Source organism: Pristis pectinata, chromosome 30 (genome assembly GCF_009764475.1).
Source record: "Pristis pectinata isolate sPriPec2 chromosome 30, sPriPec2.1.pri, whole genome shotgun sequence".
In the NCBI taxonomy this organism is placed as follows: domain Eukaryota; kingdom Metazoa; phylum Chordata; class Chondrichthyes; order Rhinopristiformes; family Pristidae; genus Pristis; species Pristis pectinata.
Genome location: NC_067434.1, coordinates 14,775,982 through 14,920,160, shown reverse-complemented (window position 1 = coordinate 14,920,160; position 144,179 = coordinate 14,775,982).

The following is a 144,179-nucleotide window of genomic DNA, read 5'->3' as shown; positions in this document are numbered from 1 at the left end:
TTTGCCATCAGCTCAAGGCCTCAATTTAATAGCACAGTCCTAAAAGGATTCAGCACTTCTTAATAATTCCTTCACTTTGTCTGAACTTTAATTGTACATTACATCAACAGTCAGAGCTGAGAAACAGGAGCTTCTGTGCCAAATCAAAATCCAATATTAATGTTAATTAAAAACAATAAAGTTGGCTTCATAACATCCCAGCATTGGTGTACCTAGAGAGTGTCTAATTGATGCCAATACAATACAGTTAAGATATGAAGGAGAATATGGTCAATACTGTTTAAGACAATTACTGTGATATTTTCAATGCTTAACATGTTAGAGTGCTACTGAAATGAAGTGCTGCATTTGTTAAATGGGGAAAGAGTTTCCATGGACCCAATACAACCAATACCACGTTCACATTTTGGAACACTTTTTATGCCCTTTTCACATGCAGTGAATTGAAATTTGCTTCAATCAGTGGTGGGTAAACTAGATTTTAAACTTTACATAGAATTTCAGCACAGAAACAGGACATTCATCCCAACTGGCTCAAGTTGACATTTATGATCGACACGAGACTCCTTTCATTCTGCTTCATTTCCTCTACCGCATACCCACCTGTTCCTTTCTCCCTCTCCATGAATGGGTCTGTTCCATTCATATATAAGATATATAAGATATCTTTATTAGTCACATGCACATCGAAACACACAGTGAAATACATCTTTTGCGCAGAGTGTTCTGGGGGCAGCCCACAAGTGTCTCCACGCTTCCAGTGCCAACATAGCATGCCCACAACTTCCTAACCCATACGTCTTTGGAATGTGGGACAAAACCGGAACACCCAGAGGAAACCCACGCAGACACAGGGAAAACGTACAAACTCCTTACAGACAGCGGCTGGAATTGAACCCGGGTCGCTGGCGCTGTAAAGCATTACGCTAACCGCTACACTACCATGCCTATCATTACTCCTTGTGGAAATGGGCTCCACATTCTCACCACACTCTGGGTACAGACTTCTACTGAAATCCTTGTTGAAGTTTATTAGTCTCTGTCATCTATTGATGGTCCCTATCTTTGGATTGCCCACATCTTCTCTATGGCTGTCCTACTAAACACCTTAATAGTTTTCAATACTCCAATGTTCCATTTAATACCCTTGCCAGATGAGAGAAAATAAGAAATGGGAGAAAGAGTAGGCCATTCAGCCCCTCAAACCTATTCTGCCATTTAATAAGATCATGGCTGATCTGATTGTGATCTCAACTCTGCCCTCCTGTCTGCCAGTGGTAATTATCACCCCCTTGCTTGTCAACCATTTACCTAACACTCCCTTAAAAATATTATATGTCACTACTTCTACTGCCCTTTCAGGAAGAGAGTTTCAAAGACTCATGAGCCTCTGAGAGAAAAGAAATTGCCTCATCTTTGTCTGTCACTTTCTTTTTAAACAGAGATCCCCAGTTCCAGATTCTCCAACAAGAGGAAACAGCATCTTCACATCCGCTCGGTCAAGATTCCTCAGGATATCATGTTTCAATTGAGTCACCTCATTCCAGCACATACAAGCCTAGCCTGTCCAATCTGGCCTCCTTCGGCAAGCTACCAATTCCAGACATTAGTCCAGTAAACCTCTGCACTAGCAACCACAATGTTGGTGTTGTCATCCAAATCATTTTCAAAATTGTAAAATAACTGAGGATCCAGCATTAACCACTGTGTCATACCACTTGTTACATCTTACCAACCAGAAAAAGACCCATTCATGTCAACTCTGTATTTTCTTCTTGCGAGACAAACTTGTATCCACATCAATCTGTTACCTCCTGCACCACAAGATATTATTTTCCACAAGAAACTTTGTGACACCTTTCAAGTGCCTTCTAGACGTCTAAATATAAGATATCCACCAGTTCCCCTTTATCCAAAGCACATGTTCCTTTATCATAGAACTTCAATAAATTGGTCAAACATGATACTTATTGCGGATATTTATGAAAGCTAGCTATACTTATATGGTAAGAGCATTTCACTGTGCTAATCAAACTGGGATAAAATCAGAAAATGGTGGAAACACTCAACAGGTCAGGTAACATTGATGGAAATATTTGAGTTAACAGTTAACATTTGAGGTCCAAAACCCTTTGTCACTTCTGTCTCTCTTTCCATAGATGCTGCTTAACTTGCTGATTGCTTCCAACGTTTTCTGATTTTATTTCAGATTTCCAGCATCTGCAGTATTTTTGGTAATCAGACCGGACATTGTTCCATTATGATCAGCTCTAAGGCTTGGTCCTTCAGCTGGCAACTATTCACCTCCTGTTAAGTCCTGACTACAAGCTGACACTCTTTGTGTCATGCTTTGTGTGATTCAGTGGCAGAGTAAATCCCTCTCAGTGAGGTGGCTCACATTGTACCTCTCATTTCACTGTGCGTTTCACTGTACATGTGACTAGTAAATAAATATCTTATCTTATAACTTAATATCCATTCCAGCACATGCCAAGAAAGCCAACACAGCTAGGTTGCTCCATCTGTGAAGTGAGTTGTGCTCATGACAGTTATTGTTGGGGGGAAATTTCACTTTCAAAGTTAGATGGAAAAAGACAGACCAACATTTCTATAGTGCCTTTCAATGAACTCATGATATCCTAAAGCATCTGACAGCAATGGAGCAGTTTTCGAATTATAGTTACTGTTGTAATTTAGGAAACATGGCAATGTGCACGGAAAGCTCCCTCACACAGCAGTGAGATAATAGCTGGATAGCAGTCTTAGCAACATTGATTGATAAGTACTCACTCCAGAACACTGGGGAGAACTTCCCTTCTCTTCAAATAAGGCCTGGCATCTTTTTCATCCGCCTCACAGGGCCTCAGTTTAATGTCTCTTAAAAGATGCCACCTCCAACTGTGCAGCACTCCCTCTGTAAAATATTGTTGTTCAAATTTCTGCAGTGGGACATGAATCCAGAATCCCCTGATTCAATAAGGATGAGTCATGTGTTACGTTAATTCTAGCCCTTCTGCTAATAGTATAAAAGGCAAATTGTCCAGTTCTACCCTGCACTGTGGGATAACCACCTTTAGACACATTATATAATTGTCTTCAATCATTGACACTTTCTTTTGTGTACGCAAAAAGAAATTGTATAATATCCACCATAATTAACCCAGGGTTCATGCTAGTACCATCCATTCAACTTGCATTGCACATCCCTCTCCTCTCCAGGGTCGACATATCCTACCTTGGATGTGTTGCCCTGAACAGGACACACAAACCCCTTTGCTTCCCCACAGCTGTCAGAATCACATCCTGAAGGAAACATTCCAATGTCTTTCTCAACCCCAATATGTTTGGCTCCACGATAGACAGCATTGAGCTCCAGCCCGCTACAGCTTGGCCCATTCATTTGGTCAGTTCATGTTTTCTTGTGTTTCCCTGCTTCTTGATTTACTGCTTAGACAGCTTAAACTGGAAGATTTTCAACATTCTAATTCAGATAGAAATAAGCAGGAGTGCGTAGATCTTCAAACAGCAAGCCCTAGCATATGTATGTGCAATGTGCAGTCATAGGCAAATCACAACCCCTAAGTATAACTTTTATCTAGCTTTCACAGTGCTGTTCTATTAATACTTATAGCAATGTACAGTCTGTTCATTTTGTCTATTTTCCATATGGATTTTACATGTCTACATTCTTCAACATCCTGTTATAAATTTGAGTGTGCTGTGAGCAAGGCTGGGAGTCTTGGTAAATTATAACTCTTATACATGCAGAACATTAGGAGCTTCAAAACAACGCAATGTAGTTTATGAAAATCAAAAACTGCAGATGTTGGCCACACGCAACAGATCAGGCAGCTTCTGTGGAAGAAGAAACAGAGTTAACATTTCAGGTCAAAGCCCTTTCATCAATCAGAATTATTCTGGTCTAACATCATGGCACCCCAATAGGTAGTGCTTAAGTCATATGTACATAAGTTTGTCATTACTTTCTGTACACAAGTGAGTGATTTGTATGTTGTATATAAATACACTACACTCCGAAATAGTGACTTCTACCACCTAGAAGAACAGGGACAGCAAGCATAAAGGAACATTAGCTTCCCTTCAGATCCTGACCTGGAGATATATCACTGTTCCCTCTTCATCACTACACCAAAATCTTGGATCTCTCCACTCAACAGCACTTCACAATAAGGATAGCAGTGATTCAAGTAGGTGGCTCTCCACCACACACTTGGATATTTGAGTGTGAGCATAAATGCCAGGGTGCTGGCAAACCACACATCCAAAAACAATTTTCTTTTAAGTAGTGTAAAAGTTAGAAAAACAAATTGGAGCCAACAAACAGTCTGACATATTCCTGGCCTTTCTTCGGATCTAATTCTTGTCATATGCAACATTCAATAAAGGTCAACACAAACATCATCACTATCATCCAGTCCCTGGTAGCATTAAGAAGCTGTTTTCATTACCCAGTGATGATCTACAGCACACAGACTGTCAGGGACTAATAAATGCCAGGACTGCATTAAATGTGGACGACAACAAACACAATTCAGTAAGTGAAATTACAGATTGAGGCAATTTAACACCAGAAACTACAAATCTCAGAAGACTTGGAACAATGAATACTGCAGTGAAAAGGGTTAAATCATGGTCAAGTCAGGGCTGAGCCCAGTTTGATTGCTGGAACAGATCTGATTCTGTAACAACCTTTCTCCAACCCTGACCAATCCAGTGTGAGATTGGTTGAGCTGCTCTGCCTCATCAGAGATTGTTTGGGCAGAGTAACCTCTCCAGATATGAATGTCCAGTGTCACCCAGAGGTTTGCCAGCCCTTCGACAATCCTACTGGCTATCCTCAAAGCCTCCTCACCGAGGTGAGGGCCAGTAGGCAGCAGTATAGTCACCAACATCCTCCCCATGGTACAAGCTGTATTGGTTTGCGTGGCAGTGAAGAGAGACCTGACTAACACTGTGTTGAATGGTAAATCTCAAAGTGAAACAGGACTTTCCATCCAATTCTCCTGCTCCCAGAGAAAGCCTCTTTCTTGAACTGCTGCAGTCCATATAGAGTGGTGATGATACGACTGAGTAGCTTGCTGAGCCACTTCAAAAGGCAGAATCAACCACATTGTCAGTCACATGAATCACAGACTTGATAGGAAAGACAAATTTCCTCCCTTAATGAACCAGCTGGGTATTTATGACAATCCAACAGTCACCATTATGAGCTGAGGTTTTTTTGAACTCCAGATTAATCTTAATCAAATTTGAATTCCAGTGCAGGATTTGAACTCCTGTCTGCAAGCCGTTAGTTCAGGTCTCTGAGGTATTATTCCCGCAACCGAAGCTGCACCTCCACCAGAGAAGGTGTCCGTTGATCATGTGCCGCCATTGCCTGAGTTCACAGTCAACCTGTAACTTAAGTGTCTTTGCTGGGTGTATTACCAGCAAAACTCTGTCCACCTGAGTAACCGGAGGAAATAATCTGCAAATGCTGGAAATCTGGCACCAAAACAGAAAATGCCAGAAGCATTCACTCAGTAGGACAGGCAGCATCCATGGAGAGAGAAACAGAGGCCACATTTCAGGTCAGTGGCCCTTCATCCAGCCAACTCATCTCAGACCAGGGTCATATAGCTCGAAAACAGGTCCTTCAGCCCACTGAGCCAACCATCCAGCACCCACCTACACTAATCCCATCTCATTCTCCCCACAATCCCATCAACTCCCCCCAATTTCCACAAATTAGGGGCAATTTATAATGACCAATTAACCTATCAAACTGCACGTCTTTGGGATGTGGGAGGAAATCAGAGCACCCAAAGGAAACCCAAGCAGCTACAGGGAGAACGCGCAAACTCCACATAGACAACACCAGAGGTCAGGATTGAACCCGGGTTGCTGAAGCTGTGAGGCAGCTGCCAGCCACTGTGCTGCCTCTATTACCCACAGCCTTTCGACAAAAGTTCCAAATTCATACTGACCCCTGTGTGTAAAGAAGCATCCTGATTTTGAATCTTGAACAGCCTGGCTATAATTTTGATCATCCAGAGAAATAGTTCCTTAGTATCTAACCTGTTAGACAAAGCACATAGAAAATGGCTAAGTGATGATCATTTCAAGCAAACTGAAAGCATTTTGGTTAAGTGTCCTGGGAGTAGATAACATTGCCTTGGGACCAACTGATTAAGGGATAAAAGGAAAAGCACAGAAATCTGCTTTTCATGACCCTGATAAAACACAGGCTCTGACAGTCAAGATAAAGAAACTGGCGTTATCAGGTGCAGTTACAGTTAAGAGAGTCATTGAGGTCAGTTAAGAAGGAATTTAACTCAATTTATCTATTTTTGTCATTCCATACAAATGGGGGTGGTTTTAAACATGTTGGATCCCAGTTCTCAAATTGTCATGAGAACTATTAGCCTGGAAATTTGATTTTGCCTACTTTTTGTGCATTTAAACATTGTTGCGTGTAGTGCTACAACCAAATTGGGTTGCCTACAAAAAATTGAGAAGCTGGTCAAAAAGACCTAAGCAGTTCCTGACAGGGCCATTGCTCAGTTGAAGAGAGCTACTGACACATCGTTGTTCAGCAATTACGAAAAGGTATTAACCCTTTAAGGTGCATTCTCTAAGGCAGCCAGATACCAATGACATTATAGAGACACAAGAGACTGCAGATGCTGGAATCTGGAGCAACAAACAATCTGCTGGAGGAACTCAGCGGGTCGAGCAGCATCTGTGGGAGGAAAGGAATTGTCAACGTTTCGGGTTAAAACCCTACATTAGGACTGAGAGTGGAGAGGAGAGATGGCCAGCATAGAGAGGAGAAGGGGAGTGTTGAGAAATGATTCAGAGATGATTGGTGAACAACATTATGGTTGGTGCAGAGGAGAAAGAGATTGCAGGAGTTAAGAGATCTCCCAGATTTTCAGAGGAGATGTGGATGAACCCATATATGGTACATGCCAGGAGATAAGATAAGATATCTTTATTAGTCACATGTACATTGAAACACACAGTGAAATGCATCTTTTGCATAGAGTGTTCTGGGGGTAGCCCGCAAGTGTCGCCACACTTCTGGCCCCAACATAGCATGCCCACAACTTTCTAACCCGTATGTCTTTGGAACGTGGGAGGAAACCGGAGCACCCAGAGGAAACCCACGCAGACAAGGGGAGAATGTACAAACTCCTTTCAAACAGCGGCCGGAATTGAACCCGGGTCGCTGGCGCTGTAGTAGCGTTATGCTAACTGCTACACTACCATGTCATGTGTGCAGGTGGATGCCAAGGGACCCACCAGGGCCACTGTTAGAAGCTGTCAACAGGAGGTGGCTCAAGTCATTCTCTTCAGGAGTGAGAATCCCCACATCACGAGGCAATGCGGAAATTAATTTTATCATATATTAAGGTGAGTCGTACACTTCTAAAAATACTCCTATTTTTTTACACTGTGACATTTATCCACACACACACACACTCATACAAACACACTCTCATGCTCCCTCAAGCTCACTCATGGACACTCCTGCCAATTGTCAATCACGGACTGTTACTCCATCTCTACAACCCGCTCTCTCCCACAACACCCCGTACACCCTCCATCTCCACACAGAGATCTAGCTTCCAGATATTCTTCATCTCCTTCCAGGCTACAGCAGCAAGAAGCAAGAAGAAGACCACCTGCATGAGTGAGGTCATCACAAGTTCAGCACCACATCAGCCTGGAGGAAACCCTCCTAATCCTCACAGCAGATGGGCAAGGGAGGACTAGAGCACATCACAAGCAGAGACCGTGCATAATGCTATTACAGCGCCAGCGACCCAGGTTCAAATCCCGCCACCATCTGTAAGGAGTTTGTATGTTTTCCCTGTGTCTGCATGGGGTTCCTCCAGGTGCTACGGTTTCCTCCCACATTCCAAAGATGTACGGGTTAGGAAGTTGTGGGCATGTTATGTTGGCGCCGGAAGCGTGGCGACATTTGTGGGCTGCCCCCCAGAACTACACAAAAAGATGTATTTCACTGTGTTTCGATGTACATGTAACTAATAAAGAAATCTTATCTTCTCTTATTGTCACCTTAGCATTTCTTGTTGCAGTACTTCAGATTGTGCTACAATACTTTGCACCATTCTGTTGTTTTGTGCTCATCCCTGTATTGTATTTATTATTACCATGTACACTGTTTACTCCGTGAGCTTCACATGAGTAAGGAATTTCATTGCACCCTGATGTTAATGACAATAAACTAATCTGATCTGATCACTATAATCACCATATTCCTTGTAAGTTGGTCTGAAGTGAACACCTTCATTACCATCTGTGGTGCTGCGTCAACATAGACACTGCGTACAATTGCAACAATCAACTGCTTTTACAAGATGTTGGGGGGGGGGGGGGGGCTCCGTGGTTCTGCTCCGCAGGAGAAGACTCATGGAGCAAGAAGAGAAGGAGGAGGCACTAGAAGGAGAGGAGAAGGGTGTTGACGGTAATGAAAACTGCAGTGCATCACTGAGTCTGACATCCACAGCACCAGCTCAGAAAGTGACACGGTGACGGATGAAGAGATTAAGTTCGAGGGACACGGGTCACAGGGAGATGTACTGGGGACCAGTCGGCAGCAGTCTGGCAGCAAACCTCGGGAATCTGGTCCTCATCTGTGTCCTCCAGGGCAGAATGAATGCGTTCTGGGTGCAGGCCAGTTAATGCACTCATTCTGCCCCGGTAGACACAGATGAGGACCACAACTGGGAAGCTCTGATGAGGATGCACAGCCAGATGTGGATGCAAGCTGTCAGATCTGCCTCATCAAGGAGCATGGAGAAGTCCATCTTCAAGCCCTTTTTGGAAGATATGTGGAGTCAAGAGACCATGAGCTCCACTCTGAATATCACGCACACATCTTTGCAGGGGTCAATGATAACTCCCACACAACGTCCAACAGGTGATAGCTGTTGTGGAGGCACAGGTGGGGTCCATAGTGTTTCTGCCTCTACACCCTCAGCACTGATCTAGCCAGAGGTTTGGGCTCTGTCACGTGGTAGCAGCTTGAAGCTTTAAAGGGAGAGTGAAATGCCACGAGGGAGCAGATTGCTGTCTTCACTGAGCAGAGAGATGCCATTCCTGCGGCTCTCAGTGGACACGGATCCAACCCATGAGCAGCTCAAAGTCCCCCAGCAGCAAAGGGATGCTGCACTTGAGCAGCTCGTGATTCTAAAGGAAGAGAGACCTGCCGCTTATCAGCAAAAGCAGAGAGATTGTTCTCCTACAGGGGCAGAGATGTGGTGCACAGAGGCATCAACTTGTTTATTCCCACTCTCACACCCCTCCATCATGAGTAGAACGCCCTCAGGATTGACTTGGTGGGCAGATTCAGGCCATTCATGCCCCCCATACTGAGGGCAACAATTCTCCTGCAACTACGACACATCAGACAGCACGGTCTCCCACACCCATTCCAGACTGCTCCCTCAGTTGGTCTGCACAGCAGTCTGAAGCCAGACCATCCAGGGCAAGAGATTTTCATGGGTCATGAATAACACTTGTGTGGATTCAAAGTAAAAGAGAGCATCCTTCATTTCACCAGCTACATGGGAGATACTGTGAAAGAGCACAAGAATATCAAAACCCACTTGCAAATGGAAAGACACTAGGGTGTGTTATTTTGCTGAAAGATGTGCGATTTTCCATTAATGTATCATTTGATGTGCCTTTGTTATTAAGTTTTTATACTAATGCTATTCAAAAGTGTTTAATTTAGGGCAAATAACATACTTAATTGTGCAGAAATGTCACACTAGTGTGGCAGCTGCTGCCATAACTGTAGACCCTGCCATGCCTCACCAAGAAAGTTTGCTAATTTGCTAATATCATGCCATGTGAACATGCTGGAGCTAATTCTTGATCATGGCTGGACAGTAAGCGATGCTCTCCCCTTCAAAATTCTAGTCTTACTGCAGTAGACCACATGATTGTGAAATTATTAAATTCATATCATAGCATCAGAATATTCTGGCACCAATCATCTCTCCAAATGTCAAGTCAATGCTGTTTTACAATTCTTACCCCTGCTTGTGCTGCTTCCACCGGACATCATGGGAAGGACTATTAGGAATCGAAGGAAGATTAGCATCAGGGGAGAATGCTGAAGAGTGCTGATAATTTGCTGTAAAATAATAATAAAGAAGTAAATATATAATGGGAAGCCCATGTGGAGTGGATCATTCTGGATCCTGTAGGACGGAGTGGGAGTGGGAATGGTCACTGGGCCTCAGATGGCATATCCTGAAGACCAACCCTGGAATGCCCTGACTGATGGAGTTAAAAAGGCTTGACTGACAGCAAACTGTGCAAGTCCCTGATATCTAAACAGATTTAAATGATTAAAAATACTTATTCAAAACTAAATCATGAAATATATTAAAATATTTTATAAATGACTTGGATGAGGATGTGGAAGGGTGGGTTAGTAAGTTTGCTGATAATACAAAGGTTGGTGGTGTTGTGGATAGTGTAGAAGGTTGCTGTAGATTACAACAGGATATTGATAGAATGCAGACCTGGGCTGAGAAGTGGCAAATGGAGTTCAATCCAGAAAAGTGTGAAGTGATACACTTCAGAAGATCCAAATTGAAGGCAGAATACGAGGTTAATGGCAGGACTCTTAGCAGTGTGGAAGAACAGAGGGATCTTGGGGTCCACATCCATAGATCCCTCAAGGGTGATTGCCGCGCAGGTCGATAGGGTTGTTAAGAAGGCATATGGAGTGTTGGCCTTCATTAGTCGGGGTATTGAGTTCAAGAGCCACAAGGTAATGTTGCAGCTCTACAGAACTCTGGTTAGACCACACTTGGAGTATTGTGTCTGGTCGCATCATTATAGGAAGGATGTGGAAGCTTTAGAGAGGGTGCAGAGGAGATTTATCAGGATGCTGCCTGGATTGGAGAGCATGTATTATTAGGATAGGTTGGGTGAGCTAGAGCTTTTCTCTTTGGCGAGAAGGAGGATGAGAGGTGACTTGATAGAGGTGTACAAGATGATAAGAGGTATAGATCGAATGGACAGTCAGACACTTTTTGCCAGGGCGACAATGGCTAACATGAGGGGACATCATTTTAAGGTGATTGGAGGAAGGTATAAGGGGGATGTCAGAGGTAAGTTTTTTTTACACAGAGAGTGGTGGGTGTGTGGAATGCACTGCCGGCAGAGGTTGTGGGGGCAGATACATTCGGGACATTTAAGAGACTCTTAGATAGACACATGAATGATAGAGAAATGGCAGGCTATGTGGGAGGGAAGGGTTAGATAGATCTTAGAGCAGGATAAAATGTAGGCGCAACATTGTTGGCCAAAGGGCCTGTACTATGCTGTAATGGTCTATGTTCTAAAATCTTAGAATATTAGCAAATAATTAAATCATTAAAATAAAGTAAGATAATTCAAATACACTTCTCTCCAGCCCCACTAACACAAATGGGGGTGCCTGTCCTACAGAGGCACAATGTGGCACGTCTGAATCCACTCTCCAGCACCTCAGGACACTGCTGTTAGGCTCAATGGTGAGACTACGGATGGAGCTGACAGTCAGAGTGCTGGCAAAAGGCTTCCAGACCTTCTCGCACTTCAGCCTTTACTTAACATGGTCAGAAGTCTGCAACACTCCAAGCCACAAATAGCTGTTCACCGGTTTGTGGAAGTTAGCTGTCACTCAGCTTGATCAAACCAAATGTGTTTTATGTAAACTCAGATGACTCTGTAAAGTGTTATTGTATTCTCACTAATGCTGTTCAAATGTGTTTAAATTGGGGCAAATAATATAATTAATTGAAAGATGTGTTCAGGCAAGTTTCCTTAATCAATATGTAGAGGTCCCAACTAGAGAGAGAGCGATACTGGATCTCTTCTTTGGGAACGAGACAGGGCAAGTGACAGAAGTGTGTGCAGGGGAACATTTTGGATCTAGTGATCATAGTTCCATTAGTTTCAAGATAATTATGGAGAAGGATAGAACTGGTCCTCGGGTTGAAATTCTAAATTGGAGTAAGGCCAATTTTGATTGCATCAGAAGGGATCTGGCAGGCGTGGATTGGGATGGACTGTTTTCTGGCAAATAGATGTTCGCTAAGTGGGAGGCTTTCAAAAGTGAAATATTGAGAGCACAGAATCTATATATTCCTGTTAGAGTAAAAGGCAAGGCAAGCAGGCTCAGGGATCCTTGGTTATTGAGGGATATTGAAGCCCTGGTTAAAGAAAAAGGAGGTGCATATCAGGTATAGGCAGTTAGGATCAAATGAGGCATTTGAGGAGTATAAGAAATGCAAGAGAATGCTTAAGAGAAAAATCAGGAGGGCAAAAAGAGGATGTGAGGTTGCTCTGGCAAACAGGGTGAAAGAGAATCCCAAGGGTTTCCATAGCTATATTAAGAGCAAAAGGGTAGCAAGGGACAAAATTGGTCCTCTTGAAGATCAGCGTGGTCATCTATGCATGGAGCCAAAAGAGATGGGGGAGATCTTCAATTAATTTTTTGCGTCCGTATCTACTCTGAAGACAGACACAGAGACAATAGAACTGAGGCAAAAGAGTAGTGATGTCGTGAATTGTATCCGGATTACTGAAGAGTAGATGCCAGCTGTCTTGAGGCAAATGAAGGTGGATAAATGCCTAGGGCTTGACTAAGTGTGCCCTCAGACCTTCTGGGAGGCGAGTGCAGAAATTGCAGGGGCTCTGGCAGAGATATTTAAAATGTCCTTAGCCATGGGTGAGGTGCCAGAGGACTGGAGGATAGCTAATGTCATTCCGTTGTTCAAGGAAGACTCTAAGAATAAGCTGTGAAATTATAGGCCAGTGAGCCTGACGTCAGTTGTGGCTAAGTTATTGGAAGGTATTTTAAGGAAGAGTATATATATGCATTTGGATAGACAGGGCCTGATTAGGGATAGTCAACATGAATTTGTGCATGATAGGTCACATCTAACCCACGTTATAGAGTTTGTTGAGGAGTTTACCAAGAAGGTCGATGAGGGAAAGGTAGTGAATGTTGTTTACATGGACTTTAGCAAGGCCTTTGACAAAGTCCAGCATGGGAGGCTGCTTCAGAAGGTTAAGTCACTTGGCATTCAGGATGAAGTAGCCAATTGGATTCAACATTGACTTAGCAGGAGAAGCCAGAGAGTGGTAGTAGGTGGTTGTCTCTCTGACTGGAGGCCTGTGACTGGTGGTGTGCCGCAGGGATCAGTGCTGGTCCATTCTTGTTTATCATCTATATTAATGATTTAGGTGATATTGTGGTAAACTGGATCAGCAAATTTGCAGATGACACCAAGTCTGGGGGATTAGTGGACAGCAAGGAAGGCTATCAAAGCTTGCAAAATGATCCGGACTAGCTGGGAAAGTGGGCTTAAAAATGGCAAATTGAATTTTATGCAGACAAGTGTGAGGTGTTGCACTTTGGGAGGAGAAACAAAGGTAAGACTTACACAGTGAATGGTAGGGCTCTGTGGTGTGCAGTAGAACAAAGGGACCTGGGAGTACAGATCCATGGTTTCTTGAAAGTGGCATCACAGTAAATAGGGTCATAAAGAGAATTTTTAGCACTTTGGCCTTCATAAATCAGGGCATTGAGTACAGGAGATGGGAAGTTATGTTGAAGTTGTATAAGACATTGGTGAGGCCAAATTTGGAGTATTGTGTGCAGTTCTGGTCATCTACCTACAGGAAAGATATCAATAAGCTTGAAAGAGTGCGGAGAAAGTTTATGTGGATGTTTCCGGGTCTTGAGGACCTGAGTTACAGGGAAAGGTTGAATAGGTTAGAACATTATTCCCTGGAGCTCAGGAGAATGAGGGGAGATCTTATAGAGATGCACAAAATTATGAGGGGTATAGATAGGGTGAATGCATACAGGCTTTTTCCCCTGAGGTTGGGTGAGACTAGAACTAGAGGACATAGGTTTAGTGTGAAAGGTGAAATATTTAAGGGGAATCTGAGGGGAAACTTCTTTCCCCACGAAGGGTGGTGCGAGTGTGGAACGAGCTGCCAGCGGAAGTGGTAAATGCGGGTTCAATTGTAACAGTTAAGAGAAGTTTGGATAGGTACATGGATGGGAGGGGTTTGGAGGGATATGGTCCAGGGGTAGGTAGATGGGACTAGGCAGCAGATCAGGTTGGCATGGACTAGATGGGCTGAAGGGCCCGCAGTACTCTATGACTCTAATTGTGCAGAGAGAGTGTGGCAGCTGCCATGCCTCACCAAGAAAGGTTGCTAATCTGCTAACATCGTGCCATGTGAAAATGCTGGAACTAATCTAGATCATGGCTGGACATCTCTGAAGATCTACTCCTGCTGGCTGTTATTGTTTGCAATTGATACTCTTGTAACATGTTCAGAGTGTATCAACAAAAAGTGCTAGAAACACGCAGCAGATCAAGCAGCATCTGAATATCTCTTCTCTTTTTATTTCAGATTTCCAGCATCTGCAGTTTTTATTTGATTTTCACTTATATTTAGGGTTTATACAGTTATAACAGCTGTCTTGTCCAATAATCTGGAGCTGCCAAATTTAACAAGGACATAGATTTCCAGAAGTGGTTTTAAAGCTAGTGACTCAACGGAAAGAATAAACAAGCGGAAAACTACATCTAAGCTTTTCAGAACCACTGTTTGGTGCTTTGGGCAGAATTAAAGAAGATTACAGGCTCCAATTCTAAAAATAAAAGGCTTGGCACTTATAAAACACCCTATAATCTCTCCTTGAAACAATAATTGGTTTTTAGTCATGTTGACGATAATATTAGCAAACTTGGCAGCTGTACTCCCATGACTCCACAAACAACAATGACCAACTATTCAGATTTCTGGCACTGTTAGTAGGAGGAGGAATGCTGGCCTGGACACTAGGAGGCCAAGACTTTAGCGAGAACACAACTATCTTTAACATCTTAATAAACAGGCATTCTTTACACCTTATTGCTTCACTGTAGATTTATTGAGCAATAATCTGCTGCCAATAAATAGAATCTGTTTATTAATTAAACCATTGCTAATGAGTTGTTTTCTAATGTTGGCTTTTCTGATTGCTTGAGGTTGTGAGTCCGACGTGAGATAAAATAAAGCCAAATGGTTCCTTTGAAATGTGGTCACTGTTGTAATATTGGAAACACAGCAACCAATTAGGACACAGCAAGCTCCCACAAACATCACTGTGCAAATGTAGTTCTGGTGCTTTACCAACTCTGTAAAAGTGTGTGTATGCATGCAATGCATATGCACGTGTGCGTGTGTGCGTGTGTGTGTGTGTGTGTGTGTGTGTGTGTGTACATGTATGTTCATGTGTGTGCAGTTGAAATTCATCTGGCTTGAGAGAAACAGTACAAAGAAAGGAAGACTTGCATTTCCATGGAGCCCACCACAAAGTGAGTCACAGATAATTAAGTAGTTCTGAACTACAGTTGTTGAAGCAGCACCTAATTTGTACATGGCAAGTTCCCGCAATACAACAACAACCAGATAATCTGTTTCTGAGGTATTAATTCAAGGAGAAGTATTGGCTGGGAACACTGGTAATATCTGTCCTCCTGTTCTTCTCCTGAGAGCAGATCAGGGACTCAGTTTAATGTCTCAGCTTTGTTAGCACTTCTAATATGTCTCAGTATGGAATGCCTGCCTGGATTTTTGTACTCATATCACTGAAACTATCCAGTGCAATAATTGTGGCATTGGAATTCTTCGGCCATCATCTGATCATTATCACAATGATGTTTTTGAGAGCTTGCTGTGCACTTATTTCCAACATTACAACAGTGACCATACTTAAGAACCCATTTGACTTTAGAGCAAGTTGGAACATCCTGAGAGCAACATAAAAGGTGTTCCATAATTGCTAGTCATTTTTCAAAGCCCCAAAGGCCAGAAGCGAGAGAGCTACTGATTGAGTCATTGCAGATGCATTAATAGTGCTTGGCACCCAGTCCTACACTCTGAACTGTCTTGGGACAATTGTTACATTAAAGGCAATCTTTCAGTGAAATTCTGTTTCTGTTAAAATCTTCTACAGGAATATTTAATACTTTATTGCTATCAAAGATTGCTTCAGAAAGGTTAAAGGAAGCTACTTTCTGTAACAAAAAGTTTTTGGTGGTTTTGTTTTAATAAAGTTTTTATAGCAAAGTTAAAAAGTAAATAAAATACTCACAGCCTGTCTGATCTCGTGAATGAACATACCCAGATCAAACATATGGATGCAACATTTAAACATAACACAGCCTCCCACATTGATGCTCAGATTGTGTTAAGTACAGGAAGCTGGTCAGAGGAATTAAGGTGATTTATTTTACTTCAGTTCAGGTGTCCTGATCACTTACCATCTAGTTCTGCTGACATCGACGGAGCAGATCTTGTCGGCAGCTGCTGGCAGTTCTGATCAGAACGGTCTCAGACTTACTGACAGATTCAGGAGCTGGTGTGGAGTCCAGCAGTGGAATCCCATCTTGTGAGGACGGTTGAATATTTCAATCTACCATAGGATCTAAAACTCCATTGACTTCAATAGTGATAGTGGAGCTCAGATTTAGGAGACAAATTTAATATACTCATATAAAATTACTGACAATTTTTTAAATTATTTCTGTGTTTTTAGCTCTTTAATACTCTAATGTTTTTTGAAGAATTACCTGAATGGTTCTTAACAATCTCTCAAGAGCAGAAACATCCAAAATGTATTAAAATTAACTCATAGGGTTTCATGGTCAGCAAATCCCTGCTCCTAAAGGCTGTTCGAGTGTGTTAAGTGTAGGCCCTCCTATTTGCGTCACCCTAGGCCCATTTGCCACTTGGACCATGTTACTGGAGTCCAGGATGTAGGGGTCTAACGTGATAGGTCTGCCAAGCTGGACAAGGTATGTGAGGGCTTCGGGAGGTGGCAGGTGGTAACTCTGAGCACTGGGTCAGGAAGCTCTGACCCAATGTGTCAATCTGGGAAAAGATTGGTGACAGATATGATACATCAACCACTGAAGGCTTGTTATCTGACAGTAAGGAGGTGGTCCACGTGAACTATAGAGAGAAGAGGGTGAAAATCTTCTGGAAGAAGTGAGTTTGAAGAAGTGACTTTGATGCAATCATGAAGAAGGCGCACCAGCGACTTCACTTCATTAGGAGTTTGAGGAGATTTGGTACGTCACCAAAGACTCTTGCAAATTTCTATAGATGTACAGTGGAGAGCATTCTGACTAGTTGCATTACAGCCGGGTATGGAGGCTCCAATGTGCAGGATCACAAGAGGCTTCAGAGTGTTGTAGACTCAGCCAGCTCCATCACGGGCACAACCCTCCCCACCATCAAGGATATATTCAAGAGGCGGTGCCTCAAGAAGGCAGCATCGATCTCTAAGGACCCTCACCATTCGGGACATGCCCTCTTCTCTTTACTACCATCGAGGAGGAGGTACAGGAGCCTGAAGACCCACACTCAATGATCTAGGAACATCTTCTTCCCCTCCGCCATCAGATTTCTGAAAGGTCCATGAACCCTACTTTTTTATTCCTATTTATTCCTATTTATTTTGTAATTTATAGTAATAAATAGTCCTTGCACTGTTCTGCTGCCGCAAAACAACTTTCACGACATACGTCAGTGATAATAAACCTGATTCTGGTTCTAAATGTCATGATCAAACGGACATTAAAAAGGCTTGGATTCCTGCAGTTCTTTCTCAACCTTGGGACATCCAAATCTCTTTTCAAACAATAATGAAGTAGGAAAAGGTCCTATTAATAGCAATATGAAATGACCATCTATTCATAGTGAAGCCCTTTGAGAGATAAAGGTCCACTGAGTCCCAGAGGTGAGGTGAGGGTGACTGCCCTTCACAACAGAGCACATTTGACCAAGTGTGGTACCAAGGTGTCCTGGTAAAATTGAAATCAAGGGGGATCAAAATGCCTTTGACTTGAGTGGTTGTTGAAGATCAATCATCCCAGAATATCACTTCAGGACTTGCTCGGAGCAGTGTTCTAGTCCCAACCATCTCCATCTCCTTCGTCAATAACCTTCCTTCTATTAGACGTTTGCTGATGATTGCACAATGTTCAATTCCTCAGTAAGTGAAGAAACCCTTGCTAAATGCAGTAAGACCAAGACAACATTCAGGCATGGCTGATATGTAGCAAGTAAAATTCACACCACAGATATGCCAGGTAATAAGCACCTCCTATCACTGACTTTGGTAGAGTGTCCTGTGGCAAGGACTCATCCTCTGATACCCCAGAGTCCTTCCACCATCTACAAGGCACAAGTCCGGAGTGTGATGGCATGCTTTCCACTTGCCTGAATGAATTCAGCACCAACAGCTCACAAGAAACTCGGCACCATCCAGGAGAAAGTAACTTTCTTGTATGGCAAAAATCTAACCATTCATCCACTTCATCTGCAGTGTATAACTCACATGGCTACTCCAACAGTTGTCCCAAACACGCAAGGGCAACTACCACAATAGGTGCATGGAAACACCACCACCTTTAGGTTCCCCTGCAAGTTGCACACCATCCTGATTTGGCAATATATCACCATTCCTTCACTGTTGTTGGGTCTAAATCTTAGAAGTTCCTAACCAACAGCTCCATGGAAGTACCTTCACCAAAAGGACAGCACCATCTCAACAAGGTAGCTCACTGTCCACTGCTCAAGGGCAGTTAGGGATGGGCTGTGAAAGCTTGCCTTGCCAGCAATGCCCAGATCCCAAAAATGAATGAGAAAAGGCCTGCTGTGTTAAAGTCACCATACAAATCCAAGTTGTTGTATAAATCCATGAGTCTATTGCTCTGTTTACTGTCTAGACTAGTCACACAGCACAATTGCATCATTTTTATGCCTGCCAACCAATTAGAGAGATTTGTTTCAATCAATAAGGAGTAAGAAAGTAACAATAAAACGCTAATGGTTGCACTGTAATTTCAAGTAAAATGCTATGCGAGTCTCCATAATGATCCCGTCCTTTAATGGTTATCAGTAACTTTGATGGCTTCCTAACAGCAGGTCAATAATCATTGACTGCTTCTTCATTGCAATGTCTGCTTGGTGCTACTGCTTATGGGGGCCGCTTGGATTAATGAAAGACACTTTCAAATTTCTGTTACTGCTCTCTACCTCTTTCCAGTCTGCTCTTTGGATGGAGAAAGTTTCAGAACCAGGAGAGTATTTTTAATTCGTTCATAAGACATAAACACTGCTCACTAAGCAGCATTTATCTGCCTGAACTGAGTGGTTTGCTGGGGTATATCAGAGGACATGACAGTTGGGAGCTGGAGTTATGCACTGGTCAGACTGCATAGGGACCACAGATTCCCCTCCCTGAATATTAATAGTGAACTAAATGTTTTTTTAACTGAAAATCTACCAGCTTCACGTCCACCATTAATGATATTAGATACTAGCTTTTTATTCCAGATTTACTTAAATTTCCCAGCTATCCTGGGATTTGAATTCATATCTGCAGGTCAATAGCCCAGATCTTTAGGCACCAGCCCAGCGTCTTAACCAATATACTCACGTACCCCAGTCTACTTCCTGTGTCCTCTGAGTGCGTGTTTTAACTTGGATCTAATAGTTGATTGTAAGGATAAAGCCTGATCAAGTTTATTCTTAATAAAGATACAGAGGCAATGGAAAGGGTACAGAGAAGGTTTCCAAGGATGATATCAGTGATGCAAGGGTATACATGTCAGGAACAAAGAGATTGGGTCATTTTTCCTCTCATTGTGGTGAATGGTCTGTTTTTGTGCTGTATATCCGACATAACCCTGTGATTTTAAAACATCAGGACCATTTCACATAACCATGGAATGACAGTACACAGAAGGCCACTGTCCCCATACTTATGCTGACCCTTTAGAAGAACTTTTCATTTCAAGCCACTTCCCTGCACTTTCTCCACGACTCCATCAACTTTATCCATTTCCCCCTTGAAAGTTAGTGCTGAGTTCACTTCCACCGCTCTTCCAGGTAGCCTGTTTCAGAGCAATTGGCGCAATAAAAAGAATCTCCCCCTCCCATCTGATTCTTTCGGCAATTATCTTAAAATCTGTGACTATGACTTCAGTTACAGACCTTCCTGCCTGTGCAAAACATATCTCCTTATTTACTCCATCAAACCCTTCATCATTTTGAACATCTCTATCCAAAATTCTCTTAATCTCCCCACTCTAAAGTAATCAACACAAATTCTTCAGCCTCTTCACATAAATCCTTGGGATATAGCGTCAGAATCACACACCACAGAAACGGGCCCTACAGTGCATTGTGTCAACCATCAAGCCCCTATTCACACTAATCCTACCCTAATCCTATTTTATTCTTCCTACATTCCCATCAACTCCCCCCCAGGTTCTGCCATGCAGGGGCAATTTACAGTGCCAATTACTTTACCAACCCACACACGCCTTTAGGATGTGGGAGGAATCCAGAGCACCTCGAGGAAACCCACATGGTCCCAGGGAGAATGTACAAACTCCATAGAGACAGTCCCCGAGGTCAGGATTGAACCCAAGTTGCTGGCATCTTGAGAAGGCAGCACTTCCAGCTGTGCCACTCCACTGTCAAGTACTATACAAGTCGAGTAACTCTCTTCAAGATCTTTCTAAAGTGTAATGCCCAGCACTGTACCCAATAGACACTGACTGGCCAGCCCTCTCAAAGTGACATGATGGGTTGCAGCCTCCTTTATCATCTCCTTTTATCTACATGGGATTATCCTACGAAGAGCAACTGAATAGCTGTGGCACTTACTCACCATGCTGGAAAAGAACATGGGATGATCTCCTTGGAAGTTATAAACTTAAGGGACTGAGAGATCAATGTTGCTTTCCCTGACCAGCTCTGGAGGCAAATCTCAGGACAAGGAATCTGCCATTTAAAACAGAGATGAAAAGAAATTGGCTTCGTTTGAAGAGTCATGAATCTTTGGGATTCTTCAGCTCCAGAGTTGAATACTGAGTCATTGAGGTTATACAAAGGTGAGATTGACAGACTAGCAGGAGAGTTGAGGGAAATGGGAACCAGATAGGAACAGATTCAATGATTGGTCATGATATCACTGAATGATGGAATTGCCTGGAAGTGTCATTGATCCAACTTCTGCTCTTGTTTCTTATGCTCTTGTCTAAGCACGCTGATAATTCCTTCAGTTAAAAAAGGTTTTTTGTACGACATCATTAGTGGTTCTTTATAAAAACTTCTTTTCTACCAGCAGTTATAATGCTGATAGCGCTACAGAGAAGTGTCGTGCAAACTAGTGCCCATACCCAAGATTTGTTTAATTGATATGGGCACTAAAAGTACTAGTTTGTCAAATATGGTGGCTCATTATGAGTGTACAGCTCCTGCTGCCATTTGGAGATGTTCAGCACCCAAATCATCTGGCTTTGGGTAGCTTACACATTCCTTCCTTTTCTTTACCTCATTATATGAAAGAGAATCTAAACATAGGCAAATGAGAGGGAGAGGGAGGAGAGGGAGGAGAAAGAGGGAAGAGGTAAGAGGGAAGAGGGAAGAGGTAACATGCCAACTCCTTATAGTGTTTGGACAAATGGCTCTTTCAGCGATGCCAATAAATATTTATATAACATCTAGAAAATGGTCATAAGTCATAAGGTTCTTCACAGGAGCAATTTCTCAAACACCTTGACATGGCAAGAGGTATTAAGGAAAATGTCAAAAGGTGGGTTTAAGGGAGCACATTAAAGGAGGAATGAGCATCAACTAGGTTTAGGGAGAGAACTCCAGAGTATAAGGCATGACTGCCAATGGAGAGGTTGAACCGAAGCACCACAGGTTGGAAGGTTATAAGGCTGAAGGAGGCTTCAGAGAAAGAAGTAAGATGATAGAGGGATTTGAAGTTAAGAATAAGAAATTTGAAAGCAAGGCCATACCAAGAACTAAATAAATGGGACATGCAATTTTATAACCTACAAATGTCTGTAGTTTTAATTCCCAAGGATGAACAGATGGATACAGCTTGCCACAACTTGTATGACCGGATGGTGAATATTAACGTCTTTCTGGTGACATTAATTATACTGCATCTGCTCGGTAAGGGCTCCGAGCCACAACTATGAAGCAGTCTAAGGAATACTTCAATATTATTAAATAAAATAAGTTGATAAATTGCTATTAATATATGACAAATTTACATTTGATAAATGTGTCATCAACAAATGTTACTGAGTCACAGAAATATATGAATTAATTTGCCTTCAGTGAATTAATCTAAAACTGTGCACTTAGGGAAAAACAATTGGGAATGGATATAGAATTTTTGCAATATCGTTAAACAGGGGGTTATAAGTTGAGATCCACCTCTGCATCAATCCTCAGAATTTAATTTCCATTAATTTCAATAAGGAGAAATGGGGAATAAGCTGACAATTCATTCTCACCTATTGGAAAGTGGAAAAGCTAAACACACTGCCCCTCTGCCAACAGAATAATGTTGAGGCTGGGGATCAATAGAAAGTTGAGCTTTGATTTTTGAAGGATATGGATTAATATTAACCACTTAAGTGATATAGACTAAACAGCACAGTTCTAAAGGGTGTGGAGGAATGGAAGGACCTAGGTGTACATGTACATACATCCTTGAGAGAATGTTGAGAGAGCAGTTCATAATGCAAATTGATTCATCAGATTCATAAATAGCAGCACAGAATACAAAGGTAGGAAAGTTATGTTGAACCTGTACAAAATGCAAATAAGGCTGTTGGTGAAGTACTGCACCCAATTCTGGTTAGGGATATGAAGGTCCTTGAAACAGTGCAAAGGAAATTTATCAGAATAGTTCCAGAGATATCAGTTACAAGGTTAGATTGGAAAAGCTGGAATCGATCTCTTTGGAGCAAAGGAAGTTGAGGGAACATTTGATAAGGTGCACAAGATTATGACGGGGTTAGATAAGATAGACAAAGAAAACTGTTTGCAGTCCTTGATGGTTCAAGGACAAGGGGACATGGTGTTAAGCAAGAGAAACAGGTGAAATGTGAGGAAGAACATGTCTGTGTTGTGAGTGACAATGACCTGGAGCTCATTCCCCGTGACTGTATTCCAGAATGCTTCGCAGGATGATGGATTTCAGCTACAAGGTTAAACTGGAGAAAATGAGGTTATTCTTAGTCATAGAGATATCCAGCATGAAACAAGCCCTTTAACCCACCATGTCCATGCCAATATTCAACCACCAATCCTACATTAATTCCAGTCTCCCCACATTCTCATCAATTCCCCCCACATTCTACCACTCACCTATACTCTAGAGGCAATTTACAGTGGCCAATTAATCTGCCAACCTCGCACAATTTTGGGATGTGGGAGAAAACCAGAGCACCCAGAAGAAACTCATGCAGTCACAGGGAGAACATGCAAACTCCATGCAGACAGGGTCTGAGGTCAGGATTGAACCTGGGTCTCTCGCACTGGGAAGCAGCATCTCCTGTAGCTGTGCCATTGTGCCAGCCTTAAGAGGAGATTTGATAAAGGCATACAAGATTCTGATGGGTTTAGGGGGGGGCAAATGGAGCAAAGCCACTTCAGTTACTAGTTGGTCAAAGGACCAGGACAAGAGAGAGATATGGCAAAACTGTTTTACTCAGGGAGTAGTTATGATCTGGACTTCACCGGCTATAGAGGTGGTGATGGAATCAATCAATGCCCGCAAAAAAGAATTAGATGGGTATTTGAGTGAGAATAATTTGCAGACCACAGGGAGAGAGGGCTGGGGGAAATGAGAGGTAAACATAGTGATGAAGGCGCTTGGCACGCTGGCCTTCATCAGTCAGGGCATTCAGTAGAGCAGTTGGGACACTATGTTGCAGTTGTACAAGATGTAGGTGTGGCCGCCCCTGGAGTATTGCATACAGTTTTGGTTACCCTGTTGTAAGAAAGACGTCATTAAGCTAGAAAGAGTGCAAAGAAGATTTACGAGAATATTGCCAGGACTCGAGGCCCCGAGTTATAGGGAGAGGTTGGGCAGGCTGACTTCATTCATTGGAGCATTGGAGACTGAGGGGTGACTTCATGGAGGTGCATATAATCATAAGAGGCATAGGTAAGGTGAATGCACACAGTCTTTTTCCCATGGAAAAGGAATCAAAGCTAGAGGGCAGAGGTTTAAGGTGAGAGGGGAAAGATTTAAAAGAGACCTGAAGGGCAACTTCTTCACACAGAGGGCGGTGCATATGTGGAACGAGCTGCCAGAGAAGGTGGTTGAGGCAGGTACAATAACAACATTTGGAGGGATGTGGACCAAACATGGACAAATGGGACTACCTTAGGCAGGCATATTGGTCAGCATGGACGAGTTGGCCGAAGGGCCGGTTTTCGTGCTGAATAACTCTATGACTCGATAAGACTGATGGGATTGCTATACCAGGAGCTGGTCTCAATAGACCAATAGCCTCTATCTGTGCTGTAACAATTTGATGTAATAATAAGGGTTTCAGAAGCAGGTGTCAGGAAGAGTTTAAGATACCAACCAGCGTTGATCTGACAGAAAGGGAAGTTGTCTTTTCCTGTATTCTGTGTAGTGAGGATGAGACAAAGTGGTGAGGCAGTGGTGCTCTGTGCCATCTACAAAGCTTCCTACAAAGATCTAAACATCTCTGTGGCATCAATTTCACCTTTTCCAACTTCAATTCCATCCGGATGCATCACGGCTTGGTACGGCAGCTACTCTGTCTGGGACTGCAAGAAACTGCAGAGAGTTGTGGACACAGCTCAGCACATCATGAAAACCGACCTCCCCTCCATGGACTCTGTCTGTACTTCTCGCTGCTTCAGAAAAGCAGCCAGCATAATCAAAGACCCCTCCCACCCCAGAATTCTCTCTTCTCCCCCCTTCCATCAGGCAGAAGATACAAAAGCCTAAAAGCACGCACCACCAAGCTCAAGGACAGCTTCTATCCCGCTGTTATGAGATTATTGAACGGTTCCCTAGTATGACAAGATGGACTCTTGACCTCACAATCTTCCTTGTTGTGACCTTGCACCTTATTGTCTACCTGCATTGCACTTTCTCTGTTACTCTAACACTTTACTTTGCATTCTATTATTGCTTTTCCCTTGTACTACCTTGATGTACTGATGTGGTGAAATGATCTGCATGGACGGCATGCAAAACAAAGTTTTTCACTGTATCTCGGTAGATGTGACAATAATAAAGCAGTTACCAAGAGTTAGTTCGAGGGACCACCCCTCATGCCCCTGGTATCCAGCAATGATGTCATTGTGGAGATACAAGAGACTGCAGATGCTGGAATCTGGAGCAACACACTAAAAGCTGGAAGAAGAAAGCAGGTCAGGCAGCATCTATGGAGGGAAATGGACAGTCGGTTTTGGGTCGAGACCCTTCATCTGGACTGCCGAGCAGCCAATCATATTGAAGGAACCTCAAAGACAGTGAACCTTTTCTTTTAATTGAATGCCGAATAATGTGGTAGAACAAACATGTAATTTTTAAGTCAGAAACTCAGATGAATTTTAAATATTTTAAAATATTTATCTGAGGAAATTACAATCCGTGAACAAATAATTTTGAGGGACTAGATAGGTTATTAAGCAGTAATAATTATTACAATTTGGTACATGGGATCAAATTATTACTGTAGTTATTACACTTTGGTACATGCAGTCTAAAGCTGCCTTAGACCCCATGTACCAAATTGTAATCATTTCACAACATGAACGGTTTGTAAATGCATGAAATTTGCATCAATACCTGTGACTTCCCTTGCTTCTGTTGGAGTAGGTTGTAAACAGCACAGTCTATTGACTAGGGCTGAATCATTGAAATCCTATGCAATCACAGAAACTCCAAAATTGCTGGTGATTTCATGGGATAATCATGATAAGCACTGATGGTATTGTCAGAATGCAACCAAACATCCAGGGTTGCAAAAATGTCTTTGGCTCTTATTTAACATGGGGCGTTGGAAGGGAAATACTGTAACAAAATGCAAGACCAGTAAAAATGTTTCATTCACCACCTATGAGAAGTTTCTGACCAACTCCTTACTGATCCATAGGCACACAGTGTAAAACAAATGCCATATGGCTAAAAATTCCATGGTGTTTTATTTATTTAATCTGCCAAAATTCTTGGATTGACTTTGAAAGGCACTTGATTGGTTCCAGGACTGCTTGAAATAAAATAGATAAATGCTGCTGGGGGTTGAGAGAAGTCTGTGGTAAATGAAAAACACAGATATTTGGGGAATTACCACAGGGGAAACACATTTGCGTGAAAGCAAATCAGAATCCTGCTTTACACAGCCCTAGTTACTCTTCTGTTGACTGAAATGTAAACTGGGCTACCAATTCACCATTGCCTGCCCTTGTATCACCCAGAGCTCATCTATAGCCCATAGTTCTATTATCTAGTGGTTTTTCCAATCTCTTGAAATAGGGCAGGCATTGGATCAAATAGGAAGTCAACAGAAAAGGGATCCAGAGTAAAATGTTCCAGAGTAACAGTGTAGAACGTAAAGCAAAGCAAAACTGCAGTTGCTGAAAATCTGAAATGAAAACCGAGAATGCTGCCAATGCCCAGCAGTTAGGCAGAAACAGAGTCAATGTTTCAGGTTTTCTCACTGAGATGGAACATTGAATTTCTCTCTCCACAGATGCTACCTGACTAGCTGAGTATTTGCAGGATTTTCTGTTTTAATATCAGTTTTTGAATGCAACAGGTTTCTTGTCCTTAAACAGGTGAATAGGTTGCAAATTACCCTATTCCATCATAAATTTACAGTGTTTCTACACAGCAGCTCCATCTCCATATTTGTCGACACTGTCCAGTGGGTTATCCATCTAACATAATAAGGTACGGTCAATTGGAAATTGAGCACTTGAGTGTGACCTCTTGGTCTTTACAATGAAGTTTACACTGCCACGTGACCACAGGCAAAACTGCTTTTTTGTTGTTCACTTACCGACATGAATGTTAGTATATCCTCAGGTATTACATTCCAACAATCTTCGGTAATTACTTAAATAATCATTTCCATTTTGTTTCATTCAGTAATTAAACATAGAAGACAGATGCAAAGCATCACATCTCTGCAAATCATTAAACATCTTGTGCATCACTCCAAAAGCATGAGGTGTAATATTCCATGTGTAATATTAAACAGTGACACAGCAAAATTAAATTAAATTGTAAATTGTTTTTTTATTGTCGCATATACCGAGGTGCATTGAAAAACTTGTCTTGCATACCATTCATACAGATCAATTCATTACAACAGTACATTGAGGTAGTACAAGGTAGAACTATAACAGAATGCAGATTAAAGTGTTACAGTTACAGAGAAAGTGCAGTGCAGGTGGACAATAAGGTGCAAGGCCATAACAAGGAAGGTTGTGAGGTCAAGGATCTATCTAATCGTACTAGGGAACCGTTCAATAGTCTTATAACAGCTGGATAGAAGCTGTCCTTGAGCCTGGTGATACGTGCTTTCAGACTTTTGTATCTTCTGCCTGATGGAGGGGAGAGAAGAGAGAATGTCTGGGATGGGTGGGGTCTTTGATTATGCTGGTTGCTTTACCAAGGCAGTGAGAAGTATAGACAGAGTCCATGGAGGGGAGGCTGGTTTCCATGATCTGGTGAGCTACGTCCACAATTCTCTGCAGTTTCTTGTGTTCACGGGCAGAGCAGTTAGCATACCAAGCCATGATGCATTCAGATAGGATGCTTTCTATGGTGCATCGAGAAAAATTGGTGAGGGTCAAAGGGAATATGCCAAATTTCTTCAGCTTCTTGAGGAAGTAGAGGCACTGGTGAGCTTCCTTGGCTGTGGCATCTATGTGATTGGACCAGGGCAGGCTATTGGTGATGTTCGTTCCTGGGAACTTGAAGCTCTCAACCCTCTTGACCTCAGCAACATTGATGTAGACAGCTGCATGTGCACTGCCCCCTTTCCTGAAGTCAATGACCAGCTCTTTTGTTTTGCTGACATTGAGGGAAAGGTTGTTGTCATGACACCATGTCACTAGGCTCTCTATCTCCTTCCTATACTCTGTCTCATCCTTATTTGAGATACAACCCACTACGGTGGTATTATCTGCAAACTTGTAGATGGAGTTAGAGCAGAATCTGGCAACGCAGTCATGAATGTATGGGAAGTAGAGTAGAGGGCTGAGAACGCAGCCTTGTGGGGCACCAGTGTTGAGAATAACTGTGGAGGAGGTTTTGCTGCCCATCCTTACTGATAGCGATCTGTTGGACAGGAAGTCAAGGATCCAGTTGCAAAGGGAAATGTTAGGTCCCAGATCTTGGAGTTTGGAGATGTATTTGCTTTGGAATTATAGAGTTGAAGACAGAGTTGTAGTCAATAAAGAATAGTCTAACGTAGGTGTCTTTACTGTCCAGATGCTTCAGAGATGAGTGTAGGGCCAGGGAGATGGCTTCTGCCATTGACTTGTTCCAGCAGGTAGGCAGATTGCAGTGGGTCGAGGTTGTCTGGGAGGCTGGAGTTAATGTGTGCCATGACCAGCCTCTGGAAGCACTTCATGGTGGTGGATGTCAGAGCCACCGGATGGTAATTATTAAGGCACGTTACCTTGTTTTTCTTAGGTACGGGGATGATAGTGGTTTTCTTAAAGCAGGTGGGAACTTCAGATTGAAACAGGGAGAAGTTAAAAATGTCTGCAAATCCCTGCCAGCTGATATGTGCAGGATCTACGGACATGGCCAGGGACACCATCTGGGCCAGAAGCTTCCTGTGGGTTCACTCTCCGGAAGACTGATCTTATGTCCGCAACGGTGACTGTGGATTCAGGTGCATTGGAGGCTTTTGGGGTGGGTGGTGACATTCCAATCCCCTTCTGTTCAAAATGTGCATAGAATGCGTTAAGCTCATCTGGAAGGAATGTGCTGTTGTCAGCGATGCTGCCCAGCTTCATTTTGTAACCCATTACAGCATGCAAGCCCTGCCACAACTGACGGCTGATCCGGGACTCAATTTTGGAATGGTATTCCTTGGCATTCCTGATAGCTTTACGGAGGTCGTATCTTAAAATTAAATTGGAAATGACGTTCACAAGGCAATTTCTGTCTCCTGTCACTTGTCGACAATGTGGTGTAAATTCAGCAGTTCCAAGGGCTGTCGCCATTTTGGTTATAGAAAAACAAAATGGATGGTAGAGCCAAACTCTGGAAGTATTTTTAAAAAACAATGAGATAATGTAATCAAATTTGGAATATATAAACACACAGAACTTCTGGCATCCAGAGCTACTTCAGGATGCTGATGTAGAAACAGAATTTTAAGCAAGTGATTGAACAAGCTAAGTGTGATGTTTAAGGCAGATGCTAAAAGGATAAAACTTTAGAATTAAAGCACTTATAGATTTATAAAGGCTGAGCTGCACCAGAGCAATCAGTGAGCAGCAGTGGCTGGAATATTTCCATATTCTCATGGCATTGGATGTCTTCCCAATCTACAATCTCCATAGATTTTTATGATCCTTTTGCTCCAGTCCTTTAGATTCCACTTCTTAGGCAGGAGATGAAGTAAGAGCAGGAACGTATTCTTCAATTATTGGACTAATTAGGAATGCTATCTTTTTTCTATTGGTAGTAACTCTGCCTGATGCTGCAAGCAAGTTTTTCATTGTACCTGTACATCACCATACTTGTGCACATGACGATAAAGTTGACATGACTTGATTTTACTGGTTTCTATGGTGTAAGTGCGTGTGACCATTGCATCAGATTTACTTACAAAGCTTCTGCCATGCTCTGGCTTGAGAGAGCTACCTGTATTACGATTTCAGGCTTTAAAATGGTGTGGATTACACTGACTGTGACACAGAGTGTCACCTTATCCAGAACAGTATGGATAGCCTCCAGCATGTCTGATGGGTAGGATCAGGTGGGCGATGGGATTAAGTATCACCTGTGGCTCCTATTGAATCAGAAGTAGTGGGTTCAAGTCCCACTCCAAACCTTTGAGCAAAAAAATGTAGTCTGATGCTCCATTGTCAGAGGTGCTGTCCTTTAGATGAGAGCTTTGTCTGTTCTTTCTAGTGAACATACAAGATCCCATGCACTGTGCTAAGGAAGAACAGGGAGTTATTGCAGGTTTCCTTGGGTCTATATTTATGCTTCATTATCATTACTAACACAGATTATCTGTACACACCTGCCACTTGAATTCTCCATTCTGTTTTCAGTCTCACCCCTTCTGTCGTTGACACCCTCGACTGTTCCAACAATGCCCAATGCAAGTTCAGGGAACAGCATCTGACTTTCCATCTGGGAACATCACAATCTCCAGGGTTCAATATTGCATTCAGATATTTCAGATAACCGGCCTTTCCTGTTTATGTCAGAACAGTCGAGCTCTGATGTAACATCAGCTAAACCTGTCTCCATCCACAGATGCTGCCTGTTTTAGAAACAGACTTCGAGGAATAAGTACTATGCTACTTCATGCTTAGGTCACACATTTGAGGAGGATTTTATTTTACCACGATAGTTTTCATTTCTGGGGAAGAGCATACTTAAGATAGTTATTGATAAATCCAGCAGATACCTCTTTACCCAGAGAGTGGAAAACCTGTGAGACTCACTTCCACAGGCAGTTGGGGTAAATGGACCAATGTCTTTAAGGGAATGTTCATTGACACATGAGGGAGAAAGGAACTGATGGATGTATAAATAAGTGGGAAGAGGTACAAAAGCATTGACAAATTAGTCAAAATGGTTCGCCTCTATACTATAAATTTTATATAAAAGGTACCGTAAGCTGACCAGCTAAATGAAATGAAGAAAATATATTAAACAGCCCATTGAAAGTGTTAAGTAATTTGTATTCATGGCCTGAAGGCTTTTTGCTGAATTCATTATCTTACACTGGCGTTGCTGATAATTAGGTAAAACTGGGCCACAGGGCTTGATGTCCAAATTGTTTTTTTCTTACACTAATGGTCAGTTGAGGTCTTCCGACTCAGAGGAAATGGGTGAACTTATTTTCCCATTGTGGACACACTCCAAAACTTGGTGCAGAAACAAACACTCTGCCAATGCACACAGCGATCCATGAAACGCTTCGCAAAACCATTGATCGGTGGACTAAAGAGCTCTGATAACTTGTATTTTGTGCTCACAATTCCAGCAAAATATCACTTAATTCTCCTTTAAGACAATTCAGACTCATTAAAGATTTGCCACACTTCTCGAAGTAAATTAGAAAACAATCTTTCCATCAAAAAGAGGCAGCTTCCTTGGTTTGTCCACATCATGGTTAGCAAATCCTTTTAATTAATATTCAGGGTACAAGTCAAAAAAGAGAGGTCCTGGTTGAAAGCATCAAACAGTGAGCTGTAGCCACGTGCCCCGAGCTACTCCAAAATCTTAAGACCATGTGTCTTAGATGCTACTACCTTCAGAGGTATGCAGGAGGGTAAATAATGTCAGTCATGGGAACGGTTAGGAGTTCTTTTCATATATTTTCATTTCATTACAAATTCAACTTTAAGTTTTTTGAAAGGATGTCAAAGTTTTTGGGCAGTCGTGGCAAGTCGAGTCAAGTTTATTGTCATGTGCCAAGTAAAGTGAGGTACAGGTACAATGAAAAACTTGCTTGCAGCAGCATCACAGGCACATAGGTACAGCCAACAGACAGAATATAATTTACACATAAATTATTCAAGACAGTGAAGAGAGAGAGGAAAAAAGAAAAAAAGCAAGACCTCAGGGCAAAAAAAAGACACAATCAGAGATAAGTCCATGATAGTGCAAGAGGTGGCCGTAAGTGGGCCATTGCTGAGGTAGGGTTAGGGTTGTGCAGGTCGGTTCAAGAACCTGATGGATGTAGGAAAGAAGCTGCTCCTGAACCCCGGTGCAGATTTACCAGAGTGGTCCCAGTTTCATGGAGGAGTTGGGGCTGAGGTTAAGAGAGATTTGATTATGGGATTCAAGGTCCTGATGGATCAATGTAAAGCAGAAAGAGAGAAACTGTTCCTACTGCCTGATGAGAAGGTTAGAGATGGTGAAAGAGGAGGCAGAATTAAAGTGATTGCCAAAACTAGAAAGGGAGATGAAGTGAATTTATTTTATGCAGTGAGTTGCTGTGATCCAGAATACACAGGCCAGAAGGGCAGTGGAAACAGCCAGGACTGTAACTTTCTAAACATAATTGGATGGGTGGAATTTGCAGATGTGCAGGGAAGGAGCAGGGAAGCAGGGCATTGACAGTTTCAGAGACCTTGTGTAATCAAGTGGGCCAGGTGATCTCCTGTGCTGTCAGATTCTGTAACTCAAATATTCAGGGCTTATTCCAACTGATGGCCGTTTGCAGTCCACATTCCTCAGGACTCGTGTCCATGTGTCTGGGTTACTAGTGCAGTAACTGTGTTACAGCACTAGTAACCCAGACACATGGACAGATGTTCCGGAGACATGTAGATCTCACCATGACACATGGGGAATTTACTTTGTTAATTACATAACCTATTTTAAAAACCAGTAACAGCAATGTTTAGGATTGTAGTAAAAACTAAACTATTGGATTGTGAAACTATAGGATTGTTGCAAAAACCTGCCTGGTTCTATTGCGGAGTCTTTGACCTGAAGTGATAGCTTTGTTTCTCTTTCCACAAATGCTGAATGACTTGTTGAGTGTTTCCACCATTTTCTGCTTTTTATTTCAGAATTCCAGCATCTGCAGGTTTTTTTTATTTTCATTTACTGGTTCATTGACGTCCTCTAAGAACGATGATATAACTCCAGGCTCACAGCAAAGTGGTTGACTCTAACTGTCCTCTGAAATGGCCCAGCAAACCATTCAGTTCAGGGGCAGTTAGGATGGATATTACATTCTGTGAATGAATTTAAAAAAACACATTTTTGAAGGGAAGAATTACATCTGATCAGCAAGTTCTTAAATGGCCTGCACAAGGCTATTGTCCTGTGCAGACGATGGCTAATGGCAGAATTGCCCTCAAGGGATTCCTATTAATCATTAAGCTTTCCTCCTGACCTGGCAGACTCCAGGTATACAACAGCTGAGCACAATCATGCGGCTGTGTACTTTGCGGGGAACACACAAATGATAACAGACAATGACAGAGGCAATCACTTACAATGGAAAAGATAGCTGGTGGTCTCTATGGTCCAATCTCTCTCATATAGATGGGCCTGGGCAGATTTGATGCTGCACAGATCAGCCTCTTACGGTGTGTTTTATAGTGTCAAGTGATTAATATACGAGACACAATAATTGCCTTGAAACTTGCCTCAGAAGATACAAAGTACAATCTTTCAAATTAAATCTCTCTGATCTCCAGACAGATTGAATTTTTGCGGCATCAAATCCTCTCTGCATAAAATGTGAGAAATTACCTATTGACATTTGTGGCTCCTGATCCCCCTTGGCCAACATACCCAACTCCAGAGAGCCACTATTCAGACTGCCTTTCATCCATTATTGCTGGGTCAACATTGTAAGTATCCTTCATTCAACTTTACCTCAGAGCCCTTTGTTCATTCAGACACATCTTCAACTAACAAACAGAATTACAAACCTCCTTCTAATCGCTTATTCCACTTTTGCTGTTCTATTCTTTTTTTGTTCATTAATTGAATCAGTGTATCAAAGGCAAGGCCAGCATTTATTGCCCATCCCTAATTACTCTTGAAAAGGTAGTGATGGGCTGTCTTCTGGAACTGCTGCAGTCCATCATTGGCAGCCAATTACTATAATCGCCAGGTCTCAAAAATTACTTTGCATCAATTACAGATGCTAATCTCACGTGTAAACCAATCTTGTGGAGCCCAATTATGTTTCATCATTTGCATCATAACTTGGGTTTGTTTAAGAACCTTTCAGTCCCTGGGACTTCACTGTGGACAAATATCTACCATACCTAAAGCAACCATCTGCTGGAGGAACTCAGCGGGTCGAGCAGCATCAGCGGGGGAAAAGGAATTGTCGACGTTTCAGGTCAAAACCCTGCAGCAGTTGCTGCTCGACCTGCTGAGTTCCTCCAGCAGATTGCGTGTTGCTCCAGATTCCAGCATCTGCAGTCTCTTGTGTCTGCCTAATCCCCCTGTAGTTAAGGTTAAGATTAAGATATCTTTATTAGTCACATGTACATCGAAACACACAGTGAAATGCATGTTTTGCGTAGGGTGTTCTGGGGGCAGCCCGCAAGTGTCGCCACGCTTCCGGCACCAACATTGCATGCCCACAACTTCCTAACCCATATGTCTTTGGAATGTGGGAGGAAACCGGAGCACCCGGAGGAAACCCACGCAGTCACGGGGAGAACGTACAGACTCCTTACAGACAGTGGCCGGAATTGAACCCGGGTCGCTGGCGCTGTAATGCGTTATGCTAACCGCTACACTACCGTGCCAACTGCTTTCCTAGATACATTCAGACTTCACATCCTTAATCAATACTCCTGAAGCAGGCCACTCAACTTCTCGAGCCAGTTTCACCCAGAGTGTGATCTGATAGCACTTTATCCCATCACCCCAGTGATAATGAATGATTTCTATAGTACTTCTCACAACTTCAAGGTGTCCCAAAACACTTCACAGCCAATTAAATACTTTTTAGTGTAAGGTATCTGTTAAAATGTGGGAAACACAATGTACAGCAAGATTCCATGATAATTCCATGATTTTTTTGTGTTATTTGTTGAAGGATATACGTTAACCAGGATATCGGGGTCCTGATGAAGGATATCGACCCCAAACTTTGACCATCCCTCTGCCTCCGTAGATGCTGCCTGACCCACTGATTTGGGTGGTCTAGCGGTTTGTTTTTTGCTCCAGACTACAGCATCTGCAGTCTCTTGCATCTCTATCAGAGACATCTCCCTTGTTCTTCTCTGAAGCAACTTGGATTCCTCTATGTCCACCTGAGAGGACAGATGGTCCTTCGAGCTAACGGTACATCTGCATCAGAGGTGTGGTAGAGGGTTGAAGCCACAACCAGTGCTAACCTCCAAGTCACAGCCTGGCCTGTGCTTGGTTCTTGTAAACCTGAATCTTAGGAACATAGAAAACCCTTCAGGCAGACATACAGGCCCTTCAGCCCACGAAGTTGTGCCGAACATGTCCCTACCTTAGAAATTACTAGGCTTACCCATAGCCCTCTATTTTCCGAATCTCTGTGTACATGTCCAAAAGTCTCTTCAAAGATCCTATCGTATCCGCTTCGACCACCGTTGCCAGTAGCCCATTCCATGCACTCACCACTCTCTGAGTAAAAAACTTACCCCTAACATCTCCTCTATACCTACTCCCCAGAACCTTAAGCCTATGTCCTCTTGTGGCCCCCATTTCAGCCCTGGGGAAAAGCTTCTGACTATCTACCCGATCAATGCCTCTCATCATCTTATACACCTCTATCAGGTCCCCCCTCATCCTCCGTCGCTCCAAGGAGAAAAGGCAGAGTTCACTCAACCTGTTTTCATAAGGCATGCTCCCCAATCCAGGCAACATCCTTGTAAATCTCCTCTGCACCTCCTCTATGGCTTCCATATCCTACCTGTCGTGAGGTGACCAGAACTGAGCACAGTACTCCAAAGTGGGGTCTTGTAAAATATTCTGCTATAAGTATTTATGCAATTGCCTATCTCTGTTTATTTCTGTGACTGGAGGTCAGTTTGGATGGAAGGTCAATTATGAATGCAACCTGTATCCTTCTACTCACTATACCTGAAGTTCCAGTCACTTAGGTAGTCTGAGAATGATTACAGAGCACAGTGCAAAGAACAACGGCTGAGTTGTCAAATCCCAGGTCTCTGAACGTTCATAATGCCGTCGACATTAGATCAATGAGCAATGCTGGCTGAAAATTAAGATATATTACACAATGTAAGGTATTTTATCATTAATTCTTTCATGATAAAGCACAGAGGCAGCAGCAGAAGTCATTTGTCTAACAGGTTTGCTGGTCCCATGTTGACACGGTTCATAAGGCAGACACGGAAGAAAGCAAAGGACAGTACAAAATTTCCATTCAAATGAGAGGGCACAGTTTTAATGTTTCAAGGTCAGCCAGCAAAAAAGTGCTTCAAGTTAGTTGTAGAAATCAGCACTTCAAATTTCAGAGGTCACTGTTAATTTTTGCACACAGGGAAATAGCAGATCCCCACAGTATAGAGAAACAAAGGACTGCAGATGCTGGAATCTAGATGAAAAACATTATGATGCTGGAGGAACTCAGCAGGCCAGGCAGCGTCCGTGGAGAAAAGCAGGCGGTCAACGTTTCGGGTCAGGACCCTTCTTCAGGAATAAAGATAGGAAAAGGGGAAGCCCAATATATAGGAGGGAAAAGCAGAGCAGTGATAGGTGGACAAAAGAGGGGAGGCGGGGTGGGCACAGGGTGGTGATAGGTAGATGCAGGTGAGAGATAGTGATAGGCAGGTGCGGGGGAGGAGGGGAGAGCAGATCCACTGGGGGAGGGGTCAAAGGTAAGGAGAAAAAAAAGGGGTGGAAAAAAGAGAGATAGGTTAGGAAAGGGAAGAAAAGATGAGGCATGGTTGGGGGGGGGGGGGGGGTGGTGGGGATTGGGAAATTACTTAGTGGGAGAATTCATTGTTCATGCCATTAGGCTGCAAGGTTCCAAGACGGAAAATGAGGTGCTGTTCCTCCAGTTTGCGCTTAGAATTCTCCTGGCGGTGGAGGAGGCCGAGGACTGAAGTGACTGGCAATGGGGAGATGCAGATCACCGTTACGGACGGAGCACAGGTGTTCTACGAAATAGTCACCTAGGCTGCATTTGGTCTCGCCAATGTAGAGGAGGCCACACTTGGAGCACTGTATGCCGTAGGTGATATTAAGGGAGGTGCAGGTTGTAGAGATTGCTAATTCTCCTACTGGTGAGTAAAGTATTTGCCTCAGGTAGCAAATATACAAGACCTTGAGCTTGTTTTATGGTCCACTCAGAAAGAAGATCCTGGGTACAGCAGTCAGGCCCAAATCCTTCCCAAGGCTGAGTTAGAAAAGTGCACACACACACACACACACACCCCTTGGTTGGATATTTTCTGCTCTTTTACCCTAAGGCAAAAATAAAATGTCAATGAATTTCTGAATGAAATGGGGGTAAAGAGGTGTAAATCTGTTTAGTTCAGTTCCTGCCCCCACCCCGGCAGTCTCTGTCGTGTATCCTGTTTTCAAAGTCAAAGTCAAGATTCAAAGTCAAGTCGAGTTTATTGTCATATGCACAAGTACATTTGTGCACAAGTGCAATGAAAAACTTACATGCAGCAGCATCACAGGCACATAGCATTAGTGACACAACGTTCACAAAAAGAACATAAATTAAACATAAATTATGCAAAAGAACACAATTAGAACAAAAGAAGGGAAGTAGCTGTTCTTGAACCTGGTGGTGTGGGACTTCAGGCATTTGTACCTCCTGCCCGATGGTTTCTACGAGAAGATGGCACGGCCCAGATGGTGGGGATCTTTGATGATCGATGTTGCCTTCTTGAGGAAGTGCCTCATGTAGATATTTTCAAATGTGAGGAAGGATATACCAGTGATGCATTGGGCAGAGTAAACTACCCTCCGCAGCCTCTTACATACCTGCGCATTCGAATTGCTGCACCAGACCATGATGTTTTGAGGGAGCGGCAGGTATAGGAAGCAAATTTCCTGATTTCAACATGCTCCAGCTGCACAGGGAATGAAGCAGCTGGCTGGAAACTAGGCTGAGGACAGACGGTGTGGGCATGACTGGCGTTCCCAGTCCTGGGGAAATGGTGCACATAACCTGACTGTAATTTACTTACACTAGCAAGTAATGTCTTATTCAGAATAGGTTGTTATGCTCCAGTGCTGGAGCTTTAAAGCACAGGGATACTAATCTGTTCCTCTTCACAGTGAAGGAAATATAGTCGATGGTTATTCTGTTCATCAAGCCCTGCTCACCCATCACCCTATGCTCATTGAACGACACTGACCAGCATTAAGCTGCCACTCAATTTTAAAATTTGCACCCTTGAATTCAAATCTTTCCAGCTTCTCGTCCTCCTCCATCTCTGTAATCGTCTCCACCCTAACAACCCTCCCATTCTAGGACCCTGTGCATTCCTTAATTTAAATCACACCACAATTGTTGGCAGTGCCTTTCATAGCCAAGACCCTATGATCTGCGATTCCTTCACTCAAACTTATCATCTCTCTGCCTCTCCCTTCTCCTGTAAAACACTTATTAAACCCTACCACCTCCATCAAACTTTGATAGCTGCCCTTATGTGTCAGTCAAATTTTATCTGATAACACAGTTGTGATGCAGATTTGTCATGTTTTACTCTGTTAATGTCACAATATAAATGCCTGCTACATATTACCATTTATAAAATGCCTTCAACATGGTTAACTCACTGGGAAGGCTAACTGTGCATGTATCTTCCCATATATATGCCAATACTAACCAAGGCACAAGAGACTGCCATTGCTGGAATCTGGAGCAACAAACAATCTGCTGGAGGAACTCAGCGGGTCGAGCAGCATCTGTTGGGGGGAACGGAATTGTCAATGATTCAAATGAACGCCTGCATCAGGATCTGCACCAGTCCTTTCCTCCCACAGATGCTGTTTGACCCACCGAGATCCTCCAGCAGATGGCTGTCGTACCAATACTAACCATCTGGTGAAAAAATCAAGTCATTTCATTGCCTCAGAAACGAAGCCACAGCAGTGGAAGCTCTTACGCTTGACACACTCTGTTAATCGATCTGAATATTTCAGGAATCTTGCAAAATGTTCTCTAAGTATTTATCAAATTCCCTTTCAAGAGTTCCAATGGAAAGTGTTTACACTGCCTATTCCTGCAGTGCTTTCCAGATCTCAACACCCCACTGCGCAAGGCAAAACCTTTTCAATTCTGTGTCCTCTGACCACCAAACCATCTGCCACAGAAAGTGGTTTCTCACTATTTCCTCTCTGCAAACCCGTCATGTTTGAACATGTACCTCAACCTTTTTGGCTCTCAAGAGAACCACTCCAGCCTCTCCACGTAACTGAAGTCCCTCATCCCAGGGAGGCTCTAATGATCCTCCATAGTCTCTCCAAAGTCTTACTAAAGTGTGGTGCTCTGAAAGCGACATAATATCCCATCTGGAGTCGGATCAGTGACAAATATTAAAATAGAAACAACATTACTGTTTCAGATGGACAATCTTTCGTGAGAAGTCATTGACCTGAAACATTCACTCTGTTTCTCTCTCCACAATGACTGCCTGACCCTTTGAGTATTTTGTTTTTATTACTGATTTCTAGCATCCTCAGTATTTTGCATTTGGTTAATTTATTAATGGTTATTGGTAAAGCGCAAAATCAAAGGTCTATTTCCAACGGTTTGACCACAGAGACCACCTCCAAATGAGTAAGGAAGCTCAAAGTCAGTGCTTCTCCAAATTCAGTTTGAGCCAATGGAACTTTTTTTAGAAATGAGTAAAGGGAGACAGGAATAGTGACGGCAACCGGAGAGCTCTGTCAAAGTGTCGACAGGGGCACAATGGATGAAACAGCCTACTCCAGGGCAGCAAATATCTTGGTCCCATTTTCTTTGTCAAAAAGCTTCTTTAACATCCTTCCAAAGACTTATGTGGATACACCGCCAACCAAATCCCAAATACTTTATTCCCAGCAATCTCATCTGTGTAGCAGTGAGTTTATTTGGTGGTCTTCCTCATTGACAACCAAAGTTAAAATTGCAGGAAAAGGATGGATTGGGCTGCCTACTACAGCCAAATAGCCTCACCGTCAATTAACTGCAGATGAAACCTATCCATTATGGTCATAGATTAGTCATGGGTGGTTGGTAGTGCGGACTCAACGGGCTGAAGAACCTATTTCCGTGCTGCATCTCTCTCTCTGATTCTGTATGACTTAATCTTCTTGATGGGGGGCTAGGGGTGGGGGAAGCGGTGGGCAACCAGATTCCAGAGAGCAGAGGGAAGCAAACAATTTCACTTTGAGTGGCAAAGATCAATTCACTGCACATTTTAATACAGGGTTGAAACAATTCTTTATAAAATGTCCCCTGCCAGCAATCTCACACATTTTACAGGTATTTCACATCCTTCCTGCTGAGCCCAGACTCCCTTCCTGCCATGAATACATTTATATAATTTTCTTTCTTTCTTATTTTCCTTCCAACAGGATGAGAAATCCACAAATTTGGAGGGAAGACATGGCTTTGGAATTCATCCATCCAATGTAGCTGTGACACTTTGTACTGTTATTGTTTTTTACCTGTACTAAATCAATGCACTCTGTACTAACTGCACCGTGTAATGAATTGATCTGTACAATAGGTGTGCAAGGACAAGTTTTTCACTGTACCTCAGTACAAGTGACAATAATAAACCAGTACCAATAGGGCTGCATAGAGGTAACATTTCAGGTCAAAGACCTCTAATCAGTCATTCTGACGGAGTGTCCCTGACCTGGAACAGTAACTGCTTCCCCTTCCACAGCTGCTGCCTGACCTGCCAAACGTTTCCAGCATTCTCTGTTTTTATTTCAACTTTAGTCCCAGATTAGCTCAAAACATTTTATTTAGCTGGTTCCATTGACAATACTGCTTTGCTATCGACCCATAACTAAGCTTGGCTGTGATAGGTCAGAATCGTGATTCACGCAGTTCCAGGCCAGTGGCTGGAAGTAGGGAAGCTGAGGAGAGCTGTGACTAGGCAGCTACGCGAATCTTTGACCATACAATGTTGGCAAGATGAAAAGTGAATCTCAACACACATATCCTTCTATAGCACACACCAGCATTATTTTATGTTAAATGTCATTTTGAAAAGGTGGTCAGTCTAGAACATTGAGAACATGGAACAGTACAGCACAAGAACAGGCCCTTTTGCCCACAATGTTGCGTCAAACTAATTAAACTAGTAATTAAAAGCCTAACTAAACTAGTTCCTTCTGCCTACACGTCCATATCCCTCTATTCTCTGCACATTCACATGCCTACCTCAGAGCCTATTAAGTGATTCTCTCGTATTTGCCTCTACTATGACCCCCGGCAGTGCAAGGAGACACGAGTGGGCAAGGGTAGAGGTGGGCAAGGAGTCACAAGAGACTACAGATGTAGGAATCTGGAGCAACACACAATCTGCTGGGTCTGATGCAGGCTTTCGATCTAAAACATCAACAATCCCTTACCCCCCAACAGATGCTGCCTGACCGGCCAAGTTCCTCCAGCAGATTGTGTGCTGCTCTAGAAGTGGGCATCACTGGTAAGACCAGCATTTACAGATCATCAATAACTATCCTTGAGAAGGTGGTGATCAGCTGCCTTCTTGAATCTCTGAAGTCCTTCTGGTGAAAGCACCACCACAATCTGTTGCCTAGAAGTTCCAAGGTTTCAGCCCAGTGATGATACATTTCCAAATCAGGATGGAGTGTCACTTGGAGGGGGAAACCTGGTGGTGCTGTGTTCCCCTCTACCTGATGCCCTTCTTGGTGGTGAAGCTTGCTAAATTTGCTAGTAGCCTAGGTGAGTAACTACAGTGCATTTTATACATGGTACACACTGTAGCCAGGGTGAAAGAAATGGAATTCCAGATGAAGGGTCTTGACCCGAACATCAACTGCCCTTTTCCCTCCACAGCTGCTGCTCGACCCACTGAGTTCCTCCAGCAGTTTATTTTCAGCTCCAGATTCCAGCATTTTGCGGTGCCTTGTGTCTCCATTGAAGGAATGGAAATTTATAGTGTGGATAGTTTACCATTCCAGGGTGCTGTTCTATTTTGGCTGGTGTCGAGCTTCTTGAATGTTCCTGGAGCTCCACAACAGAGTTTTGCACTGTTTACATTTTATAGCTTTTCTGTCAACATATAATCCAATCTTGGTTATTCCATTTTCACAGTGTATTTCGGAAAAGTGCTTAATCATGAGAAATAATAACATCTGATAAATGACAACACCAAGGAAAGTTTTAAACCTGTAGATTAAATATGTTTATCCACTTGTCGCTGAAGATGCTGATCAATTATAATTGCTCTCTGTGCCTGCTGTGGGTTGTACCAAAAGGGCACAGTGTTTGGGTTCACCACTAAAGTCTGCAGTGTTAAATGCAGCTGGATGAATGTTTCATGCCGTAATGTTTTAATGCTATTTGACCATTAACAATGGTCTCACCATGGCAACCTGGGGACACAATGAAATTTTGCCCTTTCACAATAAGGCGGACACCAATAAATGAGAGAAGCCATCGCTAAGGATTGATCCTTTTGAATTGGCACCCTCTACAAGGGTAAGGAATTTGGGGATGTAGCAAGCTGCGTAAAATCATTTCTTCAGCGTATGTAAAATCCATCAGTGTAAACTGTTGCAGAATAAAGAGAGCGGCTCAGACGGGCCTTGGGGAATCTGCCCATCTTCATAAAAATGTATGCAAACTCTGCCAGTGATGTTACCGTGGGATTATTTCCTATAAATAAGCAATGAGGTGATCTCCTTGGGCTGAAGTTTGTGTGCCTTTGAGGTGGGCAGGTGCCCGAGATTTGTCCAAGGAGCCCTGGCTGTGCCTGTGGGAGGATTTCCCACCAACAGATTGTGAAAGTGGCTGGATAATTTAATGAGGGTGGCGGGGATGCATGTTAAATACAATGCCAAGGATCGTTTTGTATTGGATTTAGAGACATAATGTGCTCTCTGTAGCAGAGGACCTGAAATTTTACCAGCCTTTTGCTCCCTAGGTTTGAGTTTATGATTTTTAACAAGACAGATGACTGGGAGCTTTAACTTTATAACTTTCCTGGGATTATGCGCTATACATTTTACAGATACCATCAATGGTCTCACCACCATTATAAGTCACTTAACCTCCTAGAATTCACAGAGCCCCAACTCAGCTGATGGTTACTGTGTATAAGTGGTCTTCAGACAGTCAGTCTGGCCAACTGTGCTTTCCCCAGTCAGCTGACAAGAACAACTCATCCTCTGGTTGCAGCCCTGATGGCCAACAATTACAATCCCAGTTGTATCCAACTGCAGCTCTGACTGTGTAGCTTCCACTGTTCCTGACACTGCTCCAATTACAACTGTGACTGTCTCTGACTGGTGCTACAACTGCTGGTACCTCCCATTCTTTGTCTAAACTGTCCACTGCTCTGGATGCATGATCAGTTACATCACTGGGCATCAAAGTCCCACCATTCATTCATACGGCACAGAAAGTTGCCTTTTGGTCCACCAAGTAGATCGGATGGTAAAGTTGGTATACAGCATGCTTACTTTCATTGGTCAGGGCATTGAGTATAAGAGTCAGGATGTTGCAGCTACATAAAACTTTGGTCAGGCCACACTTGGAGTACTGTGTACAGTTCTGGTTGCCCCATTACAGGGAGGATGTGGAGGCTTTGGAAAGGGTGTAGAAGAGATTTTCAGGATGCTGCCTGGATTGGAAGGTATGTGCTATAAGGAGAGGTTGGACAAACTTGGGTTGTTATCTCTGGAGGGTCGGAGGCTGAGAGGAGACCTGATAGAAGTTTATAAAATTATGAGAGGCATATATAGGATAGACAGTCAAAAATCTTCTTCCCAGGATAGACGTGCGGGGCAAGTTTTTTTGTCACAGGGAGTGGTGGGTGCCTGGAACGTGCTCCTGGGAGGAGTGGTGGAAGCAGATACGATAGTGGCATTTAAGAGGCTGTTGAATAGACACATGAATATGCAGGGAATAGAGGGATATGGATCACGTGCAGGTAGAAGAGAATTAGTTTATTTTGGTATTGTGTTCAGCGCAGACATTGTGGGTCAAAAGGCCTGTTCCTGTGCTGTACTGTTCTATGTTCCAAGTCCACGATGATTCTTAAGCACCTATTTATACTCATTCTATATCAACTCCTTTTATTCTCCCCACATTTCCACCAGCTCTCTCAGATTCTACCACTCATCTACGCACTAAAGGGCAATTTTCAGTGGCCAATTAATCTACTAACCTTCACATCTTTAGGAGGTGAGAGGAAACCGGAGACCCAGGGGAAACCCACAGGGTCACATGTAAACTCCACAGGAGGTCAGGATCAGACCCAAGTCACTAGAGCTGTGAGGCACCAACTCTGCTAAGTATACCACTGTACTGCCACCTCTTCTGCTACTTTGGTTACAAGATGGACTATCTGCGCTCTTGTGAAATGTTTTGTCACCGACTAATCCATGAGGCCCCAGTTTATCAGTCTACACTGTCCTTCACAAATTGGGAGTTGCTTCTTACTGTAATACAGATTCACCTAATTGGAGATTCTTGCATTTTAAGTTTCACAGCTGTATTGCTTTAAGAGGGTATGGATTAAGCTTGTTTTAAGACTTAAGAAACAATCATGTTACTATCAAGAGAGGTAATATGAAGCAGACACAGCTGACGTTGGTAGCCCTTCCTGGCATTCATCAGAACAAATGGTCTATGTTCTCATCCAAATTCCACAGTTGACATTGAAACTGTCAGATAAAGTGTTTCATAATCTTCATGCCAGTTTCAGTGAATGACATTTCTGCTCAAGGTTAGCATAACTAATAATTGAATATCTATAACAGAAGTGCACACTAAATTAATAATAATGTTCCCACACAACTTCATGAACCTCTGAAACCGGAAACAACTGGGGATGGAAATGCATCCTTCATCCTTAGACGTAAGGGCAAAAAGTGGTAGCAGCTGCTGATGACTTCACTTGAACTGATGCTTAGAAGCAGAGTGCAACACAGCCACAACTGAATGGTGGGTTAAGACAAGCAACCAAACACTAATTTCTACCGCGTCAAATCTGTCAGCAGCTTGGTCAGGAAACATCTCAGTAAATGCAGACTAATGCTTCCTAAGAATAGCAAGCAAAAACACTTCACATGAATCTGATAAACCCACATTAAGCTGTTGACCATTGTCAGACCTCAGCTACTTAGTCTTGACATCCTAATCTACTGAATCTCTTTTCCCTCCCTTTTCTCATCTCCTTCACAACTTCCAAGTAAAATTTATCTCCCATTCAAGTTGCACTGATACTGTCCTACTTCACAAAGAACTATGTATTCCTGGAATCATGCCCACGGGATAATTAATAAAATTTCCCACCTTATAGTGTTAGTATTGTTAAATAGTTTCAGTGAGCAATTTGTAAATTGGGTTTGATTGGCCCTGGATCTCCATTCCAAGTGGTATCAACATTCCTGACAAATTCTGCAGATCCTGAGACATCTCAGGTTCAAGTGTCAACAGGGTGTAGGACCATCACTGAGATCTAGGGGAGGCACAATGACCTGGAGTTCACTCCAACATGCCCGGAGTCACCATTTTTTTTAAATTCTCTGAAGACTCCATGTTCAAGTGCAAAGAAATCCCAAAAACAATGCCTCCTTTGCTCCAGAGACATGAATAGGCCTTTGGCCTTAAGCAACCTTAATTTTGGAATAAAACAAATGTCTTGCAGTGAAAAAGAACAATTGACCAATTATTTGAAGATTATAATTACAAGGCCAAAAGGCTATTGGATCATTACTTCCCAAATCTTCAAGCTGCCTTTGCCCTTTCTGACAAAATAGACCTGTGGCAAATTTCTTGCACCCTGATTAAATACTTGAAGCAAATTTGCAGTCTTTTTGCTCAAAGACCAAATGTTAGCAGTTAATGAGCACTGTAATTTTGCTCTTCAACTGAACTCACATTAACTGGTTTTGTTAGGAGTCAGCTTGATTTTTAAATTATATAGGAAAAGTAATTCTTTAATTACTAGGTTTAAATTTTTTCAGAAAAAATGGATAAAACTTCACTTGCAGCAAAAATTTCATATTTCACATAAATGACTTGGTGGGCGAGTGGGGGTCATGCTGACAAAGCCATGGTTCATTCCATCATGGAGTCAAATAGTAGTCAAAAGTCTCCTTCATCAGGCACCTCGTCCTGAACATCACTCCACAGTGAGCACATTAGCAAGAGTTCCTAGCCTACAACTATTTTCTCATCTGCTGTTACTGCAGTCTTGAGACAACCAGATTCATTCTTCAGTCCCATTCACAAAACCGATCAACAGAGAAAACAGCCCAAAGAGCAGGACAGTTAAAGGGCAGCCCACCAGTACCACAAAAAGTTGGACGGAGAAGACCGTTCAGCCCCTCATGCTTGTTCTGCAATTCAATAGGATCATGGCTGATCTGTGATGCAACTTTTATCCTTAATACCTTTAACAAAAGTCCATCAGTCTCAGTTTCTAAATTAACTATTGACCTAGCAGCATTTTCTATTCACAGAAAGAAGTTCCAACTTGCCACTAATCTTTGCATTAGGAAGGAACTCCAAATTTCTTTGCTAATTTTTATACTGCGCCACCTAGTCCTAAGGTCCTCAAACAGTTTCTCTCCATCTACCATATTAGTTTGCTTTAAAGTCTTGAAAAATTCAGTGGTATCACTTGTGGAGAATCCAATCTTTATTTGTGTAATCTCTCCTCATCACTTAACCCCTGGAGTCCAGTTATCATTCTGCCTTCCAAGGCCAATATAGTCTTCCCAAGGGGCATTGACCAGAACTGCTCATGGTGCTCCAGCATGGTCTTAACAGGACCTTGTACTGCAATCACATAACTGAGGCCCCCTTGTACTCTGGTTTTCGGAACATGAAGACCAGCTTTCTATTAGCTGGGATTATTTGCCAGACGCATCCATGACATTTAACAATCTATGAACGTGGCTGCCTGGCTCCATCAAGGGCGCACCATCCCCGCCATTGAGGACATCTTCAAGAGGCGGTGCCTCAAGAAGGCATCATCCATCATTACGGACCCTCACCACCCGGGACATGCCCTCTTCACATTGCTGCCATCAGGGAGGAGGTACAAGAGCCTGAAGACCCACACTCAATGTTTCAGGATCAGCTTCTTCCCCTCCGCCATCAGATTTCTGAATGGTCCATGAACCCATGAACACTACCTCATTATTCTTCTTTTGCACTATTTATTTCTTTTTGTAACTTCCAGTAATTTTTATGTCTTCATGTCTTGCACTGTATTGCTGTTGCAAAACAACAAGTTTCACGACATATGTTAGTGATAATAAACCTGATTCTGATTGGCCTCCAAATCTGCATACATTTCACCAGTTCTGTTCTTAACAGGTCAAAAGTGCACATTTGTCTACATTGAAATCCATTTTCCATAATTTTGCCCATCTGCTTAATCTAATGATTCTAACAGCACTGCTTACAAACCAGTCCATCCTTGTCTTCAAGAAACACGGAGAGGTGGCTTTCTGTTCTATCATCAAGAGTTTATTTCGAAATTTAATCAGACTTTGCAGCCCCAGGAAAGATCCTTGTCAGACCACACTAATCACATGCTGCTAATTTGTTTACCTGCCCCTTATTACTCCACTCTATCCCCTGCCACTTAGCGAACAGGCAGCACCTCCAACATGTCTTCTCAGTGTGCCTGCTTATTGTGCTGAAGAAAGACCTGTTGCATTTACAAAACAAAACAGTTACCTTGTCTAAATCGTCAGATGTTGATTCTGGAAAGGAGTCAATGCAGAAAGTGAGGTGAAGATCTCTGATTGGCTTGGATGAGGAGTCCGTCACACTGCACATCAGGTGATTGATGAAGTAATCGATGAAGTGTGTGATTGGCTGAGTGGTGTCATCTTGTTGGTGTCAATTTTCATTAACAGTATGGCAGGTAAATGCCTGAAGGGTACCATAAGGTGATTCAAAGCACCAGGGAAAGATGGCCACAAATGTTGGAAGCTCACTTCTTTCAGTAATCATTTTGTTCCGTATTCACTTCATTGGTTCTCCTTTCCTCACCTTGACATGGTTCTTGCCCTCTAGTGAGCAGGAGATGTAATTTCTTCAAGAACAACATACTGTAGGAAAAGAATTACTTATAATTACATGCAGCACTTCATCACATTGCTCAGCTAAATGAATAAATATTAATTTGTCTAATTTTGCTTTTAAGGCAGTAGTCAAAGAAACTATCATTGTTTTTTTATAACCACCACTTTAAATTATGTAATAATTTTTAATGACAATAGATAATATTAATAGAAACTAATACTAGGAAGACATTATTATGGCCAATAATTCATCACTCAATCAATATCACAAAAATTAGATTATCCAGTCACTATTGCATTGATGTTTGTGAGCGGTCTACAAATTGGCTGCCACATTCCTACATCACAACAGGGACCATAATTCATGGTCCATAAAGCAATGTGGGGTATCCTGAAAGGGAAGTAACAGTTCTGAAGCATAAATGCACTCCTAGTAAGCAATTTCACATTGGCAATATTTATTAAAGATAAACATTTCTTCCCTTTAGAAGCTGTTTAAAACCTTCCTCTCTGGCCAAGCTTTTGTTCAACTGTTTCAATGTCCCATGCCAACTTTTGTTTGTTAATACTCCTGCGAAGTAGCTTGGGCACATCACTGCATGAAAGTACTATATAAATGGATGTTGCCGTTGTAGTAATAACACAGTGGTGCACCCAGCAGACTCAGGTGTCACATGATAACTTCACCGTATCTCTTTACGTGAAAATCAGGAAAGAATGGATCAATGCACTAGCGATGAGAAGCACGTTACCAGCATGGCTATCAGAATGATATAAATGTCAGAAGGAGTTTCAGCTTTTCATTTTTGCTTCAGAATTGCCAGTTGAAGAATAATTAAGTTCAACCAGTGTTTACTGAACAGCAATTAAATGTTGTGGCCTTTGGGAACTGAAATTTCATATGAGTAGCAGAATAACATCTTGAGGCACCTGTCCTAATCGTCTAAAGTCTGTTGCACTCTGTGTAACACAGCAGCACATCTATTGATCTAGGTAAGAATTTCATGATCTACTATTATATTTTGGAGATTTGTATTGTCACACATTCAAAATTTCTACTTCTAAAAATAGCATGGGCTGGAATTTATTCAAACAACATCAAAAAAAACAGTGCTGAGCCGTTGAAAATTGAGTTAACCCAGAATAAAGAAATTTTGTGAACATCCCTGGTTGTCTTTGTGCCCACTGGGAAATCCATCTTCTTATTTTTCAGCAGGTTTACATTCTCCCTGGCATATTTTTTGGCATAATTCTCCCCCAAATGATATCAACAGTAATGCAACACACAAAATTCATCTCCTCTGAGACTTTCAACCTCACTGGTCTGAAATTGACAGTTCTTATTTACTCATCGAATGACAAATGTTGTATTAACCTTGTTTCCTCTGAAACTGTGCTACTTAAATGGCAACAATCAGTTTGCATCCTTTGTCCTCCCAGATCTCTGACATCCTATGACACCTCGCACATGTGCCTTGACTGCTTTTCCTATGAAGGTCAAGGCCGTGGTTATTCTCAGTTTCCTCACTTTGGCACCTTTCCAGGCTTCTGTTGCTGATCTTTGCCACACAATTTTCTGCTGCATTAGGGAAGTCACACAAACCCCATCCCAAAAGAGAGGAGACTTCATTTAGAGCACCACACAAAAAGCTGGAGGAACTCAGCAGGTCAGGCAGCATCTATGGAGGGAAATGGACAGTCGATGTTTCGGTTCGAGACCTTTCATCAGGACTGGGAAGAAAGAATGCAGAAAGCCGGTATAAAAAGGTGGAGGGAAGAGGTGGAGCAAGAGCTCGCAGGTGATAGGTGGATCCAGGTGAGGTGGGATTACAAAAAGCTGGAGGAACTACATTCTACTTCATTTACTTTTCCTTCCAGTACAGATTTTTGACTACATTGTAGATTTTGTCAAAGTACAAACATTCAGAAACTGCCATCATGTCCTCACAGAGACCTAACTGGAAACGTCCTGCAAGGAGTCCTGGAGAATTTTCTTCGCCTTGAAAGAGCATGCCTCCTGCAGGCACTCCCAACATTGTAGCATCCATCCCTTCAATAGCAACACTCCCCAAGTAACTAGCAGAGTGTGACTTTGTATTGTTGTATGTCCAGCATCCTATCCATATGCATCACAGCTTGATATGGCAACTGCTCTGCCCAAGACTGCAAGGAATTGCAGAGAGTTGTGAATGCAGCACAGTCCATTACGAAAACCAGACTCCCCTTCATGACTGTCTACACTTCCTGTTGCCTTGAGAAAGCAGCCAACATAATCAAGAACCCTCCAACCCTAGTCATTCCCTTTTCTCCTCCCTCCCATAAGGCAGAAGATACAAAAGCTTGAGAACACATACCTCCGGGCTCAAGGACAGCTTCTATCCTGCTGTTATAAGACTCTCGAACAGAACCTCTTGTACAATAAAGATGAAATCATGGCCCTTGCACTTTATTTGTCCACCTGCACTGCACTTTCTCTGTAATCACAACACTATATTCTGCATTTTGTTTTTTTTTCCTTTTATATTATCTTGATGCACTTATGTATGGAACGATCGTCTGGCATGCAGACAAAAGCTTTTCACTGTATCTCAGTACATGTGACAATAATAAGCCAATTACCAATTAACCTTTAAGGACTGGCTGCAAAGTTTGCTCCTATTGGGCTACATGCTGAGGACTGCAAGAACTATAGGACAGAAAGATGAAAAATCCCCAGGACCTGGTGATCTCCATCCCAAAGTTTTAAAAGAAGTGGCTATGGAAATAATGGATGCACTTGTTGTTAACATCCAAGGATTCTAAAGCAGCTCACACAGACTGGAAGACTGTAAATGTAAAACCACTACTTAAGAAGGGAGGGAGAGAGAAAAGAGGAAACTACAGACCAATTAACCTCAGTGGTGGGCATTGGGATTGAGTGTAATATTCTGGTGTGGATTAAGAACTAGTTATTGGACAATAAACAGAGAGTAGGAATAAAAAGACCATTTGAGTGTTGGAAGGGTATGATCAATGAAGCGTACAGATTCTGTGTTGAAGCCCCAGTTGTCCACAATCTATTTCCATCATGTTCAAATTGACAATGTTAGTTAGACTGGGAAACTCAACCAAATTCTTCTACAAATCTTGCAACTGAAGCTCCTGCTTCTATGCATCTTTTAAAAAGAGCATTTGGGTGACTCAAAATGCTGTTTAATGCCAAAAGGCATAGAGCAATTTCTAGGTCTTAATACATTAAGAAAAAGGCCAAAAGAAATCCAGTCATTCCCTGTTGGTTTCTTCCAGCATCGACAAACCTTGAGATCTTACTGAGAGCAATTAGCCTCTAACTGTCCTCAGGAGGACACAGTAATTGTCAGCTTAAAGGGACACATCAGTGTTGACTGGCTGCACCTGAGCAGCAATAAATGCATTAGGATTCATTCAGTATTGAACAAGTTTACCATTTGCATTTTTCTGGTTTGCCATTTGCAACACTGGAGGGGAGAGAAACAAGTTATTTAATAAAAACATTTAAATGGTTTTGAAACACTGTCTCAGTACTGATAACTGGAACCATCAAAAAATAATCCTCATGCAATAAGTAAGCTTTGCTTCAAATATCAAGAAATTGTCAGGTTAATTATTTTTCAGCTTCACTTCGGCTGGTGTTGAGTATGAAAGACAATGACCTCTGGGGTCTATCATCCGAGAATATATCACTAGTAATGTAGACAGACTATGGATCTGTCGCAATGTGCATTGATCAAATCACTGAGAGACAAAAGGTAATTTAGTGAAATCTGATGCAATTTAGCTGGCTTGGAAAAGTTACTCAGATAACGTGTTCTGTGAAAAAGACAGAAACTAACATGTTATAAAATAGGTCAAAATGCAACATTAATCAAATTCAGACTTTGGGTGAGGGAAGTAGCTTATAATGATAATAATTCGTTCATTCTGTCAGTTTAACATCAGCTCTAAATAGCCTCAGCAGCAGTAAAATACTGGGAGTGCAATCAAGTGTTGCAGCCTGGATTGATCCCAAAGCAGAGAAGATTAAGCCTCCCCTTTGGTGAGAAGTCTTTACTGTGTGAGCAACAGGTGACAACCCAGGCTCTGACACTGGATCTGAACCTTGCCTTGGTGGGCAGATGCCACTCTTGGTCAGGAGGTTGCCAGTTCACATTGTGTTCCAGGGATTGAATATGGAAGCTCCTGCTATTACACTTGAGGCATTGTTGGATGTGCAGGGGACTGTCAAAGTGTCTGGATATATTTCATTATGCTGGAGGAGCTATATAAATGCTAATTGTTGTTATTTTTGTCCATAGACTAACCCAGAAAATCCACATTAACATCAGCTCCAGCTTATTTACTGACAGTGCCCTCTTCACACTATTCACTCTCCACCCAGTCAATTTAGATATTAGATATTTATTTATTAGTCACATGTACATCAAAACACACAGTGAAATATATCTTTTTGCGTTGCTAAGAATGTGCTGGGGGCAGCCCACAAGTGTCGCCGCTCTTCCGGCGCCAACACAGCATGCCCACAGCTCCTAACCTGTACGTCTTTGGAATGTGGGAGGAAACCGGAGCACCCGGAGGAAACCCACGCAGACACAGGGAGAACGTACAAACTCCTTACAGGCAGCAGCGAGTAGCCCAGCTTAAGTTTCTCAACCTCATTAACTAATTCCTCCATGTCCCCGTAAAGGCCAGCACAGTGGCGCAATTAGTAGAGCCACTACCTCACAATGCCAGAGACACAGATTAAACTGTGGCCTTGGGTGCTGTCTGTGTGGAGTTTGCACGTTCTCCCCGTGACAGTGTGGGTTTCCTCTAGATGGTCTGGTTTCCTTCCCCCATCCCAAAGATGTGGGGATTGGTGGGTTAATTGGCCACTGTAGATTGTCCTTAGTGGGTGGTGAGTGGTAGAATGTGGGGGGAGTTGATGAGAATGTGGGAGGGTAGAAAAATAGGATTAATGTAGGATTAGTGTAAATGGTGGTTGATGGTCGGCACAGACTTGATGGGCTGAATGGCCTGTTTTCATGCTATATGGTTCCATGACTCACATCACCTTACCCCCGTAGCTCCTTCCCTCCTTCCATTCCTCCACTCCTTTGGCAATGGTTTAATGTGTATTCCTCCTAAGCCTACCCCCACCACAAATACCCAACATCTTTCCCCCAAGACACCACAATTCCCACCCCACCAATCCTTGTCCCTCCACACCTCAATTCCCAACATCCCTCTGTTCCATTCTCAATGGCATGGCTCAGGACCATCTGAAGACACCTTGTCAGACAGCAAAAGTCAATGCAGCTTTTTCCTCACCGTCACACTGCCTTCAACAAGGGTTATGATGGTGGTACAGTGGTTAAGTTAAACGGTCAGTGTTCCTGAGGCTTGAGCTAATGATCCCAACGCAACAGCATAGAATGTAACTTCAAATTGGTTAACTTTTTGAAGTCTCAGTAATGGTGACCACTGAATAATTGAATACTCATTAGAAGTATTTAAAGTGCACATGGATAAATTTTTGAAAGATTAGGGAATTGAGGGCAATGGGAACTGGCACAGAGGAAGATTTGAACTCTGAGGCAGGTCAGCCATGATCATATTGAATGACGAGGCAGGATCAAAGGGCCAGGTGACCCACTCCTGCTCCTATTTTCTTGTGTTCTTGTGTGCTCAAAAGAATTGTCTTTCCCATTGCAAAATCTACCAACACCTTCACCTCCAAATGCCTGATGAAGGCTCTTTGATCTCCAATGTTAATTCTGTTCCTCTTTCCACAGATGTTGCCTGACCTGCTGTGTGTTTCCAACATTTTCTCTTTTTGTTTCAGATCTCCAGCATCTGCAGTTTTTTAAATTTTATTGTACCACTTATTGCAACATCGAGGTATTCCCTTTAGACTTATAGACCCAAGAGACTGCAGATGCTGGGATGTAGGGTTTTCACCCGAAACATTGACAATTCATTCCCCTACCCTCTACAGATGCTGCTCGACCTGCTGAGTTCCTCCAGGAGATTGTTTGTTGCTTTCCATTAAACTTTTCTGCCAAGATGAAGTCTGCCGGACACACACCTGGATTCAAAATGAGGCCTCTCACCTGAAATCCAAATAACGTCTTTTGTTCCTGACTGGACTTTCAACAGGGTAATTTTTGGCAGCTCCACAGAAATACCCTAATTGAGCCAGATTGACTTACCAGCTTAAGCTTTTGAAAAGTAAAGAAAATATTTCAAATGAATACAAGGTAACAAATATATTATTCTTTCCATAATGATAAAGGGAGAGATAGATCATCGGTAAATAAATCAGAGAGTGCAATCCATGAATACAGTCGCGAGTGATGACTGATATTTTTAAATAGATGGAACCATTGAAATGAATCTCAGATTTTGAAATAAATCTAAATTGCCTTGTCTTTTAAAACTCAATTTTTCCCTTGAGTGGGTTTCTTACCCTAGCAGTAAGCAAAATGATGGAAGGATGAATTATCTGTACACTGCTAGTGCAGCAGATGAGGTGTTTTTGATTATTAACAATCTGGTAAGAAGCTTTTTTTAACGTACAGCAGGAGTAAAAAAACCCAAGCTGATCAAATGTTGAAGTGCTGAGTCACTCACAGAATTTAACCGCAACTGACAGAAATTTGAAAAATAATCTTTTCAAAGAAACAAAACAATTCCCTAACAAAAATGCATGGTTCTGTTAAAAATTCTGAGCTCGTGAATTATATTCCTGTCCTTTTTGGAGCTAGTCCATCATTCAGAACAATCCAGGAAGCTCATTTACTCCAAGATGTTATATGGTCTGTGCGCTGGCTATATTAATCTCACTCACACATTCTCTGCCACGACATCTGAATTAAACTAAACCTCATTGCAGAGTTCATTCCATGCTTTAGCTGATTGTTAATAAACATTTTCATTAGTCTCAGAGAAGAGCAGACTCGTTATTGAAGAGTTAACATTTTTCCTGTGTTAACATGTGTTTATTTTTGTTATCAAGTGGGTTAGAATTGATCTCATTGAGAAGAATCTGCAAACACCGTGTGTTACCATCCAGATCACAATGTGGTGAAGAAATCTTCAATAAAACTGTTCAAAGTTTGCTGTGCTAACACCTATCACATTTGCATGAAGAACACTATGATGTTGGAGGAACTCAGCAGGCCAGGCAGCATCCATGGAGAAAAGCAGGCGGTTAACGTTTCGGGTCAGGACCTTTCTTTCTCCATGGATGCAATCCTTTGTTTCTTTAATACATATGCATGAAGGTCCCTTATCCACTATTTTAAATGAAGGATTCATTGAATTCAAACTGCAGTAATTCCTTGATGACTAACTTTTGGTTTACAAATTTTTGCTATAATGCCATTGACCTTTTGGGGTATGTCTCTTTGACTTAAGAAACTATTTTTCTCGATATTGAATGACACACCACTATCCACCCACAGTAACACACTGTACCAAAGTATCCATAATGCATTTTGCCTAGCCTTACAAAGTGCAACCTATCAAAACTTTTCCCTTCCATAAAATGAGGAATTACTTTAAAAGGTGTGCTACAGATCGGGCTGTGCCTCAAACACTCTAGTGGAGTACTGAAGGAGTGCCACACTCTCAAGGGTGTCATTGTTCAGGTGCTCCTTTGGGTAGCTATTAAAGATCCCACAGCACTATCCCAAAGGAGACCAGGGGAGTTGTCCCATGTTTCCTGTCAATATTTATCCCTCAATCAACCTCTCCTCTTAAAGAAAACAGATTATTTGTCTCAATATCATTTTGCTGTTTGTGGAGCTGGTGAGGTAAAGATTGGCTGCTGGGTTTCCAATGTTACAACAGTGGCTACATTTCAGAACGCCTTCATTGTAGGGGTCTACTCAGACTTAAAATTAAAACCTGATGAAACCTGATTGATCACAGCCAATCCAGGCCTGAGCTAAGTCCATGTAATTATTTTTCTTCCATACTTGTCCAGCCCCAATCAGACATTTGCAGATAAGCAGAAACAAAGACTGGCTGTGCTGCAAGTACATTGCTATTGATCAAGAACAGATGACACATGTGGTAATACTGAGCAAAGCATCCTGACTAGGACAAAGCATTGAACCAGGCTGGGACAACATGGCATGACAGAGTCTGATCCAACTTAATGCTTATCCGATTATATACCTGACCCAACCCAAACCCAACACATATGCTTGGGTGCAATTGGGCTTGGATCAGGTAGCATCTATACTTTATTGGCTGTAAAGCGCACTAGTCTTAAAATGACACGAATGGTGCTATATTAATGAAGGTCTTTCATTTCTTCTCTCACATTCTCAGATTAACTGCTCCCACAAGCAGATTAAGTTCCTCCCGTTACAAAACCCGGTGCATGAGAATTCGCCATCATGTGTGCTAAAACATGACATGTCACTGCATTTTCCACATTGGGCCTCAACTGAATTTCAGTTGCTGTATTGAGTACATGAAGATGACAGCATGGCACTTTAATTGCATGCAATCAAATAAGAAGTTCTGGCCAATATTTCTGAATAAACATAGATTAGCACTGCTAAGGTTTGAGAGATAACCAAACTACACCAATCTTGACTAGAGAAAGAATGAAATGACTTCCCATGGATTTTTAGTGCCCTTAAACAGCACAGGCTAAATAAAGTGAGGATTTATCTGCTAGTTTAAAAATTACATTGAAGCATATTAACCTGTAACAAAAGCAAATATAGTACACAATATTAAAAGTATCAATTTTTGAAAATGTCTAAAATCTTTGCAGCTTTTTCAAAAAAGCTCTTGGTAATAAATTTCTTTCTATAATGTGATGTTAGCTGGTAAATGTGTGCAATTCCTTTCTCTGGTACTTAAAAGAGGTGCCAGAGCACTCATTACAAATAGATTGGTAGCATTGTAAAAAAAGCAATGCTCAGAGATCCTATTGCATCAAGAGATCCTATTACAGATAGAATACAAAAATATCTTTAAGTAGTAAAAGCATGCATTTGTAATTAATGACATGATTGTTCTATAGTAGCAAGAAATTAAATAGAGCCCACCACTCACTGTGAAATGAATCAGGATACCTGCATGAAAGGTCACAGATAAGGTATTTTATTAGAGAGGATAACAAGTCAGAAATGTGCAGCATGGTTGTGCAGTGGTTATCACTGTCCTAAGCTCCATCAATTCAATCCTGACCTCAGGTGTTATTCATGTGAAGTTTGCATGTTCTTCCTGTGACTGCATGGGTTTACCGTGTGCTTCAGTTTCCTCCCACGCCCTAAAGATGTGTTGGTTGATAAGTTAAGTGGCTATTGTAAATCACCCCCAGTGTGAGTTACAAAGGGTTTAATGGGCAGGTGAGAACAGGATACCAGGAAATCATTGGGAGAATGGGATTACTCTGAGTGCTGTCACAAACCAAATGGGCTGAATGGCTTCCTTCTACATCACGAGAAATATCAAATCATTATTTTTGTTTCTTATTATCAAGTAACTGCCTTTAAATTAATCACTGTAAGTCCAGAATTTTATGTGTTTGCTTCATGGTTCACCATAATATGGCTTTATGGTTTCCTCCCACTTTTGTGGAAGAAATGTAATTTAAATGCATTAATTCAAAGAGGCACATTATAACAGAGTTTCTATGAACATTAGCGCAAAATAGAGAGTGAATTATTTTATTCTTTCACAGAATGAGGACTTTGTTGGCAGGGCAACATTTAATGCCCATCTCTAACTGTCGTTTGAATATCCTGCTTGGTGATCTTGAAGGACATCTAAAAGTCAATACTGTGGGTCTCAGACACAAATAGGCCAAGCCAGCAAAGAATGGTGATTTCCTTCCCCAAAGGACATTAGTTGACCAAATGTTTTCTGTTTGACAATTGAGTAGTTCAATAGGCACCAATACCAATACTAACATTTTGTTCCTAATTCCATTAATTAACTAAAATTCCCCTCTTACCTTGACATTTGAACACATCTCCAGATCATTAGTACATAACCGTTATGTTTCCACACCAACTGGATAAGAACACAAAAAGCATTACAGCAGACCGTAATGTGTGATCTGTGTTCAACCAGACCCACAGTTACTGTCCTGTCACATGTTCTTTTAACACAGGTAGAAGTTCTGGGCAAGGTACACAATGATGTTAGCATGCGTTGGAGGGGGGTGAGTGGATAGGTGGTGACTGGAAATGGTGGAACAAAGACTTCTAGAAAGATAAACTAAAAGTCTTTAGCACCATCAACTAACCTTTGCTTCTTTGTTGAGCTCATGGTCACAATCTCTGAACACCTCTTATTTGGATAGCTCAATGTAGCAGTACAAAGACAATAACAACTTGTATTTATATCACACCTATAAGGTGTCTCTTAGGAGCATAATCAAGCAGAATTTAACATCAAGAGGGATAGAGGCAGAGAGGTTTAGAGAGGGAATTCCAGACTTTAAAGTTTGTCTTCTGAAGACACAGACAATAATGAGGGAGTGATTAAAATAAGGGCCAGGATTTGAGGAGCGCAGAGGTCCCAGAGGGATGTAGGGTTGGAAGAGATTACAGAGGTAGCAAAGGAGAGGACGATGAGGGAGATTTCAAAACAAGATAGCAGAATAGAAAGATAATTCACTGGGGATTCATTGGACTAATTCCTGGGACGAGATGCTTGTCCTGCCATGAATGGCTAAAAAAAAATATGGAGTTATTCTTTGGAGTTGAGAAGAATGAAGGGTGATTTTACCAGGGAGCAGGGTGTGACATGGTAGATGTTGAGATGCCTCCATTCGTGGGAGAGACTTGACTGAGGGAACATAGTTACAAGTAGCAGTCGTTTAAAACTGAGGGGCTAAGGAGAGTAGTGAATCAGTGGAATTGTGATGCTCCAACACTAGAGGTATTTAAAGAGGAGGTAGATACATTTTTGCAAGATCAGGGGAATAAGGACTAAGGGGAACAGGCACAGAAGAGAAATTGAGTCTTGCAATTGATCAGCCAAGATCATATTGAACGACAAGGCAGGCTTGAGGAGCCAGGTGGCCTACTCCTGCTCCTATTTTCCGCCTTCTTGGGTTCTTGTGATTCAGTTCAGGCAAATCACCTTTGCCTCCATGGAATTTAATATCTTGGTTTAGATCAGAGTGATTATTTTGTAATTAACATTCATTAGCAGATTGTTAATTAAAATGAAGGCACCTAATTTGGCCAGTGACAAAGGACATCAGCTCCCAATGGAACTGCATGTCATCAGCATCTTATTTAAATATCAACACAGGCACATTCTCCAAGAGGCAATAAAAAACAGCAATTGAAATAAAATGCAGGAACTGGACACAATTCAGGAAGTAAAAGAAAGTCTAAAGTATGTAGTGTTTTAGATGTAAATCTATACGATTGTTAAGCTGAAGTTAGAGAATAATAATGAGTCTGAAACCAGCCAATGGATTCCATTCTGTCAATGGTCCATTTCTCTGATTCTAGTCATCTTCCAGTGTTATAGGTTTTCACCCTTCCCACCACCAAAGCTCAACTCAGCCTCGAGCAGGAGGGTCCATGAGCCAACCCAGCCCCATCCTCAGTCTCGAGGAGCTGAATGGCCTAATTCTGCTCCTATGTCTTATGTCCTATTTTCATCCATTGTAACAATATAGAAATTATACTGTATGTGCTTAAAGAACTATGCCTTCATAGGGTTTGAGTTGGGATCTGCCTCCAGAATAAATATGGATAATTTGAACCAACTGGGTTCAGTCAGCCGACGAAGAAAATATAGAGTAAAACCAGCAGAGTGAATCCACTGAGCCATCCTTAGCATCATGTTAAGTTTAAATTATCAGCACTGCAGGCAGGTACCTAAGTCCCATCTCACAGCCAAGGTTAAGCAGCACTAGGGGGAGTTATTGAAACTGGCACCAGGGTGATCAGTAATGATAGGAGCAAAAGGTTAAGCTGGAGACACAAGAGACTGCAGATGCTGGAATCTGGAGCAACACACAATCTGCTGGAGGAACTCAGCAGGTCCTGATGCAGGGTTTCGACCCGAAACACCGACAATTCCTTTCCTCCCACAGATGCTGCTCGACCTGCTGAGTTACTGGAATAGAATGAGTCCCTCAGTTCTTTCAGTTCTGATGAAGGGTCATTGACTTGAAGCATTAACTCTGTTCCTCTCTCTCTGCAGATGCTGCCTGACCCGTTGATATTTCCAGCCAGTTTTGAATTTCATATTTCCAGCATCTATATTTGTTTGTTTTTCAAGGGTCATCCAGTGTTTTTTAGGATAATCCACCAGCCATGACATTACACCTTTTCTTCTGAGGTACAAGTAAATCAGGAACTTAATTACATCACTGCAAGGTGCTTCACATTTAATTCTGTTTTGAGTTCCTGTTCAATACACATTGATCCCTCTGGATGACCATTGATCACTGGGGATAAACATTGGTTGCTTCTTAATAACCTTCAATCGCCTTGAATGAAGATTGGATCCCTCTTTAAAGTCAATCAATCTCTATCCTTTACATTCAGCTGAGACATTGGTTTAACTTTTTTTTATAACAGGTTATGGACAATATTTGTCAGCCAGTGAGCTGGAGGCTGACGGGGTAGGTGGCTCATATCAAACAGTCAATTGTGCAGCAAACAATGACACTTATAGAGTCATACAGCATGGAAATGGGCCCTTCAACCCAATTGGTCCACGCCGACCGAAATTCCCATCGAAGCTAGTCCCATTTGCCCGCATTTGGCCCATATCCCTCTAAACCTTTCTTATCCGTGTACCTTTCCAAGTGCCTTTTAAATGTTGTTGTTGTACCTGCCTCAACCACTTCCACTGGCAGTTCATTCCAGAAGCTGTCCACTCTCTAGGTGAAAAAGTTTCCCCTCAGGTTCCTATTAAATCTCTCCCTTCTCGACTTAAATCTATGCCCACTAAGTTCTTGATTCCCCAACCCTAGGAAAAAGACCATGCACATTGACCCTCTCTATGCCCTTCATGCTTTATGAAAAAAAGTCTATTTAACGAGCTGGGGAAACAGAGCTATAACTAAAATCACAGCAACTTCTCCCAATAAAAGCAGGATAATTTCTCCAGAGGAATGCACTGAGGATATATGAGAATTATGTGCATACGGCCAGTCTCTATCACTTGCAGTCATGTGGTCATTACCCAATGACTCACACTCTGGCATGAAATAGCTGCAACCCTTTAAGAAAGTTGAAATCTTTTGACTTCGGTTTCTTTCAGTCTGAGTTGGTGCAATGCCCCTTATCACCAACATGACAAAAGATTTAGTGAAAAGGTTTTGAGTGCTATGACACCAAATATGACTGGTGGGGGTGATGGGAGCAGAAGAGGAAGCAGCTTATTGATTTAATTAACTGCACTCTTTCACCCGGGGTACTTGTACTCACCCCCTTGCATACAGAAAATGTGGAATGGTTGGGAAACACAGGCCATTCATTGTACGAAATGCAGGGAAAAAACCTGCTTGAAATAACAATATAGTAATGTTACTTTAAATGTCAACCAGTGGAAAACATTTGAACATCTTTGCAATGGTTCAAAGTTCACTGTCATTAACAAAGAATCATCTTAGTGATCGCCATGTCAAGAATTTTACCCCCTTCCTGATATTAGTTGCTCACATGCGTCAGTTCAACCTGTCTCTGGCAACCTGCACCTACTGGCTGGACAATTAGTCATGGTAAAGAATTCTCAGAGATCGCACATCAGGAAGCAACTTTATCTATAAGTAAAATCACAACATGGTGGAAATGCTCAGCAGGTTGGACAGCATCTGTGGGGAAAGAAATAGAGTCGATATTTCAGGTTGATGATCTTTGATCAGATTTTAGTAGTTAGAAATGTTTTTAAAGAGCTGAGGAGGGGAGTGGTGGAGAGCACCAAGGAAATATCTGCGATAGGGCAGAGACCAAGAGAGACTCAATGACACAAATGGTGGCGGTGCTGGCTGAGGGAGGATGCTGAAGATATGTCAAAAGTAGGTGGAGGAGATGTATACAGAAGGAGGTGAGTGAAGATGGGGAGGGGGGACATGTTGGATCTGTGAGGTACAGAATACCACCTGTGGTGGAAATCTGAAATAAACGAGAATGCTTGAAATCCAACTGGCCAAGCAGCATCTGTGGGGAGAAGAAATGCTAGCCTGATGAACTTCCATCAGAATTGCTTCAGTCAGACACAAACTGATTGTTGAAATAGTTGAATTTATTGTTGAGTCCTGAGAGCTTTCATGTTCTCAGTTGGAAGATGAGGTGCTGTCCTTCAAGCTTATGTTGGGCTTCAGTGAAACAGTGCAGAAGACCAAAGACAATGTGGTCATCCCTCTCCCACTCTTTCCTTGGGCTCCTGCACTGTTCCAACAAAGCTCAAGGAACAGAACCTTCTCTACAGACTTTGCACGCTGCAGCCCTTGAATTCAACACTGAATTCAAAGACTTCAGTTTGTATTTGAACTGGCCGCTCTGATGAGAGGTCATCAATCTGCAACATCAACTTACATTTTTTTAACCTCCGTCATTGCTGCCTGACCTGCTGGGAATTTCCATTCTCTTTTACTTCAGATTCCCAGTAACTGCAGTGAATTATATTTCACAGTTCCAGAGTTGTGGTATTTCCGCTTTCACCTACTTACACCTCCATTTTACAGATCACCTGCAACTTTTGCCTCCGCATCTGCATGTTCATTTTCAATGACTTGTGTACAAAGACCCCCAGGGCCATTAGAACATTGACATTTTTCATTCTCTCACCATAAAAAAATACCCTGCATTTCTATTTCTTTCCCCCACTGAAATGGATAACTGAAGACTTCTTTACATTCTACTCCATCTGCCATGTGCTGCCGACTCAATCACTCCTTGAAGCCATTTTATGTCCTCATCACTAATCACGTTCCCATTCAGTTTTGTGTCATCAGCAACCTTGGATATGTTCCTGATGGTCTCCTCAGCCAACCTGCCAATATAGATTGTGAATAGTTGGGGCACAGGAACTGATCCACATGGTATACCTCTAGGCCACAACCTGCCATCCTGAGATGCACCCATTTATTTCTATTCCTTGTTTTCCATCTGGTAATTTTTAAAATACGCCCCTGATCCTACCATCTCAACCAGGGAGGCACAGTAGCGTAGCAGTTAGCATAACGTTTTACAGCGCCAGCGTCCCGGGTTCAATTCCAGCTGCTGTCTGTAAGGAGTTTGTACGTTCTCCCTGTGTCTGCGTGGGTTTCCTCCAGGTGCTCCGGTTTCCTCCCACTTTCCAAAGACGTATGGGTTAGGAAGTTGTGGGCATGTTATGTTGGCGTTGGAAGCATGGCGACACTTGCGGGCTGCCCCCAGAAGACTCCACGCAAAAAAGATGTATTTCACTATGTGCTTCGATGTACATGTGACTAATAAAGACATCTTATAAAATTTGTTTATTTCTATCTACCCTGTCAGTTCTCAATATCTTGAAAACCTTAATCAAATCATCCCATAACCTTCTAAATTCCTGTGAGCACAACTCTAGTGTGTGATATCTCTTAAAGTATATGTGTGGGTACCATTCAGGTACATGCACACTACTGTTCCTCTCCAAGGCCAATACATCCTTCTTATGGTACGGTACTCAGAACAGCTCCCAGTGCTTGAGTCAAGTCAAGTCGAGTTTATTGCCGTGTGCATAAATACAGTGAGGTACAATGAAAAACTTGCTTGCAGCAGCATCACAGGCACGTAGGTACAAACTACACAGAGAATATAAATTATACATAAATACATAAATTATACAAGATAGAGAAGGGAGAGAAAAATCTGTGCAAAAACAAGACATTAGTGCAAAAAAGACACAATCAGAGACAAGTCCACAGTAGTGCCAGAGGTGGTCTATGGTATTCTAGCACTGAGGTAGGATTGCAGTTGTCCAGGTCAGTTCAAGAACCTGATGGTAATAGGAAAGTAGTGTTCCACCAAGGCTTTGTATGGCTGGAACATAACATCTGCTCCCTTGCAATCAAACCTTCTGGATCTAAATTCCAGCATCCAATTGACCTCTTTGATTATTTGCCTTGACTGTATATAACATTTTAATGACTTTTGTTTATTGACGCTAAAGTCGCTTTGAACCCCCACTGCTTCCGGCTTTTCATTCTTAGGATGTATGCTGTTCTATCCTTTTTAGGTTCAAAGTAGATGATCTCAGTACTGCAACAGCAGAACACTAGTTAAGTGACCAAACCATTAATAGCTGAGTCCTGAATTCAAATCACACCAGAGTAGCAAGGGACCTGAAATCTAGCTGACATCAGGAATAGTGACCTTGAAACTAATGGGTTGCTATAAAACCCTGGTTCACTTAACATCTCAGGAAAGACATCCTCATCTGGTTTGGCCCATAAGTCATAAAATCATACAGCACAGAAACAGGACCTCAACCCACTACGTCCATGCTGACCAACAAGCACCCATTTATAATAATATTATTTTATTCTCACCACATTCCCATCAACTTCCTCCCCACCACTACCCCCAGATTCTACCACCCACTTACACATAAGTGGAATTGCAGCCAATTAACCAACCAACCCCTACGTCTTTGGGATACGGGAGGGAACTTGAGGATACCACACAGTCACACAGAGAGCACCCGAGATCAGGATCGAACCTAGGCTTCAGGGGCAGTGAGGCAGCAGTTCCACTAGCTGTGCCAATGTGCCGCCACAAATATGACCGACAACAACGCAGTTGATGCTTGACTGCCCTCAAAATGGCTGAGCAAGACACTCAGCTCAAGGATTAAGGATTGGTAACAAGTACCAGCCCTGCCGGTGATGTCTGCATCCTTCAAATGAATAAACAAAGTTACACCATGCCAACTGAACTACATGTCTCCAGCCACTCCATCAATTTCAGCCAATCATACGAAGGCAAGAAGAAGGCCTAATTGGCCAAATGACCTCTGAGCACTGCTGTTGTCCCAATGCATCTACAAACACCGTATCCTAATTGCCTTGACATCCAGATTAGGCCATAAACTTGTAAGATTAATGCTGTTGAGATGCAGTATGAGAAATGATGGATGAAGTATACCTGCTTCCTCCTCCTCCTCCTCCTCCTCCTCCTCCCCTTGAAGCCTGGAGGTGAAGGGAATGATCCATCTCGCTAACTATATGTCCCACTGTCTGATGAGATGGTTCATCCAAAGTCACGGTTTAAAAATCAGTTCTCTAATCACACCTGCTTCGAATTGTGTTAACTCTTACTCGAACATTTAAATGGTTCAGCATTATTGAATAGTACAGTGTAGGAGGCTCGTCATCCCATCATCCTTGTGCTCACTCTTTGACACAGCTATTCCCGTTCAATTAGTCCCACTTCTCAATAGTCCCAACAATTTCAACCGATACCAAGTAGTGTTGAAATACTCACTTTCAAACATCTCAGTGAACATAATAAAGTGGGTTGTTCTTTTGCAGGTGGTCACTGACTGTGTCAAACCAACAAGGTTTTAGAGGCCACACTAACCTCAGGGAAAGTGGAAAGAAATAAAATCTCTATATCACTGCAGATCAAAACAAAGGAGGCTCTCAATGTGGTACTGTCTGCAATGTTCAGTATTAATAACTTTCTCCAAACGAAGTAAGATTTCTTCATTTGCATTTTCTGTTGTTAATTCACAGATTTTCAAGGTAGCGTTTACTGCGCAGCTCAAATAGATCTTGAACTGGGGAGCTCGCTGGCGCACCTCAGAGAGAGCTAACCATTCTGTTGTGGGCTCATATTCTGGAGTCACACGTAGGCCAGAAGTGGGTAAGGACAGCAAATAGCTTTTACTGAAGTCTGAGAGTAAATCAAGTCTCCATGAAAATCGAACAACTTCATAATCACCATTACTGATTATTCAAGATGTTGCTTTCATTATTTGAATTTAAATTCTGAGCTACCAGGATTCGAACTCACGTCTCGAGATCAATAGTCCAGACCTCCGAATTACCAGTTTACTGACGTAACAATCAGGCTACCAGGAATGTGTTTTCACCAGCATCAGTGCTGAAAATCCAGCTTTTCCACAGGATCAAGTCTCAGCACTGCAGAAGGTGCTCAATTGATTAAATCATTCATACCATAGCAGTCCCCAGCAACACATCACCAAGAGGAGTGCCTGATCAAATGTCAATGATCACAGCTGATAGTTTGGACTGAATAGAGGGTGAGAGTTTGGCTTCAGTTTTCCCATTGATAGGGTTGAGAGCCCAAAGGTGCATAACAGATTTTTTTTATTTTAAAATATATTTTATTCATACAAAATTCAGAAGTAAGTAACACAGAACATTCAAAACAACATTATCATGATGCAGGGTTTCGACCTGAAACATCAACAATTCCTTCAGCCACAGATGCTGCTCAACCTGCTGAGTTCCCCCAGCAGATTGTTTGTTGCTCCAGATTCCAGCATCACAGTTTCTTGTGTCTCCTTATCATAACAAGTCATGTTATTCCTGTTATTCTTATTATCTAATGTAGCACATCATCAGTTATTATTCATTTACAACCGTAAATGTTCATGGGGTTCCAACACAGATCTGAGCTCTAACAAAAACAGAAAATGCTGGAAATACTCAGCAGATCAGGCTGCATCTATGGGAAGAGAAACAGAGTTAACATTTCAGGTTGTAGATCCTTCGTCAGAACTGAAAAGGAGATAAAAGAAGCTTGTAAAGCTGCAGGGAGGGTAGAGGAAGGGGATGTCTCCGCTAGGATAAAACTGGGGTGACCATGGGAATAAACTGTATACAAGGACAACTTGTATACAACTCCCCTTGACTTGTATAGAAATGGGGAGCTATGTTGAAGGGAAGGGTTAGATAGATCTTAGAGCAGGATAAAATGTCGGCACAACATTGTGGGCCGAAGGGCCTGTACTGTGCTGTAGTGTTCTATGTTCTAAGGTATGTATAATTTATGTTAATTTAAGTTTATGTTAACTTATGTTTGTCTTCATCTTGTATTGTGCTGTGCTGCTACAAGAAACTAATTTTCACGGCATTTATACCCTGTGTATGGATGCCTATGGCAACAATAAACTTGACCTCGAATTTGAGGTAATCTGATCACAGATTATCAACTAATTTCTGTGCAAAGGCAGGAGAATTCTCATCTGTGGTGCTTTCCCATAGAGCCCTTGCAGTGGCTCCTCTTGACTTCTGCAATGTAGTCCTGGACCTTAGACCATGCCAGTTTGTAGCTTTCGGTCAGAGACAACATCTTGCTCTGAATACTGAGCAGACCAGAAGCCATCTGTCACTGTGCTGATGGTTTCCCAGCAACAGTTGATCTAAGTCTCAGAGTGTGTGTCCCGAAGTGACAACCCATACAGCACAGAGTCTTTGGGAGTGTAGCTATCTAGAATCAACTTTAATAAATGTCTCTGTGAATCATCCCAGTTCTTCCTGACAAAGACACATTCGAGATGAGCAATGGTTTCATCTCCAGTGCAGCCATCACAAGGACGGGGTGTGGTGTGACCAATGTGCCAATTGTACATGAAGGCTCTGATGGGGAAGGCCTTTCTTGCTGGTTGCTTGAAAGTTTTGGTGATGAGACATTCTACCAAATGTCTTTGACAGTCTGCTTGGGGAACCTGTCATAAATTCCAGCAAAGGTCTTGAATTCATTACGTTGACAAGGAAGATGTCCCAGTAGCTGTAGAGCCTGATCGCCATTACTTAAATGAATAAAGTGCAAGCATATCTGTACTACTCCACCACCTCCGCCTCCCTCCACCACAACCCCCTCTCCAATGGCCAATGGCTATGAAATTGGATTTGTAACTTCCTGCTGATTGCCTCAGTCTTTGAAGGAAGCAAAGATGGACTGAAAATGATTTTGCTGAGTCTGAATCCAGGTCCTGTCTTGTGCTCACTTTGTTTAAACATAGGAGCTTTTGATAGATAAGAGCAGCTCATTTGGCCAGTTCAGAGTTACATATAGACCAGACTGAGTAAACACAGCAGATCTCCTCCCAAGCAGATGTGAGTGAATCAGACTGGCTTTTATGACAAAGCAGCAGCTTCATGGTTACTGTTACTGAGAACGGCTGTCTCAACACTTTCCTCCAGAGTGAACTGAAATTCTAGTGTCAGGCTGGGATTTGAACTCATATCCCGCAATTGTTAGTCCAATGCACCACCAGTCCCATCCACTTCACTGCAAGGGAAGCCGTTTTAACCTCAGCATTTGCAGGTTTCTTGAAGTTATGCAGCATATGGCTGCTCCTTGAGATTAAATACATGGCAAGCATTCTGGTGAGAGGTCGCCACCTCATTCCTGTGTGCTTGACCGAGGACATGCACTCTGCACTCATGTCTTTGTAAAGTGGAGCAAGGCAATGGGCAATATCCATGTATCTTGTCTGTCCTTGGACTCTTGCTCCTGAAACTGGACTCTTAAGTCGATGTATATTAACTCAAGATGAACTTGCTGCCTGGATATAATGTCATTAACAAGTGCCCAGGCTGTGTTGTGGATTCCAGGAGAACATGGTTCAATTATCGTTAAAAGCAAATGTCTATCAATGTAATACGTGGGAATGGGTGGGAGTACAGAGACACAGTGAAGTACATCTCAGGTCGCTCACAGCTAACATGAGTATCAGCTATTGAAGTCATAGAGTCATAGAGGGAGGCAACATAGAAACATGTCCTTCTGCCCACTGAGTCCAAGCCAACCATCAACCACCCATTTACACCAATCCTACATTAATCCCGGTTTTTAATATCTCCCTACACTCCCATCAATTCCCCCCAGATTCTACCACTCATCTACACACAAGTGGCAATTTACAGTGACCAATTAATCTACCAATCCACATGTCTTTGGGTTGTGGGAGAAAACAGGAGCACTCAGAGGAAACCAGAACCAGGTTACAGGAAGAACGTGCAAACTCCACACAGGCAGCACCCAAGGTCAGAAGTGAACCCAGGGCTCTGGTGCTTTGAGCCAGTGGCTCTATTAATGCACAGAAGTGAGTAGACATTTAACTTTCAAATCCATAGGCAAATATCTTCCTCAAATCTATTCAAATCATGTGATGTGCTTCAGCCAATAATTTTCAGACAAATGGAGAATGCTTCCTGTTCACTGACACACCCCTCGTGCGTAGATCCCGTCAGTATGGAGCCCCATTACTGCTGAACCCCACTGGTGAAGAGCACACTGCAATACCCAGCTGATTTCCATCATGAAATCCTCCAACAGTTTGAAAATATGGTCTGATTGGTTGCCTTGAGCTCCTTGCAAAATAAAATTTTTTCTATTATTCCACACATTCCAGTCACAGGCAAGTACATGCATTTGTCAGATTGTACAGCAAAGCCAATCAACGTTGCTCAAAACCTACATCCTCCAACATTAAATCCATCAGTCATTTGACATTGATGCTTTTCCAATTCTTTGGCCTTTTCCCTCGTGATTTCATTGGCACCTGGCATTGCATCTCCCCCACAATCATGTGATTATTTAACTTCTGCAGCTCAGTGCTCTCCTGAAAAGGATGAGATCTCAAGCTTTACATCACCAGTAACCGCGAATTTTCTTCCTGCTCTACTCTTGTGCCTCTCACTGAGAGAAAAAGAAGTTACTTGGCAAGGTCCGGGCTCCACTCATTCATGTGCTTTAGTCTCCAGTCTCCTTGAGCTTTGAGTCTTGGACTCCACACACCTCAGCTCCAATCCTCACTTCTCCACTCGGGTTAGGCGGAGGCATCATTCATGACCGAGTGTTCAGATTCCAGCAGAGACTCCTGCACAGACAAGGAGCAAGCTTGGTGTTTTTAAGGTGCCTGATGCACATAGAACACAACTTTGAAAAAAGAAATGCTTCCAGCTTATGCCCAATCCTCAAAGGTTTCCTGTGTGCTCACTGTCTGTGCCCACAGTTTGGTAATCAACTAGATTCAAGGGGTTTAGCAGAAGCCTTTAGGGGAATGCAGACCTTCTGTTCATCCCTGATCTAATGAGAGTACGAATTGCATTGGGTACCACCGGGGCACACGACCAGTAATTTACATCAACTGGATTCAACTACAGACTGGAAAACACACCCTTGTATTCCTTACTTCAAACCTGATCCGTGCACAAAGTGACAGAGAGAGCCAGGAGAATATGCCCAACAGGTTTGTTCAACATCCAACTACACTGCACATGTGCACATGTAAGAGCTACATATGTAATGTATTTATATACACTACACTGCTTTTCCTGTATTGAACAAAGAATGAGTCACATATTCCCATTACTTATATATTTATCCTACTTACAAACTTTCTGAGCTGCTTTGATCATGCACTTGTGCCCTTGTATCCCTTTCTTGACTCAGGAAGGTATCGCTCTTTGACTCAGTTTAGTAGAATTGTCCATCATTTCTTCCGCTTCAACTTCAGGAATACATTCATGTTCACGTAACTCTTTCATATTCTCTTATACATCTCCTGCAGAAATTAAGTGATTTATATATACACTTCTAATTTTATCTCCTAATTCCACAAGATATCTCTTTGTGTTATAGAAGAAACATAGAAAACCTACAGCACAATTCAGACCCTTCGGCCCACAAAGCTGTGCCAAGCATGTCCCTACCTTAGAAATTACTAGGCTTACCTATAGCCCTCTATTTTTCTCAGCTCCATGTACCTATCCAAAAGTTTCTTAAAAGACCCTATCGTATCCGCTTCCACCACCGCTGCCGGCAGCCCGTTCCACGCACTCACCACTCTCTGAGTAAAAACTTACCCCTGACATCTCCTCCATACCTACTCCCCAGCACCTTAAACCTGTGTCCTCTTGTGGCAACCATTTCAGCCCTGGGGAAAAGCGTCTGACTATCTACCCGATCAATGCCTCTCATCATCTTATGAACCTCTATCAGGTCCCCCCTCATCCTCCATCGCTCTAAGGAGAAAAGGCCAAGTTCCTTCAACCTGCTTTCATAAGGCATGCCCTGCAATCCAGGCAGCAGACTTCAAGTATCACGCCAGTATCCCAGATTGGTTAAACATTTGTATGGTTGAATTGTTTGTCTCCATGGCTTAATCATAATTCCATTTCTATCTCAACTGCCCTTCTTCCACACATCCCTCAAAAAATTTGCATTTGAATGTTTTTTATTATGATTTGTTTTAGTCTCTCCATTGCTGTAACTGGAAAATCATCTTCTATTATTTTCAATTTTCACATTTTTTTGTCTGAATTTCCAATATGGTAATAAAAACAGAAAGTGCTGGAAACACTCATCAGTTCTGATGAAGGGTCCTGAATCAAAAACATTCACCAACTCCCTTCCCACAGATGCTGCCTGACCTGCTGAATGTTTCTGGCATTTTCTGTTTTTATCTCAGATTTTCAGCATCTGCAAGTTTTTTGATTCCCATATGGTAACCTTGACAACACATAATTATTTTTATATTAAATCTCTCATTATATACAGATAGGAGAAAGGACCACATCTCTAGTTCAAGTTTATTGTCATGGGCATAGATACCCAGGGTATAAGTGCCATGGAAATTAGCTTTTTGCAGCAGCAGCGCAGTATATTACAAAGATAAATTACATCAGTTTATATTAACATAAATTATTCATAACTTACACAACACAATAAATAAAAATAAACTTAATGATTTTAGTGAAAGTTGAGGGAAATATAGTCCGAAGTAGAATTAGGGTCTTTTGAGTCAGTTCAAGAACTAGATAGCAGTGGGGAAGAAGCTGTTGTTGAAACTTGAGGTGTGGGTCTTCAGGCTCCTGTACTTCCTGCCTGATGGCAGCATCGAGAAGAGGGCATGGCCTGGATGGTGAGGGTCCTTAATGATGGATGTCACCTTCCTGAGACATCACCTCTTGTGGATGTTCTCGATGGTGGATAGTGCTGTACCCCTGATGGAACTGGCTGTGTCCAACACTCTCTGCAGCCTCTTGCATTCCTGTGCACTAGAGTTCCCATACCAGGCCATGATGCAACCAGTCAGAATGCTTTCCACTGTACATCTGTAGAAATTTGTCAGGGTCTTCGATGACATGCCGAATCTCCTTAAACTTCTAAGAAAGTAGAGGTGCAACTATTGTCAGTTTTGCAGACGTAGGACCAAGAATTGCCAACAAAGATGTCTGGCATCTGACCCAGATAAAAGTCTTCCAGATTGGAAACGAAGAAACTTTTTCATTCAAAAGGTAATGTCTCTTTCTCAATTTGAGTCTAATTTATTTCATGAAGCAAAAGCAATTGGTCTCTCCTGACTATCATTCCTTACAAGACTTTTTATAACTCTCAAACCATAACTTGAAACATCACACACAAATTATGTGTTGTATTGTATCATTTCCAAGATTCTTCTTACATAAGTTGTTTTTTTTTGCTATACTTTGCCCCAATTCCATTTTTCCTCTTTCTTCAGTAACAGATGTAATGTACTGTTCCATCATCTGGCAAAAAATCTAGCGTAATACTGTACCGTGTCTAAGTTCTTTAATGTTTGCAGGCTTCCTTGCTTTCACAATTGCTTTCACCTTTTTTTTGACTGGTTGCGAGTGTTTGCATCGCCTTTTATACCAAGATAAACCACTTCTTTTTATGCAAATCAATGCTTGCTTCTCTTGAACACATTGAGAATTCTTTTAATATTTGAAGATTTTCTTCTCTGGTACTTTCTGCTATTAATACTTTATTTTGATTGTGTAGTACAAGGTAGAAATCATTCTCCATTGTAGTTTGAAAAATCTTTGATGACATTTTCACACCATGAGTAGTTTTGAGTAAAGACCTTTGAATGTGTTCATTGTTACATACTGCTGATTTCCCTTATCCATATACTGCTGAGTATATGCATGAGACAGGTCTAGTTTGGTAAAAGCTTTGGCTCTTGCTGACTACATATAAATTCTGTGAGGTAGGCAATGGGTACTGTTTATCATCAACTGCTTGATTAAATTTCACCTTGTAATCAACACATGGTTGAATTAGTTTTGCTGCATTAGATACTAATGCATTAGGTAATGCCCCAGTCACTTTGTCTTGTCTTCACTGGAACTCATTCTAATTTCATTCTAATTTATCCACCTCTTCCTCCCTCCATCTACTTCTTCAACACATGTAGGACATGTTTGAAGCTTAGGGTGGGATGATTTTGCACTAGTTTGTACCTGCATGAGCATCATAATCTGTAATGCCCACATAAGTATCCTCGATCTGGAAACGTTATTACGAACACATCTTTCCAAAGCAGCAAAAAATTTCTGAAGCATTCCTAGTCCATCAACATTATCAATTTGAATAATCAACTACAGCCTTTGGTGGTTCAGTTTGTTAACTGTTGTGACTCGTTTAAATTGGCCCACAGTCTTCAACACCTTTTAAAGTTCACTGTACTATCTCTCTGGCTGAATTGACACAATACATACTTTTGCCCGCGGCTGAGCAACAAAGCCACTGTGCCTGCTCATGTCAAACCACTGTTCACTTAACCATGCCTTGTCTTGAATTTATTTTGCTTTCCATCATTGCTTCAGTTGTTCACATTAGCTTCAGTACTATGAAAACTTTCTCTCCATATATTCCTGCTGTAAAACTTTCTATTTTACTTTGATTCACCACTTTGGCTTTAGACTTGCATGCTAAAGATATGTACCTTGTTTTCTGGCAGCGAAGACATTTTGCCAACTTAACATAGATGTGGTGACCGAATGCCATTACATCCTTAATAGCAACTCACACCAATCTCCCCCACAAGCTTTGCTCTCTACTTTGGAACTCTATTGCTTTCGCTCTTTGACTACAAAATTCAGCAATGTTTGTACCATGCACTGGAAACAATTCTTTACTTCAACTTCCATGCACCAGACAATTCTGCATGAAAACTCAAATGTGAGATTATGTGTGTTTAATAACTTTGGTTGAATTCAGTCATTGATTAAACCACAAATGTCACACAGCAAGAAAACATTGAAGTTACAGTGAAAAAAGAAGATGCTGGAGAAACTCAGCAGGTCAGGCAGCATCCATGGGGAAAAGCAGACAGTCAATGTTTTGGGTCAGGATCCTTCTTCAGGACTGAAGATGGGAAAAGGGGAAGCCCAATATATAGGGGGGATAAACAGAGCAGTGGTAGGTGGACAAAAGAGGGGAGGTGGGGTGGGCACAGGGTGGTGAAAGGTAGATGCAGGTGAGAAACAGTGATAGGCAGGTGCGGGGGAGGCGGGGAGAGCAGATCCACTGGGGGATGGGTCAAAGGTATGGAGGCAGGGGGCATGGGGGGGCGTGGAGGAGAGGAAAAAAAAAAGAAATAGGCGAGGAGCAAAAAGGGAGGTAGGCTTGGAAAGGGAAGAAAAGAAGAGGCATGGTGGGGTGGGGGGTTGGTTTACTTAAATTGGGAGAATTCAATGTTCATGCCATTAGGCTGTAAGGTCCCAAGACGGAAAATGAGGTGCTGTTCCTCCAGTTTGCGCTTGGACTTCTCCTGGCAGTGGAGGAGGCCGAGGACTGTGATGGAGTGGGAGGGGGAGTTGAGCTGACTGGCAACGGGGGGGATGCAGATTGCGGTTACGGATGGAGCGCAGGTGTTCTATGAAACGGTCACCTAGTCTGTGTGTGGTCTCGTCAATGTAGAACAGGCCACACTTGGAGCACCGAATGCAGCAGATGATATTAGGGGAGGTGCAGGTGAATCTCTGCCTCATCTGAAGGAACTGATTGGGTCCCTGGATGGAGGTGATGGAGGTGGTATAGGGGCAGGTGTTGCACCTATGGCGGGGGCAGTAGAAAGTTCCCTGGGGTTGGAGTGGGATGGGTGAGGGGGGAGGAGTGAACTTGGGAGTCGTGGAGAGAGTGATCCCTGTGAAGGGCAGAAAGGGCTGGGGAGGGGAAGGTATGCTTGGTGGTGGGGTCCCATTGGTGATGGCGGAAGTGACGGAGAACATAGGCTGGTGGGATGAAATGTGAGGATAAAGGGGTCCCTATACCTGTTGTGTCTGGGAGGGGTGGGGGTGAGAGCAGAGGTGCAGGAAATGGCAGAGATGTGGGTCTGAGCTCTCTCGACCGCAGAAGGGCAGAAGCCATGATTAGTAAAGAAGTTGGACATCCGGATGTCCTGGAGCGGAAAGCCTCACCATGGGAGCAGATGTGGTGGAGGTGGAGAAAGGGATCGCGTCCTTGCAAGAGACGGGGTGGGAGGAGCTGTAATGAAGGTAGCTGTGGGCATCAGTGGGTTTGTAGAAGATGTCGGTGGATAATGAATCTCCTGAGATGGAGATGGAGATATCAAGAGAGGTATCAGAGATAGACCAAGTGAATTGGAGAGCCGGGTGAAAATTAGTAGCAAAGTTTATGAAACTGTCGAGTTCCGCACGGGTACAAAAGGTGGCACCAACACAGTCATTGATATAGTGGAGAAAGAATCGAGGAGCGAGACCAGAGTAGGCTTGGAACAGAAACTGTTCAACATAGTCAACGAAATGGCAGGCATAGCTGGGAACCATGTGAGTGCCCATGGCTCTGCCCTTGGTCTGTAGAAAGTGAGGGGAATCGAAAGAAAAGTTGTTTAGGGCGAGGACAAGTTCAGCCAGGCGGACGAAAGTGTTTTTTTCTTTTTTCTCTCTAGTTTCTCTCAGGTTCTTCCTTCTCTCTTTTTTCTCCTCACTTGTTTCTTTTTTTTTCCTCTCCTCCCCTCCTCCCATGCCGCTTGCGTCCATACCTTTGACCCATCCCCCAGTGGATCTGCTCTCCACTCCTCCCCCATATCTGCCTATCACTATCTCTTACCTGCATCTACCTATCACCACCTTGTGCCCAGCCCACCTCCCCTCTTTTATGCACCTATCACTGCTCTGCTTTCCCCCTCTTTATATTGTGCTTCCCCTTTTCCCAGCTTCAGTACTGAAGAAGGGTCCTGACCCAAAACGTTGACCGTCTGTTTCTCCCCACATATGCTACCTGACCTGCTGAGTTCCTCCAGCATCTTGTTGTTTTTTCATCTAGATTCCAGCATCTACAGTCCTTTGTTTCTCATTGAAGTTACAGTGTTGAGACAAGTCCTTGAACAAGGCAGGAAGTGGAGATGCAAAAGACTGGAGCTGCTGGAATCTGGAGCGAAAACCAAACTGCTGGAAGAACTCAGTGGGTCAAGCACGTCTATTGAGACCCTGTCAGTCTCACCTGATTTCTGATTCTTAATTCCACTTTGTTGCTTTCCGTAATATCTGATAGTTTAGGATTGAATACTGATCCTGTAAACCACTCAGCAAATCACTCTTTTCTTTCCGAGGCTTTAATGGCTGATAATGTGGTGTGTATTTTGGAACCCATTTCATTTAAAAGAATGGCTTTTGTGCTCTCCTCTGCAGCATTATTGTGCGTAGGCACATTCTCAGTATCACCTATAATTCCCACTAGTTTATTACTGTAGAAAATATTTTCAAGCATATGGCTCTCATGCCTGATCATATTCATAGTTTTCCATATGTGACTGGCTTGAGTCTGAGTAGTGACTTTGTCCTGTTCCCACAATTACAGTGATACAATTTATGAAACAGGTCACTGTTGCTTTTGAGTGTTTTACCTAATTCCCATTACTTCATGCATCACAGCACTTACCGTGGACTTAAACAAATCTCTGCACAAGGTCAATAAAACAACTTCCGAGCTTCCACTCAACCAACAAACTGTCCACTCATGTTTGTCGGCAGAGTTAAAGACTTTGCCTTTCTTTTGGTTAATGTTCTGAGTGCCAATGTGTAATATATGCACATGCATTTCTTACATTAAACCTGAGCAACATGGAGAAGTATGAAGAGATAAAGAGAGCTGTTGGAACACGTATGTCTTGTTCATTCATATCTCTGACCACACTGAGCATGTACGCACGTATCATCAAACATCTACATATACTCATATCTATTCCTTTCTGTTCCAGTTTGCCATTTGATGGGGGCTGTGGGTGGGGTGTATATGTTTCTGAGATATCCGTTCTAGTTGCTAACAGCACCCCTCAACATATCAATGATGCACAATTCTACCAACTCTTTCACTCCTGACTTACAGAGAAGGAGACCCAGAGGAATGGGGCTATAGAACACACCATTCCACAACAGGAGCAGCGAGTACTTTCATTGGCAAGTACAGTAATATAGTGGTGGCATTACTGGACTGATGACCCTGAAGCCTTCACCAGTGATTCAGAGACATGAGTTCAAATCCCACCAGAGTTGTAGGGAAACTTAAATTCAGTTAATTAAATAAATCTGGAATTAAAAAGCTGGAATCCATAATGGTGGGCATGGAACAACTGAGCAGTCATTAGTACCCACTTGGATCCCTGAGGCCCTTTAGGGAGAGAACCTTGGTTTCCATCTCACTCCAGACCCAAGTAAATGTGGTTGTCCATTAAATGACCTCTGAACTGGCTGAGCACAGCACTCAATTTAGAGGGATTATGGAATAGGACAACAAATGGAGGCGTTTCCAACAATGCCCACGTTCCATCAAAGAATAAGAGAAACTACTTTATAAGCATCTTTCTCTGACCCAGGTCTACCATTAATTACCCCACAGTTAAATTCTGTGTCCAGCCGACATTGGAACTGGAATTGGTTTATTATTGTCACATGTACCAAGATACAGTGAAAATCTTAGTTCTGCATCCCATCCATACAGATCATTTCAAGACATGTACATCGAGGTAGTACAAGGGAAAAGCAATAACAGAATGCGGAATATAGTGTTACAGTTCCAGAGAAAGTGCAGTGCAGGTAGGGCCATGATGAGGTAGATTGTGAGGTCACGAGTTCATCTTTATCACACAAAAGGTCCATTCAAGAATCTGATAACAATGAGATAGAAGCTGTCCTTGAGCCTGGTGGTACGTGCTTTCAGGCTTTTGTTTCTTCTGCCCGATGGGAGGAGGGAGAAGAGGGAACATCCGGGATGGGAGGAGTCTTTGATTATGTTGGCTGTTTTTCTGAGGCAGCGAGAAGTGTAGATATGAAATAATGGATGTGGAAAACCAATTTGTATATTATTTCCACTGAATACTGCTTTCTGATTCTCTGTTCTCTAAGCCTTGCAATGTGAAAAGTATTCTGGACGAAGAGACAGCAGGGGAGAAGGAAGAAGCAATTTACAGCTTTTCTCCAAGGTGTTGGTGCTATTTCTAATGCATGTTGTTGGGACAGGAAGCTGTGTGATTCACGTTCTCCAAGTCAGCAAGAGCATTCCTGACACATTTTCCAACACCAATCACAAATGCATTCACGCATCAAGCTGTGAATGTAATGAGCAAGAAGGAAAATGATTCACAGGAAGGCCCAGGGGCACAGCCAGATGACAACCCACCCCCCAAAGCTGTTGGACAGTGCCTCGCACTGATAGCCATAGAGACAGTCACACAGCAATGACAAGCTTGCTTCATTCTGAAAGACTCCCACAGCAACCAGCCTCACACTGATCCCAGTCACATGACAACAACATGTGTTTGCTTTCTTGGTACCTGTGTGATGGTCAGGGGATCTAAGCTCCAGCGATATCCATCTAAAATTTTGATAATATCTGGATGCAGGAAACATATATTTACACCCTGAGTTTTTCAGGCAATTGAGAGGAGATTTGTGAAACAATATTCAATGCCCATCCACTTAAGGAGATGTAAGAGCAGATGACCAAAAGCTTAGACAGAGCAGTAGGTTTCAAGGAGCAAGGTAAAGGAGGTAAAAGCGAGAGATTTATGGAGAGGTTTATGGAGGGAATTCCAGGGCTTGAGGCCTTACAGCTGAAGACATGACTGCCAATGGTGAAGTGATGCAAGTCAGGCTCTGTGACTAAAGCAAACTTTAGTTTTTAACATTAAACATTCACCATTCTTCACATTGAACTCTAACATTATCAGGAAACATTTCACAGTTGCAGTCTCCAGATTGTCATTTAACCCTGATGGGAAAGTTCCAAAAGATTTAACAAAAATATAAAAGCTTTTAAAAGAACATTAGTCATGCTCTCTATCTGTTAAGCTCTAGGCTCTGGAATTCCTTCCCTACGTCTCACCATCATCCTACTCTTGTAAATCTCCTCTTAAAGCCTATAACTTTACATGTTTTTCTATCTCCTTATTTGCATCCTTTTTGAATCTTGTCTGGTTGTAATCCTATGAAGCAACTTACGATATTTCACTACATTCAGGGTTTCCCGTAAACATAAGCCATTCATAATTCTGCTGCCTTGTGTCCTTTCTCACAAAAGTCCCATTCACTCATCACCCCGTGCCAGCTACAGCACTGTGGTCGTGACCTCTGCTGCCAAGGCTGCCAGCTCAAGAATTCCTTCCTTAAATCACTCTGGCATTGAACCCATTTACCACATCCCTCCCCACCATCGGTAGTATCAACAGGAGGCACTGCCTCTAGACAGCAACATCCATCATCAAAGATCCTCACCATCCAGACTATGCCATCTTTTCACAGCTACCATCGAGCAGGAGGTACAGAAGCCTGAAGTCCCACACCACCAGGTACAAGAACAGCTACTTCCCTTCAGCCATTTGGTTCTTGAACCAACTGGCAAAACCCTAATCACTACAAGTTAGCAACATTATGACCACTTTGATCACTCTGCACTAAAATGGACCTTTTTTTGCTCTAATTGTGTCCTTTCTTGTAAAAGTTGTGTATAATTTATGTTTAATTTATGTTTTTCTTGTGAATGCTGCTTATATGATGCTATGTGCCTGTGATACTGCTGCAAGCTTTTCATAGCACCTCTGCATACATGTACTTGTGCATCTGACAATAAACTAGACTTTGTTCTCATCCTTGATTTTAAATCTCCCCCATTCGTTCTCCAATTCCGTTACCTTGTGCCTCTCTGAATTGAATCACTCCACCATTCATAGCCATGCCTTCAGCTGCCAAGCCCTAATACCTGGAATTCTCTTCCTAAATCTCTCCACTTTTTCTTCCTCTTCCACCTTAATGTCTCCTGCTGCTTGTTCTTGAATTTTGTTTCTTCTCACTCCTGGGAAGCATCTGGGGACATTTGACTATATTAATATATAAAGTCAAGCAGTTGTTGTTAATGAATCTCTTTTTTTTGGATGGCCAGAGACAAAATAAAGATAATTAAACAATGCACAATCGTACAAGGAGCATTCTTGTTTTTAATTAAAAAATCCATATATCACTAATAGATTATTTGCAATCCCAATTTACAACCCATTCCCACCTTTCCCTTCCCATTCTAAAGGGAGATATTACTTTCACTTTATTACCTGACCTGATTCATTCACAGCCACAGTCACACTTTGTCGCTGTCTCTGACTGTCCATTAAAAACTGACAAGAGTTGGACCGAATCAGCTCACACTAACTACTCACCACACTACCTTAATTAACACCTCTATTAATTGGGAAAACAAATCAATTTCCTGGTCTCACAGCTGAGTGCACACTCTTCCTGACGATCAACTGCGTGTACCTGGGTCTTCTTGCCCTTAAGGTATATTCTGAGGTTCACTTTCAAATTCCATTTTTTCCCTTACCAAAAACAAAGGACTTTATATTTATATTATTTTTGGTAATATAAGAATAACTGAATCTCCCTTCAAAATCCAGGACTTAGAGCAAGGCTCTGATACTCATTTAACAAGGTTGAGTTTGGCTTAATATAGTCTGGCGACTCTTTGCGAGCTGCTCTCAGCAGATATATTCATTACCATTATAATCATTCTACTCTTCAAAATCTAAATTCTATGACTTTAAGAATTACTAACAATGTTCTCTTGAATCTGCTAACATATCTGGCAATCTTCCAACCACCTGAAGTGCACCGTATTTGTCTAGCTGCACTGCACTTTCTCTGTAACTGCAAAACAATATTCTGCATTCTTTTCTACCTATCACCTCTCAGCTTATTACACCTTCTCTCCCTCCCCCACTCACTACCTCTCCCCCCTCACCTGAACTCACCTATCACCTGAACTCACTTGTCCCCTGCCTGCGTGTGTTGCTCCCCCTCCCCCCACCTTCTTATTCTGGCTTCTGCCCTCTTCCTTTCCAGTCCTGATGAAGGGTCTCAGCCCGAAATGTCGACTGTTCATTTCCCTCCATGGATGCTGCCTGACCTGCTGAGTTCCTCCAGCACTTTTTGTGTATTGCTCCAGATTCCAGCATCTGTAGAATTTCTTGTGTCTCCATTCTGCATTCTGCTATTGTTTCTCCTTTTGTACAGCCTCAATGCATTTATGTATGGAGCGATCTGTCTGGAAGGCATGCAAAGCTTTTCCATAGAAACCATAGAACCATACAGCACAAAAACAGGCCCTTCAGCCCACCACCCTCACACTATCTAACCCTTTCCTCCCACATATCCCTCTATCTCACATTCCTCCATGTGCCTATCCAACAAACTCTTGAACCTGTCCAATGTATCTGCCTCCACCACCACCCCAGGCAGTGCATTCCATGCACCAACCACTCTCTGGGTGAAAAACCTCCCCCTGACATCTCCCCTGAACCTCCCACCCATAACCTTAAAGCCATGCCCTCTCGTCTTGAGCATTGGTGCCCTGGGAAGGAGGCGCTGGCTGTCTACTCTATCTATTCCTCTCAATATTTTATATACCTCTATCATGTCTCCTCTCATCCTCCTCCTTTCCAGTGAATAAAGCCCTAGCACCTTAAGCCTTTCCTCATATTCCATACGCTCTAATCCAGGCAGCATCCTGGTAAAGCTCCTCTGCACCCTCTCCAACGCCTCCACATCCTTCCTATAATGCGGTGACCAGAACTGAACACAGTACTCTAAGTGTGGTCTAACTAGAGTTTTGTAAAGCTGCATCATCACTTCATGGCTCTTAAACTCAATCCCACGACTTATGAAAGCTAACATCCCATAGGCCTTCTTAACTGGTCTATCCACCTGTGAGGCAACTTTCAGTGAACTGTGAATATGAACGCCCAGATCCCTCTGCTCTTCTACACTGCCAAGTACCTTGCCATTTACCCTGTACTCTGCCCTGAAGTTTGTCCTTCCAAAGTGTACACCTCACACTTCTCCAGATTCAACTTCATCTGCCACTTGTCAGCCCAGCTCTGCATCCTATCAATATCCCTCTGTAAGTTCCGACAGCCCTCCACACTATCCACAACACCGTCGATCTTAGTGTCGTCCGCAAACTTGCAAACCCAGCCTTCCACCCCCTCATCTAAGTCATCTATAAATATCACAAAAAGTAGAGGTCCCAGAACCGATCCCTGCGGGACACCACTAGTCACTGGCCTCCAATCCGAGGGCACTCCTTCCACCACAACCCTCTGCTTTCTACAGGCAAGCCAATTCCTAATCCACACAGCCAAGCTTCCCTGGATCCCTTGGCCTCTGACCTTCTGAAGAAGCCTACCATGAGGAACCTTATCAAACGCCTTACTAAAATCCATATAGACCACATCCACCGCACTACCCTCATCAATCTTCCTCGTCACCTCCTCAAAGAACTCTATCAGGCTTGTGAGGCAAGATCTTCCCTTCACACGCCATGCTGGCTGTCCCTAATTAGTCCATGATTCTCCAGGTGTTCATAGATCCTATCCCTTGGAATCCCTTCTAACAGCTTACCCACCACAGACATAAGGCTCACCGGTCTGTAATTCCCTGGACTATCCCAAATACCTTTTTTGAACAAGGGGACAACATTCGCCACCCTCCAATCCTCCGGAACCATCCCCGTGGACAACGAGGACTCAAAGATCCTTACCAGCGGTTCAACAATCTCCTCCCTCACCTCTCGAAGCAGCCTGGGGAAAATCCCATCAGGCCCTGGAGATTTATCTGTCTTGAAGTTTGAGAATAGGTCACTGTATCTCAGTACATGTGACAATAAATCACCAATTGCCACTTTAAAGACTACCACTCAGTCATCCAACATGATACAATAGTGGTACAGTGATTAAATTATTGGACTGGTGACTTGGAGGTCCAGATTAATAATTGAGAGTTCAAATCTCATCAAGGCAGTTGCAGAATTAAAATTCAGTTGACAATCTAACATTTTTTCAAAAGTTAGTCCTTAGTAATAGCTAAATAACTATTGGTTTGCTGGTAAACTAAACAACTGGTGCTCTGAAGGACATTATATCCAGTCAATATGTCACTTCAGACTGTGGATGATTCTGAAACAACCTTAGCAAGCCACTCAGTTCAAGGATAATACTGATGGGCCAGTGATGCCCAGATCCCAAGAAGTGGATAAGCCGAAAAAAATCTTTGCAGAGGAGCTGCACATCCCAGAGGTTGACAGAGTTGAGAGCTGGCCTCAAAACTCCTTTTCTACTGCCATTAAAGAGGAGCCAGGTTACCAGGATGAGGAAAACCAACTGAAAATGATCGGGGACGTGTAAGACTGCAGATGCTGGAATCTGGGAGCAGAAAACAAACTGCTGGAGGAACTCAGTAGGTCAGGCAGCATCTGTGGAGGGAAATGGACAGCTGACATTTTGGGTTGAGACGCTTCATCTGGACTGGGAATTTATTCCTTCATTTTTATGTTTCCTGAAAAAATACTTGGTTCTGAATTGTTGCTACTTCAGGAATGTACGGATTTGGGTATGTTAGATGTATAAGTGTGACATTTAGGAGCAAGTGATGTATACATTAAAGCTAAAGGTGAGACAAAGTGAATGTGATATCAGCCAGGAAACTTGTGTATTGATAGTTAACAATGGTATAGGAAGTGCAATATCCAGGAACGTGAACTTTCCTTCAGATAAACGGTTTCCATCCTGGTTTACAACTGTAAATCATCATCTTGCTAAACTACTTTATATCAAGAAACAAAGAGATACCTCCCATCTCCTCAACTAACAGTAAACCAGAACATCAGCAAAATCATAGCCTGGCCTTGCAAAATCTCAAGTATCCTGGGAATGAACAGCTTTTAGCCCTTGCACTGAATAAATACAAACCAAAAATTTAATTGTATGAGATGAAGCCAAGTGCTTAATTTATACCTGTATCCACAGGGTTTCTTGCACTGAATAGTTAATTTATTCACAGATATGGAAAAAACCAAAGAGAAAAAAAAACAAGATTTACCTAAACTGGCAAAATTAGTAGTTATATCTTCCTCTATCTCTAATACAGTATTGAAAGATAAACTGGATTAGTGCCGCACTTTAAATGAAAGCACTGTGAATCAGCACTGACAGGACAAGTAGGAGAAGGGACCATAATGATCCTTCTGACAATTCACGTGGCTGCCCTTGAATTTAATGAACTGTTGCGGTGACCGAGATTCAGTCTTTCTGTGCCTAGCAATGAGTGAAGGATGAGGAAAATTCTTGTGAGCTCTTGTCTATTTACATTGCTTTGATAACCATTTATCTCTTAGAGAAACGAAGCTGGCAAGACTTCACAATCATCTGTGCATTATGAATCTCTCAGTCCAATATAACGTATCACCTGTGCACAATCTGCATTCTGTTTAAGACCAACATTGTCACTACATATCGCACATTAATCAACATTACTCTCTGTTTATATGGCAAGTAAAGTGAAATAGGAAAGGGAAGGAGATTTCATGGTTTGTCAGCACATACATTACCATTTAAATGTGTTTCATATAGTATTGAATCAAAAGCACATTCTATCAGTCCTGTCCACTTGGAATAACAGAGATACTAAAGTATTTTGTGACTCAATAAAGAAAGGATTGTATTTCTATCATGTCTTTCACAAAATCCCAAGACGCTTTTCAGCCAATGAAGTCCTTTTAAAATGAAAGCACCCTTGTAATGTATGGAGCACAGGAACCAATTTACACTCACCCTGCCCCACAAACAGCAGGTGATAATGACCTGAGAGCTTGGTGATGTTGATTTCAGGAAAAAGTACTAGCCAGGACACTGGGGAAGACTCTGCTACTCTTTGAAATAATACCATGGAATCTATTATTATTACCTGAAAGCCCAGATAAAGTGTTGGTTTAAAGTGTCACCTGAATGTGGGCAGCACTCCCCCACTACTGTGCTATGAGTTAGCCTGATGAAGGGTCTCGACCCGAAATGTCGATTGTTTGTTTCCCTCCATAGATGCTGCCTGACCTGCTGAGTTCCTCCAGCATTTTGTGTGTGTTGCTTAAGGATTAGCCTAGAGTTTTGTGTTCTAGAGTGGGAATGGGACTGAAACTGGAATCATTTGCTCAGAGGTCAGAGTTGTTCCTCTTCCTGCCAGCTCTTCAGTGATGGCCATAATTGGCATAACTGTCAGGATTGAACCTTGGTCAAACAACAAACAAGATGATGGAGGAGCTCAGAGGGTCAGGCAGCATCTGTGGAGGGAAATGGACAGCCAATGTTTCAGGTCGAGACCCTTCATCTGGATAGAGGGGATATAGCCAGTATAAAAAGATGAAGGGAAGGGATGGAGCAAGAGCTAGCAAGAGATAGGTGGATCCAGGTGAGGGGGGGGGTGATAGGCTGATTGAGGAGGGAAGAGTGGAAATGGTGACAGAGGCTGAGAGGTGGAAATATGACTGTCCATTTCCCTCCACAGATGCTGCCTGATCTGCTGAGTTCCAGGTTCCAGAATCTGCAGTCTATTGTGTCTCCATTCAACCTTGGTCACTGGAGCTGTGAAAGAGCTGCTAATAGTGTTGCTGCCTCCTAGACCCCATGACTTAAATTCATTCCTGACCTCTGGTGTTGTCCATGTGGAGTATTCTTCTTGTGACTGTGTGGGTTTCCTCCTGGTGCTCAGATTTTCTCTCTTGTGAGTAGCTGAGGAATAAAACTGAAAGGGAATTGATGGGAATATGTGGAGAATAGGTGACTGGGAAAATTAGTGAGGAATAGATTTGTTCTGTGAATCATCATAGACTCACTGGGCCAAAATGGCTTCCTTCCATGATATAAGGAAATATGAAATATGGGTACAATTAAAATAGCTTACATTACTAGCTCTGTTGAAGCAACTGAATGAATTGTATCTGTTGTAAACTGGTGATGTAGGCCAAAATAGCTCAGTGGATTGGTATCTCACCAAAAGGCTAAGGCCCAAAACTCTTAGGCACAAGAATCCTGCTGCCACTCCAGTGCATCAGAAGGAGAACTACTCAGCAACAATAACATCTTTCAAACGAGACATTAACTCCCCCACGATTGTTAGCTTCCTCTTCATCCACATTTTGTCCTGTTCAACCATGAACTAAGCGACAAGTCACCTTCGTCATCTCCAGATTCAACACTCCGATGGTCTACTTCCTGGCCTCCTGATCTCCATCCTCCATAAACCCCAACTCATTCAAAGCACGCTGCCCACAATGTGTCATCTTATGGCTGTGTGGCAGGACCCAGACAGAATTCACACGTCAGCTGATAATTGACAATTAATAAAGATCAGCTTCATCGATTACTCAACCTTGATAAGATACAGTAAGATATCTTTATGAGTCACATGTACATCGAAACACACAGTGAAATGCATCTTTTTGCGTAGAGTGTTCTGGGGGCAGCCCGCAAGTGTCGCCACGCTTCTGGCGCCAACATAGCATACCTGCAACTTCCTAATCTGTACGTCTTTGGAATGTGGGAGGAAACCGGAGCACCCAGAGAAAACCCACACAGACACAGGGAGAACGTACAAACTCCTTACAGACAGTGGCCAGAATTGAAACCCGGGTCACTGGCGCTGTAAAGCGTTACGCTAACCGCTACACTACCATGCCTGCCAACATCCCCTTCAACATCTTGGGCAGGGGAAGGAAGAGAGAGGAGATGCCATCATTAACCAGAGGTTTAAACTGGACCTGTGACATTTGCTACAGAGCGGGTCAGAGGTTGAGTATCCTGCAGAAAGTGACTCATTTCCCAATTCCCCAATCCCTTTCCACCATTTGCAAGGCACTTCATGAGTGTAACGGAATACTCTCCACTCAGCTGTTGAGTACATCAAAAACTTGGCACCATCCAAGATGAAGCAGCCCACATGACTTGCACACACCATATATATATTTTATCCTTTCACCACTGACACATGGTTGCAGTAGGTGTCGCCTGTGAAATGCATTGTAGTTACTCGTCTGGACTTCTCCAACAGCACCTCCCGAACCTGTGATGTCTACCACTGAAAAATCAAGGGCTTCAAGCACATTGGTATTGGTATTGGTTTATTATTGTCACTTGTACCAAGGTACAGTGAAAAGCTTTTCTTAGAAACCAATCGTACAGGTCAATTCATTACACAGTGCAGTTACATTGAGTCAGTACAGAGTGCATCGATGTAGTACAGGTAAAAACAATAACAGTACAGGGTAAAGTGCCACAGCTACAGAGAAAGTGCAGTGCAATAAGGTGCGAGATCACAACGGTAGATCGTGAGGTCAGAGTCCATCTCATTGTATAAGGGAACTGTTCAATAGTCTTATCACAGTGGGGTAGAAGCTGTCCTTGAGTCTGGTGGTATGTGCCCTCAGGCTCCTGTATCTTCTACCTGATGAAAGAGGAGAGAAGAGAGAATGTCCCGGGTGGGTGGGGTCTTTGATTATGCTGGCTGCTTCACCAAGACAGCGAGAGGTAAAGACAGAGTCCAAGGAGGGGAGGCTGGTGTCCGTGATGCACTGGGCTGTGTCCACAACTCTCTGCAGTTTCTTGCTGTCCTGGGCAGAGCAGCTGCCGTACCAAGCCGTGATACATTCAGTTAGGATGCTTTCTATGGTGCACCGGTAAAAGTTGGTGAAAGTCAAAGGGGACAAACCAAATTTATTTAGCCTCCTGAGGAAGTAGAGGTGCTGGTGAGCTTTCTTGGCTGTGGCATCTACGTGATTTGACCAGGACAGATTGTTGGTGATGTTCACTTCCAGGAACTTGAAGCTCTCAACCCTCACGACCTCAGCACCATTGATGTAGACAGGTGCATGTGCACCGCCCCTTTTCCTGAAGTCAATGACCAGCTCTTTAGTTTTGTTGACATTGAGGGAAAGGTTGTTGTCATGACACCATTCCACTAAGCTCTCTATCTCCTTCCTGGACTCCGACTCATCGCTGTTTGAAATATGCCCTACAACGGTGGTATCATCTGCAAACTTGCAGATGGAGTTAGAGCAGAATCTGGCCACACCATCATAAGTGTATAGGGAGTAGAGTAGAGGGCTGAAGACACAGCCTTGTGGGGCACCAGTGTTGAGAATAATCATGCCAGAGGTATTGCTGCCTATCCTCACTGATTGCAGCCTGTTTGTTAGAAAGTCAAGTCCAGTTACAGAGAGAGGTGTTGAGTCCTAGGTCTCAGAGTTTGGTGACAAGCTTACTTGGGATTATTGTCTTGAAGGCAGAGCTGTAGTCAATAAATAATAGTCTAACATAGGTGTCTTTACTGTCCAGATGCTTCAGAGCTGAGTGTAGGGCCAGGGAGATGGCATCCACTGTAAACCTGTTTCGGCGATAGGCGAATTGCAATGGGTCCATGGGTCATGGTGGTGGATGTCAGAGCCACTGGTCAGTAGTCATTCAGGCATGTTACCTTGCTTTTCTTCAGTACCGGGATGATGGTGGTCTTCTTAAAACAGGTGGGAACCTGAGCTTGAAGCAGGGAGAGGTTAAATATGTCTGCAAATACTTCTGCCAGCTGATCAGCACAAGATCTGAGCACACGGCCAGGGACACCATCTGGGCCAGGTGATTTCCTCATGTTCACTCTCCGGAAGGCTGATCTTATGTCCTCCACTGTGATCACAGGTTCAGCTTCATTGGTGGCTGTCAGGGTGGGTGGCGACAATCCACTTCCCTTCTGTTCAAAACGCGCACAGAATGTGTTAAATTCATCCGGTGGATGGTGACAATCCACTTCCCTTCTGTTCAAAACGTGCATAGAGTGCATTAAGTTCATCCAGAAGGGATGCGCTGTTGTTAGCTATGCAGCCCGACTTCGGCTTGTAGCCTGTTATGGCATGTAAGCCCTGCCATAACTGACAGCTGGCAACTCACATAACTGACACATGGCAACTCCACCACCTATAGATTCCCCTCTCCTATGACCCTCACCAATTTTGTCAATACACCATAGAAAGCACCCTATCTGGATTCCTCACAGCTTGGTATGGCAACTGCTCTGCCTGTGACTACAAGGAACTGCAGAGAGTTGTTGCTGCAGCTCAGCACATCACAGAAACCAGCCTCCCCTCCATGGACTCTGTCTATACTTCTCACTACCTCGGTAAAGCAGCCAACATCATCGATGACCCCACCCACCCAGGACATTCTCTCTTCTCGCCTCTCCCATCAGGCAGAAGATACAAAAGCCCAAAAGCACGTAACACCAGGCTCAAGGACAGTTTCAATCCTGCTGTTCTAAGACTATTGAATGGTTCCCTAGTACGATAAGATGGACTCTTGACCTCACAGTCTTCCTCGTTATGGCTTTGCACCTTATTGCCTGCTCACACTGCACTTTCTCTGTAACTGTAACACTTTATTCTGCATTCTGTTACTGTTTTCCCTTGTACTAATACCTTGGTACAAGTGACAATAATAAACCAATACCAATACCAATACTACCTGAATGCACAGTTGCAATGAATTGATCTGCATGGATGGCATGCAAAACAATGTTTTTCACTGTACCTCGGTACGTGTGACAATAATAAACCAATTCACCAATTCACCATTCTGACTTGGAAATCCATATTGCTTCATTGTCACTGGGTCCAAATCCTTGAACTCCCATCTGAATAGCACCTTGAAGGACTACACTACTCCAGGAAGGGCAATTCAGGATGGCAATAAATGCGGATTTTGCCAATGATGTCCACATCCCACAAATAGATTAAAAAAACTTTCTGTCCTCTCCTCCTGCTGATCTTGTTTCCCTGACCGCTTCTCCATCCCCTAATGCATTAATTTATAAATCTGGTCCTCATTGACAAATCAGCCTCACTCTACCCTTTTCCTGAAGCTCTGCCAGTAACATACTCCCTGCACCCTTTGTGTCCTCTTACTTGGGTCTTACATTTGGTTTTAACTTCCCTCCAACGCAGCCCTGACAACAAACTCTGCAGTTAGCCTTGATATAAGTGTAAATTGTTTACTTTTTTGATTAAACTTGCCTTTTCATCAAGAAGCCCTGCTTCTGAAAAGTGTTGTCCTTGAACATAATGTGAATGCTGAACCCAAAAAAAGTTGCAATTCCGTATGCTGTTTTGATTGAGGTGTTGGCTCATTTAAAGTGAATGGATTTGGCCTTTGTTAAAGAACTTTTGGCATGATTTATATAATTGCACATTGGCACTGTTAACATTCACGTTTAATTACTGCAGAGAATGGATTATATTTCTATGAGAGACACAAGAGACTGCAGATGTTGGAATCTGGAGCAACAAACAATCTGCTGGAGAAACTCAGTGGGTCGAGCAGCATCTGTGGGGGGAGAGGAACTATCAGAGTTTCGGGTCGAAGTCCTGCATCAGGACTTGAGTGGAGAGGGAAGATAGCTAGTATAAAGAGGAGAGGACGAGCGGTGAGATGGGGGCCAGGGGGTGATTAGTGGACGGAGGAGAGATGAAGGATGAGAGGCAGATCCAGCTAGGTCGGGGAGGGGGAGGGGGAGGGGTGGACGTGGGAGACAGAGGCAGACAAAAAAAAGGCAGATGGAGCCAGGAGAGGGGAGGGGAAGGTGAAGGTGGAGACAGCTAGAAGGGATGATAAGAAACACAACAGCTACCAGTGCTGGAACCTGCTAATTAAGGAAGGTGAGAATGGGAACCATTAAGGGAGAGGTGAAGGGCAGGTGGAACCAGACCAGAGGAGGGAGGACAGGGAGTGGGGTGGGGGAAGGGGGGGAAGAGCCAGTGGGTAGTACCCAGGTGGATGAAACCAGGAGGGGAGGGGGGTGAAAATGAGTGATAGGAGGCTGGAGGGGAGGGCAATGTTGGTATTGGTATTGGTTTATTATTGTCACTTGTACCGATGTACAGTGAAAAACTTGTCTTGCATACTGATCATACAGGTCAATTCATTACACAGTGCAATTACAGTGAGTTAGTACAGAGTGCTTTCATGTAGTACAGGTAAAAACAATAACAGTACAGAGTAAAGTGTCACAGCTACAGAGAAAGTGCAGTGCAATAAGGTGCAAGGTCACAACTAGGTGGATCGTGAGGTCAGAGTCCATCTCATCGTATAAGGGAACCGTTCAATAGTCTTATCACAGTGGGGTAGAAGCTGTCCTTAGGTCTGGTGGTACGTGCCCTCAGGCTCCTGTATCTTCTACCTGATGGAAGAGGAGAGAAGAGAGACTGACCCAGTTGGGGGTTGGGGGTGGGGGGGTTCTTTGATTCTGCTGGCTGCTTCGCCAAGGCAGCGAGAGGTAAAGACAGAGTCCAAGGAGGGGAGGCTGGTGTCCATGACACGCTGGGCTGTGTCCACAACTCTCTGCAGTTTGGTATAGGAAAGATAACAAAAATGGGAAGACTGCAGGTGGTTTGGAAGGAGGTAGGAGACACACAGGAGGTTAGGGTTACCTGAAATGTGCAACTTGTTTGAAAGATAGAGCAAAAACGTCAAAGTTGTGGTTTACTTTATGTAATTAATTGCTACCTTCCCTACTTACTAGGTGGCATGTGTCTTTGATGTAGCTTTAACCATCACTTTCTCCATTTTATCAATGAGGAGTAATGTTCAGTGCATGTACCCTAAATCATACTAGATTGCTCGATAATTAACATTCTTTCCCCAGTTTTCATGAAAGGTTCTCAAACTGAAGCAGTCCCCCTTGTTTCTCTCCCTGCAGAGATTGCCTGACCTCCTGAGTAGTCTCAGCCTTTTCTGTTTCATTTCAGATTTCCAGCATCTGCAGCATTTTATGACAAATTGGCTTCCAAGTGAAGGCAATGGAAAATATAATACCTTATCAGTTTGGTAATTGGGAGCAGGAAGGGAAACACAGCTTGAAATAGCATCTGGACTTTGTTAATTTCATGTAATGGTCTCACCAGTTCCTGGGCAGGTCATTCTATGGAACCTCATTCATGAGTGGTAGAAAGGACATTTGCAACCAAACCTGGGTCAGAACATTTTTCAAATTCTTCCTTTAAGTCATAGAGTCAGCGAGTGATACAGCACAAAAACAGACTCTTCAGCCCACTGAGTTTCCACTGACTATCAACCGTACATTTACACTCAGTCCTGATGTAGGGTTTCGAGCCAAAATGTTGACAGTTCCTTTCCTCCCACAGATGCTGCTTGACCCACTGAGTTCCTCCCACAGATTATTAGCGGATACGCATTTACACTAACCCTACATTAATCCCATTTTTCATTCTCCCCCCGGATTCTACCACTCACCTACACATTAATGACAATTAACACTGACCAAAACAAAAGAGCTGGTCATTGACTTCAGGAAAGGGGGAGGTGTACCTGCACCTGTCTACATCAATGGTGCTGAAGTCGAGAGGGTTCAGAGCTTCAAGTTCCAAGTAGTGAACATCACCAATAGCCTGTCCTGGTCCAACCACGTGGACGTTATGGCCAAGAAAGCTCACCACTGCCTCTTCTTCCTCAGGAGGCTAAAGAAATTTGGGGTGTCCCCTTTGACACACCAACTCTTATCGTTGCACCATAGAAAGCATCCTATCTGATTGTATCATGGCTTGGTACGGCAACTGCTCTGCCCGTGGCTGCAAGAAACTGCAGAGAGTTGTGGACACAGCCCAGCACATCACAGAAGCCAGCCTCCTCTCCATGGACTCTTGACTATACCTCTCACTGCCTTTGTGAAGCAGCCAGCATAATCAAAGATCCCACCTATCGAGTCATTCTCTCTTCTCTCCTCTCCCATCAGGCAGAAGATACAGGAGCCTGAGGGCACATACCACCAGGCTCAAGGACAGTTTCTATCCCACGGTGATAAGACTATTGAACAGTTACCTTATAAAATGAGATGGACTCTTGACTTCACAATCTACCTTGTTATGACCTTGCACCTTATTGTCTACCTGCAATACACTTCCCTGTAGCTGTGACACTTTACTCTGTATTCTGTTGTTCTTTCTCCCCTGTGCTACCTCAATGCACTGTGTAATGAATTGATCTGTATGATCGGTATGCAAGACAAGTTTTTCACTGTACCTCAGTACAAGTGACAATAATAAACCAATACCAATTAACCTACCAACCCACACACCTTTGGGATGTGGGAGGAACCATAGCACCCAGAGGAAACTTATGCAGTCCCAGGGAGAATGTGCAAACTCTCCACAGACAGCACCCAAGCACCCAGGTCTCTGGCAGTGTGAGGCAGTAGCTTGACTGGTGGCATCCCTGTACCATCCAATTTAAATTATAATTGACACAAACACATAGCAAGATCCAAAAAAGGTGAGAGCAATAACCAAGTCACTTGGCTAACAAGAACACCAGTGCGAAGAGGAATCTCAATCAAGATGCTCATGGGCTCCCTGTTTCTCACTGCCATGGGATCTTTAAAGACCACAAAAGGTAGCTGGAGCTTTGGTTCCATCCCAATGCACAAAATGGCAGTCACCTCAGTGAAACATTAGGGCACAAGATACTGAGTACAGGTTCCTGTACCATGGAATGGCGGTGTAATCTTCTTGGCTCAGTGCTGCATAGTGACCCATTTAGCACTTGACTGGCCTTTTCAGACCCTAATCTCTGCTGTGATGTGATCAAGCAAATGTTGTTTAAGTTCAGGATAAAAGTACAGGACGCTGGAGATACTCAGCAGAAGGGGCACACAGCAGAGGTAACGCTTCGGGTGGAAGACTTTTTATTTCAGATTTCCAGTATTTGTAGTTTTTTCTTTCTCAATTACTTAAATTAAAGATGGACAAATCTACTCAGTTATCTGAAATTTCTACTGAAAGGGCAGGGCATGACTTTACTGGGGAACGGGGAAGATTTCAAACTCATAAATCTGAATATATGTCAAGCGATGATAATAAACCAATACCAATACCACTTCTGATAAAGTTAATGGGCTCAGGGAATCCGAGGAGTGGACAAAGGCAAAATTATTTCCTCCAAAAGTAGACAAACAAGACAAGGGGACACAACCTTCATGTTAGAATGAAATCACGAAAAGCAGGATTATGGAATTCTCTCTCGCAAAAGGCAGTGGTGCCGGGCATCAAATTTTCAAGAATAAATTCAACAGAATGTTTCAATAAAGGTACCAAGCTTGGTGAAGCAACAGCAAGTCGGCTGTGACCCATGTAATCATCCACTTGTCTGTTTTTTTTATCCATACCCTGGATAAGTTCCAATCCAATTCCTTTTAAAATGACAATTAGAGGTTAGGGTTTTAATAGATCAATCATGACCTTGTTAATTAGGGATGCCGGTTCTAAAGGTTTAGTAGTTTATTCCTGCTCCCAGCTCCCTGTGTGCTTTCAGGTGGAGTATACTGGAAGTGCAGAGCAGGTGACGATGGAGAATAGTTGCTTAGACCCAGGATAAGGGGACAAAGTTGAGGAATTTCTTCATTCGTACAGTCTAAATCCTTGGAATTCTTCATCCCAGAATCCTGTAGATGCTAAGAATCATTGATTACATTCAGATTAACAGGATTTACACATTGAGAGAATCAACGGATATGGGGTTCAAGCAGGGAAGTGGAATTATGGTGGAGGACTGCCTGTGATCTTAATGGGGGAGCAGGTTTGAGGAACTTCTGCAGGAAGTTCCCGAGTTACGAAAGGGTTCCGTTCCTGAGAACTGTTCGCAAACCAAACTGTCGCTAAGTCAGAAATGAACAAAATCAGTGTGTGGGTGAGGGTCACAGAAACAGCGGCAACAGGAGACCGAGCAGGAGCGGGAAGAATGGCCGCCGGCCAGCCTCACTGACTCAGTGAGTGAGTGAGTGAGTGAGTCTGCTCAGTGCTCCCAGCTCTGCTCAGCTCCACCCAGCCTCCGATCGTTGTGGCTCCAAGGGGTTGGGAAGAGAAGGCATGTGGAACTGTCCCATTTCCATCTGGCAGAAGATGCCTGCAGCCCCGCAGCAGCCGGCCAATCCATCCTACCGGTCTCCCATATGTACGGGGTGTCCATAAGTCGGGTGTTCATAACCCGGGGAGGACCTGTACTTCTTATCTTCCAAATCCTATCAGGACCAGACTGATGATTATCTCCTCATCTAGATACTTTGCCAATGGTTTTAAACCTCTGATCCCTCACTAATGATCCATTCCCCAAAGGGAATAATGTTTCTCTCTCTGCTCGACTGAAGTTTCACATCAGGATGAAGTTCTCTGTCAGGTGACCTCAGTCTTCAGGGAAAGATGCTACTCTGGCATCTGACAGCCTCGCCAAAAAAGCATGGTGTGATTTTATTGGGGAAGGGGGAAGATTTCAAATTCATAAATTTGAATATGTGTAAAAATATCGGCCTCTTCCTGCACTGTAAATTTTCCGTGCACAGGTTGATAGTGTGATAAAGAAATTGGATGGCATACCAGCCTTTATTAGTCGAGGCACTGAGTTCAAGAGTCAGGAAATTATGTTGCTGCTTTATAAAACTCTGGTTAGGCCGCATCTGGAGTATTGCATTCAAATCTGGTCACCCCATTATAGGAAGGATGTGACGGCTTTGGAGAGGGTGCAGAAAAGGTTTACCAGGATGCTGCCTGGATTAGAGAACATGTGCTATAAGGAGAGGTTGGACAAACTGCAGGGTTGTTTTCTCTGGAGCGGTGGAGGCTGAGGGGAGAAGTTGATAAGATTATGAGAGGCATAGATAGAGTAGACAGCCGGTATATTTTTCCCAGGGTCAAAATGTTTAATACTGGAGGACATGCATTTAAAGTGAGAGAGGGTAAGTTCAAAGGAGATGTGCGGGGCAAGTTTTTTACACAGGGAGTGGTGGGTGCCTGGAATGTGCTGCCAGGCGTGGTGGTGCAGGCAAATACGATAGAGGCGCTTCAGAGGCTATTCGATAGGGATGTGAATAATGCAGAGAACGGGGGATATGGACATTGTGTAGGAGGAAGGGATTAGTTTAGTGAGGCATTTAATTAATAGTTTAATTAGTTCAGCACGACATTGTGGGCCAAAGGGCCTATTCCTGTGTTGTACTCTTCCGTGATTACTGAAGGCTTTACTTTAAAAATTTAATTAATTACTTTAAGTCCCACAGATCCCATGATGGCATTTGAACTTCCATCAGCAGGTCAATAGATATTACTCAAGTAGCAACAACTCTGCTGTGACGTCCCCTGTACAGCAGCTAAAGGTGAGTTGTTTTATAAAGTTCATGTGCAATCACCGGTGTTATAATCTTTATTTCATAAGCAAACTCAAGTAAGCTATATGCTTTTGTTAAATGTATGGTGGGGAGTTTGTTAGAGAGTGATGCACTGCCAAACACAGAGAGGACAGAGAATTACAACCTCGAGGGAGCGAGATGGCCTCCACTTTATCCACAGCTGTTGAGAAAATGAAAAATTGGAGGCTGTCAAAGAAAGTGGCAATGAGGAAGACAACATTCCTTCCTTCAGCCAATTAGTAACTAAGAAGGCATGTGTGTGTTCACAGGAGAACTGCTCTTTATCTTAAAGAAGACATTGGGGATGGATGTGAGGGAGCAGACCATCGTAATGATGTTGCTTAAAATTCAGTGGCTAACCTTCAATAGTTCCTGATAGATAAAGCACTTTAACTACATGTAGTGGTAAAAAAAATTAACACTGCTCTATTCACTTGGCAACAGAGTTACAATGAAATATTTCTGCAGCTTTTCTTAGAATTAGCCGTTACTCAGCAGCTCCTGTGATAGCCCATTAAGTAGAGTTATACACCCCAGAAAGAAGCCCATTTCGCTCATGTCCTATGCCGTCCCATTCAAAGAGCTATCCGCTTCATTGCACTCCCCCGCTCTTGCCTCTGGCCAGCAATTTTTTTTATATGTTTATCCAATTTTCTTTTGAAAGTTATTATATGGTTCCATCTCCCTTCCAGAACAACTTGCTGTGTTAAAAAACAACTCTCCACATTTTGTGGCCTTTTTTTTGCCACGTTTACTGAATCTGTTTCCTCTGGTTACAACCTTCCTGCTGGTGGAAACAACACCTGGGCTCGATGCCCACAAGCAGTAAATGCACATCTGGGCAAAACACCACCAGCTGTTACTCCTGCTCTTGATATCAGAGGATTCGAGGGTGGATCACGAGGGTGGTGCCGATTTGCACAGCTGGGGCTCCAGCAAAGAAAGAGGGCACTTGGTCCTCATGATGAACCTAGCTCTCCCAGAAAGCCCCCTCCCAAGCTTCCTCATCCAACTCCGTCAGCATAACCCCATATACAATCAAAGACTCCACCCACCCGGGTCATCCTCTCTTCTCTCCTCTCCCATCAGGCAGAAGATACAGGAGCCTGAGGGCACACACCACCAGGCTCAAGGACAGCTTCTATCCCATGGTGATAAGACTATTGAACAGTTCCCTTTTACGATGAGATGGACTCTTGACCTCACAATCTACCTTGTTATGACCTTGCACCTTATTGTCCACCTGCAATGCACTTCCCTGTAGCTGTGACACTTTACTCTGTATTCTGTTATTGTTTTTACCCTGTACTACCTCAATGCACTGTGTAATGAATTGACCTGTACGATCAGTATGCAAGACGAGTTTTTCACTGTACCTCGGTACAAGTGACAATAATAAACCAATACCAATACCAATCAGGTGACCAAAGTCAGAATCAGAATCAGGTTTATTATTACTGACATATGTCGTGAAATTTGTTGTTTTGTGGCAGCAGTACAGTGAAAGAAATAAAGACATAAAAATTACTGTAAGTTACAAAAGTAATGGTGCAAAAGAGGAATGATGAGGTAGTGTTCATGGGTCCATAAGCTGTGCCTAGCCACACAGTCATGAGTGTAGAGAGAAGAGCAGTGGGCTAAGCACGCATCCTTATTGCCAGCGAGGAGAAGATTTATGGTTAAAAATATCATAAAAAAAGGAAGGTGGAGAGAGGGTATTCCATAATATAGGGGTCATGGCTGCCAGTGATGGAGGGATTAAATTCAGCAACCATCAAGAGGACAGAACTGCAAATGTCAGAGGATCCTAAGCCAGGAGGGCACTTTGGCGAGAAGGAGGGACGAAGTCAAGAATCTTCAGATTGAGTACTTAATTAATCAGGACCCAGTGTGGATCTTCAAGCAAGGGTAAAGTGTGCAAAGGAGTTGGTGCAAGTTACAGCACAGGCAAAATTCTGAATAACTAAGTTACGAAGACTGGAATGAGCGGACAGGTCAGGAGGATGTTGGAATAGTTAGATCTAGAAATAACAACACATGGATGGGGATTGCTCTGAGCCAGGGATAGGATTGGCAATGATACAGAGGTGGAAGTTGTTATTCTTAGAGTGGGTGCAGATATGAAAACTCAACTTCAGGCCAAACATGACACCAAGATTGTGAACAGACACCAGGGAGAAGGATGGAATCAATGAATATGGAGTAGACTTCGAGACCAGGACTGAAGACTGTGTCTTCAGTCTTTCCAATGTTTGGAGAGAGGGAATTTCGGCTCATCTAGTGTTGGATTCAAGTGCTTGTCTAAACACTTCTTAAATGCTGTCAGTGACTCTGCTTCTATCACTCTCCCCGGCAGTGTATTCCAGGAACTCGCTGGGTGAAAAAGACCCCCTCAGATCCCCTCTAAGTCTCTTACCCATTACCCTAAGTCTATGTTACCAGGAACATACAAGAATTTTGGCATTTCTAATCAGTCACTGCTTGGAACAGGTTGTTAAAAAACACTGAGTGAAATTCAGTTTGAGTAGAATGGAGCAAACAGTCCAATGACTCAGAGAAAGTGAGCAGGTTAAGAGAGGCGGTGGTGAAGTAAAACCAAGTGGAATGCACTTTACTTTCCAAACTGTGATGGCGGCTGATTTAATCAGTGCCAACTAGCTTTTACATTCATTGGCTGTGAAGTGAAGGAGTATCAATGGGCATGTTATGCAAATATGGACAAACCATCAAAGACCTATTGTTAATGCCAAGATATTCCTTGGGAGCATTTGTAAGGAGAGAGACAATTTCCAAAATAGCCCACTCAAATGTTAACCCCAAGGATTTTATATGCAGGTGAAAAGTAAACTCTCAAAATGGGTGAATCACTCTGGAAAACCCCATCTTGACGGTTCTGTCTTTATCTGAGATGATTCCAGGTGTAACTATCATGTTGGGCCTTCATGAGCAGATAGACAGATAAGCTGGCAGATTTCAGGGTCCAGCTTCCAACATTATAATGCTCATTATAAATGGTTTTCATTCCTTAACAAAGCACAGAATCAAAGAATGATACAGGGTAGAACGAGGCCATTTGATGACAATGCTGTCCGATCAATTCAATGCAGGCAATTTCAGGGGAAACTACATGGAATGTACATGTGAAATTATTGGCACTGCCTGCATACAAAATCTGAATGTGAAAATCTATTATGTAAATACACGAACAATTTCTATAAGACTATGGATAAAACTAGACACAGTTTTTTTTCATTCGGTATGCTGTGTCAAATATTTCCCCTCTCTTGTGTTGCATTCTCCTATGTGTTATTAGATTTCAATTAACATTCCATTCATTTTTTAACCTGCATTCCTCCATCCTACTCAAACTGAATTTCACTCAGAGTTTTTTTAACAACCTGTTCCATTAGAAATGCTGAACTTCTCAGATGTTCCTGGTAACATAGATTTAGAGTAAGGGGTAAGAGACTTAGAAGGGATCTGAGGGGGTCTTTTTCAACTGGAATCCACTGCCGGAGAGAGTGATAAAAGCAGAGTCACTGACAGCATTTAAAAAGTGTCCAGGCAATCACTTGAATCACATAGGCAGAGAAGGCTATGGGCCAAGTGTTGGAAGATGGGATTAGTATGGATGGGTGCCCACTGGTTGGCATGGATGCAGTGAGCCGAATAGCCTGTTTCAATGCTGTATTATTCTATGACTCTTTAATGCCCCTTCACAGTGAGATTTCTATTTAAACCATCACCTTGTGACCAAAGCATACATCCAAGGGAGAGAGAAAACAGCAAACTAGAAGTCATTTAGCCTGACATCAGTAGCAAGAAAAATGCTGGGATCTATTACTAAGGAGGTGGTGACTGGGCACTTAGAAAATAATAATAGGCTGAATCAACACTGATTTATGGAAGGGAAATCATGTTTGACAAATCTGATGTAAGTTTTCAAGATTGCAACTAGTGGAATAGAAAAGGATAAACAAGTGGATGTTGTGTATTGGGCCTTTCAGAAGATATTCAATAAGATTCCACACAAGAGGTGATTAAACAAAATTACAATGCACAGAATTGGGGATAACATACTGAAGTAGAATGGAGCTTGGGTAGCTGACAGAAAGTGAAAAGGAATAAATGGGTCATTTTTGGGTTGGGAGGCTGTGATCTGATAGTTGTTGCAGAGACTGGTGCTGATGCACTGGCTGCTCACAATCTATAGTGATGATTGAATGAAGGGATCATGAATAACGTATCCAAGTTTATTAATTACACAAAGCTAGATAACAGTGTGAACTGTGAGGAGGATGCAGAGAAGCTTCAGGGATTCAGATTCACATTCAGTTCAGATTAGTTTATTATAGAAGATAGAACACTACAGCACAGTGCAGGCCCTTTGGCCCATAACGTTGTGCCAATGTTTTATCCTGCTCTAAGATCTATCTAACCCTTCCCTCCCACATCACCCCCCATTTCTCTATCATTCCTATGTCTATCTAAGAGTCTCTTAAAAGCTCCTCATGTATCTGCCAATGTATCTAATGTAATATGATCCAGAATGTACAGTAAATTTGCCCCTCCTCTCCTTGCAGGTAATGCCACCTTAAGCGATCATGGACTGAGGCATAACTGTGTTTGGAGACTAGCAAAGGCCTCAGCAGCCCTGAGTTGGAGAGGGGGAAAACCAATCCGTCGTCTTTTCTCTCGATGATTCCTGCTGGTTGCACAGTGGCACAGTGGGTAGATCCACCGCTGCCCCCCAGCCCCAGCGACACAGGCCCAAACCCGACCCCAGGAGCCGCCCGCATGGAGCCCGCACACCCCACCAGCCCCCCCCCCCCACCACATCCCAAAGACATGTGGATGGGTAGGTTAATTGGCCACCTTAAATTTTTGTCATATAAACCAGCATTCCTTGTTTGCACAAAGCTCACAGAGTAAACTGTATACATAGTAATAATAAATACAACAATAAATACAACGACGAGTGCAAAACAGCAGAATGGTGCAAAGATATTGACAGGCTAAGTAAATGGGCACAGTCATGGCCCATGGAATATAATGTGCGAAATTGTGAGGTCATCCATTATGGTAGAATATATAGAAGACTATTTTGTTTTAGAGTTTGAAAGGTGATGGTGTACAGAAGGACATGGAACTTCTTTACGTGAATCACTGAAAGTTAATATGATCATTCAGCAAGCAATTAGGAAGGCAAATGGTTTGTTGACTTATTAGAAGAGGATTTAAGTACCAGAGTGGAGACATCTTGCTCCAATTATATAGGACTAGTGAGACAACATCTCAAATATTGTGTGCAGGTCTGGTCACCCTACCTAAGCAAGGATGTACACAAGCAAGGGAGTGTAATGAAAGTTCACCATATTTATTCCTGGGATGGCATATTAGCCATATGAAGAGTGATTAAGCCACTAGGTCTGTACTCTGAGATAAAACCAGGAAATATTGGAAAAGAGCTGGTCAGACAGCAGCTGTGGAGAGAGAAACAGGAGTCAACCAATGAACTTTCATCAGAAACCATTGGGGAAACAAGGCTTCTTTTTTGTCAGCGATTTACCAGACTTGGCCCAAAGCCTGCAGTAGCTGAAAATTGCCAGCTCTCTGGGGTTCTCAAAGTGAACTTCAAGTAACTAAAAAGCCCAGTCCACGACTCAGAGCCACCACGATTGGGGTGAATTGGAACCTTGCAGACAATGATCTGAAGTATCTCAGCATCAGCCCCAATGATAGTTCCCAGGTGTGAGTCAGCCTTCATGTTATTAACGCCACTGTTTCACCAAGGTTTGAGGCACATTCTGGGACTTGAACATCCGACTGTAATAATGGGATGAGTTGCAGCATTCTGCATTTTGGCCTTCAGTTAGAATATTAGAGTCTGTTCAGGTGCACGGTTATGATTTTGTAACAACATTCAAAGATAGAAATTGGCTGAACTAACATTCCTTCCTTAAACCAAGAGAGTTTTTGTGTATTCTGGTCAATATCTTTCCCTCCGTTACTAAAAGCACAATTTATCTTGCCATTTTCATATCACTGTATATGGGAGCTTGCTGTGCACAAATTCACTGCCACATCTCCAACCATGACTACTCTCTAAAATTACTTCATCAGCAGCTAATTGGTTTAGAACATCATGGAAAGGATGTGAAAGATGCTATAGAAATGCTAGCCTTTTTATTTTAAACTCAATCTCAACAGAAAAGGCTGCGCTGGTAATTAATTGCATTGCTGATTGTTATACGTGCTGTGTGTAACAGTTGCTTTTGCCTAGCATCCAATAGTCACTGCCCTCACTGCATACAAAGTGCTTTGAGATGTTTGGAAAGTGTAATGAGGTCCACTATAAATGCAAAGCCTGCATAGCAATGTCTGTTCATTTAGTTAGAGAGTATTCCTATGTATCCTAGCAACAATTAGGTAACCAAAGGAGACTTGGGAGATCATACCCTGAGTACAAGTGGTTTCAACACTTTCAAAAAACTAAGTGATTGGTGTAGAATTGGCACACCAGATATAAATATGCAAAGTGCTAAATATTAGCAGTGGTGATTATAATGGATTAATTCTTTAGCCACAGACAGATACCAATGGTCAAGGGTAGGAAGTCTAATTGCTTGGTGCCCCAAAGCAATTTACATCAATGAAGTACTTTTGCAGTGTACTCACTGTTGTAATGGATGAAATGCTGCAGGCAATTTGTACACAGCATGCTCCCACATACAGCAAGTGTAATAGTGGCCAGATAATGCTATACAATGCAAGAAGTTTTTTTCTTTTTCAGAAAGAGTCATTTAGCTGGTGGTTTTATATTGAGTTAACTTGAAACAGCAGAAATTGTCCTCTTTGCTCTGTGACTGGACTTACTGGGACTTACTGTTTGAGGTCAGAGTGAAGAATGCTACTACTGACTGTAGTTAACACAAAAAGCAATGACCTATGCCTTCAACGCTCCAGTTGGAAGGTCTTGTGGCTTGTCCCCAGTGATTTACTAACTCTCACCAATAAAAAAAATGCAAGAGCCCTTCGTGAGTTAGGTACAGAATTAGAAACCAGATTTCCAATTCTGTCCAATGGTTTGTTAACCATTCATCACTTACAATCCTGTTCAATTGGATTCTCAAATGTATCCTGATAAAAGCATTCAGAGCATGATGGTCAAATGGAACTCCAACTTGAATATTACAAAGGATTCAACCTAACTATATCTTAGTATTTTGGAATGTTAGCATTTTGCTTATCATCTGCACAATAATCATAACCTTTAGCCTATAACAGATATAACTAGATTCCTACTAGTTCCTTGAGTGTATTCATTCACCCATGTTTATAATACTATATTCTAGCTTCACATAGTATTATATCCCTGCTGTCCTCTACAAAATGATGTTTACATTCTTGCAATCCTGAGGCCTACTTTCCTCCAAAATAAGTATAACTAATAATGGAGACAGTTTTGAAGGGAAGAAAACAGCATTAATGTTAGAAGGCATGAGGGTTTTTATTTTGAATCTTCATGGGGTTAAAGCAGCCTGTATATACTTAAGAAGGAAATATTTGCAAGACTATGGGGAGAGGCCAAATGGACTCCAACTGCTCCTTTTGCCTACAATTGTTTGGCTTGCTGCTTTGAAGATCTCCACCTCTTTCCGCTTGCAAATTGTTTCCCTTTGAGACTGAATTTACGAAACCCCCCCCCTATTCGATGCAGTTCTGTTAAAAACTCTCTAACCTGTCAATCCCCTAACTGGATGTAGGTGAATTGGTTCTCAATTTTTTTCCATTTTAGTTTTTAATTAGCTGTTAGATTTCCATTTTTAATCCTTTGCATTAAAATACATTTTTGATGGATCTATTTTAAAATATATCCTTAGTTTGCATTGAGTAGCACAATATTTAGGAGATTCTGCCCAAATCCTGAGACAAAGGAAGGGCTTTTATGACACTTCCTGAAATGCAATCTACTTCCTAATATGAATCAGCAACTGTTTCAAAGAATTATTGGCCTTGACTCTTTGATAATGTTGCAGCAGAAAACAGTCACCCTTCTCCATGGCAATAAAATAACAATGAAATGATTTGCCTTTCACTTCTTCAGCACGTTTTCATGAGAATTTTCATTACTCTCTCTGATAAGCTGGATTTCGTTTCACATTAACATAAGCTAACGTGGTCTAGTTAATGAATGCTTTAAGTTGAACTGTCCAGCATGACCAATAATGCCATGGTTCATACTTCTTAACATTATATTTTAATACGAATTAATATATAAGTTAAACTAGGAATCCAGGACATTCGAGTTCATAAAATTATACAGCGTGGAAACAGGCCCTTTGGCCCAACTGGTCCATTCCATCCAAGATGCCCCATCCAAGCTAGTCCCATTTGCCAACATCTGACCCATAACCTTCTAAACGTTTCCAATCCATGTACCCGTCTGTCTTTTAAAAGTTGTTATTGTACCTGCCTCAACCAATCCTTCTGACAGCTCATTCCACATGGATACCACCCTTTGTATAAAAAAGTTGCGCCTCGAGTTCCTATTAAATCTTTCCCCTCTCATCTTAAACCTATGCCCTCTAGTTCTTGATACACCAACCCTGGGAAAAAGACAAGAGTGCATTCGCCCATCTGTAATCTGTGCCTGTCCAACCTGTGCAAGTACTTGGGTCGGGTGAATCAACAAATTCACAAGCCAATTCATAAATTACTTTCTTCTTCCAGTAGCCCAAGGTATGCCACCTGAAGCATTCAATTCCCGCAAATCACTGTAACAAATTATTATTTGTGTGGTCAATAACCCTTTCAATTAATTAGCTAAGTTGTTAATGTCTCAACCTTGTTGTTTCTCACAGAGGGTCACTGCATTTATAAATGCCAAAAGCAGCAGTATTAAACGTAACTATGAGCTGCTGCCTTCCTTTGGTAGTAAAAGTGCAACTCCTCTTGCAAAAAAAATTCATCACTGTGCTTCATTTATATACAAGCTCATCGGCAAAACCCTTTCTGTAATTACAGTGTGAATGCCAATCTAATATACCCTGTGCAAACCCTTGAATTCAAGCAAGTCTCTCATTGCAACAATTCTCTGTTGTGAGACACTGATAAGAATATAGAAACAGGAAAAGGCCATTCAGTCCCTCAGTCTGTTCCACTGTTCAATGAGCTTATGGCTGAGCTGTGATCTAACTCCATGTATTATCCACATATCCCTTAGTTTTGTTGAACAATATTCTATCAAACCCAATGCAAAATTAACAAATGGATCAGAATCAATGCATCTTTCCAGTAACCTCAATCCACAGACATATTCCCTAACATCATCCTGAAGGTACAGCTTCCAGTTGTTGATCATGTCCTCCTGATGCTAGACTTCCCTCCAACAGATTTTTTCCCTTTATCCTCCTTTCTAAAACCACCCAGATAACTTGAAAGCTTCAATCTAATCACGACCAAACCCTTTAAACTCCTGGGAATCAGTTTTGATATACTGCAAGCCCCAATAATACACATAAACCTAAAAATTTCACTGCTTCCTTTCAGAGTGTTAAAGCAGCATATTGCTCATTTAAAGTGTCAGTACAGTCATAATCTTCCAGTGCACTATCATAAAAAAAACATTTTCGGGTTTCTTTGTGAAACAGTATTGTTCACCTTGGCTGAAGGAAAAGTGGATGAAGTTTTCTTTTCTTGCTTGGGTGACCTCCATAATGCAGCAGTGAGCAGCAGACTGTGAGATGTGTCTGAGATCAGCAGCAGCAGCCTGGAGTCTTCCTGAGGCCAGGAAGTTGAAAGTGACTGTGAAACTATTCAGAATGTAAGCTTGCATTTGAGGTCACAAGACTCAGTCAGGACAGTCTGAGTGAATTGTAGTTTGTGTAGAGATTGGGCCCCAGTGAAGTACAACGAGGAAAGGGATCCCTTTAATTCCTGGGTGGATGAGACCTCGGATGATGAAGCCTTCTATACCTTGTGTCACCTGGTCCTCTTGGCCTCGGGTGTATTCTATACATTCCATCTCCATGACATCCAGCAAGAAGAATATTAGGTGTTTACAAAGACCCATTGGGAGTTAGTTTTCATTCAAGACACATAGTTGAACAAGCAAGGGAGGTTCAGTCTTAGGTGCCAGGAGTCTGCACAGTGGACAGTCCAGCAGCAGAGTTCTTTGGATGACCTGGCAAAGAATGTAGTTATTAAGGGAATCACATAACAGAAGCTAGGGCATAAATAGGCACTGCCATGTTCTGGACCTTGGAGGCTGAAAATCACACTGCACCACTGCTGACATCATTGCAGCAAACTTCACTCTGGAACCTTGCTTCCAGTGGTAACAAATATTCCAGCGAATGTCAGGGTTTGAATTACCTGCCTTGTGCTAGGAGCCACAGAAATGGGTACAAGTTTGTTCTATTCTACGTTAAACCTACTTTCAAATTCCTGAGCCATTCTGTTCAATCGTGAGATATCAGCTGGTTAAATTTGATAGGACAAGTTGTGAACTTTAGTGTAATCAATATAGAATCAGCATAGTCATGCTATTTGGCTGCCAGATTGCAATGATTGCTCACAGACATCTAAAGAATAAAACCTCCTTCTTTTCCTTATATTCCCTCAAGAACAGAAGTTTTCCAACCTACAGCAGCCAATACAAGAGCTGGATAACTCTGTCGTGGGCTCTTATTATTCCTTAAAGTGGCACAGCTGCGACTTAGTAACTGGTATTATTCCCAATGAGACTTTAAAGAAAGGCCCTGCCTGTTCTTCGAATTGGACCTAAATGATTTTGTGGCACAGTTTTGGAGAAGAGTTGGGGTTGGAGTATTAACCTGGTGTTCTGTTCAATATAAATGTTCTATGTCTTTATGTCTTGCACTGTACTGCTGCCACAAAACAACAAAGTTCACGACATACATCAGTGATAATAAACCTGATTCTGATTTTGAAATGTTTACTAACAACAAATTATTGATCATAATCATAGGGAGCTTGCTGTGCATGAATTAATTGCTGAGTTTCTTAAATTGCAACAGCAACTACACTTTAAATAGTATTTCATTGGCTGTAAAGCATCTTGGCATGTCCTGATAAGACTGTATGAGACAATACAGGTCGTCCCCAGGTAACCACTGTGTTCTGTTTTTACAATCATCCAGAAGTCGATTTTGTCCATAAGTCGGAAACTACACAAAAATCACTCAATATGGTAACTGTACCTCCACAGTCTTGTAATAAATAGCATTAAATGCACATAAGAAAGAATAAATACCAAAAGTGGAGAAAGAGAGTAAACTAGTCTGCGATTCATAGGAACAAAAGTATTTATGTACGTCGGACTCCTGAACTTAATAGTACCATGGGAGCTCATCTGTATGCAGGGGTGTCCATAAGTTGAGCAGTTGTAACCCAGGGACAGCCTGTTCAAGATTTTCTTCCATTTTAACTACTCAAACTCACTTCCTACATACTGTAATTTTATGTTGGTTTACATAATTTTTATCGCCTACTTCAAGGGCACTAGCACAGTTGCCCCACTGAGCTTGTATCCTCATACCTGGACACTATTCTGTCCCCCCTGGTATCTTGTCCCACTGAACTCGTCTCCTCATACCTGGACACTATTCTATCTGCCCTGGTCCAATCCCTTCCCACCTGCATCCATGACACCTCACACGCTCTCCAACTCTTCCATAGCTTTAAGTTCTCCGGCACGCACAACTTCACCTTCACCATGGACGTCCAGTCCCTATATACCTCCATTCCCCATCATGACAGCCTCACCACCCTCTGCTTCTCTCTCGACCAGAGACAGAACCAGTCCCCTTACACTAACACTCTCCTCCACCTGGATGAGCTTATGCTCACCATAAACAACTTTTCTTTCAATTCCTCTCACTTTCTACAGACCAAAGGCATAGCCATGGCACTCGCATGGGCCCCAGCAGTGCCTGCCTTTTCGTTGACTGCATTGAACAGTCACTGTTTCAAGCCTACACTGGTCCCATTCCTCAAATCTTTCTCTGCTATATCGACAACTGTATTGTTGCCACCTCTTGTACCCGTGCGGAACTCGGCAGTTTCACAAATTTTGCCACTAATTTTCACCCGGCTCTCCAATTCACTTGGACTATCTCTGACACCTCTCTCTCCTTTCTCGATCTCTTCATCTCCATCTCAGGAGATTCATTATCCACTGACATCTTCTACAAACCCACTGATGCCCACAGCTACCTTCATTACAGCTCCTCCCAGCCTGCCTCTTGCAAGGACGCAATTCCTTTCTCTCAATTTCTCCACCTCCACCACATCTGCTTCCATGATGAGGCTTTCCACTCCAGGACATCAGAGATATCCAACTTCTTTACTAACCATGGCTACCCCCCTACTGTGGTCGAGAGAGCTCTGCCATTTCCCGCACCTCTGCTCTCACCCTCACCCCTCCCAGACCTAACAGGGATAGGGACCCCCTTGTCCTCACATTTCATCCCACCAGCCTACATATCCAACATGTCATTCTCTGCCATTTCCGCCATCTCCAACGGGACCCTATCACCACATATTTTCCCCTTCCCGCGCCTTTCTGCCTTTCTCAGGGACAACTCTCTCTGCGACTCCCTAGTTCACTCCTCCCTCCCCACCCATCCTACTCCCATCCTGGGGACTTTCCAATGCTCCTGCCAATAGGTGTAACACCTGCCCCTACATCACCTCCATCTAAGGACCCAAACAGTCCTTGCAGGTGAGGCAGAGATTTACCTGCACCTCCCCTAATATCATCTGCTGCATTCAGTGCTCCAAGTGTGGTCTCCTCTACATTGGCGAGACCAAATGCAGACTAGGTGACCATTTCATAGGACACCTGCACTCTGTCCGTAACCGTGATCCACGTCTCCCCATTGCCAGTCACTTCAGCTCCCCCTCCCACTCCATCACTGATATGTCAGTCCTCGGCTTCCTCCACTGCTGAGAAAAATCCAAATGCACACCTTGAAGAACAGCACCTCATTTTCCGTCTTGGGACCTTACAGCCTAACGGGATGAACATCGAATTCTCCCACTTTAAGTAAACCCACCCCTTCCCACCCCCCCACCATGCATCTTCTTTTCTTCCCTTTCCTAGCCTCTCTCTCTTTTTTCTCCTCGCCATTTTTTTCTTTCTCTCCTTTTCCTCTCCTCCCCTCCCCCCACGCGGCCTGCCCCCTTACCTTTGACCCATCCCCCGGTGGATCTGGTCTCCCCTCCTCCCCTGCACCTGCCTATCACTATCTCTTACCTGCATCTACCTATCACCAGCTTGTGCCCACCCCACCTCCCCTCTTGTGTCCACCTATCACTGTTCTGTTTCTCCCCCCTATATATTGGACTTCCCCTTTTCCTTTGGTCTTGAAGAAGGATCCTGACTCAAAACATTGACCATCTGCTTTTCCCCACAGATGCTGCCTGACCTGCTGAGTTCCTCCAGCATCTTGTTGTTTTTTCATCTAGATTCCAGCATCTACAGTCCTTTGTTTCTCTAGCACAGTTGCTCCCCAGCTGTGTGCTTGCACCCTGCCTCTTGGTTAAAGATCCAGACTTCTGCTCCAGAGACTTATGCAGTTAATCCAGGTTGATTCTCCTGGTCCTGAACTGTTGGAAGTGACACATTTTTAATCAAATGTTCAATCTTAGGCACCATCCACAGTCTCAGGTGGACATTAGTGATCTTGTGGCACTACTCTGAAATGACAGGAGCATTGTTCCTGTTGCCAATATTTATTAGTCAACCAACAGATTAAACAGATAATTTAGTCAGTTTCACGCTGCTGTTTGTGACCTATGTTTAAACACTACACTTCAAAGCGTGTTCATTGCCTGTGAGGCACTTTGGTGTAGCTTCAGATTGTGAGTCTTTCTTTATTTATTGATATATTGTTGGGGGTTGCCTGGTAACCAGTATCTGCCAAGGATCACATTAAGCTACTTCTTTCTGAAGTCTCACTAGGAAATGGTATTCATCCATTAAGGCTTAGAGTTGGGTGATAATGTCCACCCCTCTTTCTCCATGTCCAGTGTACTCAGACTGCATATGGGACTTCCCAGTGCAGCTGGCCAGCTGATTGTTGACGTGTACATCTCCAGGAAGATTTTTTTATACATCTATTCACTGTGGGTGGGCATCACCGGCAGAAACAGCATTTATTGCCCATCCCTAACTGCCTCTGATAGGAAGGGTTTGCTGGGACATGTCATGGGGGCAAATAAGACAACTGGACCATTTGGGTCTGGAATCAGGTACAGACCAGATGAGTGAAAGATGACAATTTCCTTCTCCCCAAAAATGTTAGTGATTCAATGGGTTTAACAGTAATTCAGTAGTTTCATGACCACTTTAACTAACATTAGCTTTTTAATCCAACTGTGTCTAAAATCCCAGGCTGGGATTTAAACTCACCTCTTCAAATGATACCTTGGGATAGTGTACCCTATAATAAACTATTATATGGTAAACTGTACACCACGCTACCAAGCTGCATTTAATGATAGCAAGGTAGATACTTCCCTGCCGAAAGCAGCATTAAGTCAACTCTTTCCGGGGAGGGTACTGCTCAGAAGAGGAGAAAGCCTTCTCAGCACAAGTAGTGTGAGTTCTGTTTGTCTGTGCATTGGCTGAAACTTATTTCAGGAAGCTGAGGGGACCAGGATGCTGTACATTCTGGGCTTGATTGAAACGGGTGAACACCAGGACCTCCAAAAGCAAAGTTAAAATAGCACAAAGGAAATTGCTCAAAACAAAATGGAATTTTCAAAAACCACAGGTGAATGTTCATTTGAGTCAAATTTTCCCCCTAATTTTCCTGAGTTACTTCACTCCATGAAAGCATGTGATGGATTTTGTACTGGGGGTGGTTCGACTGCCTGTCAGTCACTTAGCAGGAGTAAGGGAAGACCTTGAGGCAGCTGCAGATGACTGCTCTAGGATACAATCAGAGTAATTTTGTGCAGTCCCCTCGCTCTTTGGTGTTTGGGACAGAGATCGAGATTGATGCCCATAGTGGGCACAAGTAGTCTCCATGGACCCTTGAGTCAAAAGCTGACCTGATTACTCGTCTGTGCGCCTTTCTAACAGGGTGACATGAGACAAACTTGATTTCTTACTCATTCCTCTAGACTCACTGTGAAAAGGTCAAGTGGCTCATTTCTGGGTAATGAATATCATTAACTTGCAGCATTACAACATCCAATTGATGTGTTGGCCAATTTCATCACAGAAAATTTGCCACGGCAATTATACTGAATGGAATGTTCCATATTGCCTGGTGAGTTTTAAACAGGTTTGTTTGTAAAAGGTGATGGCCAATCAAACTTCGCTCAAATTCGTTCTTGGGTGGGAAGTAATGAGCTATGATAATTCTCCAGATCTAGTACACAATAGTCAGCATTCAAGACTTACAGCACTGCATAATGTCTCTCAGGGGTCTCAAAGCGTAGCCTTGAAGACAAGTAACTCCAAAGTACACACACGGTCATTGGGTCGGCATCTATTTGGCAACAGCAAGAGCCCACAAAAGCAACGAGACGAAAGATCAGCAAACCTATTTTGATGACATCATTTAGGGAGTAATTAAAAAGACTTCAAATGTTGGGAATCTGAAAAAAACATGCTGGAAATACTCAGAAGGTCAGGCAGCATCTGTGGAAAGAGAAGCAGGGTTAATGTTTCGGATCCCCCTCCAAAATGAAATGTTAATTCTGTTTCTCTATCCACAGACGCTGTCAATCTTGCTGAGTGTTTCCTGCATTTTCTGTATTTAGTTAGGGAGTAATGTTGAAAACTGGTTCGACCCTCTTCTTCACTGAATAGTCCTGTGAGATCTTAGCATTCAGCTGTGTATCCAAGGAAGGGTCTGCACAGAAGAATGGCGAATGACGATATGCTGCTCCCTCAGTACTGCATGAAAATGAAAGCTTAGAACATGTGGTCAAAGTTGAAGTAGGGCTCATGGAAAGAAGGGACAAGCTTCACAGATGTTTTATAGTGGAAGCCAGATGTAAACCATGGATACTACAATGGATATACTTTCCCCTCAGGATAAATAGATCTCCCCTTGCCCAAGCAGCTCATAAATGAAACTTCTGTCTAAATTAGACGAGATCATTTAAAGAGAAAGTGTGTGAGTTAGAACGAAGAAATGAGTTTCAATCCATCTGCATCTACTCATCTAGCAGTTTGAAAGTTCTTGATGTAAAATTTATTGAGATTACTAGAACCTAAAATCTAACAGCTTCTTCCACTGCAGTCTCTAAAGCACATTTCACTCTCCATTGAGATTACAAACATTAAGGTCTATATAATATGTCGATGAATCATAACATGCATATGTCTCTCGAAACATTGAGATTACTAAGAGGATGATTATGAGTGCTTTGAGTAAGACTAAGGCAGCTGTGATTCTCTGGGTAGAATGCCTACCCTCTATATAATAAGGTTGTGAGTTCAAGTCCCACTTCAGGGATGCAAGCTCACAATGTAAGCTGGTCCCAGCGCAGTTCAGACAGCATTGCAGTGGATGTGATGCTTAATTCAATCTCTATTGCTCTTTGTGCGCATGTTAAAGATTCTATGATTCCCAAGATGCTCCTCAAAGAGTCCAGGGGACTTCTTCTTGACAATCTGTCTGAGAGATACCCCTCATTCCACAATGTGTGACTAAAACAAGATTATCTTGCCATCATCAGCTGACTAGCTGGACTTACCATTCAATGGCAATGTTGTTGAATTACTCCACTATCAACTTCCTGTTGCAATTAATGTATCTAGCATCACAAATCTGAGTTGTGTTCTAATCTACATATTATTTAAAATCTGCTTTTCCCATCAACAAGATTTCTGATCATGTTCTTCTCTCAGCATTTATCATTGGAAAATACCACGTCAGTGGTTTCAATGTCACACAGTGGTAGATTCTGGCCAGAATACACCAGTGCGGCATTGAATTCTTGAAGTCCCTCTCCTACCTTCATGTCAACAACATAGTGGCACAGTGGTAGAGCTGCTGCCTCACAGCGCTGGTTCAGTCCTGACCCCCAGCCCAAGCCCAGCACTGCCTCTGTGGAATCTGCACATTCTTCGTGTGGCTGGATGGGTTTCCCTGAAGTGCTCCAGTTTCATCCTATGTTCCCACGCACGTGCGGGACGGCAGGTTAATTCACCATTGTGAATTGTCCCAAGTGAGTAGGTGAGTGGTAGAACCTGGAGAGAGTTGATGGAAATGTGGGGAGAGTAGATTCTATCCCACTGTTATAAGACTCTTGAATGGACCTCTTGTATGATAAAGATGAACTCTTGATCTCTCAGTCTACCTCATCGTGGCTCTTACACCTTATTGTCTACCTGCACTGCAATTTCTCTATAAAGGTAGCTGCAACACTATATTCTGCATTTTGTTATTGGCTTTCCCTTTGTACTACCTAGATGTACAGATGTTTTGGAATGATCTGTATTAATGGCATGCAAAACAAAGTTCTGTATCTTGGTACATGTGACAATAATAAACCAATTACCATTACTAGGAAATTAGTGGGGGAATGGAAATCCTCTGTCAATGGACAGTAGAAGCCTCTTTCTACATTATGTGAAATATCTTGTGTACAGTAAATAAAATCCTCCTATTCTTCAGGTGGCAGTATATAACAGTACTAGCAGTTTACCAGTGAACAGAAAGCCTTTCATTGCCATCAAGTGTGCAGATGTATGACATGTATACCTATGCAAATATCAACCTAGGTAGCCCATAGCGTTATCATGATAAGCTTTTGCAGTTATAGCTCTGAAGTGGGAGCAGATGTTTAGTGCAGAGTGCTCAGATCACCCAGGATGCTTTGGAGGGTACATACCACTAGACTTAAGGACAGCTTCTACCCCACTGTGATAAGACTATTGAACGGTTCCTTTATACAATGAGATGGACTATGACCTCACGGTCTACCTTGGTGTGACATTGCACCTTACTGCACTGCACTTTCTCTGTAGCTGTGACTGTACTGTACTGTTACTGTTTTTACCTGTACTACATCAATGCACTCTGTACTAACTCAATGTAACTGCACTGTGTAATGAATTGACCTGTACGATCGGTATGCAAGACAAGTTTTTCACTGTACCTCGGTACAAGTGACAAAAACCAATACCAGATAGAGAGTACGCAAGAGTCTATTCAATCATAATCAACATTTGGAGAGATATCCCCAGTTTGTTTGAAACACAAACTGCAATAAAATGGTTTTATTTAATTATTTGGTTTTATTTAATCTATTATTTTGTGCCCTTGCACATTGGGAACACAGCAACTCAAAAGTTAGCAGCAAGGGTGAGCAAAGCTTTGGCTCCCTGCAATTAATTTCTTTGAGAAACTGGCCAGACCTGAAGAAACCGAACTGAATTCCCTTCTCTCCCCTGAGCTCTGGTGACAGCTCCTCAAGGGAGCCACTGTGAAATTGTACTTTTGAGTCCAGTTGCCAAAACATCGATGGGGAATTGCACTTCCCCCAGTTGTGAATCAGCTCGGAATGCTGACAGCAGGGTTTAATAGGATAGGACCCAGCACTGCTGCCTCTTGAAACTGCAAAGAAAGCTAATTTATTGGATTCAGTCCTGATATTGCAATGTTGTCCGCTTTACAGTTAAAATTGAGCAAAGCTTCAATCCTGAGTTTCACAACGAAAAGTGGTATTGATAATGAGTTCATGTTCAATCAGGGAGACATTTCCAACAAATGCCAATGTGAAAACATTACGAGAAAAAAAAGTCTTACAAACTGAGTAGAGCCAGGAGCAGAATGTAATTTTTGCTGCCTGTCAAGGGTATTTTATAAAGCAATTTGATAATTTCTCTGTTCCCATTTGGTTACAGATGTAATGTGCTAATGGGTTAAAACATTAAAATGCATTATTGTGTTGGGGGAACAAAATAAAAGGATAATTGGATGTTGTCCTTTAACTGAAAGAGGCCCAGAAAACACTAGAGATTAGTTTCAGTTTATACAGAAGTCTGGTTAAACCCCTTTGGAAATATTTTATTCAGTTCTGACCACAAGACTTCAGGTATGTAAGGCAGATTGACCTTGGAAAGGGGTTAGAGCAGATACCTTAAGAATAGTGTGGTAAATTAGAAAGATAGGTTGCACAGACATCTTGTATTCCCTCCGGGACAGAAGATTAAGAGGTTATCTATCTCAGATGTTTAAGATGATTAAATGAATTGACAGAGTGGAGAAGAATATTTTCACTGATGGCGAAAGAGCAGAATGAGGCACATATCTTTATAATTAGAGAGAGCTGTTTGGATGATATTAGGAAGAAATGCACAACTGGAAATCTTTCCCCCAATGTCCAGAACTGGGAGTGATGTACTTTTGTCAAAAGTGTATTAAAGGGCTTGAACATAAGGTAAAAAGATGGGATTAAGATAAAAGACAAACCGTGATTTAACTGAATGTGAAAACAGGCTCAAAAAACTGAATGGATCACGTCTATTTACAGTCTTATAACATGTGACACTATATCATGGTAACTGCAAAAAATAGTAATTTAAATTAAATTACTATTTAATATTTATATAATTATATGTTCGCTTTATCCTTTACAATAATATTTTGCACAGGAAGAGGCCATTCAGCCCTTTGATACTCTAATATCACTGAAATCATGAATGATCTGTAGCTTACCACAGTCATCCACCAAACCTCTTAGTAGCTTTAGTAAACAAATATCCACCGACCTCAGGTTTAAAAGACTTCACAGAAGAGAGTTCTGAATTACATTGTGTGAACCAAGTGTTTCTTCGATGAAAGATCTGGCACTAGTTTTCAGACAATATCATCAAGGCTTCAGCTGCCAACCAACACAAATACTTCTTATCTACCTTGCTGGTTCTTCTCAATATCTTGCAACCTTCAACCCTTAAACTTCTAAATTCTAGGGGATACTATTGTGATTTGTGCAAATTTCTACTCAGATATCTTTCTGATATCATTCTATTATTGGAGGCTGTCTGGGATGCTTTTGGTAAAACTGTTAGCAGTGATGACTTAATAGGGGAAGGAATTAGTGAGTCCAGCATTAAGAGGGAGTTGAATAAACAGAGATGTTAAAGTGACATAATCATGGAAACACTCCTGGTTAATAATTATCTGCTGATGTTAATCCAGCTTCTTTTATATTGCCAACATCAATAATTGCTCCTAGCCAGCAACCACAATGAAGTAATCAGTCCTCAAGAAGGTTAAAGAAAGATTAACAGAAATAGAGACAAAAATTATGATGGATATTTTAAGAAGAGTTCTAACATTGCCAGATCCCTCTCTTCAAACAGATAGCTAATTATTGCCTTGCCAGCTTGGCTCAGCTACAAAGACTTATATTTCCATAGCCTCTTTCATAACCTCAGAACATCCCAAAGCCACAATGAAATGTAGTCGCTGTTGTTATGTAGTAAACGTGGCAGCCATGTTATGTACAGCAAGATCCCAAAACTGCAAGAAGTTAATGACCACTTAACCTGATTTGACCAGGAAGGACACCAGGAAGAAGTTCCTGCTCTACTTCAAAATGGTACTGAAAGATCATTTATTTCCACCTAAAAGAGAAGATGAGACCTTGGTTTAATATCCCAGCTCAAAGAAATCACTTCCAATAGTGCAGCATTCCCTCAATGCTGCCCAAATGCGCCAGCCTGGTATCATGTGATTAAGTCTCCAGCATTGGATTTGAACTCAGTATCTTCTGACTTAGAGGCAACAGCACCCCTCATTGAATCATTAGGGAAGGAGGGAGCACTCTCTCTCTCCTGTCATAAGGATGTGGGTACAGACTCCACCTCCATTTACTCTCTTGATCTCATTGAAACATGTATCTTAAAGAGCACAACAATGATGATGCAGGGATGACCTTCCCCTTAGCCAGGGTATCCAGATCACAGTTTCAAGATAAAGATATGCCATTCCAGACTGAAATGAAAAAACATTCCTTCACCCAGACAATACTAAATCTTTGGTCTTCTCTATCTAGGGGGGCTACAGAGGCTCAGTCACTGAGTATGCTCAAAGCAGAGATTGATAGGTTCTTATCTATTAAGGGAATCAAGGGATTTAGAGTTAGTGCATGGAAGTGGCTCTGATGTAAAAGATCAGCAATGATCATTGAACGGTGGAGCAGGAGGGAGGGGACAAAGAGCCTACCCCCGCTTCCAGTTCATACGTTCTTATCATCCCAGCTGACATTCCACAGCAGTGCTGAGCGGCTGCAATGCTGCTTCCAGATCAGATGCTAAACTGAGGGCCTGCTTTCATGCAAGTGAACATTAAACATTCCTCTTGTTGTTTGAGAAACAGAGTTTGCCTTCTGTTATTTTCTCAATTAAGTAGCAATTTTTAAACATCTCTGCATGTGCACTCTTGCTGTGTACGTGAAGCTGCCATGCCTGCAAAGTGGCACGGTATTTACATCGCTTTGAACTGTGGTCTAAAGGAATCTTCAGTTTTTAGTAAACACTAGTTCTGAACAATCTCCTTCCTGCACCACTCCCTCTCCTATACACACCATCCTGTAGTTAATGCAGTCTGTGGCAACGTGGAGGCTGGTTCTCTGCTAGTTACAGGCAATTGTCTGCATGGAGGACACAGTTGAGGCAGGTACTATAACAACATTTAAAAGACATTTAGATAAGTCCATCCATAGGACAGGTTCAGAGGGATATGGGCCAAATGCGAGCAGAGAGGACCAGAATAGGTGGTCACCTTGGTCAGCATGGATGAATTTGGCCGAAGGGCCTGTTTCCCTGCTGTATTACTCTGTGACTCTATGACTCCGTATTCCAGTTGAGGGAATATTGCACGGCCTGAGGTGTCGTCTTTTGGATGTGATCTAAAACCAAGATCCCTTCTGCAATCTCAGATACATGTAGAAAATCCCACGGCACCACTTCCAAGAAGATCATGTGTCCCATGCAATATTAATACCTCAATCACCATCATTATCACATTGCTGCTTGTGGGAGCTTGCTGTGTACAAATTGCCAGCTCTTCCTCCTCCATAACAACAGTGACTACATTTCAACCACTTTGTTGGCTGTAAGACACTTTGGGACGTCCTGACAGGGATTTGAAAGATGTCATAGAAATGCAAGTTTTCCTTTCAATTAAACATCCCGGTAAAATTGCATGCATTGTTTTACTGTGGATGCTTGACTGCTGTGTACAAATATACAAAAGCACGAATATTTCACAAGCAGTAATGACCAGCGTGGATATGCAACAATGATCCTTGTGGCTTTCCCCATTGCAAGATTGAAACGAGGTTTAGGACAGAGTTGAATAGCAACCCAGACCAATTCTGGCACTCAGGCAGCTGTTCTCTTACTATCTGGATTTAAGATAAGAAAACAATCAAGTTCTGTTTGAAAAACATTTCCATTGGGGTTTTTTTTAACAGAAAAGACAAACTCCCCTTCAAGGACATTGATAAACACTGTTGATTTCACACAATTAACTGTCCTCACAGATAAGTCAGAGACAGCTAATCAGTCCGTCAAACAAAAAGGCTGATTCGATTTATTTCCCAGGTGAAGACTCTCTGTGAATATCTTCATTCTGGCAGCTGCTGAAGATGAGGAAGTATCAGGAGCATGGACAGCTCTCCTCTCTCTCGGTTCATGCTTCGCTTCTGCTGCCTTTTACAGGGCCATTTTTCACTGTCTTCCCACTGCGGTGTCCAATCTCGTTCGGAGTCTGTGTCCTTCTGTGCCACACGCACACAGTGTGGAGAGAAAGTGCAAGGGCACTCGATGTCCCATTCTGAGACAGAAAGGTGAAGCGAGTGCCCCGGCAAGATGGATGGAGGTGTTAGAGCAGCAGGGAGAATGAAATCAATGCTGCCGGTGACTTTGACATTTAACAATCTCAGTCATTTGGAGGCCATATCAAGGGCAGCAGAACCCTGCAGTTGAGACGTAACCACAAGTCGTTAACCCTCAGGGCACTGGTCTCAATCCTGGATACAAATATGTCCCTTTTGTAGTTCTTTATGTTACACTGCATATATCAATGAATTATTCAATGCATGATAAAGGATATTAGCAGGAGAATGGGATATCAAAGGGTGTGGGGAATGAGAAAAGAGTGAGATTAAATTGGCTAGTGTCTTTAACAGGACAAGGTGATGAGTGGGATTAAACTGGGTGGGATATTATGCAGTGAGGGGGAAAAAGACTGGGAGGATATTATGTGTGTGGGAAGGAGAGAATGGAATTAGATTGAGTAGATTATTAAAGAGGACAGAAAGCAAAAGGAGACTGGGAGAAAGGAAAATGGAAGGAGAGGTCCCTTTAAACCACACGTGTAGTCACAAATATATGGAATCTTAGAGAAGTACATATACCATTATGCACAGCAAGATAAAACAATATATTACTCTGCTGCTAAGGTGGGAGGGCACATCGTCTGGTCAATTAGAGTCTAAATTCTGGCTGCAATTCCTAAGGTCAATAGGAGGGGAAATGCCACTTTGTAGATTGGCTCCTCCTCCAGGTCATAAATAAGCAGAAGAAAATGACAGGCTTTTATTACACATTGTCTAAAAAAAATGTCTGGTTTCTCGGTGGTGTTGGTTACAACTTCAGGACTTGCAAAAGCCTCTTACAGCCAATAAACTGTGATTTAAAGTTTAGTCACTATCTTAATATAGGAAACACAGAAGCAAATTTGTGAACAGCAAGATCCCACAGTAATGCCCCAACAGTTTGTTTAAGTGAAATTGCTGGAGGGATAAGAATGGAAAGTCAGGGAGAACTCACCTGCTTTTCTTGGAATAGCTCCATGGGATCTTTTACGTCCACTGAGAGAGCGGGCAGGGTCTTAGGTTAATGTCTCATCTGAAAGGCATTGCTTTAACAGTTCACCATTGGCTTGGCACACCACTGGTGCATCACGTAAGTACAAGTCTCCAAAGCAGAGCTCAAACTTAGAACGAGCATGCTTCCCACTGAACCATGGCCGATAACTGTGACCAAATAGCAACTAAGGAGCAATCACCATCCCAGAGTGCAGATGATTTACAAAGAGTAAAGTGCAGCAAGAGCATGGATGTTACAAGGTTATTCGTCTGGGCTTGAAGTCCTTTCTATCGATTTTTGTTTTTGTTGTTGCTGCCAATCTGGAGCCTGAAAGAATTGCCACTGTCACACTTTCAGTGACTGGGTTCCTGCATTAATTTCATCATAACACATTCCTGGGAAAATCAATGAGAATTTTGATCAAAAGCTCCTATTGAAAATGTGCATGGGAGCTAATGTGCAGAGCTACAAATATGAGTTAATTAACACTCATCACAGCGCCAGACAGACACTGTGGTCTATGAATAACCAGGATGACATTCCTTTTGAAGATTTCAATTCTAAATGAACCAATTCCTTTTTGCAGATTGTAAATGGAACGCTGTAATACATTGCAGGTCTTTAATGTGACCATTGCCATCATGTTGAATATAAACACAGCAGTGATTTCTAACCTTTTGTCCCTGTGGACCATTTATATATCTTGCAGGCTATATACGCACTGTCTGAATCAATGTTCCCATTTGTTAGTATTAAACCCAGTCTGCTGATACTAACAAATCTTTATGTTTAAACACAGGATTTATTTGTCAGCGAAGGAGAAATGAGGAGAACAAAACTCTGGCTGCACGAACTTGGAACAGAAGGGAATTAAACATTACGAGGGTATACAGAAGCCAGATGTTCTATCTTCATTTACTGAATGGGCAGTGGATATAGGATGGACTTAGTAATGTTGATGTTCACTACGATATAGATTATGGAACTCTGAAACAGGAACTACTCAGCAAGTTCAGACAGCATTGTTTGAAAGAGGAAACAATTAATGGTTTAAATTGCTGAACTTTCATCAAAATTGGACAAACTTAGGGGGCGTAACACACAAAACGCTGGAGGAACTCAGCGGGTCAGGCAACATCAGTGGAGGGAAATGGACAGTCGACGTTTTGGGTCCCCTGGCCAATGCTCTTTTCAAAAAATAAACTTCTTAAACTTTATTTATACAGCGCAGTAACAGGCTACAATTTTTAAATTTGCGGATAACACAAAACTTGACTGTATTGTGAACTATTGAAGAGGATAGTGATGAAATGAATAAAATACAAACAGACTGGTAGAACGGGCAGAAGTGTGACAGATGAAGTTTAATGCAGAGAAATGTGAGGTCAAGCAGTTTGGTAGGAACAATAAAGAGAGGCAGTATAGAATAACGGATACTGTTCTAAAAGGGGTGCAGAAGCAGAGGGCCCTGAGGATATGAGTGCACATCATTGAAAGTGCAGATTGAGAAATCATTAATAAGGCATATTTAGTTCTGTGTTTTATTGAGACATAGAGTATAAAAGCAGGGAAGTTGTGCGAACTTTTATAAAACACTGTAATGGTCTCAACTGGAGTATTGTGTTCAATTCTGGTCGTCACATTATAGGAGCCATTGGAAGGTCCAGAGGAGATTAACAAGAATGGTTTCTGGGATGAGGAACTACAGTTGCAAAGCTACATTGGAGATGCTGGAACTATTTTCTTTGGAGAAGCGAAAGCTGAGGGGAGATCTGATAGTGTACAAAATGATGTGGGGTTTGGATAGAGTGGACAGTGGGAGGTTGTTCCAGTGAAGAAGAGGGGACTTTCCACAGCAATTCACAGGAACATCACCAAACAAAACTTGATACAAAGTAAGAATGGGTTCATGAGGATAGGGTCCCAATAACTTGGTCAGAGAGGTAGGTTTTAAGGAGGTGAGAGAGGCAGAGAAGCACAGGAGTTCAGGAGAGTTTCCATAGTTTAGTGTTTTAATGCCTGAAAGCATGGGTGCCAAGAGGAGGAGTCAGGAAATCAAGAGGAATACCACAAGAATACCACAGAGGAGCCCTGACACCTTGGAGTCGGAGGAAGACACAGAGAAATGGAGGGGTAAGATCAGGGAAGGTTTTGAAAACAAAAATGAAAATGTTATAATTGAGGCATCCAGGAAGTACAAAGTGCAAGCCAAAGTAGATTGCCAAGTGCAGGGAGCAACGGCTGGATGGGATTTGATCAGAGCTAGAATAATGCCAGCACTATTTTGGATCAGTGGTTAGTGGTGCAGGATTGAAGTCTTGGACAGAAACCATTCAGAGAAGCCCTTTGCAATTTGTTCCATTCATTTTGTAGGACATTTGAGCACTAACATGTGTAATGGGGATAAGCAAGAGGAAATACTCAGGATCCAGGGAAAACTTTCAACTGGGGAGCAGAGGAAGCCTAATCAGTGGTTCTATGAGGAACAGGACCTATGTGGCAAATTACACAACTAGCAGGAATACAAGACAATAGCCAAAAGCAAACAAATCCAGGGAACATTACAGACAAAATATTTTCTTCAGATATAATTTTTACGTCACATTTGTACAAAGATGTTTGCACTGAGGGAGTTATTCTTAAAATGCTGAACTCCAAAAACAGTGGATTGAGGTTATCATAGAAATAAGAAGCCAGTAAACCTTAATTTCCTGAACATAAGCAACAGATAAAACCATTGTTCTACTATACAGTTGGTGGCTCAGTCTGAAGCTCTCTTGCTCTTGGTCACAATCCAGGGAATTGACCACAAAACTCCCATGTGAGATCCGAAGGGAAGCTGCATTGTCATGGCTTCTTTTTGTTAAAAAGCTAAAATGCTTTATCTCAAAAAAAAGTATCATGGGACTACTTCAAAGAAAAGTAGGAGAGCTTTTCCTGATGTCCTCTTCAACATTTCTCTGTCCAACCAGCATCACTACAACAGATGACTTGGCGTCGTCACATTCTTGTTTGTGGGAGCTTGCTTTGTGTACATTGAATGACATTTTTCCTCTGCTACACCACAAATCAATGGCTGTGAAGTGTACTGGGATATCCCAGGGCCATGATGTAGTGATTTTAGTTAGAAAACCACCGGAGTTCCAGTATTTCATTTTGCTCTGAACTAGCAATACAATAGCCTTCAAAAGGCATGGAACTTCAAGCCACATTTGTGTTGCTCCTGCATATTTATTGAGAATAAGTATTTATTGGTGCACTAACAACACCTGTGTACTTGAACACAAACTGAGGATAAGAGGCTTTTGGGCCAGGATTGATTTGGTAGAGTTCTTTGTGTTCTATTGTGTCACAGTTCAATCTGCATAAAGATGAGTCCCACCAGTTTGGGGAGGGTATCTCCATTTCCAATCTGAATGAATATTTGGCTCCCTGTCTTGTTTTCCATTCCCAAATCAATTGTAAAATGGAAATGGGAAACAAGACAGAGAGCCAAAGGAGGACAGGGGTGACTCAAAGTTGGGTTGATTTTCAGCCGCAAAGCTTCAGTGACTTTGGGTGCTACCTATGTGGAGTTTGCATGTTCTCCCTGTGATGCTCCAGTCTTCTCCCGCATCCCAAAGATGTACTGGTCGGTAGGATAATTGGCTGCAGTAAATTACCCCTGCTGGGTGGCAGGAAGATCGGGGGTAATTGATGGGCGTGTAGAAGAGAATAGGTTACATGGAAAATGAGTGGGTGGCATGGGACTGAGCTGCCACAGACTTGACGGGCCGAATGTCCTTCTACGTCATAAGCAAATATGAAAATAAACATTAGAAAGGAGATAATTGCATGTTGAAAAGGGCAAGAAGGAAGGCAGTGGGAGGGGTTTGTTAAGTGTTATCACACTCTCATGATGAAAGAGACCAGCTACCCCAGTGCTCGTTTGTACCCCCAACTCTGCAATTCCTCTTGCCTAACAGTTGAGCTAAATATCCATAAGTTACTCAAATATTTCATGTTTCCTAATTACGCAGAAGGAAGCCATTAAGCCCATCAACTTCTGTTTCAGCTACACTAGGGGTAATTTACAGTAGACAATGAACCTACCAACATGCATTCCTTGAGATGAGTGGAGCACCCAGGGGAAACCCACACAGTCACAGGGAGAGTGTGAAACCTCCACACAGACAGCCCCAGAGGTCAGGATTGAACCTGGGTCACTGGAGCAGTGAGGCAGCAACATTCTCAGCTGCACCACTCTGCCACCTAAAGTCATAATATGTCTTCTGCCAGTGCAGTGTTCCATTCCATCACCCTATGTCAGATTGACAGAGTGAAAGGTCAGTCAGCATCAATAGAGAAACAAACATTCGCTCTGTTTCTCCCCCCTCCCCCCCCCCCACCCCCACAGATGTCCTCTGACCTGCTGAGTATGTCCAGTTTTTACTTCAGGTTTCCAGTATCTGCTGGGGTTTTTTTTTGCTTTTCCTGCAATATTGGAAGGGTTGGCTAAACACATTGGATTTTGCTTAAGAATAAACTAAACTGTAATAGGCATTCAGTTTGCTCCCAATAATTAAAAGATATTCCTCAAATTATTTTCCCCAAGACCAAATCTGCAGATTATGTGAGTTCTGTGCATAGCTGTAAATTTAAAAAAGATTCATGAATCACGGCAAACTAATACACATCCAGAGGTTCTGATTTTAATTACTTTAATCCATCATTTTAATAAGCAAAACATGATAACAGCAGTTGTTCTGAATCTGCCCACGAAACAACCTCTTGAAATGAACAAGAGCACTGCAAACAGATGTGGAAATGCAGCTCCTTGGCAGTCTGTAACCCTTAGGAATATAAGAACTGAAACAGAACTAGGGCAGATGTCTCCTGTGACCCTGTTCCATCATTCAATACCATGACTAATCCTTTGTCATTTTCATGTTCCCACATAATCTTCAATCTCCCTTTCCAAATGCGGATTGTCCAGGTGTGGACCTTGTGCAGGTGTGGCTCCCTTCCTAGATGAATACCTGCCCAGGTGTCCATGTATGGCTCCCGAGCTGGAAGCAATTCCTGATAATGAGGCTCTCCTCCTGGTGTGGTTCCCATCCAGATGTGACCAATTCAGATGTGGGCCCTTTCCAGATGTGGATGCTGGTCCTCTCTAGATGTGACTACATTCCTCCATAAGATGGCCCTAAAACTTAACCACATTCAAACAGTGACCTCTGTTAAATTCTGCCTCGCTCTTTCTGAATGAGAAGACATAGAGCACAGAAACAGGTCTTGGCCCACAATATCCATTTTGACCATTAAAGTACCTATCTACGCTAATCCCATTTACCAGCCCTTGGAAGGAAGTGGAATAGAGAGAGCAAGAGAGAGAGAGAGAAAGAGAGAGAGAGAGAGATATTAGTCACATGTACGTCGAAACACACAGTGAAATGCATCTTTTTGCATTACTGAGAATGGGCTGGGGGCAGCCCGCAAGTGTCGCCACTCTTCTGGCGCCAACAGAGCATGCCCACAGCTCCTAACCTGTACATCTTTGGAATGTGGGAGGAAACCGGAGCACCCAGAGGAAGCCCACACAAACACACGGGGAGAACGTACAAACTCCTTACAGACAGCGGCGGGAATTGAAGCCGGGTTGCTGGCTCTGTAATAGCGTGGTGCTAACCGCTACACTACTGATATGTGCTCATCAAAAATGAGTGCTTGGAGAGGGTGCTTCCGATACATTATTTCCTTGGTAGGAGGCATATGGCAGCGATACTCAAGGAACAGGTGGGGTCAAGCTGGTATCACGTCTTAGAACAGTCACTTTAAATCTCAACCCTCATCCCAACCTACAGTAACACAGTTTGAGATGCTGACCTCAAGATTTAATTCCAGATGCTGGTTATTGGCAATAAATGTAGATACCAAAAAGTAATTTCAGGGCCAAACGCAGGCAAATACGACTAGCTCAGGTAGGCAACTTGGTTGGCATGGACTATTTGGGCTGAAGGGCCTGTTCCCATGCTGTATAACTCTACAACTTTATAATGGGATATTGAAGTTACAAACAGCAACACAGTATCCCAAAAATTATCAGAAGGAACTTGGTATACAATCTTACGGGGGTGCGGTAAAATCAAAGGGTAGATTTTTGATTTTCCGCAGTGTTTGATGGAATGCTGATTACACGAACACTACATGAACACACACACACACACACACACACATACACACACACACACACACACACACACAGTTACAACTATAAACAATCATAGCTCTATTGACACACTTTGCTTATAATACTACACAAATGGTACTATGCAGAATCAGACTGAACCATCTGTTACCTTTAGATTCACACATTCCAAGTGTAACATCAGTAGAACATAATAAAACATAGATAGGTGGTGTAATGACAGATTAGATGTTCCCTTAGGTTTCTGTAGTCAAGGCCTAACTCCAGTATACACCATGATACTTCTAATCTGTGTTAATCACTTTATAACCATAGTTAGGGCATCCTTTATTGCCTTCTAGGCCTTTGCCAACTAAGGCTGTTCAGTCAGAGGCCTTCCCTGATGTCTAAATGTTCCATGACTAGAGGCATAACAGTTGAAATATTTTTCAATAATTTCAGAAAATATTTTTATTAAAAAACTTTTAAATTGCATAAAATTAAGAATATTATATGAATACAAATAAAGAAAGAAAATCAAAACTCTTAACTTTTCTACTCAGGTTAACTACTCCACTCCAGCTGTGGTTGGTGTAAAGCTAAGGGAGCAGATCCAAAGTGAATCTGAGTCCTCAGCCCAGTACTTCACACAACCAATCCTGGACTCAGTGTTGAGTCTGGGAGTGCAGCAGGAGGTAAAATTCATCTGCATATGATCTCCAGTGCATGGATGCTGAATTAAGGAATGCGCTGACTTACACACTGCAGCTAGTCAGTGGATCCTTGCTGAATCATCGGCCTGTCATTAGCACAATCAAGGCCAATGTCATCAGCTTGCATTTCCCACAAGGCTGCCTGTAATAATCAATAAAAATATTAGGACTCATACAATCAGAAGTGACTTATTTGAAAAGCTGAAAAACCACATTAGGCCTTGAAAATGACTTGACTATTGTGGAGCCTCATTCCTTGAGGAACAACAACATTACAGATAATTAAAAAATAAAAAACATCATTTTATTTTTCTTTTCAATATCTTCCTCCTTAATCCCAACAGTATATCTTCATTTTTCACCCGGCCCAATAATTTAAATGTAATTTATGTTTCATTTTTGTTAGTTTCTACCTCATTCAGATTGGTTAAAGTGCCTTCACTATTTTACCTGTTCACACAGATTCCCTGTTAAGACAAACCATCCACACAGACCTTAATGTTTCCTGAGAAGCCCATGAAAAGACCATATGTGACATCACCACCAAAAGCCATGCCATCACCACAAGGTTTTCTGGTTTTATCTCAGATCTTCAGCATCTGCAACAATTCAATTTTCCTTATAGATGCTTTTCTTAGTTGTGACCTTGTTTGACGTTGGAATAAAATCAGAGTTGCGATGTAAGGATGCAAGACACAAAGCTGACTATGCATCAATATCAAATAACTGAAAAATGAAGTGAAATTAGGGGAAGTTCTACGGATATAAACAGAGGATGAAGGAAAAACACAGCAGGTTAGGCAACATAAGCGAAAAGGAGTTAAAATTTTAGGTTAATGATCTTTCTTCAGAACAGGGAGAAGTTAGATATGCAGGGAGAGAAATTAGCTCCAATGGGTGCAAAAGTATCATCCACCAGTTGCACATACTGTACCTCTGTATATTTGGTTCCAAAGTCAATAACACTGAATCTGCAGGAAATTTGTTCAACTGGCAGCTGAAACTCTTGCACACATGTTTAGAGCTTGGGACCTAAGAAGAATTACTCCTCAACAAAAGTAGCTGCCTAATGGTTTTAAGCAAGCGCAGAGTCAATAACAATGAGGAAGGGAGGAAAGAACAAAGGGCAAGGTCAGGAGAAATGAAATGGGCAGGGGAATATTGGTCTAAAGATAAAGGGGATGGTAACAGAGCAAATAAAGAAAGAAAAGGAAGGAAAGGAGGAGGTGAGTAGTAGAAACATTATCTAAAAGTGTTGAAAATCTTGTGTCTGGGATACAATAGTCTAGTTGAAAGATGAGGTTCCATTTCTCCAGTTCCAGTGATAAAGACATGCCTTGGGCCAGCACCCACTACAGAGGATCTAATACCACTGAGCTCTCAGCTGCCACTCTCTACAAATCTACTGTTGAAAGTATCCTGACTGGTTGCACCATGGTCCGGTACGGCAATTCAAATGCGCAGGAATGTAAGAAGCTGCAGAGAGTAGTGGATTCTTCCCAATACATCATGGGTACATCCCTCCCCACCATCGGTAGTATCTAAGGGGGGACTGCCTCAGGATGGCAACATCCATCATCAAAGATCCCCACCATCCAGGCCACACCATCTCCTCACAGCTACCATCGGGCAGGAGGTACAGAAGCCTGAAGTCCCACACCACCAAGTTCAAGAATAGCTACTTCCTTTCAACCATTCGGTTCTTGAACCAACTGCACAACTCTACATCGGCAAAACAAGGGAGGCCTCCTCTACATTGGGGAGACCAAACGCAGACTAGGTGACCATTTCGCAGAACACCTGCACTCCGTCCGTAACCACAATCTGCATCTCCCCGTTGCCAGTCACTTTAACTCCCCTTCCCACTCCATCACAGATATGTCAGTCCTCAGCCTCCTCCGCCGCCAGGAGAAGTCCAAACGCAAACTGGAGGAACAACACCTCATTTTCCATCTTGGAACCTTGCAGCCTAATGGCATGAACATCGATTTCTCCCACTGTAAGTTAATCCCCTCAACCACCCCCCCCACCCCAAAACCACCCCCCCCAACCACGCTTCTTTTCTTCCCTTTCCCAGCCCATCTTTCTTTTTTCTTCTCTCCTTCTTTCCTCCTTACCGTTGACCCATCCCGTGGTGGATCTGCTCTCCCCTCCTCCCCCGCACCTGCCTAACACTATCTCCTACCTGCATCTACCTATCACCACCCTGTGCCCACCCTGCCTCCCCTATTTTGTCCACCTATCACTGCTCTGTTTCCCCCAACCCCCGCCCCCATATATTGGGCTTTCCTTTTTCCTATCTTCAGGCCTGAAGAAAGGTCCTGACCCAAAACGGTTGACCACCTGCTTTTCTCCACGGATGCTGCCTGGCCTGCTGAGTTCCTCCAGCATCATCGTGCTTTTTATCTAGATTCCAGCATCTGCAGTCCTTTATTTCTCTTGCTCAAGATCACTGGAGTTTAGCAACACTATGACCACTTTGATCACTTTGCACTAAAATGGACTTTGTTTTTTTGTTCTAATTGTGTTCTTTCTTATCAAAATTGTTTAATTTACATTCTTTCTTGTGAATGCTGCTTATATGACGTTATGTGCCTGTGATGCTGCTGCAAGTAAGTTTTTCATTGCACCTGTGCATACATGTACTTGCGCATATAACAATAAACTCGACTTCTACTACTCTCTTTGGATATTCCTCATTTCATTACTGGTGCTGATTTCATTACCAAAGATGAGATAAAATTTCTTTATTTGACACATGTACATCAAAATACACAGTAAAATGCATCTTTTGTGTAGAGTGTTCTGGGGGCAGCCCGCAAGTGTCGCCACGCTTCCGGCGCCAACATAGCATGCCCACAACTTCCTAACCCGTACGTCCTTGGAATGTGGGAGGAAACTGGAGCACCTGGAGGATACCCGCACAGACACAGGGAGAACGTACAAACTCCTTACAGGCAGCGGCCGATATTGAACCCGGGCTGTAATAGCGTTATGCTAACCCCTACACTAGTGTGCCTGCCCTTCCTGTTAATCCTGAGTCTATCCTGTCTCCTCAATCGGTTTAATAGTATTAAATATCGGGTGAGGAGCAGAGGGAAGGTGGACTCTTAATATCCAACAAGCAACCACTTCTGTGAAATTTTTGGTTGACCCTGACGTGCTCTGTGTCCCTGCTCCAAGTATGTCTAGTTCCTCCTGTGATGAATTCCTGTCTAATAGATGCATACCTCAGTCCAGATTAATTTATTTATTCCCGGAACCATTTCTCTGCGGCATTACAAATAGACAGGCAGTTACATGCTGTGATTTGCATTTTAATAGCACATCATGCAAACAAATCCCAAGACAATTTTTTGTTTAGGGAGGCAAATGAAAACAAGATCAGTCCCTAACATGCTTAGCAAATGCTTTGTAATTTATTAAGCCCTGCAGTAGTTCAGCTCTTTTCGATCGCTATAATATACTCCTCTATTTCATGATGCGGGCCATAAAATCAAGTGTCCCTCCTTCAGTGCACAAAATTAACAAGTAAACTAATTAATTAGTCAAGATAATTGGAGCATAGGCCTATATTCCACTGCAGATCATTCGAATCAAACCGACAACAATCCTATTAGTACAATTAGCTTACAGCACAGAACAAGCAGTTCTGAATTATTAAGGCTTAATCAAAGAATTAAAGTTTATAAATCACCAGTAAGGCCCCAGTGACAGGATTACCTCCAGTGCTGGCAATGGAGAGGATTTACTCCAATGGGCTTAATTTACATAGAAAATGTGGGGCTATTCTCCACTGAGTGGAGGCAAAAGGGAGATTTATTCAGGAGAGGCATTCAAAATCATAAAAGGTTTTCAAAAGGAGAAACTGGTTTCACTGACAACATGGTCAGTAACCAAAAAGTACAGCTTCAAGTTATTTGGAAAAGAATCACTGGGGGAAATTTTTTGCACAGCTTATGTTTTGACTGTATTTCCTGAAGGGGTAGTGAAAGCAAATTCAAAGGGGAGTTTTGGGAAACTCTGCAAAGCTATAGGAAGAGTGCAACAACAGCCACAGTTTGTATTGATGTGGTGATGTGTTACAGTAAAATATCCCAAGATACTTCACAAGAGCATTTCCAAAATTGACACTGGCCACTTGAGATCAGGCAGTCAAACAAATAATTCATCAACGAGGAAGAGACAACCAAAGGAGGAGAGAGGGGTAAAGGTCAAAAGACTTTGGGAGGGAATTTCAGAGCTTAGAGGTTCGGCAGCTGAAGGCACAGTGACCAAAGGTGGAATGACTTAATCCTTGCTCCAAACCAGGGGTGGAGGTGCACAGATATGTTGGAAGGGCTAAGGGCTCAAGGAGGTTACAGAGAATGAGGCCATGAAGGATTCCGAAAGCAGGGTCAAGAAATTTTAAATTGACCGGTTGCTTAACCAGTGGCCAGTGTGGTTAATGGGAACAGGGTGAACACAGGTCTTGGTGCTAGGAGCATCTGCTGGAAGAAATATGAATCATTGTTTAGGAGCTGCAATAAGGAGTGGAGGGAGAATTTGACACTGATCTATTACATTGGTAAACTATAAAACTACTGTCTTTAATTATTGTCATGTGAGTAAATTAAGGTCACTGACTGTGATTCTAAACTTGAAACTGAAGACAGCAGTTTTTGCCTTCAGAGTCATGGGTTCAAGCCCCACTGTAGCAAAAGAGCATTAATGTTTCCTTTAATCCAGTTTCTCTCTCCACAGGTACTGCCTACCCTGCTGTGTATTTCCAACACCTTCTGTTTACAATTCTCTTAATTCATCTCCTGACTGTGGGATCCTGCTGTGCTCACATCACCTGTGTGTAGGCTATGTGCCAACAATGACTTCAGAAAATAAATCCGATGGGAGTTGGCACTATGCAAATGCAAGCTTCCTCTTTAAGTTTTGCGTGATGTGTTATGATTCTCCACCAACATATCGCTGACTGTGTCAGGTAGCTGGTGCACAATAGTTGTGAAGATCGCACGGTTAAAGAAGTTAGAACCATGAGTGCCAGATGGGCAGTTTCAGTTACATGAACCACTTTGGCAGGAGATGGGATGTAGAGTCAAATTAACAGGTCAAGCACTCCGATCTAACCAGCCTGCAATCAAACTTACCAGACCAATCAACCCAATAATTTGTCTTTCACTGCTGTTAACACTTCTGTAAATCAGTTGCCATGGCAATAATGATGTGTGGGGTTAGGAGGGCAATGGATCTTTTCCTATCGAGTTTGGGTCAATTGCAATTTGTGCTGTGGGTCACCCTATTCCCCCATGGGGTCCCACTCCTGACATCTGATTTTGCCAACCTTCCTTTTTGGGAGACCAGGTAATGTCCAAGCAACTGACCTGTGTTGACCCTTGAACTGAACAATAAAAGGTTTCCCCTATAGTAAATCACACAACCACGTCCTGGAAGGCTTGGATGAACGACTGAAAAGCTGTGTCACGTCACAGCCTCAACATCAGTGACATGAGTAATGATTATTTCTGTTGCCTGTATGGAAGCTGAGACCTCCATGTCGGGCTAACACTGAATTCCGTGTCACACCAGTCCCCCACCCTACCAGGAAAAGCCTCCAGCTAACCTGAGCAATGTTGAATTGTTTTCCATGAACAAACAGCCAATAACCATCACAGAAGGTCAATTGGTTTGGTATTAATCGTTTCGAAAATTTTCCACTCCTTAAAATTCATCTCTTTGAACAGCTTTAGGTCAATTGCTCTTCATGTGACATTAGCATCAGTTGTTGTTTTAACACTTGTGAGCACCTTGGATTGAAGGGACATTATAGCTGTCGGTGTCATTCGATTTCCAAGACTTGGAATATTGCATACAGTTTTGGTCACCCTGTTAAAGGAAAGATATTAAACCAGAAATAAGTGCAGAAAAGATTTACCAGGATGTTGCCTGGTCTTGGGGGCCTGAGTTACAAGGAGAGGTTGCATAGACTAGGACTTTATTCCCTGGAGATTGAGGGGTGACCTGATAGAGGTATATAAGATCATGAGGGGCATAGACAGGGTGAAAGTACAAAGTCTTTTACCCTGGGAGGGGGGTGCTAAAAACGAGAGGGCATAGGTTTAAGATCGGAGGTGAGAGATTTAAAAGGGACATCAGGGGCAGCTTCTTCATGCAAAGGGTGGTGCACATTTGGAATGAGCTGCCAGAAACAGTGGTTAAGGCGGGCACATTAGCAACATTTAAAAGCCACCTGGATAAGCAGATGGATAGGGGAGGTTGAGAAGGTTATGGGCCAAACGTGGCATTATTCCTCAATGTGAGGTGGTTGTGAATGGGAGAAGATATGAAGCACTTTCTATGAAAACATCCATCGCAGTTTGGTATCCCTCACTCATATGCAATTCTGGGCACAATAAGCATCTCATGCTATCTTCTGAAGCATCTTTGCTTTCTAATTACATTGCTTCATAGTGAGCTAACAATGCAGGGTGAATGGATAGAGGACTGAGGAGACTGTGGAGAGGTTATTGAAATGGTGTTTAAATCAGGGTGCTAATATATGTAAAAACTGGAATATCTTCTTAAAGCAGAAAAGTTCAGGGGAAATTTAACTGAGGAGTTCCAAATCATGTAAGATTTTGATGCAGCAGACATGTAGGAGGGTCAGTAATAACATACATTGGCGAAAGGGCCAGAGAGGGAGGAAAGGGAAACATTTTAAATCATCACATTGTGGTAATCTGGAATGCATGGAATGTGCTGATTGAAGGGACGACAGTAATCTCCAAAACAAGACTGGTAAACACTTGAAAGAGGGGAAATTTGCAGGATTATCGGGAGAGTACTGAAAATAGAATAAATCTTTCAAAGAGCAGGCAGAGGCACGCTGATGTGAATGGCTTCCTTTCCTGATGGGTGAAACAGAATACTCTGCGGGATTGGGCTCTCGGAGAAGGGGTCGGCTGGGGAACCGAGGTGGGACTGGAGGCAGAATGGATTGAGTCACGTCAGACCGCTACTCCAGCACCTATTACCGCCTGGCCGCAGAACAGGCCCAAAACACGAGGGAGCTAATCACTTGAAATGAGCTAATCAATTACAGTGGCATCACAGGTAGACAGGGTGGTGAAAGAGACGTTTGGCAGGCTGGCCTTCATCAGTCAGGACATTGAGTATAGGAGTAAAGGATGTTATGTTGCAGTTGTGCGAGATGTTGGTGAGACTGCACTTGGAGTACTGTGTACAGCTTTGGTCGCCCTGTTGTAGGAAAGACATTATTAAACTGGAAAGAGCGCAGAGAAGATTTACAAAGATGCTCGAGAGCCTGAGTTATAGGGAGAGGTTGGACAGGCTACAACTTGATTCCTTGGAATGCAGGAGACTGAGCTTTTACATTATAGAGGTGTATAAAATCATGAGTGTGAAGGTGTAGATAGGGTGAAGGCACATAGTCTTTTTCCCAGGGAAGGAGAACTAAAAACTGGAGGGCATAGTTCTAAGGCGAGAGGGGAACATTTTAAAAGGGACCTCGGGGCAACTTTTTCACGCAGAGGACGGTGCATATATGGAACGAGCTGCCAGAGGAAGTGGTTGAAGCAGGTACAGTAACAACATTTAAAAGACATTTGGATAAGTACATGGATAGGAGGGGTTTGAAGGATATGGGTCAAACATGGGCAAATAGGACTAGCTTGGTGGGCACCATGGTCGGCATGAACGAGTTGGGCCGAAGGATCTGTTTCCATGTTGTATTACTCTATGACTCTCTCTGACTCTATGATGCTGCTGATTCCAGTAAACTCAACAGGTAGAGTTGAGATAAAAGAAGAGAAATAAGGTGGCTACTGGATCAGCTGACCATAGAAATGAAGCATGCAAAATAAATCAAAAGTAGTTGGATCTGTATTCTTTGGAGTTTAGAATGAGGGGTGATCTTATTGAAACATATAAGATGCTAAGGGGGTTTGGCAGGGCAGATGCTGAGATGTTTCCACAAGTGGGGGAGTCTTGAACAAGGGGACATAGTTATAAGGGATGTGGGCAGTCATTTAAAATGGAGGTATGTAGGAACTTTTTCTCACAGAGGGCAGTGAATCTCTGGAATTCTCTACCTGAGAGGTTTGCAGAGACTAGCTCATCAGAGGTATTTAAAGAGGAGGTAGATACATTTTTGAAAGATCGGTGAACTGAGGATATCAGGGCAACTGACACAGAAGAGGAGTCGAGGTCCAGGGCAGATCCACCATGATCCTATTGAATGGCAGGCAGGCTTAAGGAGCCTTGTAGTCTGCTTGGCCCTGTCTATTGCACTCTTCCCTCAGAACCTCATAACTTGAGCTTAGCCAACACCCAGGTACCATACCAAGGGAGTGCACCATCGCCAGATCTGACCTCCTTCAGTATACACCCTTAACTGAGTTCCCTATTTGATTAAAAAGTGTAAGAGTGTCACTAGGCATGGGAGGTTATCGAAAATGCCCCTTTCCAGGGGAAACTGGATGTACACACAAATGCAAAGCTGTGGGAAAAGAGCAAGAGGAATGTGACAAAGTAGACCTCTCTATCAAAGAGCCAGCACAATGGGCCGAATGGCCTCCTTCTATCCTATAAATTGTACAGAAGGATCATCTTCACTCAAACTCATCTTATTAAAGCTTAATAGAAGCTGCAGAAGATTAGGGTCTTCTATATATTTCTGCAGTGATTAAAGGTTCCAAGTCAAATAGAAAATTATTCAGTGGGAGTGTGGCACTAATCATTTAAATCCATAGACTGTATATTTAGCCTGACTAAAGTACCGATAAATTGTTGATTACATTCCTCTACCAAAGAACTGTATTCAGATGCATTTAGTTTGTAAATTCTAGATTAACTGCAGGCTATAAAGTCACTGAGGGTTGACAGCTAACAGAATCTGCCAGTTCAATGGAGAGCAATTCATCAATGTGACATCAGGAATATAGCCCGAGTGCCTGAATCTGCCCCACATCTCAAAATGTCTTTTTAAGTCCATAAGCTTTTAGTCACATGATTTCTTCTTTTAAAATACAACTGTGCTGAGTATAGGGCTCTTAGATTCCCAACCGTCGTCGTTTCGTTGCTCTTCACCTTGTGTTTCCCCTCACTTATCCAGAATGGCTTTTGCAATATCATCGTTACATCTTCGCAAAGAGGAAAAGGAGAAAGTTGTTCTGGTTTCACCAACTTGACCTGTCATTCGTTAAGATCACAGCTGACCTGTGATCCATATCCACATTAGACCCATATCCCTCAACACCCATTGTCAGTAAACCTCCACCAAACTTTGTGCTCCTAAATCCCAACAGCTTTTTGAAGGGAGAGAATTCCAGAGTTCTGTTAGCCTTTGTAGAAGACATCTTACACAGGAGGAGGCAAAGGCCTCGTCTGTCCCACCGCTGAAAGTCATTGCTGATCTGCATCTTAATCCCAGCACCTTCAGTCCATAGCCCTAAATCCCCTTGACTAGCAACAGTTGATAGGCTGAGTTTGCATCTGCTAATTCTTGTAGCACAGAGTACCAGAGGTCTACCTGGAATCTGCTCCCCCTACTCCTGGCGACGGAAGCCCCTCCCGGCTCCAGAAGCAAAGTTAAAAATCTACCCATTCTGCCATATTCTGCTCCCAATATCCTCCAGGTCTTTCCACCCATCAATGAGTAATTGAGTCATCGATTCACCTGCTGATTTTGAATGGATGTCTCACCTGCCCACTCAGTCAAGTGGGTAAATATGAGAAACAGTCTGCTCCTGGTGTATCGTGGTGGTTGGGGTTGGTGGGGGGGGGCTGGGGGTGAGTTGGTCACCTGGGTATTTTTAACTAACCCCCTCCACCAGCCCCTCTTCATCCACCTCCATTGGTTGGGTTCCTCAGTGAATAGTAAAAGAAAAATAAACCATTGCATATTCACAACCTCAGGACTTTCTAAAGATTTTCAACGCCAATGAACAACTTTGGAAAAGTAGTCATGAGTGCTGTGGTAACATAGGAGACACAGCAGTCAGTTTGTACACAGCAAGCTCCCGCAAACAGCAATGTGATATTGGCTGGTTGATCTGTTTTAGTCAGGGATAAAAGTGAGGGACTAAAATTAACCCTCGGGAGAACTGGAAAGAAAATCAAAAAATTGCAGATGCTGGAAATCTGAAATAAGTACAGAAAAATGCTGGAAACACTCAGTAGGTCAGGCAGCATCTGTGGAAACCAACTGATATTTCAGATCCAGGGCCCTTCATCAGAATTTTTTCAGGGAGAATTCCCCTGCTCTTCTTTGAAATTGCAAGTTGTTTTCTTTTAATATTTTCACCATATAGAGTGGAAGGTTTAATAACATCCAAAAGGTGAATCTCTATACTATGCTGGCATATCAACCTCAATACACTTGCAGTCTTTAAGTGGGACTGGAACCTGGAAATTTCTGACTCAAAATTAAAGAAACAATGAAATGTTGCAACTGTCCTGTACGGGAAATGGTGGCATAACAGTTAAGTTTCCACCTGGATAGTTAGTGAATTTAAACTCAAGTAATTAAACTCGCCTCAGAGTTAGAAACTGTTGAGTTGTGTATAAAGCAATTGGTTAAAGTCAAAGTTGAGTTTATTGTCATATACACAAGTACATGTCTGCACAGGTGCAATGAAAAACTTACTTGCAGCCACAAATTAAATATAAATTATACACAATTTTTACAAAAAAAGAACACAATTAGAACAAAAAAGTCCATTTTAGTGCAAAGTGGTCATAGTGTTGCTAAAGTGTAGTGTTTAGGGTTTTGCCAATTGGTTCAAGAACTGAATGGTTGAAGGGAAGTAGCTGATCTTGAACCTGGTGGTGTGGGACTTCAGGCTTCTGTACCTCCTGCCCGATGGTAGCTGTAAAAAGATGGCATGGTCCAGATGGTGGGGATCTTTGATGATGGATGTTGCCTTCTTCAGCCAGCCAGGTCTGAATGTGACTCCAGACCCATCAATGATTTTTAACCAATTCCTTAATAAGGGATGGACAACAAATGTCAGCATTTCCAGAGACCCCCATGCCCTGTGAATGATTAAGTGAAATATATAACCACGTTTAAGTACTATCCAACAATGCACAATCTGACTTGTGGGAAAAGTTTCAGTTTATTGGCATTTTTTGAAGATCTAAGTCTCAAGGTTTAACTGAGAAATGCTAATCTCTAGTTGTTTTTGAGGACAGACTGCGAGATTGCGGTGTTATATAACCCAATGAAGTCAGCTGCATTGCTCTGATTTCACATTCTTTTTCCTACTTGTTTTCCAAATGGCACACATCTCTTATGGTTACATCTTGCACAGAACATGCCAGCCACCTCCCCATTTGCAAGGCAGAACATACTTGATACATTTGCAAGATAAATATCATGTTGGGTAATGCACTGTTTTACTTCTACTTGGTCAGGCTTCCCAGAGGAAATAACATGTGGTCTTGCCATAAGCAAACATAGCAAGTATGTTTCTACTTGTGGAGGAAACCAAAATTGGACCTCTTAAATGCAGTATAAGATAGTCACTAATAAATTCCAATAGGGAATTCAGGAGAAATGTCTTTACCCTAAGAGAGGTGAGCATGTGGAACTCATTCCCACTGGGAGTGGTTGAAGCGATGAATAGGTGAGGTACACTTCAGGAGAAGCGGGATCAACAAAGTGGGTATTGGTCCTGTAGGAAGTGAGTCAGGGGAATTTATAATGGAAAGCCAGAAGATGGCAGATGAATTGAACAGGTATTTTTCGTCACTGTGCGGGATACAAGTAAACTCCCAGAACTAGTGAATTGGGAAATGAAGGGGGGGGGTGGGGTGGGGGGGGGTGGAGGAACTCAGGAAAATTATGATCAGCAAGGAAGTGGTACTGAGCAAATTGTTGGAGCTAATGGGCTGGCAAGACTGCAAGGTCCTGATGCTCTTCATCCTTGGTCCTTAAAAGAAGTGGTAAATGAGATAGTTGATGCTTTGGTTTTAATTTTCCAAACATCCCTAGCTTCAAGGAAGGCTCCATTAGATTAGAAATCAGAAAATGTAACTCCTTTTTTGACAGGGAGGGAGACAGAAAGGAGGAAACAACAGGCCAGTTGGCTGAACGTCTTACATTGGGAAAATGTTAGAAGCTATGATTAAAGAAATTATAGCGGGCACTTAGAAAAATTCAAGGCAATCAGGCAAAGTCAACGTTGTGAAAGGGAAATCATGTCTGACAAATTTATTGGAGTTCTTTGAAGAAGTAACATGTGCTGTAGGTCATGGGGAAGTGTTGGATGTACTTTACTTCAGTTTAAAACAAAAGCATTTGATGAGGTGCCACGTCAAAGGTTATTGCAGAAAGTGAAACCTCATGGTGTCCAGTAACATGGATGCAGACTGAAGATTGACTGGCTGACAGAAAACAGACAGAAAGTATACATGGATCATTTCCTCTTTGGCAAGATCTACAAGCACTGTGCCACTGGGACTGTGGCTAGGGTCTCAACTTTTTAACAATTTATCTGAATAACTTGGATGAAGGCGCCAAAGTCACGGTTGCTAAATTTGCTGGCGGCACAAAGATAGCTAGGAAAGGAAGTTGTGAAGAGGATACAAGGCCATAAAGGGATTTAGGTAGCTTCAGTGAGTGGGCAAAGATCTAGCAAATGGAGTATAATGTTGGAAACTATGAATATGTCCATTTTGGCAGGAAAAACTTTTAAAAATACATGTTATCTAAAGGGTGAGAGACTGCAGAGCTCTGAAGTGCAGAGAGAGCTGAATAGTCTAATGCATAATTCACAAAAGATCGTGTCCAGGTACTGCAAGTAATTGGAAGGCTGACTGAAGATTATTGTTTATTGCTGGAGGAATCGAATACAAAAGTAGGGAGCTTATTTTTCAATTATGTAGAACACTGGTGAGCTCGCACCTGCAGTACTGTGTATAATATTGGTCCCCTTATTTAATGAAAGATGCTAATGCATTGGAAGGAGTTCAGAGAAGGTTCAGGATTAACCTGGAATGGGCAGGTTTCTTGTGAGGAAAATGTGGAGAGGTTAGGCCTTTATCCACTGGAGTTTAGAAGAGCGAGTGGAGATTTGACTGAAACCTGTAAGGTCCTGAACGTGGATCTGGAGAGGATGTTTCATCCTGTGGGAGAGCCATGAACTGAGGGCAACTGTTTAAAAATAAGAGATCACTCATGTGGGACGGAGCTGAGGCATTTTTTTTCCCTCAGAGACTATGGAAGTCTCTCTTCCTCAAAGAGTGGTGGAAGCCAAGTTTTTGAATACTTTTAAGAAGAAGTAGATAGATAACCGACAAACAAGGGGTTGGTAGGACACTGCAAGCAGATGAGAATGTGTAGTTAGTCATGATTGTATTAATTGGCAGAGCTGGCTTGGGGGACCAAGTGGCCTATTCCTGCTAATGTGTTCATATGTAGGAGAAAGGAATAGAAGAATCTACTGATGTGGTGAGATTAAGAACATGAAACACATGCAGGTGTAGGTGTCAATTCCTCAAGTCAGTTCCACCATTCATCAAGGTCATGGCTGATCTTCTCCCTCAACACCATTTTCTTGCCCTATACCCATATCCCTTGATTCTTCTAATAGACAGAAAGCTCTTGCCCACAGTTTGAAGTGCAATCTACAGCCCTCTGAGGTAGGGCAATTTGGGAGGAAGGTCAGGTAGAGAAAGAATATTAATGACATGGTGCCACACAGAACCTATACCACAGAAGTTGGTAATTGGTTTATTATTGTCACATGTACTGAGATACAGTGAAAAGCTTTGTTTTGCATGCCATCCAGATAGATCATTCCAAACATAAGTACATGGAGATAGTAGAAAAGGAAAAGCAATAACATAATGCAGAATATAGCGTTCCAGTTCCAGTTCCAGAGAAAGTGCAGTGCAGGTAGACAATAAGGTGCAAGGGCCATGGTGAAGTAGATTGAGAGATCAAGCGTTCATCTTTATCGTACAAGAGGTCCGTTCCAGACTTTTCTAACAGCAGGATAGAAACTGTCCTTGAGCCTAGTGGTATGTGCTTTCAAACTTTTATATTGTCTGCCCAATGGAAGGGGGGGATAAGAGAGAATGACTGGGGTGGGAGGGGTCTTTGATTATGTTGGCTGCTTTCCCGATGCCGTAGGAAGTGTAGACAGAGTCAATGGAGGAGAGGCTGTTTTTTCGTGATAGACTGAGCTGTGTTCACAACTCTGCAATTTCTTGCGGTCTTGGGCAGAGCAGCTGCCGAACCAAGCTGTGATGCATCGGGATGTAATGATCTCTATGGTGCATCTATAAAAATTGGTGAGGGTCATCAGGGTAATGCCGAATTTCCTTAGCCATTGGTGCTATTCAGGCAACTACTGGTTATGCTCCACTCATCTCTTCCTACCAGTATATCTATCAGACTATTCAATGCTCCCCTGTATAGTTTATCTAGCTCCCTCTTATTTAGAAGTAGAACTTGTTTATGTGCCTGAATTGCTGTGTAATATTATGTGAATTGAAGAAGCATATAAATTCTGTTTAATGTATCCCTGAAGCAGCAAACAGAAGCACAATGAACCAACTTCTCCTGAATTCCCTATTGAATTTCTTATTGTCTTTTCTATATTTATGGTCCTTAGTTCTGACTTTGCCTGCAAGTGAAAACAATAGCCGTGTCGACCATATCTAAAGCTTTCATAATCTTGCCAGCCTCTATTAGGTCCTCTTCTCTGTCTGCTTTGCATAGAGGAGAGCCCCAAGCTGTTGAATATTTCCTTCAAAATATAATGTTTTATTTTTGGTATCATATTGTAAAACATTTTTTAAATCTCCGTTGTTTTGATAACCTCTTTATTAGATGGCAACTAGAATAGCTTAATCAAGTTTCCATTAAAATGTAACATTTCCTTTTTGAATTCCATCTCTAGAAATGACCCTCAGTGCATTTCTTGCTTGTACTTTATTGCTGTTTTTTAGTTTCTGTCATTATTTTTTATGAATTATATCTCTATGCCCAAAGATCCCTCTTTTCCTTTATCCTATTTAAATACTTATTTCCCAATAAGTATGTGGCCACCATATCCTTCCTATCAAAATGTATGGCCCCATATGGTGACTACACTATTGCCACCCAGGAGACGGCTGCATAATTCCCCTTCAATCAAACTTGGTAACCACGTTGTAAGTGACTGAGATTGATTTTATGCCACATAATTTATATGTGACTATCCTTCACACTGCATTTTAATGGAAAAGATATTAACACATACTAGGATAAGTTGCTCTTATTTATTTCTGCTGCTCTTTAAATAGTTCTGCTGTCGGTTATCCAGATGTAATTCTTACTTAGTTTTTCTCTCTTTGTGGACACTGTCCTATTGGCTGAGCAGTTCCTACAGTTCTGTCCTACATTTCACAGATTTGACACGTTCCTTTGTTTGTTTGTTGGTTTGTTAGTTAATTTGTTCTACCCACCCTTAATCTATTGACTATATGCTTTCATTAATGGCTTAACAAGGCAATTCTGGCCTCACCCTATCAGAGGTATCCTCTTTGTCCTATCCATCCTTCCCCTACCCTCTCTGCAACTTGAAACTAATTTGTACTCTGTCCCAATTCTGATGAAGGATCTTTGACCTACTTCTTACCACAGATGTTTCCTGACCTGCTGAGTGTTACCAGCATTTTCTGACTGTACTTCACATTTTCAGCATCTGTCATTTATGTTTTAATTTTCTTTAAATAGGCTCTTTACTTACTAAATTGACTTTATTCACTGAGTAAACTGTCTTTGCTAACTGTGAGTTATAAACCCTGACCCACCTCCAGTTCTTTGGCAGACACTTTGTCAGCGATATATATTTAAAATGGGATGACCTTATATTCAGCGACATTAAAGTTTATATGTCAATCATATACCCATTTTGTACACCTAGTAATCTCTTCCTGTATTTTGTCACAATTTTCTTCTTTATTAAGCACATGCCCTAATTTCATGGCCAATGTTGGAATTAAGTTTTCAATCCCCAGATTTAACCCCTTTCTAAAGTGAGGCGCAGTGTAGTCCCGACACGGATCCTTAGTGAATATCTCAGTTCTTCAGAAGCCTCAAAAAATAACATGCTGCTTTTTCATTTCTTAGGAATCCCAATGGGAATGTCAGCCTTCATCTCCAGAGCCTGGAATCAAAGTTATTTAAATTGTGTGGAATGCATTCAGAGTAACTCTGCTCAGTTCTGGGCTTCAGATCTCAGAAAGTGGGTGGTATGCAGGTTTAACAAATTGACACGGAGTTTGATTAGATGACAACTTGCATAACCTTGGATAGGATTCTTCTGAGCTCCTGAGGTTGAAGTGCACATGATCAAATGATTTTTAAGGTAAGCTCAGATAAGTATTTCCTCTGGTGGATGAGTCTTAAATGAAGCAACTCTTCTTAAAATTAGAACCATTAAGAGTAAAATTAGGAAGCATGCATCACAAAATGGCAGGACTGTCTACCCCAGAAGACAATGGATCAATTATATTTTTCAAGGTTTTTTCAAACATCATTCACAAGATTTGACTGCGGCTGGGAAGGAAGACGGACCACCCTTGAATTGAAAGGTCTCCTGGGCTATTACAGAGGGCAGCTAAGAACCACATAGTTGTAGGCCTGGAGTCTCATATAGACCAAACCAGGCAAGGACCAAAGATTTCCTTCCCTAAAGCACATTAATGACCTAGATGGGTTTTTACATCAATCCATGGGTTTTATGCTCATGATTATGTATAAAAACGTTGCAGATTATTGTAATTACAGAATTACTATTGTAATCCTCAAATGTGGTAGAGTAAGACCTTGGACCATTGACCAGATCTCTGGATTACTATACCACCAACATCAGCACTATGCTACCACAGGCACTAAAGACTACACTAAACAGGTTTGTATCATGGGTTATGGATCAAAGGCACAGATCAGGCATCATCCAACTCAATGTGGCACTGCCTCAAGGTGTTGAATGTCCTTCTTTTACTTTCCCATACATTGACATATGCTGAGTAATTGGAAATTAATTGACCTTTCAGTTGTAGCTAAGTACTAACTTACTGGGTCTTCAGATGAAAGAAATGCAATGACTTGACAACGTGATCAGCATCAGAAACAGGAGGGTTTGATGAAACTTTAATGCTGGCTTGGATAATGTGTTGAAGTGTTACCCCTGAGTGAAAGTTTCTGTTTAATGTTGCAAGGTGAAGTGATTTGAGCAATTCAG